Below are 144,179 nucleotides of genomic sequence, written 5' to 3' on the forward strand. Positions count from 1 at the left end.
CTCCTTCTCCTCTCCTCTTCTCCTGCTTTCATTTTAAAATTGGTCCGGCATCACTCTTCAGAGGTTTTTACTTTGCTACGGTCTCTGTCTTCATGTATTTTCTATTTTTGGTCTCTCAACATTCTTAAACTGAATCACGTTACTTTTGCCTTGATGCTGCAAATCCCACTGAACATTGTTTTCATTCAGAGTAGGCTACAAACCGGGAACTCGGTTTTGCTTGTTACTGCATCATGAAAGAGTCGAATTTCGTTGGCTAAAAATTTATCAATGACATTACAATAGAAACTAAGGGTGCAAGTGGATTAGATACTATCCAATTTTCTTATCCGAAACTATTTGGATATGAATAGAAATTTTTAAGCATCCAACTAATATTCATATCTGTATTCATATCTATATGCGTCAAAGAAAAAATAAATATATATATGGATAAACAACTCTCCGTATCTGAATATTCGATTTCATTTATAACCCTATTTAATTTTATATAAAACTTTTAAGAAAAACAAATGGTCCTATTTTTCTTGTGCTGCTTCCTTCTAGCATTTCTCGAATATCGTCTAAGTTAGCATTATCTAATGTGCTATTAATTTGATTTATTATCCAATTAATAATATATTTGATCCTGTGGTTATAAAGTTTAATTATTCAATTTATATTCATATTTATATCCATATTTTTGATATCCAATTTGCATATATATCCATTTAAAACAAATATAGATATGAATTTTTGCATCCAACTACCATCTGTATCCGCATCTATATTCATCTGATAAAATAAATATGGATATAGATATACTAGTATCCGTTCTTATTTTGGCTTTGACGAAACCAGTCAATGGATATATTCATCAAATTATATAGGCCAACAGAAACTGACCAATATGATCAGAGCTACATGTTGATCCTTCTCAATTATTCACTCACAAAGAGTGGTTCTGAACTAATCCTTCTCTTGCTGTTAGGGAGTTTGTAACTTTAGATGGTTACAAAGTCATTTCCTGGACTAATACAAAAAATCCGTAAGAAAACATCTGATACACGAAAACAAAGTGATGAAGTATCTAATGGTGGCATTAACCTATCAATCGTTTGCATAATCTAACTCATGAGGTGAACTAATTACAATATAAACGATGACTAGTTCCCAATTTTTTGTATTTTTTTACCAGAAAGTTCCATTAGATTTTGTAAATTTCTTCTAAAGAAAGACTTCCAGAAGTCTCGTTTTAATGACGCATCAGCAGTTAAAACCCTAGCAATCATTTTGGGTGGACAAATTTAGAAAAAAAAGATGATTTTTTAGACGCTAGAGGATTAGATAAAATCGCGCTATGCATCCAAAAACGATCCAAGCTCGAAGAATTGGAGACGTACCTTGCTTAGAAGAAGATCGAAATCCAATGCTCGAGCCGATGGCCTCCGCCTTCCAATGTAACCCCAGCAAAGAATTTTACCGGGGGGGACCCTAAGCGGGTGGCATAGGGGACGACGAGGAGGAGCGCGCTGACTTTGAGAAACCCTAAGCAGGCGTCCAAGGAGATGCCGCCGCCGCCGCCGCTGCCTAGAACAATAGAAAGTTCAAGAGAGGAGGAGCGGGACAATGCTGCAAGAGAGAGGAGCTGGTCGGTGGGGGCACGAGGCTGGGAGGAGACTTTGAGGAGCTACAAGAGAGGAGAAAGAGTGAGAGAGAGACAAATGATCAAGCAGCATTTTTGCAACCGGACGATTCTTAGAAGCACCGTCTCGTGACAATAGTTCCCAAATCTTCCACAAAAGCATCGATGATTTTGCAATAAGGGATGCGATCTTCTCCTCGGCAGTCTTAGAAGTGGCACCTTCTGGTCAGAGCAGTTCTGCTAGAAGTTCTTTGAGTGAAGGAATCAATGCCTTTGCGCAATTTATAACTTATGATTCAAGACTGTTCTTTAGTCTCAATTTTGCTCTCTCAAATTTAATTAGAAATTGATGAGATTATCTTAATAATGCCCATCCACTGACATGGTTAGATATAAAAATTTTGTTTAGAACTTTGAATCACATGACCACTTGACAGTGATCCAATCATGGAGAAGAATGATTTCCTCCAACCTGCTCAACTCGAATCTCCAAAAAAAACTAGAATAAGTGGTGGAATCTCGAAAGTAGGACTTAAGTCCTATTTTCTTTCATTAATGATTAAAAAAATGAGCTTCATAGTCTCTGTTTATAATAAAAGGTCCGCTCTAATACAATTTGGGTCAAATTCCTCTTTCTAACACTAGTAGGACTCTATTTTCTAAAATAAATATCTCTAGTAGAAATCTTCTAGAAAAGCCAAAAATTTCAAGGAGGTAGATATCTACTTCCACATCAACTTTGTCCTATATCGATCTACTTGATTCTTCTCGGATAGAGAGCTATGCACGATCAGAATTTTACAAAAATTGAAAACTTTCGATTTGACTGGATCGTTTCGGGCCCCAAACAATGGAATTTGGACTTGATCGCTCGGGGCGCCGCCCCCAAAAGGGGCTAAATACTTTAGCCTCGGGAAGCAATCAGAGTGGATTCAACCTATATATGCATCACCCATCCTATTGAGTGCGTACCATCTACAAGAGGGTACTACTCCATACCCAGGATAGATGATTCATGAAAGGCTTTGATATATATCCGAACCGGCCACAACCAACGTGGAAGATCAGCCAATCAAATCCTTCCATGAAGCCTCTATCCTATCAATCGAAGCCTGCCATGTGGCCAGTCTAGAAACATATGGAGTGTGCTTTAAATTTCAAAATCTTTCCTTAGCTAACAACACCTTGGTCACAATTGCAAATAGTTTCCTTAATTATGCCTACGAGATGCGTGGAGCGTGATGCGTGTGCGAAACGACCGTGCATAATCTTTAGAATATTTGATAGTTGCTAAAGATGGTCGATTCGCATACCGAGTCTTTCGGCAATGGGCGTTGGCTCTTGCCTATACAATCCTATTTTAGGGGGCCTTCCTGGTAAATGCTCCCAAGCTCATACATTTTTGTGCTGTCACTCTACCACTCTCACACTATCTTTCTTATTCTTTGAGAGTTCGTTTGACTTAAGTATTGGAGGGATACTCTTCGATAAGATATCTTCTTCATCTTTACTCTTTTAGGTTGAGCCTGATGTTGGAGCGAAGGTCAGAGCACGGTCTCCTCTATACAACATTATCTCCAGCACGTCTCGGCTTTCTGCCTATCTTCACAACTCGAACAGTCGATCGCCGAGCGCTCCAGTGACACTACCAGTTTGGCACCTCGGTCATATTGATTCTCAGCCACAATAGGCTTTGATGGGGGGTAAAATGGATCATCCTGCTCCCAACAATAGAACCACCCAATTTCAGCCAAATAGACCCTAGCACTGATTGAGCCAGACCTCGGTCCCGCTAAGAGCCAATCCGACTTTGGACTTTGTCAAGGGCTTAGCCGACCTCAGATGGGTCTCTCCGTTGCTACGACCTGTGTCAACCTCTTCTGTTGCTCATAGTAACGATCCGAGCCCGAGCTCGGGGCGCCCAACTATTTAGACTACGAGCCAAAGAACTCCAACTACAAAACTATTCGCCAACACGCTCCGACCAAGCTCTGGGTGCCCTTATATTTGCCAACACGCCCCGGCCAAGTTTCGGGCACCCTTATTACTCGATATCTCCACCTTCATATTCGCCAACGTGCCTCGACCAAGTTCGGGGCACCCTATGCAACAATATGCCCCGATCCTTAAGCTCGGGGTACCCTGCCGAGCTGACCTTACCGAGTATATGCTACGGCCTCCAAGCGAGCCCGACCTCGCCCAACACACCGTACCATGCTTCACTTAATAGCCACATCAAAATACGCCGAAGGACTACGTCTCGCCGCCCCAGCCAAATCTGCTGACAAGGGCCATACCCTGCAGCACACGCCACTGCCATACTGCACACAAGGACAACCCAAGCCATGTCCCTCAAGCAAGCTGAGGCTACGTGCCACCTGAACGCCTCCGTAGGGACTATAAATAGCCCCATCAGGTAACATCTGGGGAGGGCCTCTGGGGGGGACTGGGCCAGCAACATACTCCATGCTAACTTAAGCATCGGAGGGCTCTCACCGGAACCACCGGTGAGGCTTTGTATAGGTACGCCATCGTGTGTAGGTATGCTCTTCCTTTCTCTGCCCCGGCTGGCGGCTCTCCCTTTCTCCGCCCCAACCGATGGCTCTCCCTTTCTCCACCCCGGCCGGCGGCTCTCTTGACTTCCCCAGCGTGGTCACCCTCGGGCCCAAATTTAAACCACAACAGGCTTCAATATCCATTTTATTTCTGATGGTTCGCAAAAAACTAGATCATTCTAAGCGGTATGCTACCGGACGGTAAACAGAGCATTTTCCTGCATGAATTTTGCATCTACGATTGAAACGTGGCGACATCGATGCCATCACCGGTATTCGGAAAGCGAGATGGCACTTGGGAAGACAAGCAAGAGCGGGCCGTATTCTCTTCGGATCAATTCGAATGGCATCTTTTGCATCGCGAGGAACCATGCATTGATTTGACCCTTCCATCTAAATAAAAATCTTTTTAAGTATTTCTAAAGCATGATGATACCCAGGTAGGTGTAGGGTGCGTTTTCTTTGTTCCTTGTTTTTGAAGAAAGCATTGAACCAAATACATATTTATTTCAGGTGGAGATTGTTGCAGCACTGCATCATGACTCTGTAATCCTCTGTTCTGTTCTTGTTTTCCGGTGCTGGTGCACTGTGTCTTACATTCAGCGCCCTTTCCCTCTTATTCCTGCACATAAATCCATTTTTTAATTCATTGGGGAAGTTCCTTACTACTCCCCTTTTACCCTCAAAAAAGAAAAAAAAAGGAAAAAAAAGAAATTGTTGCAGCACTATGGACATGGTTGCAAGTTGTGTGGCACTCGTTCGGACTCTCTCTTGATAAATTACAAGTCCAGCAGATTACCCTCCCTAAAGATTTATATTTCCACCGCACGGTGGACCTAATCGGGGCCCTCAAGTGTGCGCATCAAGAATTTCCCGAAACAAAAAATTGGGAGCATCTACACGAAAAGAACCAGCTGCCGAATTGATGGAGAAATGCTTCAGTAGAGGCCAAATCATGCACATTGAATTAGTTTTGTATTTATTCATGTTTATGAAGGACCGTGCCGGCCGGGCTGGCTTCGTGATCAGAGAGCTAGACTCTAAGGTGATTGTTGCTGGTGGATGCCAGATCTTTGATATTTTTTTTTCTTGGATGGAGCTGAGGGAAGCTTGGGTTGGTCAGTATGAAGCCCGACATGTTCTCCAGGCCGACGCAGTTCTACTCGAGGGTGACTTGGCTATGGTGATCGACTAGAGCCAGAGGTGCATCGGTGGGTTGGGTGGCTGCCACCTATTGCTCCGAGATATTCAGGCCATGGTAGGTGGAGATGTTGCCTTTCAGACCTAGCATATCTATACGGGAGAGCTCTCTGAGTTGGTGAGAGGAAGCTGCCTAGAGTGCACCGAGACTTGTTATTTTTTGGCTTTTTTACATGTACTCACACTACAAGCGTATGAGTCATCTATTGCAGAAAAAAAATGATGCACAGCTTCAAAATTTAACCACATAGTTATATATGCCAAGATTTCATCCTATTCTTAGACAATAAGAGTTGCTTGATCGGAGTCTGGATGGTGCATTCTGGAAGTATTTAGACATGGATTCATTGACACCACGTAGGCTAGGCCGCATGCATGGAACATAAAAAGGTTACATTTTACCGCCATTGCAGAACCAACCTCACAGAGTTCAATCATCGAAACCTTGAAAAATACGCAAAAGTAGCATCATGGTGCAAAATATATAGTATCAACTTGAAAACACTGCTGGAGACAAACCCCATAGCATTAATCCACCTCCATGCCACGAGAGGAGAAATATTTTTCACATTGTTCCTGGACTTGGTCAATCTCCCTGACAAGAACTAATACTCATCAAGCTTTAATATTCCCACCTCACAATACGTTATTACTTTCGCCCGGGTTATTCGGGACCGGTGGGTGCTTCATAGAGAAGCCACTGACTTTGCGCTAAGCGGAACCGCTAGTCCAATTATGTCCCCAGTCTTAGGCGGATAAATGCACTGTATTTGAGTGCGTATAAAGCATCATCGAGACTATGAAATAACACAGGCTCACTGGGTATCTTGCAACTCCACATTGCAGTGAATAAGCTAAAGTTTCAGTCTCCATGGGTAATTTGCGTGCCCAAGTCCAACGTCTGTGTTCGCGATGGAGCATGGAGTGAAGGGGAGGACCGGCTTCTAAGGAAGTGTATTGAGAAATATGGCGAAGTGGGGCTATGTTCCCAATAGGCAGGTAAGCGATTCCTTCCTTATAGAAAGTGAAGTCTTTTTTGGCTCAGAGCTCATTATGCTTTTGTGAGTTTGACGACCTTAGAATGTGCCGCAAGAGCTGCACATGCGAGTCATGCGCAAGTGCGGTCCGAGCCAATCCACCCTAGCCGGTTAATTTGAAATTGATTCCTCACATTCTTCTCCTTTTAAAATAATTTCATCCTCGAAATTAACATACCCGAAGTTTTTAAAAATTGAGGATGCTTAGTCCTCATCTCTTCCTCGAGCTCCCATTAGCCTCTCTTTCTATATGATTACTCCATTGTACCACCATATAAGGAATAGTTCGATGCTGCAAGACTTGATCCTTCCTATCCATAATCCATGTCGGATACTACTCGTTGGTCAAATCTTCATGAAGATGTAATGGCTCATGGTCCACCAGATGACTAGGGTCCGGAATATGTTTTCTCAACATTGATACATAGAACACACTGTGCATACTTGAAAAGGCAGGTGGTAATGCCAGTCAATATACCACCTCTCCAATCCTATCCAAATTCTCAAACGGACCGATATATTTAGAGCTCAATTTGTCACGAATCTCGAACCTCATCACACCTTTATTAGGAGATATCTTCAAGAAAACATAATCCCCAACTTGAAATTCCAACTCTCTTTTTCTATTATTAGCGTAACTTTTTTGTTTGATTTGTGATGTGCGAAGAAAATATGTCTCTATGTAGTGATCAAAGCCACCAATTGATACGAAAATTTTCTGCTCAAAACATTAGTTACAATATTTGCTTTCCCTAGGTGATAATCGATAGTCAAATCATAATCTTTTAATAGCTTCAACCACTTTCTTTTCCTCAAATTCAGCTTCTTTTGAGTAAAGATGTATTTTAAACTTTTATAGCCCATAAAAACCTTGCAATGCTCACCATACAAATAAAAGTAGCATTCCATCTCTCTCTCTCTCTCTCTCTCTCTCTCTCTCTCTCTATATATATATATATATATATATATAGATATATTTTTTTTATAAATTTCTGATGGTTCTACTACCCCTTCATCAAATAATATTCTTTTTGAAAAAATAGATGGAGTGCTACTTTTTAAGCCTATCTTGGGACCTCTCCCAATGTAATCAAGGACTAGATAGGGAACTTGACCGAAACCTTACTGGCTATTATTATGTTCCTTCCTTTTAATGATACTTGCATAAGTTTTGTTGGGGGAAAACCCAAGTCATGCCATTTCGGAGGCGCTCGACGAAAGGGCGCCGACCAGAGAGGCGCTCGACCAAAGAGCGCCGACCAGAGAGGCGCTCGACCAAAGAGCGCCGACCAGAGAAGCGCTCGACCAAAGAGCGCCGGCCAGAGAAGCGCTCGACTAGAAAGTACCGACCAGAAGCAGTCCCGCCACAGGACACTCCGCTAGGCGACCAGCTCGGCTCGGCACCCGTGCCAGGCCCATGCCTTAGCCGAATACCCAATTTCCGTCTAACCCTTTAAAGGATCTGACAACTAAATACATGACTCCAATACAACCTGCCACCATCCCTAAGCCATCAAGGCACGAGATCTCCGCAGGTATTCGGCACGGCCTATCATTAATGCATGAGACCCCCTCAGGTCTCCGATGCACTCAGTCATTAAATGAACACGGCTCAAGATGATCTCCGGATCACTGAACCATCAAAGCGTATGGCTCTCCCTGACCGCCGGTTCACTCAGCAATTAATGCACTTACCATCTACGAACCCCAGGCCCACCACGACTGGCGGTTCAACCACCCCAATGGGTCCGATCGACCGCGACAACTCCCTGACTCCGGTCTGATCCGGCCTTATTCTCCACTACGCCATTAATGAGCAAAATCGTGCCCAATTATCACAAAAGAGGACAAATCCCCCTGTCACCTCATAGGTAACATAATATCTTCCTATAAAAGGGAACCTGGGAGGAAGGGGGAAGAGGGACAACACAGAACGGACACAAACATACACAAAAAAGAACAAACATTCCTCCTCCTTTACTCCCCCCAGATATTAGCCCCCTCTGACTTAAGCTTCGGAGGGCCGGCGCCGGAAAGCCCGGCCACCGGCTTTTTTGCAGGACTCTCCGGGAGGACGCCACCAGTCGACGCACCGCCATCCACCGTCCCGGCAGCGGAGCTCCTCCCCTCTCGGTTCGCGGCAGCCCCCGGGTCCAATTTCCAGCAACAGTTGGCGCTAGAGGAAGGGCCCGAGTTGCTGCCATGAAACTAAGAAGTAAAGGAGCTTCCAATGCCTCTCGACGTCTTCCACCTAGTCCTGAACACTCTGTCCAGAACTCACCACCTCCGACCGAGTCAACTCAAGTTCGGCCGGAACAGTTTGATGCCTTGGTGCAACAGGTGCAAGCCTTGGCTACCGCTGTCCAAGGCTTGCAACCTAGGGGCGTCCCGACGGTGCCGCTTCCTCCGGCTCCAGCTCAACCGGAGCCCCCTACAAGCGGGCTTCCCCTTCGAGGTCGGGACTCTCAAGTCCAGGCCTCCCTCTGGAGAGAATACCCAGTCAGAGGCCCTGGAGGCTGGCCACAACCTTCGGAGGCCGAGTCAGTTCCAGGGCAATTTGCACCCGAACGAACCGCTGCAGCGATCCTCCAGAATGATGAACTCGACAAGAAGGTCGAGAAGCTGGAGCGCCAGATCCAGGCACTCCATGGAAGGAAACCGGGACGTGATGGTGACTTCGAGTTCACCACGAAGTCCCCCTTTTTTCCGGAGATTGAAGACGAACCGGTTCCACTACGGTTCAAGATGCCCCAGGTGGAGCCTTACAACGGCAGGGCCGACCCCCTTGACCACCTGGAAAGTTATCGGATCTTAATGGCCCTACAAGGAGCCTCGGAGGCCATGATGTGCAAAGCTTTCCCAGCGACACTCCGAGGACCGGCCCGGCTTTGGTTTACCGGGCTGAAGCCGAGTACTGTCTCCTCTTTTGAGTAGCTCGGCAGACAATTTGCCAGCAATTTTGCCGCCAGCCAGCCCCAACGGCGGACATCAGACTCCCTCCTTGATATCAAACAAAAGGAGGGAGAATCCCTCAGGGAGTATTTGGACCGGTTTACCACCGCAACATGGGAAGTCCGGGAACTTGACCAGTCAATCGCCATGTCGGCACTGAAGACTGGAGCCTGGTCTTACAGGTTCCTCTTCTCTATCGAGAAGAACTTTCCTGCAGACCTCACTGAAATGCTCGTTCGGGCGCGAAAGTACGCCAAGGCTGAGGAAGCCGTGGCTGTTAGGCGGAGCGGGGCCGAGCAGAACCCCAAGAAGCAGAAGAGACGCCGCGAGGAGCGTGGCCAGCCCAGAAGCCCGTCCCCGCGCCGAGCTAAAAATCCGCCCCGCCTGAAGAGCCCACCCCGACTACGGGGACCGCCTCAGCAGAGGTCACCACTCCGCCCGAGGTTCCCACCACGGGCCCGTGCACCCGAAGGGAGGTATGAAAACTACACTCCCCTCACTGCTCCTCGGGCCGAAATCCTCATGGAGATTGAGGGGCAGGATTGTATCCGGCTCCCACCTCCGAAATGAGACTCCGGCATCCGGCGCGATCCCCGGAAGTATTGCCGTTTCCATCGGGATCACGGCCATGATACCGAGGACTGCTATCAGCTCCGGAATGAGATCGAAGCACTCATCCGCCGAGGGGTGCTCGATCGATTCGTGCGAGGCCGGCGCGAAGAAAAGAAGCCAGCCGAAGGAGCCGCACAGCCTGAAGGCTCAAATGCCAACAGGCCCATCGCCGGCACCATCAACACCATCCGAGGCGGGCCCCCAGTTGGAGAAGCGTCAGGGGAAGGAACCTCCTCGAAGCGCCTACGCGTCTCCGAAGCCATCTCTTTCTCAGACGATGACTTGGAGGGAGTCGAAACTCCCCACGATGATGCCGTGGTCATCTCCATGATCATAAATAAATTTGATGTAAAACGCATCTTGATCGATAATGGAAGCTCGGCGAATGTTTTGTATTTTGATGCCTACTGTAAAATGGGGATGACAGGAGAGCAACTACGGAGGATGATGCTCCGTTGGTTGGATTTACTGGGGATTCAGTCCCAGTAGAGGGCGAGGTCGACCTCCTGGTCACAGTCGGGCTCGCCCCCCGTGAAAGCACCGTGGGGATGAGCTTTCTCGTGATACGCTTGCCCTCGGTCTACAGTGCCATTCTGGGAAGACCAGGACTCAACGCCCTCCGAGCGATAGTCTCGACTCGCCACCTGCTCATGCGATTCCCCACTAGCCAAGGAGTTGGCGAAGCTCGTGGGGATCAAATGGTAGCGAGGCGATGCTACATGGCAACCCACGAAGCAAAACGACCAGCTGAGGTGCCCGTCCCAGCAACCGACCAGCCTTCAACTAAAACTCTAGAGGCACGGGTCAACACTCAGAAAAAGCGGGTAGAGCCCGGTGAGTCACTAATCCAAGTTCCTTTGCGCAAAAACTTTCCCGAGCTAACCGTGCAGGTCGGCTCTGGCCTCAATGAGCGCGAAAGGGATTGCCTCGTCAACTTCTTGCGAGACAACATGGACGTCTTCGTATGGTCGCCCGCGGATATGCCGGGGATAGATCCAGAAATCATGGTCCACCGGCTCCAAGTGAAGCCAACCTGCAAGCCCGTGCGACAAAAGAAGCGAGGCGCCGCCCCTGAACGACAACGAGCAGCAGCTGAGGAGGTTGACAAGCTCCTTGAAGCTGGCTTCATCCGGGAGATATCCTACCCGGAGTGGCTCGCCAATGTGGTCCTCGTCAAAAAAGCCAGCGGGAAATGGCGCATGTGCGTGGACTACACCGACCTAAATAAAGCCTGCCCAAAGGACAGCTTTCCACTCCCCAGCATCGACCAGCTCGTGGACTCCACCTCGGGTCACGAGCTGTTAGCCTTCATGGACGCCTTTTCCGGATACAACCAGATCCGCATGGCGCCAGAAGATGAAGAAAAAACGGCTTTCATCACCGATGGGGGAACCTATTGCTACAAAGTAATGCCATTCGGCTTAAAGAATGCCGGGGCAACTTATCAGAGGTTGGTCAGCCGGATCTTCAAAGATTAGATAGGCCGAAACATGGAGGTCTACGTTGATGACATGCTGGTAAAAAGCAAGGTGGCGCAAGACCATGTGGCCGACCTTGATGAAGCATTCTCCACACTCCGAAGGTACCAGATGAAGCTCAACCCAGCCAAATGCGCATTCGGAGTCACTTCCGGCAAATTCCTCGGCTTCATCGTTACACAGCGGAGAATCGAGGCCAATCCTGAAAAGATCCGAGCCCTCCAAGAAATGACGCCTCCAAGGACAGTTAAAGAGGTACAACGGCTCACAGGCCGAGTTGCAGCTCTCGGGAGATTTATCTCCCGCTCGACCGAGCGCTGCCTTCCATTCTTTGCGGTTCTCAAGAAGCCGAAGAACCTCTTATGGTCGGGCGAGTGCCAGCAGTCTTTTGAAGAGCTCAAGCATCTTCTGGCTTTCCCTCCCCTGCTCACAAAGCCTCAACAGGGTGAACTCCTGTACCTGTATTTAGCCGTTTCTCCTGTGGCGGTAAGCTCGGTCCTGGTCCGAGAGGAGGGCAAACTCCAAAAACTAGTATATTACACCAGCCGGGTCTTGAGGGATGCTGAAACCCGATACTCCAAGCTGGAGAAGACTGCTTATGCATTGGTCATCTCAGCTCGGAGGCTCCGACCTTACTTCCAAGCCCACACAATGGCCGTGCTGACCGACCAGCCAATAAAGCAGATTCTGCAAAGATCAGACCGCGCAGGCCGGATCACTAAATGGGCCATCGAGCTCGGGGAATTTGACCTCGAGTATCGACCCAGATCGGCGATCAAAGCGCAAGCACTCGCCGACTTCATAGTCGAGTGCACCGTGCCAGACGAGGTCAAGCCTGAACCTGAGCCACCAATGGAGCAGACCCCGAGTTTGACATGGACTTTGCATGTCGATGGCTCTTCAAACTCGGGGGGTAGCGGGGCAGGTCTCATCCTCACCAGCCCGGAGGGGGTGGTCGCTGAGCAAGCCCTACGCCTCGAGTTTCCTGCTTCCAACAACATGGCAGAGTATGAAGCTCTCGTCGCCGGGCTCAAGCTGGCCAGAGAGCTGGGAGTGAAGGACTTAAAGGCCTTCAGCGATTCTCAGCTCGTCGTCAACCAAATCATGGGTGACTTCGAGGCCAGAGACCCAACAATGCAGAAATATCTCCAGAAGGTACGGGATCTCACCTCGACCTTGGATTCTTTTCACATCCAACATATTGCCAGGTCGGAGAACCTTAGGGCCGACCAGCTATCAAAGCTGGCGTCCTCTCGCATGAGCGAGCTCCCCAAAGCGGCAGCGCTGGAGTATCTCCAAAAACCCAGTACGGAGGAGCCCGAGCAGGCCCTTTGTATTGAGTCCGAGCCAAGCTGGATGGACGAGCTCATCAGCTATCTGCAAGACGAAGTCCTCCCCAGTGATGAACGAGAGGCTCGCCGAATAAAGCGCTCCGCCACCTGGTACATATTGCACGAGGGAAAGCTTTATCGGAAATCTTTCACCTCTCCCCTCCTCAGATGCCTTCGCCCAACAGAGGCTGATTATGCAATGCGCGAAGTCCATAAAGGGATTCGCGGAAACCATCTGGGAGGACGAGCGTTGGCCCATAAAATTTTGCGCCAAGGATATTATTGGCCGACACTCCAGAAGGATGCTGTGGACTTTGTCCGCAGATGCGACCGATGCCAGAGAAACGCCAATGTCCAACGCCGACCCTCGGCTCCCCTAACTTCTATCAGCTCCCCCTGGCCTTTTGCCCAGTGGGGAATTGACATTCTAGGGCCATTTCTTCTGGCTACCGGGCAAAGAAAATTTCTGGTCGTCTCCATCGACTATTTTACAAAGTGGGTGGAAGCCGAGCCTCTTGCCCGGATCACCGAGCAGAAGATGCGGAATTTTGTCTGGAAATCAATAATTTGCAGATTCGGGCTCCCCCGCATCCTCATATCCGACAACGGCCGCCAGTTCGACAACCTCCATTTTAGAGAATTCTGCTCCGAGCTTGGCATTGACCACCGCTTCACCTCGGTCGCGCACCCTCAGACGAACGGAGAAACCGAGGTAACAAACCATACTATTTTACAGGGGCTCAAAGCCAGGCTCGACAAATCCAAAGGACAATGGGTCGAAGACCTATACAATGTCATGTGGGCTTACCGGACCACGTTCCGTGTCCCCACTGGCGAGACTCCTTTCAACCTGACATATGGGACGGAAGCTGTCATCCCGCTGGAGATTGGGCTTCCTTCTCCAAGAGTCGAACATCACGATGCCAGCTCCAACTCCTCGCAGCTCAGAAGCAACCTTGACCTGATCGAGGAAACAAGGGAGGCCGCCCGAGTTCGCATGGCGAGGTACCAGCAAAAGATAGCTCAGTACTACAATGCCAGGGTCAAAGTCAAATCCTTCAAACCAGGGGACCTTGTCCTCAGAAGAGCTGAGGCCTCCCGACCAACTGAGCAAGGGAAACTGGCTCCAAATTGGGAAGGACCTTACCGAGTCACGTGCATTCGCCGACCCGAAACGTATAAGCTAGAGTCTCTAGATGGGACTCCCATTCCACGAAGCTGGAGCTCTGAAAATCTCCGCGTGTACTACCAGTAGAACCCCAAGGGGCCCCCCATCATTCAACCATAAATTTCATTTTATGATAACTTGTGATGGTTTGTGCACTTGTTCGAGCTCACCAATTCCCTTAACTCTCTCATGGTGCCAGGCTCGTTCTCCTACCCCGGCCACGGCCGGGATGCCCCGATACGTCGGGATGCCCCGATATGTCGGGATGCCCCGATACGTTGGGATGCGGTCTTCACCGACCAACGAGCTCGGCTCGTTCTCCATCGGCCAACGAGCTCGGCTCGTTCTCCATCGGCCAGCGAGCTCGGCTCGATTCTCCTGTTCGTGATCAGCGAAAAGTCCGTGATTGGCAACAAGCTGGATTTTTCTTCTCTGCCGGCGTCCCCAAAGAATGGACTCCGAGCAGAAAAGCGTTTTCAGTTGCCAGGCGAAGTTCACGACCTCGGCATAAGAACGCTCGCGGTACCAGGTACCCGTTCAATTAATGTTTTTACATTATCTCATTTATTTTTACTTGGATTCTTCTCTGCCGGCGTCCCCAAAGAATGGACTCCGAGCAGAAAAGCGTTTTCAGTTGCCAGGCAAAGTTCACGACCTCGGCATAAGAACGCTCGCGGTACCAGGTACCCGTTCAATTAATGTTTTTACATTATCTCATTTATTTTCTTGGATTCTTCTCTGCCGGCGTCCCCAAAGAACGGACTCCGAGCAGAAAAGCGTATTTGGTCGCCAGGCGAAGTTCACGACCTCGGCATAAGAACGCTCGCGGTACCAGGTACCCGTTCAATTAATGTTTTTACATTATCTCATTTATTTTTACTTGGATTCTTCTCTGCCGGCGTCCCCAAAGAATGGACTCCGAGCAGAAAAGCGTTTTCAGTTGCCAGGCGAAGTTCACGACCTCGGCATAAGAATGCTCGCGGTACCAGGTACCCGTTCAATTAATGTTTTTATATTATCTCATTTATTTTCTTGGATTCTTCTCTGCCGGCGTCCCCAAGGAACGGACTCCGAGCAGAAAAGCGTATTTGGTCGCCAGGCGAAGTTCACGGCCTCGGCGCAAGAACGCTCACGGTACCAGGTACCCACTCAATGTCTACATTTTATTTACTTTCATCCTTGGTTAACTACTTGAATGAACCCCCGACTGACGTCGAGGCACTTGGTCGGGCCAGTCATCGCTCGGCCTCGCCCCTCCTACATGCACCATTTAATAGTAAACTTGGTCTGTACCGTCGGCTCGATGAATCCTCATCACGAGCTCACGAGCGATCCAACCCGTTTTATCGGAAAAAGTCCGATCATCCGCCTCGGCGACTCGAGGTCCGGACTTCACTAAACTTCAAGTCTTAGTGACGGTCCTAGGGCTCGGTCGAATTCTGAGCTAAGCTCGAAAAAATTCCCGAGCCCAAACGCATCCTAGACAAGCGTCACTGTATTACTTAGGACCGAGCAATGGAAACTCGAACCTAAGCCCGGTGTGCCGAGCCTAAACGAAAGTCCAATTGTGGCGGACGGAGTTGGGACCGTAGAGCCCATGTCCTTGGAGCCTAAAGTGGATCCAAGCAGAGAAACCTAAGTCTACCACAGACACTTGCGAGTTGCGGAAAATATATGTATATTCATTTCAAAAAAGCCCGTAGGCCAAGTACAAAAACTCGGGCTCGGCCTTAACAAGAGTGGAGGCCATCCCGACTTACAAAAAAAAAAAAAAAAAAAACTACACTAAGGCTCGGCCTCGGCAGCTTCGGGAACGGCCGGCTCTGCGGTCAAGGCCTCCTCATCGGCAGCCTCGGCAGCAACTGGAACAGCCTCGGAGGCCATCTCGATGGCCTCGGGGACGACCTCGACCGCCTCGGCCAGACCTTCCTGGTCGGCCTCCGGAGCTTCTGCCTCCGCCTCCGCCTCCGACCTCTCGACCCCTGCTCCTGGTCTGAGCAGGTTCAGGTCGAAGTCGGGAAGGAGCTGCCGCAATTGGTTGTGGAAGTCCTTGAAGCCTTGAATCAGCCCATTCACGCCCTCCTCTTCTAGGAGGTCACGGAACTCCTCCGACTCGCGGAAGAGCTTCACTGCATCTTGGGCCTGTTCTCGAGCCTCTCGCTCCCGAGCCTCGTGATATGCGGCTTTCCGCTCGAGGTTCTTGACTTCCCGCTCGAGCTCTAGGGTTTTGAGGCGGGCATTCCCCACCTCCTGCTCGCGGGTGGCCAGTGCCAGCTCGGCCTCGGCCAGACGAGCCTCCACGGCGCGCACTTTGGACCTCGCCAACGTGTGCGCGCCCTTCTCCTCTTCGAGCTCAGCGGTTAGAGCTCGAATTTCCTCCTCGGCTGCTCCCACCCTTGCTTGGAGCACCTGACGCTCGGCCTCGGACGCCTGGCATCTCGCCTCGGCCTCCTCGTGCCCTCGCTGATGCCTCCGGGCCCGCTTCCAGTAGTCTTGTACAATGTGCATCAGCGTCTCCGTCTCGTGCAAGTGCTGTAAAAGAGACGTGAAAAACGTGAGGAACTAAAGTAAAACTTTCATAACTGTACAGACGGGAAAACCAACTTACCCGGACGGCAGAACAAAGAGTAGCGTCCATGAAGGCGCCGTAGCTCATGGACCGTATTTTGGCCTGGTCGGCCGGAAGCAGCGCGACCCGAAATACTTCGCGCGCCACTTGAGGATTTTCGAGGGCTGAATCGCCCTCGAATACCGACCAGACGGGTGCGTAAGGCACCCGCTCCCGTGATCCCGATGGGCCCGGAAGGCCAACTTCGGCTGGCCTGGGCAGAGCCGATCCCGAAGCCCCCTGGCTGCTCCCCGGCTCGGAGCTGGAGGGCTGGGGTCGGACAGGCGGCCGATCTGACTGCCGCAAGACTGGAGCGGGGCGCGCAAGCGCCAGACCCGCGGAACTTCCCCCCCGGTCGGCGACTGAGGCTTCCTGCCGACCAAGAATCTGCGATAAAGGCACCGGGCACGAGAGCGCCACTGTAGCTCCCCTAGAGCCCGCGCCCCTGGGATCCGCGCCCTCCCTCCGACCAGCGTCGGAGTGCGCGGGGCGAGGAGCGCCCACCTCGGCCGCTGCGGTCGCCGAGGTCGCCGAGGTCTTCGCCTTCTTCCTCGGCTCGGTTGGTTCTCCGGAGAGCTCGGCCGCCCTCTTCTGAAACCGGGCGTATAGGACCTCGCTCTTGGTCACGATCTTTGCAATATCTGCAAGGGCGAGCAGGATTAGAACACAGAACAGTAACAAAACGAAAAAGACACCCTACTGTTACTCTTACCATGGGGACGCGCCGAGCTCAGGCCAACGTTCACTAGAGCGTCCTCACTTATGAGGCCGCTCAGTAAAATACCGTCCCCGAGGCTGCGGATGGTGTCGATGATCCCCTGCTCACGTGGAGAAAGCTTGGGGGCTTTGTTGATGGACCTGAGCTGGGTTGGCCCCCACCTAGGGTCAAACCCCCACGTCCGTTCAGAACCTAGAAAGAAGAACTTCTTCTTCCAGTCGTGAATGGACGAAGGAGCACCCTGAAAGAGTGGCCGACCCGCCCGAAGGGCGATGTAGAGCCACTCTCCGTCTCCCGGATTCGACTTCAAAACAAAAAGTCGCCGGAAAACATTGACAGAGGTCGGAATCCCGTGCAGTAAGCACAATGACAGAAAACCGATCACTGTCCTCCAGGCATTCGGAGCGAGTTGCGCCGGAACCAATTGGTACACCGTCAACAACTCGTTCACGAAGCCGTGAAGAGGGAATCATAGGCCGGCCTAGAGTGATTCTAGATACACTCCAATCCGGCCTACCGGAGGATCGGTTACCCGGCCCCCCGCCTGGCGGGTTCCAAACGGAACCCTTGAAGAGGGAAAAACCACTCTTCGGTCATTTCGACCTCCAGGACGCTCATGGTGGACTCAACTTCACTAGGAACAGAACCCATTAGGAGGAAGAGGGAAAGATTTGAGAGGGAAAAGGGGACCTGTAGAAGACGCCGGAGAAAGAAAACTTCGGACTGAGAAGAGCTGGAGGAAGAAGACAATAAGAAGGGAACGGGAGGCCGGGGGAGAGTTTATATAGACCCCCCCAACGGCCCGGATCAGCGAGAAAAACGCTGCACCTCGTTTAGATTACGACGCGTATCGGCCCAAAAGACGGAGCGCCACATTTAATTCAGGTTGATGCTTCGAACACCGAAGCGCCCCATCGGATCGTGCGGCCCCATCATAAGCCCACGACGCGAGGACGCTTCGGAGAAGGCGTCCCAATAATGAGACATTTCGGGAAAGAAGAGACGCCGCCTATTAAAGGCACCTCGAAGCGCCCGATAATTCGAAACGCGCAATAATTTAAAATTTTCGGAATCCATAATGACCCAACTAAAACTACTTCCCGCGCTCAAGCTGGAAGCCAGCTGGAACTCGGAAGTCGGGGGGTAGTGTTGGGGGAAAACCCAAGTCATGCCATTTCGAAGGCGCTCAACGAAAGGGCGCCAACCAGAGAGGCGCTCGACCAAAGAGCGCCGACCAGAGAGGCGCTCGACCAAAGAGCGCCGACCAGAGAGGCGCTCGACCAAAGAGCGCCGGCCAGAAAGGCGCTCGACTAGAAAGTACCGACCAGAAGCAGTCCCGCCACAGGACACTCCGCTAGGCGACCAGCTCGGCTCGGCACCCGTGCCAAGCCCATGCCTTAACCGAATACCCAATTTCCGTCTAACCCTTTAAAGGATCTGACAACTAAATACATGACTCCACTACAACCTGCCACCATCCCTAAGCCATCAAGGCACGAGATCTCCGCAGGTATTCGGCACGGCCTATCATTAATGCATGAGACCCCCTCAGGTCTCCGATGCACTCAGTCATTAAATGAACACGGCTCAAGATGATCTCCGGATCACTGAACCATCAAAGCGTATGGCTCTCCCTGACCGCCGGTTCACTCAGCAATTAATGTACTTACCATCTACGAACCCCAGGCCCACCACGGCCGGCGGTTCAACCACCCCAATGGGTCTGATCGACCGCGACAACTCCCTGACTCCGGTCTGATCCAGCCTTATTCTCCACTACGCCATTAATGAGCAAAATCGTGCCCAATTATCACAAAAGAGGACAAATTCCCCTGTTACCTCCCAGGTAACATAATATCTTCCTGTAAAAGGGAACCTGGGAGGAAGGGGGAAGAGGGACAACACAGAACGGACACAAACATACACAAAAAAGAACAAACATTCCTCCTCCTTTACTCCCCCCAGATATTAGCCCCCTCTGACTTAAGCTTCGGAGGGCCGGCGCCGGAAAGCCCGGCCACCGGCTTTTTTGCAGGACTCTCCGGGAGGACGCCACCAGTCGACGCACCGCCATCTACCGTCCCGGCAGCGGAGCTCCTCCCCTCTCGGTTCGCGGCAGCCCCCGGGTCCAATTTCCAGCAACAAGTTTCACTACAAAAGAAGGAATAACTCCCGGCGTTTTTTTTTGTCTTTACCGATGCTTATAAGCGTCGGCGAATTCCCAGCCCACGCTTCGCAAAGCGTGGCTCAGACGTCGGGCAGGTGGGCGTGGGCCGGGTTTAGCCCGACGCGTTAAAAAAGCGTCGTTGGTCTATGCCGACGCTTTTAAGCGTCGTTCCTTTTATCATACGCCGACGCTTATAAGCGTCGGCGAGAAGGGTTGCTTTTCCCGACGCTTTTAAGCGTCGTTTCTTCTATCAGACTCCGGTGAGAAGGGTTGGTTACTACGGGCTTAGGCCGACGCTTAAAAGCGTCGTTAAAGGCTGGATTTTCCCGACGCTTTTAAGCGTCGTTTCTTCTATCAGACTCCGACGCTTATAAGTGTCGGGGAGAAGGGTTGGTTACTTCGGGTTTAAGCCGACGCTTAAAAGCGTCGTTAAAGGCGTGCCATTAGGTGTAATTCCTGTTGCTTTTCCCGACGCTTATAAGCGTCGGCATTAAATTTTTTTTTAAAAAAAAAAAATTGAAAAAGTAATTTTTAAATACTCTGTGTACATTAAATTCTTACAAAATAATAGAAACAAATACACTGAATCACATATATAACAAAATATGAGTCACAAACAAGAACCTTGATTGCATTCATATTATCATATTTGATTACATTGTACTTCAAAAACATTCTAAAAACATACAAGTCAAATTCCTAAGTACACAATCTACAATATGTATCGAGGGTCGGCATCATCATCTCTACAATATTGTCATTAAGCTTGGGGCGAGCCCAGTCAACCAAGCTCTGCTGCTTGCTCGGGCGAGTCTTGTCCACAGACCGGCGTCCTATTAAGAGCTCAAGAAGGACAACCCCGAAGCTGTAGACATCACTCCTAGCTGTCAAGTGACCGGCTTCACATTCAACAACAGGATTTGCCTGAGAAAGGGGCCTTGCTGTTGTCAATACTCCAGTAGATGTTGGAATTGGTGAGTAGGTCGGTTCCTGGATAGCATAGCAAAGTTCAAGAAAAAGGCATCTGACAAATGTGATAATATACTGCAAAGAATCCTCGTATTTCATTGAAATAGCATAGAAAGTATTCATGTAAAAACCAATCAAGTTTAGAAGTGCTTCTAATTGCTCATGATATTTAAAAAATGAATGCCAGAGACTACCAGTTGATATTAATCTGATTTGTCAATTCAAAATTGAATTGAATTGACCCATAATATGGCCCAAGCCCTATTAGGAACCAAAAAACAGAATTGAATGTGTAATCCATCAAGTTGATACCGCTTTCTTATATGGCCTTCGGTATTCAGAACCTTCTATAGGATTGAAAGGTATCAGGTTCACATGATAACCCCGACCGCACGAATGAAGCATTTCTGCAAGTTCTACTGCATGCTCTATTCTATCATTGAGACCAGCTGCCCATATCCATGATTTGAAAAGAAATGGTTAGCACATCAAAATTCATACTACTAAACAAAATATCAAACAAGGTACAAGTTAAATTCTGGTCAACTACCTAAAAGTGTATACTCAAAGGTTACTCTGCGTCCAGTTTGGAGGAAATAGTCCTTGCAGTCATCCATTAACGCATCTAAGGGGTAAGACTTTGCACTGGGAACAAACATTTTTCGAAGTTCCTGGTTTGGAGCATGTATGCTTGAGCCCCATAAAAGCCAAAAAAAACTACACATCAGCAGGAGGAACACAAAAACTTAAATTCGTGAAGATAGAGCTGAAATCCAGATAAAGCTCACTGGGCAAGATAATGCTAGACTGAGGTAACTTAGATTGGTGCAGGCCCTGCCTGACAGACAGAGTTACCTAATGGCACTTGATAATAGCCTCATGTGATAGCTAAGAGTTGTTCGCACCAGTATAAAAGCAAACAAGAGAAGAGAATCGAATGCAACTGTCCTGGATACTGTAAGCACCAGTATAATATGAATATTCCACTATATGCACTGGGAAAGTCATGCCGCTATGACATGAAAATTTAAATAAGGCAGGATTCAAGTTTAGTCATTAAAAAAAGGACGTCAAGGGATGCATTACAGTGTATATGCTATACAAAACTAATAGAAAATATAAAAATGCATAAGAATAATATATATTGCAAATGCAACACTATAGGTCATTATTTTCTCTAGCAAAGTTATCAGGGAAAAAAAAATTATTAGCATCTTTTTTTGTTGGCAATTGGGATACTGTTTGTAAAACCAAGCAATAATCACACATATATCAGATTATTTTTTTTTGTCGCAATGTCAAACAGATAAAGAATCTAAATCATACTTTTAATTCAAGATCCAGGTTCTAATTACATCGTATTTTCGCCAGAGATATTTAATGGAAAATAATTTAGAACCTTATTCAAGCACCTATGTGCTTCCAAAACTGACTTCAGATTCAACATTGGTTCACCCATGCCCATGAAGACAACATTTGTCACCCTATGTCTGAAGAGCTCCTCTATAGCCCATACCTACATTCACAAAGCACCGCACATGATATGTATGCAAGCAGAAGCAGTATTTTCCATGGGAAATAACAACAGCAGCAGCAGCAATAGAGAAACTCATGTCAACAATAGTGATCCAAGTCTTACAATTATACCTGTGATGATACGCATGCAGTAAGGCGAAATGAACCTTTATCTTCCTCAACAGGTATCCCTACAGTTTCGATTAATCTGTTATCTTCCAACTTTATAAGTATCTGCAAGATTGGATTCAATGAGGCAATTGAGCAGAATATATACTACAACATAAAATAAATAGAAAAACCCTATATTAGAGTAATGTGATTAAACTTACAGCACTACATCAGACATGAGAAATATGAAAGAAAGAAGAATTCCACATACATGCTCCACATTCAAACCTTATACGACCAATTATCCAGCCGTGGATAAATAGAAAAACCCTATATTAGAGTAATGTGATTAAACCTTATATGAAAGAAAAAGTATCTTATCAAGCCGTGGATAAATAGAATAAACAGTTTACTTGCATGAAGAAGATGTATTCCAGTTACCTCATCTAGTTCGTGGGAGTCAAGTTGTCCAGCCGGACTGCCTGTCCTGAAACCATGTTCCTGTCAAGTCAACATAGGGCCATTCCCCAAGTAAGATAAGGTGAAGTAGATAAAGTAGTTCATATTTGAAGAACATACTAATTTCACAAACAAGAACTTTTCATTCAAAATATTCATATTATCATATTTGATTACATTGTACTTCAAAAACATTCTTAAAGCATACAAGTCAAATTCCTAAGTACACAATCTACAATATGTATCAAGGGTCGGCATCATCATCCCTACAAGTAGATGAAGTATCATCAACCTACAAGAAAAAAAAATATTTTAGAAACTAAAAATACGAAAGTCATCACGCTCATACAAGAATACATTATAATTACATAAAATATTCAAATAGATTTAGTTATGTACCGGAGGAGCAAATCTCTGCAAAAAGGATGAAATATGGTCAAGCTGGTCCTGCAAAGATTGTATCTTCAACTCTTGGCTTTGCTTCAACTCCGCCATATCAGTCATATGACTCTGCCTCATCTCCTCTATCCTTGTCTCATATGACTGCTTTATCTGTGCCATCTCTGTCTTCAAACTACTTACCTCTGCAGTGCTAGTACCTTGTCTGGCATCTTGGGTATATCGGCCACTGCAGACAGCTGAGTGGGGGTAACTCCGACACCGTAACCCCTCACGCGACCAAAGCGTTCTGGGCCCATCAATTCAGCATAGACCTGAGCCTCGACACGACTGGCCGCGTCGGATGATGATGACTCCCCGACGCGCTCTGAAATAAGAGTTGTAGCTCTTTCCTATATCTCTCTCAAGAAAAAAAACAGTCACATTAATATTTTAAAAGAAGTAAAATTAATAAGAAAATTCTGAACAAATAAAAAATGAATACATACAACTATATCTCTCGACTCGTCCCGGACAAAGCTGCCATCTCGGTGAGTGTGGGTCATCTTATAAAACTCTACCTCACCAGGCTCCCTTCCATGCTCTACCATCTACACATACGGAAAGTATATTGGCAAACTATGTATCATGATACGTGCTATATGTTAGTAAAATATCAAATAGTTTCAAAAGAACTTACAAATTCATTTCTACGTCTCGCATAACTCTTCGAGCCTGAAGTATGAGGAACTGCTTGAGATGCTCGTGCAGCTCTGCCAATATTAGAATATGTCTGCCAAAATAAAAGCACATAGTATAATATGATTCAATGTATATATTCGCAATCTATATTAATAATAAATATAATATAAAATATTGAAACAATATACGTGACCTGTCCTCTTTCAGAAAACCAGTAGTGAACAAGCTCCCTCCACTGCTGAGGGTATACATCAGGAGGAGTCACACGAGCAACCTCCTCCTCTGTCATACCCTCGTGCTTGAAGTCCGTCTTCAATTTTGCTTTATATTCTTTCCATTTGCGATTGAGGGACTTTAGCACCCAATCATGGCTCTCTGGAGGGAGTACAAACTTATCCTACAACAAGATTCAGAATGTTATAATAATATTAAACATCTAAAATAAAATTATGATACTAAGCAAATTAATATACAGGAGGTGTCGAATTAAAAAGAATAAATTCAATTCATTACCTGTATAAGTCTAAGAAGCTCAACCTTATACGAAGGAAGCATGTCATTCCACTTCGTATAGTTGAGTGGACACAGCTGACCCTTGCGTGCAACCGATCCTAAAAAGCTTGATAGTAGACTTCCAGCTCTATTGATGGGCTGCCCCAATTCGTTGCATCGGATGATGATCTTCTCACCCGGAGGAAGCTTCCACACATCCTTTGCTTGAGTGGGTCCCCGTCTCGTCCTCACCGTCCCTTGTCCATCTATTAAAATTAAAAAGTCTTAAAAAGTTGAAGACAAATATGAACATAAAATATGAACTTTAAATCGAATTACCCTGGATCCGGAGCTCATCCTCCGGACAATCAGCAGGAGGCTCGTGCTGAGATCCTGACTCGTGCTGCTGGTGCTCACATGGCTGCTGGGACTGCAGGGACTGCTCAGAAGTAGATCCCACCTGAGAATGCTGGAACTCCACATCTCTAAATCGTCTTCCTCGGGGCATATTGTTACCTGGAATGCACAAAAAAGAATCAATATTTGGTTAAATAATAAATCTTCCCGTTCATATTAGATTTCTCAAAAGCAAACTTAATGAAATTCTGAACTCCATCCAAATATTCAGTACTAGATCTTAACTTATTTATCCAACTTTTGTCCATTCTATTAGAATACCAATTGAACTGCAGTTTTTAAAAAAAAGATAAACAAAATTAAGTAAAATGCAACAGAAGAAGTATATTATGCAGCTGAATGGAATGAGAATGAGAAAGAGAAAGGTTACCACTCAGCAAGCTTAAAGTTTGCAGATAACAGTGTCGGTGAAAGGGGTGAAAGAGAGGGCTCTTCACCTACAATCCCTGTGGATGTACCAACACAAGCATGAACACATGAAATTTATTTAAGAATGTCAACAACAACCAGTTCGAGAAACATCAACTCACCTACTGTTTGATTTCTTATCCTTGCAAGTTGTTGATATGTTTAAATGTCCGAATATGTTGTCTGGAATGAAGATAATGCTTCTCAGAAGAGCATGTATTTTCATATTTCATGATGCTCTATTTGAGATGCCAATGTCGTAGCTCTTAAAAAAAACTCATAGCTGGTATCCTAAACTACTGGGATACCAGCTATGATAGTTAAAGCATAGATAGTAGCTAGACAGGCAGGAAAAGTTCTGCCAGAATATTTAATTCAAAATCATGTTCTCAAGAAGAAAGCTACATTAAATATAATATAAAGTATATTCGATGATATTGATACAACAAGAATGTCTCCCTGCATCTACTGAACAACTAGAATATAAGATTCCTTTTTTGGTCTAAACTTTGCACTTATCCTACTCTAATTAGGACATATAGCTTGCTTGAACTATCAGTTGTTTAACATGTATAAGCTTCTATTGTGTCAATCTTTTTGATCATCAGTTGTTTAACATGTGCTCCAATTGAATGACATGGATACTCTAATACCAAACCAATTTGATCTCTATACTCTAGAGCTCTTGGGCACAGTTCAGCTAATGAGGACAATTCACGTTTGGAAAGATTTCTGGTGATCAAAGATTAGAAAAACAACAAAAATAAAGAAACTTTGATTATTGAACTATCTATTATATTTCTTCACAAGAAAAATAGAATTGGTGAGAACTAACCATAAATAGTAGCAAAAACAAGACCACCAGTAACAACATATAGCATCATTAATTTGTAAGGCATCAAAGTTTTTGAATCAGTCATGGGCAACTCATGAGTAAATCATAAAATCTATGATAATGGCAAATAATTAAATATTCTTGTTACTTTATTACCAAGGATAATCTGGAGGATCAAATTCCACTAACCAAATAATAATGAACAGCTACACTAACGCACTGCACCACAGTTTGAAATTTGAGTATGCAAAAATTTAAAAAAAAAACACCGTGTTTTTCATTATATTTGGTTGTGAAAATTAATAAAGGTCTAACTGCTAAAACTCTCAAATAAGGCATAACATAGAAGTACAGGGTTTGCATGTTACACACCTTTTAACCTGATATGATATCCTCTAGATGCAAAGCGAAGTATGGCCTTATATGGCTGTTGTTCGGTTCATGTCGGATATTTCTGGTTTTCTAACGGGTCGATTCGGGTCAGATCAAGTCAGATTTATGTCAGATCCTTAGGACCAGCTGATTACTATCCCTATTTTGGCTCCTTGCAGAATGTTTCTTGGTGTATAAATAAATAAAAAAAAAATCAAGAAGGGAAAGTTAGAAGCTGCCCTTAGAACTTCCATGCTGTCCATCAACAGGAAGGAGGACCTACACGCGCAGTGGGTCTGACACCTATCCTATCTAAACATTCCATGCAAATTTTTAGAATATCTCCTATCAAGTTTTCATTAATCATTCAAATCGGTCATCAACTCAGGTATTGTTAACTGATGTCAATATCATTTCAAACATCTGTAAACAGAACTTGATTATTTCTGAAACCTTGATAAATTAACCATGCTGTAAATTCAATTAACAAGATCACAAAGAACTCCATGCACCAAAGAGGCCATGCATCTCTATGCATTTAACAAAATTGACAAAAGAAAGAGAAACAACTAGTTTCATAACATTAGGAACTCCCAACACTAAAAACATCAGATAAATTATTGCTTTAAAGAAATTTTAACCCAGCTCCACCAAAAAAAGGACTTACGGAACAGATGCTTTATGCTCACAAGCAAACCTATGAAAAAGGAAAGGAAGTCTTTTTTAACAGAAAATAAAAAAAAACAATTAGAAAATCAAATAAGGAAACTGGACGCACCTCCTTTTCCTAGTGATTTTGAAGTTGAGTTTTATTAAAATGCTTCGTTATTTTCATAAAACCTGTTCTGGAAAACTGATTGCTCTAAAACCCTACCAAATAGTAATACACAACCAAATTTTCCCCTGTTTTCATTAAACCACTTCCCCAAAGCGGAACTTCATGAGTACTCCTAATAAGACCACGAGACAATCAGACAACCCTAAAGCAAAACCAAAACCTGCAACCAGTACAGGCTTTGGTCAGGCACAAACATTACCAGATCTGATACAATCAGTCCTCGCCCAACTTGATAAGACAAGGATTCACGATCAAAGGGTCAGTTTTACTGTCTCACGAGGGAAGCTTCGATCCGAACAACCTCCTGTCCATAAATAAAACAGTCATACCAAACTCTCAAGAAAGAATGTATTTGGTATGGAGGACAGGCATTGACACCAACAGGTTCACAAATATGCCTTGGTCTTAAACTAAACTCAGACCAGATCATTTGATGTAATGACTCGAATGAGACAAAATACGTTATGCACAAAATGAAAGCAACCATGACGGCCAGAACCATCTAACATGTTGCACGTTGCTATCAGCACCTGAATTTGGGTCAATAATACATCATCCACAAAATTGACAGAACCATTAAAAGTTCCAGAACTCCCATTTAACAGAGAAAAATAATAAGACCAACATAGCTTAGTTTAAATTGAAAGTAAATAACGGTACCCAAGGTTCACATCTTGACAACAAATGAATTGAAGTTGTAACCCTACTAGTAGCCATAATACTACTAGTAGCGCGACCAACTAATCAGAGGTAGTACAGCAACACTTGTGCACAACTATATGGACGTTACTCAACCCGTCCACTACAGACTTATAATTCCACCAAGGATTTTCTACCTGGATTCTAAATGTACCATATAACCATTATTTGTGCGAGAACCAAATCGAGACACCTGAGAGAATGCATGGAGAATGCATGGTCGCACGAATACACATCAGATGATGAACTAAAATTAGAGAGACATCACTACTTGATGATACAAGCTCAAATTGCACCTGGCACACCTCATGCATGGATAATTCCACCTGTTAAATCTTGCAAAATGCTAGTACATTTTAACATATGAATGGTATGCCAAGAAAAGCATTAGCCAACACCTCATACACTGCAGAGCAAGTTTCCTCCATTATACAAAGGAAAAAATGACAAGATTTGATGTTAGCAATGATGATCAGCATTTCAAGATCATTCCAACTGAATAGACTGGTGCCATTGATATTGAAAAAGTTTAGCCAATTTACTTGCATAGAAAAAAACCAGTTCAGTAAAGTTAACCTAAGCAAATTGCAGCCATTGGTGTTCATTCATATGCTCAAATATAATGGAGCAGCCAAAGTTAACCTGAGACTACAGCAGTCGATGATGCAGAATCATGATAATAAAATCTATTAGTAACCCAGAAGTGCTGAAAAGAGTCTAGACAGTAGGCACGATCTTGTCGATCCTAATCCATCTTCTCCGCAGAGAAAAAATTTAGTAGGTGGCTTATCGTTTACAGCACATATTGATGTCTCTAATATCAAATGTTGCTCATCTCCATTACAAAGGATGGCACTAACCTAGTTTGAGCTGCTCCGATCTTGTTAAAACATATTTTTGCCATAGTTGGTGTGATTCTCGAGGACGAAGCTCGATCAAGGCTTATACCAAAGAAGAGGAGAAGGAGCGTGTTGAGGAAGGAGGAGAAGGAGGAGAACAAGCGAGACGGAGGGAGAGAATGGAGTAGGAGAAACTACCTCGGGCGGAGCGCGCGTTGGGGTCGGTCGGTCGACGCCGGAGAGGAGGTAGGCCTTCTGGAACGTGGCCGTTGGCGTCAAGGAAGTCCGATTCGTGGCTTTCAGCCGCCGGAGAGGAGGGAGATGGGGGCAGCGCCGGAGACGAAGGCAAGGGCAGCGCCGGAGAGAAAAATAAGGGGTATCGGGAGTAGCTAGGGCAAGAATGCGGGCTTGGGGTCGGGCGCTGTGTTTTAAGGGGGCCTTGGCGACGCTTATAAGCGTCGTTGTAGCCTCAAGTCTACAACGACGCGTTTAAGCGTCGTCCAATGCTTCAAATTTCCCACGCTCAGCCAGAGCGTCGGGAAAGGTTGGCGCGGGAGCAGGAAATGCCGACGCTTTCCCTTAGCGTCGGCATTTAAGCGTCGGCTTTTCACACTTTTACTGTAGTGTTTACTTTCTTTTACATTGTAAAATATTAATCTTTTCTTTTTCCATTTGGTGGTGGGAGTGATGGGGATGGGGTTAGGGTGGAAAGTTCATTATGGTAATCCCGCCCATCTTTTCTTTTATTGGTGGCTAATTGTCCATTTTGTTCATTAAGATGAAACCTAGAATGTGTCATTAGTGGGACAAAAAGAATTTTCAAGCCAACATGGCGCCACATTAACCTACCTCATGAATCACCCAATCCTCTCCTGTCACACTCTTTGACGTGTTCTATTCACATTTTTTTCATTCTTATTGATCTAACTGTAGTTAACTTTATTGTTTCATAATTGATCGCAATCAATGTTAGACAATAATTTTATATGTGATTTTGTATTTAAAGAAATGCAATAGTAATGCACCAATACAAGGATCTGCAGTTGCGTAACGTGGCTGTGCCTTACCGCAGGCTCAAATGGCTCCCTTTCTTTTCCAGAAATACATGTAAATAGTATCCTGCCCATAAGTAGACCTATGCTTTACTCAAATCTTCTTCTTAATCTTTTCTGTAAAAATCCATCTATTTTTGGTTGGAGTTTGAAAACCCCTGCCAGAATATTCAAATAAGTAAACTGGTACAAGACGTGCTAAGCCTATCTGAGGAAATATATTATCATGATTTACATATAGAGTGCTTTTAAAAGCTTCACGACCATTTACATAGACTTAAGGTGAGACCTCCTCCGTTCTGATGAGAAGGCACGCTTCCTTCAAGTTGCAAGTACAAAAGCAATCAATCATTGCAAGCCTTCTAGTGCCGAGTGTTTTTTCAAAGTCTCGTTTCCGTCGATATCCAAGACATGAAACGCTAAATCCTTGCATGGGAATTGTGATAACCGAGCCTGGGCTGCCAGATAGGCCTTCCCACCGATGTCGGCAGCCCAGCTGGACGGCCACCACCTCCGGCTTCGGAGAAGAAGGTGGGCGATCCAGCTGCCAGACAGACGGGACGATAGGTGCCCGACCGCGGACGCGGTGCCGCCACCTCCAGCTTGGGAGGAAGAACGGTGATCTAGCTGCCGGGCGGAAGGAAAGACAGGTGCCCGGCCGCTTGCCGCTAAAGCTGTGACCACCGCTCAAGGATCTTATTTCTAGCCCTTACTGTTCTCCTTCTCCTTCCTCAGGGAATTCTTGAACGAGAGAAGTCGGAGTAGAGGTGCCGGAGCAGGGCCGTTGCAGTGCATCTCCGGAGCAAGGTAGACCCTAACCCCTGTTCCTTTACCTTTTGATAACGGAATGAAAGAAAGGGAGAAGGAAGAGAGAAGAGCCTATCGGTGTTCTCGGCCACGGATCCGACGCGGTGAGCTTGTTCGCAGTCGTGGTCGCAGCCATCGACGGTCGGAGGCCCTTCCTCCCCTCCCTTGGGCACGGTGAGCTCGGCCACCACCTTCCATGGTCGCGGCGAGTTCGGCCGCAGCCATGGCCGCGATGGTGGGTTCCTTTCCCCCGCCGCAGTGGGAATGAGGGAGCCGTCGGCTCCGACTGCGGGCTCGGTCGGGGATGCAATGGGCTCGGCCGCGGGCGTCGATTGCAGGTGCCGCCGGCCGTGGCTCGGTCCCTCCCGAGTTCACCTTTTCCCCCGTCGCGGGATAAGATAAGGGGAAGGAAAAGAGGGATCGGGAGAAGAGAAGAAAGAGAGGAGAAGAGAAGAAAGAGAGGAAAAGAGAGAAGGAAAGGAAGGTTCGGGAAGAAAAGAAAAGAAAATGAAAGGAAAGAAAAGGGAAGAAAAAAGAAAGAAAAGAGAAAAAAAAAGAGAAAAAGGAGGAATGGGTTAACGGGTTTGGTTTGGATTAACGAGTTGAGTCCGAACCCAAACCAATCCAATCCGATTTAAAGAAATTAAAATGGATTTAGGTTAGCTCGGATTGGGTTTAATCTAAATCCAACTAGGTTCAATCAGATTAGAATTTAAATTGATTAAGCCAAACAAAGTTTAAATTGGGTTGAGTCCAAGTTCAATTGGATCTGAATCCAATTAAATTGGACTGTGCAATAATTGGACTCGGGCTAGCCTTGGGCCGAGCCCAAAGTATTTAAAATGGTGGATTAAATTGGATTCAGTAAGCTCGGGCCGACCCTAATCCAAACCCAAATCAATTGTTTAAAGACCAAATTGGTCTATGTGGGCTTGATTTGATTTTAATTCAAGCTCAAGCATTCCAATGGTGGGTTAAATTGAGGCGGAACTAGCCTAAAATTGAGATCGGAAGCCTTGTGACTCAAATTACATGAAATTAGGCTAAGGGCTTGCAAAATAAATAGATAAGTATACTTACTGAATAAATGTTCTCTTTGACATGATTAGGTAATCAAAGAACTGATTAACAAAGGAAAGGATAAAGCTTTAAGCCAATTGAAAAGGTAAGTAATCGGTCTTAATCTTATTGTAGATCATGTATCACAAACAAGTATTATTCATGTAATTTGAATTGTGTATATGATTTGTGAAAAAAATAAGTAATCTTGCACCAATCTTATTGTTTTATAAATCATGAAAATACTTTGTTTATAAAATTTATAAAGTGTTATTTATACTTTCAATAGGATCAAGCATATGCTAGTAAGTGTGCATGATTTACCAAAGATAACATGGTTCAGTTACATTATGTATTCCATGAAATATGGTGTTATACATGCATTTAAATGATATTTGTAGCATGATCATAAAATTAATGATTTGAGGTGCCATTAATCAATTTTCAAATGACTTATAAAGTATAATTTGTGAAAGTTATGATTTATGAACTCTCAGATGTTATGCATGGGCCCCCGCCAGTGGGTATAATAACTTGGTATGCGCATATGGTTCCCACCGGTGAGTAAGAATAACTGAGCAACATGGGCCCCCGCCAGTGAGTAACAATAGCCTGGCATACTGATCCTTGCCGTGGGAGTTAAGAGCGGCCATAGCTACACTACTATCTAAGAGTATGAATTTCAAATCATAGAATAATGGCACAATTTTTATGATATATAATCATATTTATGAAATTGCATGATTGTACATGCATTGATTTACAGCTCAGTTTGAGTATATTGTATATATGAAAAATTATATTTGATGTACATATCAGCTTCTCAAGCCCTGCACAAACATGTTTAGTATTATGTTTGATCCGGTAAAATTATGCATGATTACTTACTGAGTCGTGTAGCTCATACCCGTTTATTTACATCAGGTTCATTTTGGAGGTAAAACAAACATTTGGTGTACATAAACTATTTTAGTAGCCCTGTACTTTGGGTTATCCTGAAAGTTGTATTCGGACTGTTATAATGAAACTTGACTATTTTGACTACCTTATTATCCTGATATGTGGCTTCGTGCTATTGTGGGCAGTAGTCGGCAGTAGTACGGGGGTGTCATGGATCCGGGTCCGGGTCGTGACAGGAATTCTAGTAGCATTCAAGTTCTAGCACAACTTACAATAGCAACTATTGCACTGCCATCTACGAGAACTGTATGGATATGAATCAGCTCGAAGAAATGGTGGCCTAAAGCAAGTCGTCCCATCCTAGAACTCCTTCCAGAAACAGTGCGCCATCTCTATTTTCCTCAAGCTCCCCTATTCCAAATCCACTCTGCAAGTTCGTTGTGTTCAGATTTCGAACGTCCGGCATTGCATCGCTCTCTCCATCTCCGTTAATTATACTATTCAGCCAAGCTTCATCATTCTCCCAGATTGTCGGTAGTTCTGGTATGCCAAACTCTTCTTGCTGGTGCTGACTTCCACATGATTGCTGATCGCCTGACCAAATCCACTGCAACGGTACTCTCCATGGCCGTGGCTTAATTACTTTGGCATCAGCACTGGGCTCCGCCTCCTTGTTTTCAACTTCTACTTTCTTGCTCAGCTGAGAATTCCAGTAGTTCTTGATGTCATTTGCTGTCCTGCCTGGAAGCCTACCTGCAATTGTTGACCACCTGATTGACCGAATTCAGAGCTCATTAGTTGAATTGTTTGTGTTCAACTGTGACGAGAGGGTCCCTTGCAGGACGAGAGATTCAAGAAAAGTACGGTACACGAACATCTCTACACAGCAAATATTGCTAGAGCCCAGTGGTTGCATACCCCATTGCATTTGGAGTAAGTGGAAAGATCTCAAGAATGAAATCAAAGATACAATTGTATGAAAAAAATGGGGTGGAGATTCCAAAAAAATTGTACGGGAAAAATAGACTGAAGATGTGTTGATATTATCACTTATTTTCTTTAGGCCCAAAAGACAACTTCCTCTGGACAGGTTTAAATGCATTGGTTCCTTTTATTAGAAGGTGATGTGTTGCAGTTTTCCTAAAGGAATTTTATGAGCAGCCCCTTTGTCTGAATCTTGGAGCAAGGTCTCGTTTGCTCAAATTAGCAGTGAGAAAGAGTACCAGTGAATTAATCCTCAGAAGACAGAGTACCAGTAAAAACGAAAATAATCAGATTGTTTTTTTGAATTAATCTTAGAGAAATATATTTATAGACTCTATTTGGAAAACTGAAGAGACGCGAGAATTTTAAAAATACATAATGTTTTAAACATACCATATCTTTTTGTATTTTTTTGAAAACTAACTTTATTTACGATTTGAACTTTATATGCCATAAAGACAACTCCTTAGGAGAGAGGTGCCAACCACGAGAGCTGACAGCTGCACTAAAAGAAACATGTATATAATGAATGATCTCGTAGTTATTTTCTTATACTATCTCAGGTAAGGAATATGAAGGTAAGGGAAGCGAAACTTTTGGAATCGCTTGATAGAAAACAAATACATGGTCACTGTAACCAAGGCAATCTTTAAAGTCTGTTGTTACCTGTTGCCCAAGATCTTATGAAGCCTAATGATAAGATCTGTTTCTTCCTCAGAAAATTTCTCCCTGTTGATCCTGGGGCAGAGATAGTTCAACCAACGCAATCGGCAGCTCTTTCGGCACCTTCTGAGGCCTTCAAACCCACAAAAGCAGAGTAAGCTTAAGAATGATAAAAGACCCCACTCTCTATAAGGAGTCGCTTACCTGCCCTTTCGGGAACATGGCGCCAGTTCCCTTCGCCATATATCTCAATGCACTTCCTTAGAAGCCTGTCCTCCTCTTCAGTCCATGCACCTTTGCGAACACCGGGACGTTGGACTTCAGCACGCAAATTACCCATTGAGGCCAAAACTTTAGCTTATACGCTGCAATTTCAAGTTGTAAGTTACTCGGTGTTATTTCATGGTCGCGATGATGCTTTATAAGAACCCAAATACAGCACAGACAATCCCGAAATATTGGACCAGCCACACCATGCTTCTGCTCATAACTGATGAATCATATTACGTACGTATCTGGCTACTCATAGAATATATTTCGGTTCGTGGTTGTCCATCCACACGTCATATACTTGCATGTGGCTGGCTGTTCACATATTATATTTCTGTCCGTAGTTGGCTATTCACACATCATGTTTCTAGTCATGATCGACTGTCCATAGCCAATATGGCTAGTCCAATGCCTCCTTATAATTACACTCTGTAGATTTAAATCCATTTGATCAAATTATACCATCAAAATGTAATCATATCATAATGTGGGCAACTCAAGATGCACTTAAATAATTTATGCAAAATATTCTTATAATTTTAGCTAACAAGAGAAGATGCAGAGGAATACCTACCGCAGCCGTCAATATATCAATTCTAACCGTACAACTTTACAATTCTTACCCGAGATGGCAAATTAAAGCCAGCCCAGCCAGGACAATCCTTCATAAAGACGGGACCATTTGATGCCACAAAGCTTATTCACTGTGCATGATTTGACCTCTTTCTGTAGCACTTCTTTCTCAATTCAGCAAGTGCCGTAGATGCTTGTGTAATCCCTATATAAGTGCAGTGATTTCCATTTGAAGGGTATTTCCAAGTTTTCCGTCTTGAGAAATTTTGGAAGCAATTGCATTAAATATTGATGGATGCAAATATTGGTCGAATCCAATCCGATCGCTTGACAGGCCCACAATTTTTGGCCTCCTGTTCGACCGTACGAGGATGATGGGTGACTTGCACTGGATGGATCTCCTGGACACGTGCCACTATGAATTTACAAAGCCCTGGTTAGTTAGTAGATGGATAATACGTGACCTGTCAAACCGTCATTGGCCGTGCAATGGCGAGAGGATCTAGAGAGGACACGTAATTGGAAGAACTAAACAAGATTTTTATATCCAGGCACTGATTCCTTCACGCAAAGAACTTCAAGTTGAACTATCATGGCCAGGAGTCACTCCTAAGACTGCCGAAGAGAAGATTGCGGCGACATATTCTAGAAGATTTCACGGATGAACTAAAAGGCTCGTTTGGCTCGTAAATAGTTTTTTTTTTCAATAAATATGATTTATAAAAAGTAAATTTTTAGAAAAAAAATGTATGAAAAAGTACTTTTGGCATATTTGGTTGATCATGAAAAAGTGACAGACTTTCAAAGTGATTATGTTTGGTTGGCCTTCCACTTTTCTAGAAAAGTTATATATAATTTTTATTATATCCTTAATAAAAATTAGGTATTTAATGTCTCTTTAATGCTGAAGAGTTTTTTTGTTAAAAAAATAAAAATGGAGTGACTTTCGACTCATGAAAAAATAACTTTCTCATGTTTCTCATGGGAAAGACTTTTCCATGAAATGTGGAAATTATATTTCTATGGGAAACTACTTTTCCTTCTCTCTCCTTTGAAAACTACAACCAAACAAGAGATATCTCATTACTTTTCCGTTGACCACATTTTTCCCCCTTCTTTTTCCACGAACCAAACGAGCCCAAAGAGATATCATATAGAAGAGTTAATTGTGCTGCAGCTTGCCAGGTGCACAGCCCAGTTTAATTGGATTTTATTCTCATCAATTTTTGTTTCTTTACAATCATGGTCATGCATTTTGTATATTTTAGATTTTTCATTTTTTTTTGTTTCCAGCCAGATTTTATTCAACTAGCAGACTGTAACCATCCATTAATTATATAATCATCCTTTTGATTCCATCACGTAAATAAAGGAGCCAAAGTTATGTAAATCTGTAACATATGGCTAACCAATTAATGGTGGGAGAACCCCATAATGGCGAAAATTGACTGCTCATTTCTTATTTCTATGGAATGGCATCATCTGTGCTCCTTCTCTTCTCAGATGGCCCTTCCAATTCTTGTTCTGACCATGCACCTATCAGCCTCACTTTCTCCCTGCCTGCCTCAATTCAAAAAAAGCTTCTTCAAACTTGACAGATTGGCTAGCCAATGAGACAAACAACAAAGAAGTGCTATCTACCCGGAAGTCAGTTGGCTCCTCATTGGATGCAGCTCTCAATCTCGTTTTAAAGCTAAGAGAAAAAAGAGGCATTGGAAAAAATGGTTCTTGGAAATTCGAGCTTCTGATAGAAACATCAAATCCAATTTGCTCACTCAAATTCATGAATGGGACAAGACAGAGGAGAAATGCCCACTTTCACCTTTGGAGAGAGAAACCCATGAGGATCCTAGGAAAAAGCCACGGAAAACTTTCAAGGTTGAAGAGGTTTACTGGAGGCAAAGATCCAAAATCAAATGGCTCAAAGAAGGTGACAACAACAAGGCATTCTTTCACAAAATGGCAAAGTTTTACAAGAAATGCAACTAGATCGCAGATGTAGATTGGATTGGGCAAGTCACCTCCAACTAAGAAGAAATTAAATCGACTTTCTCCAACGATTTTAGGAAGATTTTTGCCCTTCCTTCGACGGCAAATGCCGCAAATCTGGACCTGGAAATCAAGAAAGCAACCTTCTAATTGGATGAAGACAAAAGTTCCGGCCCGGATGGCTTTTCCATGACCTTTTCTCTTTGTTTAAGCAAATTAATGGTTGCAACGTGAATCATTCCAGACTTGGTTTTGCTTACCTTGCTCTCATCCCCAAAAAAGAGTTTGCAAAATATCCTGCCGACTCAAGACCAATTAGCTTAATTCACAGCTCTATCAAGCTCTTCTCCAAGGTGTCGGCAAATCATCTTCAGCCATTTATGAAAACTCTTGTTGAACATGTACAATCGTCCTACAACAAGAATAGATCAATTCTTGACAATTTTCTTCATGCCAGTGAGATCATCTACCACTCGAAATGGAGAGAGTTTGATGGAGTCATATGTAAGCTTGATTTCTCTAAGGCCTTCGATATAATCAAAACTAAATTTCTTCTCAAACTCCTTCAGAGTAGAGGCTTCCCAGCAATTTGGATATCATAGGTTGAGAAACTGATATCCAATGGTAAGATTGTAGTGATTGTTAAAGGGGAAACTGGAAATTAGATTCCTTGTAAGCGTGGCTTGAGGCCAGGAGACCCCTTCTCACCCTTATTGTTCATCCTAGCCATCAACCCACTTTGTCAGATGCGCAACAAGGCAGCTCTCTCCTTTATCTAAGGTCTTGCCTCACCTTGGAAATGTGGAGGTACAAAGATCTTGCAAAACATTGACAACATTATCATCTTTGCCCATGCCAAGAAGGATCATGTTACCCTTCTGATGGTCATATTGTACTATTTTGAGCTAATATCCTATAGCTCCATAAATTACTAGGAAATCTCTATTTCAGGTCTCATAGAAGACTCCCCTATGGGATGGAGATTTGCAAAGTGGCTTAACTGTTGCTTCTCGCGTTTGCGTCTAAAATACATCGATCTCCCTCTTACCTCTAGAAAGCCTTCCAAAACCAACTAGATAGTTCTAATTCAAAAAATTGAATTAAAGCTATCCTATTGGAAAAGCAAACTTCTTTTATTTGGTGGCAGACTCACTTGTTAATTCTGTGCTCATGGTGATTCTGCTCTATTTCATGTCCTTATGCAAGCTGCCAAGTTGGGTGAGCAAGAGGATTGACAAGTGTCGAGGAGCATTCTTTTGGAAAAATCAATCATTCATCTAGTGGTATCTCCTTCAAGGTTAATTGGAATACTGTATGTCGAGAAAAAGGAGACCTTGGGGTTAAAGACCTATGCCTTACGAACCGGTCCCTTCTGGCCAAGTGGGGCTGGAGATACCTTAAAAACGACCTAGGCCCGTGGAGAAAGGAAGTTGCATTGGAACTACTATAAAAAAAGGCAAACTTTCCTCATATTGAAAGCCAAAAAGTCCTGCAATACAACAAATGTTTGACTAAACCCACACACATCAACATTTTGATCCACGCCCTAGCATCCTTGCAATGAAAGGGATCCGGTCATAGAGAAACCACAAATTATTGTACCTCTCCAAAAAAATAACCGATGTTTGACTAAACATATGGGGAAAGTCTTCGCACGTGTGTCGGTATCCTGAATAAAAAAAGCGTCCAAGCATAAAAGTATCAGCAGTGGTTTATAGCCAGCATCAAAGGGGACCATGTTACAGTGCCTTCTCATTTACGTGGGTTGTGAGCTAAGTAAGATACCATTTGTAATGACCTATACCTCACCAAAAAGGTTTTTATTTGAGATCCGTAGCTCTTAAGTACATAAGATTTTTGTCAATGTATGCTAGATATGGTGCTAAACACTCACCGGCATTGATATGAACACAGCAACTCCAACTAAGAGACTTCCGGGTGGACCATTTTCTCCACTTGATTCACCAGTGGATCTTGAGTTTTTTTTTAAATAACTCCAAATTTTTTTCTTTTTATAAAAAGGGATAGAATAGTCCTTTAAAATTGATATAAGGGGTAAAATGTAAGGAATCAAAAGATAATGGCATAGCTGTAGATGCGTTGAAGTGGTAAGGGTAAAATTGGAAAGGAATCAAAAGTTAATGGCATAACAGTAGATATGTTGAAGTGTTAGAGGCAAAATAGAAATTTAATAATATTAAAAAAAGGGTGAATAGTATCTTGATGTGACATAAATCATGGGTTTGAGCTGGCTCACGGGAGTGAAACAGAGAGGAGAGGGGGAGGGTTCTCAGACGACAACAGAGAGGAAAAAAAAAGAAGAAGTGGAAAGGAAAGGAAGGAAGAAAAAGAAGAAAAGGAAGAAAAGGGAAAGGAAGAAGATCCCGGTTGCATTGCCAGCTGAAGGAAAAAACGTAGATCTCCTTTTTCCCTACGCAAGAACCTCGATTTCCAAAAAGAAAAAGGTAAATATCCATCCCTATCTAGTCTTTTGATGATATTAGGTTATACAAAGGGTGGATGTAGTCTAGAGGGGTCAGATAAGGGTCGTAGAGGTGGTTAAAAGAGGAAGAATCGGATTTCGACAAATTTTTCCGGCACTACGGAAAAACTGTATCGAAGTTCCAACTTCGGTGAATTATTTTGGGGGTCAATCGGCCTCCGATGAGGATGCATGTTACCCTTTTGGAAACCCCAATGAGTGTAAAACATTGGATATAAATTTCATAAAATTTAGAGTTTGGAAAGTGGACCAAAACCGGGATGAAATAACCCGCTGTCGGTCCGAGTTACTGTTCATCCATAATAGGGTATTAAGCCTAGATTAGGCTAAGGGAGACCTTGTACTCGTGCAAGGGAGTCCCTAATATACATAAATGATGAGTTAATTAATAGAAAAAGAAAAAGAGAAAGAAAAGAAAAGATTTAGGAAACGGGGGAGTTGAATCAATTAAAGTTTTCTATATTATAATTGTCACGTAGATTATAGCCCTTGATACAAAACTAAATATATTGTAAATGCATGTATCAGTTGGGCAAGAAGCTAGGGAACAAAAGAAAGAAGTTTTCCACTGCCAGCTGTAGATTTTTGGAGGCGTATCAGGGCTGTGCCAGATTGACAGGTGAGTGGGAGTTTGTACTTTGCACCATGAGCACATTCCTTATTCATTTTCATGAATGTTGCCAAGTGTGACTTGATTCCACCTGAGCTTATTGATTGATATTGTGGTAGATTCCTCTATGTTTTGTTCTCCATGCTTGATTATTCTGTACATGCATTTGAGGGAACATTAAGAGGAATTATGAGGGGTAGATGAGTAATTAAATGGGTTCCAAATTGTGAAATGACTTCTTTTGTAAATTGATTTCATTTCCTCCATTTCAAAGACTTGTAGAGCCCTTCTCATGGTATATTGAGTTGCATTGCACACCCTTGACCCCTCACTCCCAACCCTGATGTTAGTTTATGATTGGGTCGGAGTCGAGTGAGTGGTAGTCTTGATCATACTCCTTTTTAGTAGAGTATTGGAAGAGTGCATTATGGCATTTATGCATGGCTTGGCAGTATCTGCAGGACACCTATAGTCGATGGGGGTTGAACATCGGCCTGTGTACACATAGTAGCCTTCTGGGTGGGCGGAGCCCAGTCCCTTCCTAGGGGGGACACGGTCCTAGGCGTAGGATCGGCCGGTCCTACGACTTATATTCTGCTTGCCGCCGGACATAGTAAGACCCCGCGAGGTGCAGTATGGCTTTCCGCGGATATAGAATTCCCGCGAGGTGCCGTTTAGTATATAGATGTGAGATGGATTTCTGTTCTGGATACTGGCCAGCATTTACATTATCAGTATGGTGTCTTATCGTGCATATGCATGTGATAGTGGGGAGTTGTTGCTGGTTCGCCTGGGGCGTAAAGCCCACCTCCCGACAGCTGTCTAGTGATGATTTCGCACATTGACACCCTGATTTACATATTGGTGTGGTGTCATATTCTATGTATGCATATGGCAGTAGGGAGTTGCTGTGATTCGCCTGGGGCGTAAGACCCACCTCCCGATAGCTATTTATCGATGATTCAGCATATTGACACCTGATTTGTATGTTCCAGCATTATGATCTGTTGAGCATATTCATGAGTAGCATATATGTTTACTTGATTATTCCATATATGCTTTAGATGAGTTGATATTGATTGTGGTGATATTGATGATTTACTCCATATTCTCTATGTTGAGATCATGTTCATCTTGTTATTGATCTTAAGATTTCATCTCGAGCCATGATTATATTCTGTCTCATGTGCATAGTACTCTCTACTCCACTCACTGAGTATTCATATACTCACTCCCCAGTTTGGTGTTTTTGATTGCAGGGCAGGTATTGTATAGAGAGGAGCAGGGTTAGAGGTTGCCTGCTAGCTGCGCCGCTCCATAGTATAGTATAATGTAGATAGAGGTTTATACCTTTTGGTATATTATAAACCTTCTATTGTATATAGTGCATAGTTACAGTCATAGATCCTGTTGTGGATATGGGTTGATCATGGATGGATTGGAAAGTAGGTATATATATATGTGTGCAGATCAGTTGTGTGCCTGTGATAATATATTACTATATATTGTCCAGGTTTATTATGTGACAGATTATGTGATTGCTGCTCTGACAGGTAGTGTTGTTGTATGTATTGAGATAATCCTGACAGGTCACCATAGGAAAGGTGATCATTTTGTGCATGCATCATGCCAAATTTTTTTCAGAATTTATGGATGATTGATAGGTAGTAAGGTTCTACGTGGTGGCTGGTGACCTTATGCCTACCCGCACCCTAGGACCGTCGCGGCGGCCCGCCGGGAACGGGGCGGGGGTCGTGACAAAACTTGGTATCAGAGCAAAGGTTAAACAAGAGTCCTGTCGGAGCAATAGGGTGAGTCAGGATTAAGTATAGGATTATACTATGGAGCATAGGATTTTTTTTTATGCTATTTGCTGGGTCATTTACAATTTAGTAAAGCATTTTATGACTCAGTATGTAGATATATAAAAAATACCTCCAAGGAGAGGATCTGCTCGTCTTGGAAGGAGGATGGAGCCAGATATAGCATTGGATGCGGGTTCCACACATATCGAGCCCCAAAGAGAAAAATCTCCTCCAGCAGACAGGCAGAGAGTTGATGATCAAGGGGAGGTAGGAAGTAGAGATCCATTGGTAAAACAACTTTTGGCGGAGAATCAGGCTTTAAGAGAGCAGATTGCTCGAGGAAAGCCTCCTGCCCCGTCAGTAGTATCCATCTCACCTCCTGTACCTGTGCCAAGAAGTTTGGCCAGGCGGGCTCTAGATGATGAAGGGATTACTGTACAGGAATTTCTTAGGCTCAGAACCCCGGAGTTTAAGGGGGAGAAGATGAAGATCCTTAGAGATTTTTGGAGGAGACTGAAAAGATGATACGGAGACTATACGGAGACTGCCCTGTTCTGATGCAAGAGCTATAGAACTTGTAGGGCTTACAATGAAGGAAGATGCCTGGGACTGGTACCAGAGACAAGCAGAGGACAGATTGTACAGTAGGAATCCTCCAACCTGGGAAGAGTTCAGGCAAGCAGTGATGGATGAGTTTTTGTCTCCGGCTGAGAGGCAAAATCGGGCTCTTCAGTTTGAGAGGCCGAAGCAGATGCCCGAAATGAGCGTATCTGAGTACGCTCGTGAGTTCACTAGATTGGGGAAGTATGCTCCTTACATCATCCCCACTGAAGCTGCCAGGATAGAAAGATTCAGGCGGGGTCTGATTTTTCCACTTTATAATGCAGTACTGGCAGTAGAGGTCCCCACCTTGTCTAGGCTGATAGATAAAGCAAAACAGTGGGAGACCAGAAACAAAAAGAAAAGAGCTGAAAGAGAACAGAGGAAAATGAGTGTGGGGAAGGAGCAAAGCAGTAGAGGTAGATCTGAGGGAGTAGATCTCCCGGAGGGCCCGGCGGAGCAGTCTGTACACTCAGCTCCACCTGCCCCACGTAAGAGGAAATGGAGGGAAAGAGGTCAATCACAAGATACTTTTCTACCATCAGTACCTCGTCCTCCAGTCACTATGGCCAGAACTGAATCTAGGTTCCAATCATGGCCAGTATGTGGCATATGTGGGAAGCAGCACCCTGGCAGATGCAGAATGGGTCAGGGAGTGTGCTACAGATGTGGACAGCCGGGTCATTTTGCCAGAGAATGCCCACAGGGTGCCACCCAGCAGTTGGTGCCTTTGGCATCCTACCCTTCTGTGCAGATGGACAGGCCTAGTAGTAGGGGGCCTGTAGGCAGAGGCAGAGGTCAGACACCAGCGTCATAGCAGAGTGCTGGACCATCTCAGCCATCAGCTCCAGTAGGCAGAGGGCAAGGAAGGGTGTTCACGGTAAATCCACAGGAGGCACAGGCATCGAATGCAGCTGTGACAGGTATGCTCCTCATTGATAAGATTGAAGCTAGAGTGTTATTTGATTCTGGAGCTACCCATTCATTTGTGTCCCATTATTTTGCTAAAAAGTTAGCTAAGGATAAGATATTAATGCATATTCCCTTAGCTATTAGTACACCTGTAGGGGATAGTATAGAAGCGAAGTATGTGTATCCTACCTATGTGGTAGAGATAGAAGATAAAACACTCCCAATTTATTTGATTTTCAATACCACACCGAGCAGAATATGAAGAACAGATACACTCACCCCTTTGAGTAATCAGGTAATTCACTCTTTTAAATTCGAGGACGAATTTTATATAAGGAGGGGAGGATGTAATAACCCCAAAATTTTTTCTTTTTATAAAAAGGGATAGAATAGTCCTTTAAAATTGATATAAGGGGTAAAATTGGAAGGAATCAAAAGATAATGGCATAGCTGTAGATGCGTTAAAGTGGTAAGGGTAAAATTAGAAAGGAATCAAAAGTTAATGGCATAACAGTAAATATATTGAAGTGTTAGAGGCAAAATGGGAATTTAATAATATTAAAAAAAGGGTGAATAGTATCTTGATGTGACATAAATCATGGGTTTGAGCTGGCTCACGGGAGTGAAACAGAGAGGAGAGGGGGAGGGTTCTCAGACGACAACAGAGAGGAAAAAAAAAGAAGAAGTGGAAAGGAAAGGAAGAAAGAAAGAGGAAGAAAAAGAAGAAAAGGGAAAGGAAGAAGATTCCGGTTGCGTTGCCAGCTGAAGGGAAAAACGTAGATCTCCTTTTCCTCTACGCAAGAACCTCGATTTCTAAAAAAAAAAGGTAAATATCCATCCTTATCTAGTCTTTTGATGATATTAGGCTATAAAAAGGGTGGATGTAGTCTAGAGGGGTCAGATAAGGGTTGTAGAGGTGGTTAAAAGAGGAAGAATCGGATTTCGACAAATTTTTCCGGCACTACGAAAAAACTATGTCGAAGTTCCAACTTCGGTGAATTATTTTGGAGGTCAATCGGCCTCCGATGGGGATGCATGTTACATTTTGGAAACCCCAATGAGTGTAGAACATTGGGTATAAATTTCATAAAATTTGGAGTTTGGAAAGTGGACCAAAACCGGAATGAAATAACCCGCTGTCGGTCCGGGTTACTGTTCATCCGAGTGGAAAATAAGAAATTTCATGCCATAATAGGGTATTAAGCCTAGATTAGGCTAAGGGAGACCTTGTACTCGTGCAAGGGAGTCCCTAATACACATAAATGATGAGTTAATTAATAGAAAAAGAAAAAGAGAAAGAAAAGAAAAGATTTAGGAAACGGGGGAGTTGAATCAATTAAAGTTCCCTATATTATAATTGGCACGTAGATTATAGCCCTTGATACAAAACTAAATATATTGTAAATGCATGTATCAGTTGGGCAAGAAGCTAGGGAACAAGAGGAAGAAATTCTCCACTGCCAGCTGTAGATTTTTGGAGGCGTATCAGGGCTGTGCCAGATTGCCAGGTGAGTGGGAGTTTGTACTTTGCACCATGAGTACATTCCTTATTCATTTTCATGAATGTTGCCAAGTGTGACTTGATTCCACCTGAGCTTATTGATTGATATTGTGGTAGATTCCTCTATATTTTGTTCTCCATGCTTGATTATTCTGTACATGCATTTGAGGGAACATTGAGAGGAATTATGAGGGGCAGATGAGTAATTAAATAGGTTCCAAATTGTGAAATAACTTCTTTTGTAAATTGATTTCATTTCCTCCATTTCAAAGACTTGTGGAGCCCTTCTCATGGTATATTGAGTTGCATTGCACACCCTTGACCCCTCACTCCCAACCCTGATGTTAGTTTATGATTGGGTCGGAGTCGAGTGAGTGGTAGTCTTGATCATACTCCTTTTTAGTAGAGTATTGGAAGAGTGCATTATGGCATTTATGCATGGCTTGGCAGTATCTGCAGGACACCTATAGTCGATGGGGGTTGAACATCGGCCTGTGTACACATAGTAGCCTTCTGGGTGGGCGGAGCCCAGTCCCTTCCTAGGGGGGACACGGTCCTAGGCGTAGGATCGGCCAGTCCTACGATTTATATTCTGCTTGCCGCCGGACATAGTAAGACCCCGCGAGGTGCAGTATGGCTTTCCGCGGATATAGAATTCCCGCGATGTGCCGTTTAGTATATAGATGTGAGATGGATTTCTGTTCTGAATACTGGCCAGCATTTACATTATCAATATGGTGTCTTATCCTGCATATGCATGTGATAGTGGGGAGTTGTTGCTGGTTCGCCTGGGGCGTAAAGCCCACCTCCCGACAGCTGTCTAGTGATGATTTCGCATATTGACACCCTGATTTACATATTGGTGTGGTGTCATATTCTATGTATGCATATGGCAGTAGGGAGTTACTGTGGTTCGCCTGGGGCGTAAGACCCACCTCCTGATAGCTATTTATCAATGATTCAGCATATTGACACCTGATTTGTATGTTCCAGCATTATGATCTGTTGAGCATATTCATGAGTAGCATATATGTTTACTTGATTATTCCATATATGCTTCAGATGAGTTGTTATTGATTGTGGTGATATTGATGATTTACTCCATATTCTCTATATTGAGATCATGTTCATCTTGTTATTGATCTTAAGATTTCATCTCGAGCCATGATTATATTCTGTCTCATGTGCATAGTACTCTCTACTCCACTCACTGAGTATTCATATACTCACTCCCCAGTTTGGTGTTTTTGATTGCAGGGCAGGTATTGTATAGAGGGGAGCAGGGTTAGAGGTTGCCTGCTAGCTGTGCCGCTCCATAGTATAGTATAATGTAGATAGAGGTTTATACCTTTTGGTGTATTATAAACCTTCTATTGTATATAGTGCATAGTTACAGTCATAGATCCTGTTGTGGATTTGGGTTGACCATGGATGGATTGGAAAGTAGGTATATATATATGTGTGCAGATCAGTTGTGTGCCTGTGATAATATATTACTATATATTGTCCAGGTTTATTATGTGACAGATTATGTGATTGCTGCTCTGACAGGTAGTGTTGTTGTATGTATTGAGATAATCCTGACAGGTCACCATAGGAAAGGTGATCATTTTGTGCATGCATCATGCCAATTTTTTTTCAGAATTTATGGATGATTGATAGGTAGTAGGGTTCTACATGGTGGCTGGTGGCCTTATGCCTACCCGCACCCTAGGACCGTCGCGGCGGCCCGCCGGGAACGGGGCGGGGGTCGTGACATTTTCAATAGGGTTCTCTAAGGCACCTCCTGCTGCAAATACTACTCTGTACATAAACCTTAAACCAGGTGGTATCCTGATGCAGCACAAGTGCGGGGAAAGAGGAGAAGGAGGAAGAACAAGAAAGGGAGAAGGAAGAAGAGGTTATATAGACGCAGGAAGAAGCGAAGGGGAGGAGGAGGAAGAAGAAGAACAAGAAGGAGGCTAGGATTTTTTCATTCCATCATCAGTTGCCTCATACATGAGAGAGGTGGTCTTTATATAGACCTTACATATTGACCCATTATATAAACCCAATTGACCAGTCTAATAACAAAATAACGGACCAAATTGACTTGACTAAAACAAAAACAAATAATGCAATAAACAAAAATGACTCGGACTCAAATGGACCCAATCCGGGTCTGACTCAATCCAGGGGCTCAGGATCATCTGGATGAAGGGCTCTGATGTCCCCATCAACTCCTCCTGGATGAGAAAAACTCGACCCCGTCGAGTACAGGTCTGGCCGGCTATTATACTGCTCCAGAAGATCGGGGTCAACGCGCTGCAGCTGGGCTCTGGAAATCCACGTCACGTTAGACTTTGGTCGACCTTTCCACCGAACAAGGTAACGTTGGTAACCACCGTTCCTGGTTGAAATAACCTGCTCATCCAATATATGTTATATTTGTTCTCTGCGTGCATGAAATTTGGGAAGTGGTGGCTCAACAGCAGGTAATAGGTCAGGGTGTCCAACATGGGCAGGTATATAAAGGGGTCAGAAGGCATTAATATTGTCTTTTTGTATGGGACTAAATCTTCAATATTAAATATCGTACTAATCCCATAGTCATCAGGAAGATCCACAACATATGTATTCGAACTGATTTTCTTTAAGATTTTGAACGGTTCCGCACTACAAGTTTGCAATTTCTTAAATGTTTACGAAGAAAGTCGTTCAAGCCTAATTCTCATCATGACGTAATCTTTTTCACTTAACTCTTTATAACGTCTGTGTAAATCAGCAAGGGATTTATATTTTAAGTTATTAAAGTGACTACAATTGCTGATTTCTTGATGCAATGAATGTGGATGTAATGCAATTGATTGTGCAGACTCAAAGACTCTATACTGATGAGACATGAAAAATAGGTCTACGGGTTGTCTAGGTTTGTAATCATGCACCACTTCGAATAGATTCATGCATATGGACTTATTAACTAAACTATTATATGCAAACTCAACTGTTGGTAATATTAAATCCCAGATTCTAGCATATGCATTCGGGTTGAGCCTATGTTGTGGAAGGTTGGGCAAAGATGCCCCGAGAACTAGATCAATTGCGTGTTGGATATCACGCATCGGAGGAAGGGCATCCAGAAGATCATCAGGGACTACAAAATGAAACTCCTCTAGAAGGGAAACTACTACAGAAGAATGTTCAAGGTTGGACTCCGTCTGGGTATCTTTAGCTACAAGTGCCAACTCAAGTGACTGGCTCTTAATATCTTTCACTACCCTTCGACAGTAGTGATGTGAAGTGGCTTGATTGTACTTAGATCAATAGTCTCCCTTTGGGAATCATTTTGGACAAAATCTAATTATGTAGGTTCGTCTTCAAAGTCTTCTTCATAGTCTTCTATATTTGGTTCATAGATTTCTTCGACATATTCGACCTCTTGGCTCCTAACTTCTGGTTCAGTAATCAGGTAGGTCCTAATGGAACATTGGGATGCTATGTGGTCGAATTGTTGACACCTTGAGCATTGGGTTTGGTGCCCAAGAAAATGGGAAAGGATTACAGGTGGTGCAACCAAACGATTTTAGGTTGGGCTGCAATAGGGGTTGGCGGTGTAGGGGTCCTAGAATTTTGCATGAGCTCACGGATCTCTTGTTTGAATTCCTTGTATCCAGCCCGCATGGCAGCGATCTGGTCTATGAGAGACCTCAAAATGTCGGAATTCATGGTAGCTACAGGGGTTTTAGGTTGATTAAAATAGTACTCCCTATCACTACAGGTTCGCATGCAATGATGATACTAGGTGATGATGTGAAATGCAATGTCACTAATGAAACCCTAATAAATATGATGTACGACCAAATTTGATGCAGGACAACCTACTAATGCAATCTATTATGATTTCAAAGATCAGCAAGTTTTAACAAGAATAACTTAAAGTTTAAATGTTACTGATTTTTACTTCGGTTATTCAGAATTAAGGATTAAGATTATTCAATTTAAGAAATTAGATTGCAATCAAGTAGTACAGTTGTTCTGATCCTAAAGTAATCTGATCGAAGAATACCGAGAAATGTCCAATTGCTAGGGTGTGCTAATTTAATATCTAGATTAAAAGGCGAATAGGATGGGTTTGAAAGTAGGGTTTCTATGTTCTGAATTTGGACAGCAAAAGTAAGTTTTTAAAATGTGGCTATCATGCAAGAGAACTAGAACATAATTAAATGAACAAGCCCAAGAAAAGTGAAAACCTATCACCTGTCGTGAATAGAGCTGATCAAAACCCGGGCCGGGCCGGGCTCGGGCCGGGCTCTACAGCAGAAATTAGGCTCGATGGCTATGCCCAGACCCGGCCCGGCCCGGCCCGACTGTCGGGCTTAAATTTTTGTCCAGGCCCGACCCGACCTTATAAATCTGGTCCCAGGCCCGACCCGACAGGCCCGATTTTTTTTTTTTTTTTGGAATCTAGAAATAGGCCAAAATGGCCTAACAGCTTAATGGGCTCTCAAAAACTGGATGTATTTTTCTATCTTTATTTTGTTTCTCCAATGGTTAATTGGTTAATGTTAACCATATAAGTAGCCTATTTCAAATAGATAGTGTTGGTGGTGGTTTCAAACTTTGTAATTTGGATATATCTACAAATATTAAAAAAGAAAAAAATTGCATCTTCAAGCCAATAGAAAGAAAATAAAATGTATGAAACAACACTATTGTCCAACTGAGAATTACAACCCAACAATAAAAACTACAAACTTAGACAATTACATATTTAGACAAAATTCAAATTACATTGTCCCATTAACATTATAACAAACATGCATCTTTGTGCATTCAAATTTCAAAAGTAAATGTAATCATAATTCTTGAAGCCACTTCCATAATAGAAAACTGTAGAAGAACATCCTTGCATCTTCTAACTCTCAAAACCTACAAACATAAAATTAAAATATTAGCAATTGTTAATGATTGAACATGAATAATTATTAGAGTTATTAATAGAATATCTAAATGACCGAACCATGTAATCCCTCTTCCATCTCTTCCTCGTCATCTTCATCCTCACTAGATTCTTCCATGTTACGGGGAAGACTCGTAACCACCTCGGCAGTCGGCAGTCGGCACCTCCCTCTCCCCCCCCCCCACCTCAAAACCCGGTCCGATGGGAAGCTCCGAAGTCCCCACCTCCCTCCCTCTCCGAGTTCCGACTCGGAACTTCCGAGCTCTCCCGCTCCCCCCCCACCTCTCCCTCTCCGAGTTCCGACTCGGAACTTCCGAGCTCTCCCGCTCCCCCCCCACCTCTCCCTCTCTGAGTTCCGACTCGGAAGATCCGGGCATCCAGGCTTGACTATGAAGGATTTGGGCAAAATTCATCCGGGATCAAAGAGGAGGAGGAGGAGAAAAAGCTTACCGGTGACTCGGTGACCGGAGCCGCGGAGGTTGCCGTCCGGGGGAGAAGGACGCGAAGAGCTGCCGGTCGGTCGTTGAAGAGGCGACGACACCGAGAGCAGCGGCGGCTACAGGGAAACCGGCAGCAACCGGCTACAGGGGCGGCTATCAGGAAAGGGGGGGCGGCGGCTCTCAGCGAGGGAAGGGGGGGCGGCGGCTCTCGGCGAAGGAAGGGGGGGCGCCGGCTCTCAGCGAAGGAAGGGGGGGCGCCGGCTCTCAAGTCTCACCTCTCAGCGAGGGAGGGGGGGGTGGCGGCAGCTCTCAGCGAGGGAAGGGGGGCGGCGACTCTCAGCGAGGGAAGGGGTGGCGGCGGCTCTCAGCGACGGAAAGGGGGGGTGGGGGGGTTTGCGGGGGGGGTGGGGGGTGGGGGGGGTCGCGGCGGCTCTCAGCGAGGGGAGGGGGAGGGTTTAGGTCCTTTAGGATTTAGTTTTAGTTTTAGGGTTTCTTTTTTTTAAAAAAATATTATCAGTATTTTATAGTCGGGCCGGGCCGAATCGGGCTTTTTTTAAAGTGTCCAGGCCTGGCCCGATTTTTTTGGTCGGGCCGTTTTTCCTGCCCAGGCCCGACCAACGGGCCCTTTTTCAATGCCCAAGCCCGAAAAATTTCGGGCCGGGCCGGGCGGGCTGGGCGGGCCAGAAGGCCCGTGATCACCTCTAGTCGTGAAGTAGTCGACCAGAATCGTGTGCTCATGGACTAGGGCGACGATCGGTGCACGGCGAGTCGGCTCGTCGGATGGCGCGAATCTGGCCGAATCATAGCAACTCGGTGGACCTGATATCAGCAACTTGGGGGCCTGATCAAAGAAATTCGGTGGTGGGACTGAAAATGGGCCTCAGGGGCGCATCTCGGACCTGATAGGAGTGACTGGCAGGAGGGCCCTCTTGGACCAATGGATCGGCAGGGGTTCTGGTGTGTTGTTCGGACCTGGCCCGAAGGCTAATGAGGAGAGAGGGGTGCTCTGGTGTGATATGGTAGTGAAGGAAGGGTGTCTCGGTTGAGTTACGGCCGAGAGGAGGGGGGAAATAATAGGGAGATTGGGACCGACGGCTGACGGAGAAAGAGGAGGCGGTGCGGTAGAGCAGCAGCAGCGGCGGTGATGGAGGCCGCGAGAGCGGCGGAGATGGCTCGAACTCCGGCGGGGAGGTGCCCGAAACGGGTCGGCAGTGGGCCTCGGGTGTCTGTCAGAGTGGCGAAGATCCGGGTGGCGGGGACGGTCGACGACGGCTCGGATGTGGTATCTGGGAAGAAGGTGGCAGCGGCTCGGTGCGGTAGCTTCGACGATGAGGAGGCTTAGCGGCGCGGAGGTGGAGACGAGGCACGGGCGGCGCGGCGCTGCGATTGGCCACGGGGAAGGAGGCGCACGGTTTGGCGGCGCTGCGGTGACGGTGAGGCCGTGCTACGCGGGCGGTGGCGACGGCGAAGGCAGGGCGGAGCGCGGCGGAAGGGGCAGTGGAGGGCGGCGGCAAGGAAGAGGAGGCGGCGATGATAGGTAAGGGTTTTTTTTTCCCTTTTTTTCCCTTTTTTTTTTCTCTCTCTCTTTTTTTTAAAAAAAACTCAGACCGTTAAGATTCGGGATAACGGGTTTGACCCGATCCAATACCCTTTACAGACCCGTCACGTGCGGGTCACGTGAAACTTTTTTTTTTTTGAAGTGGAACCGGGCTAACGGGTTGTGGGTTAACGGGCTCGGTACTTACCCGTTAGGGCTTTCTTCAACCTCCCTATGGCTACGGGAGGACGTGCCGATAATCGTGGCGGCGGCTGCGGGCGGACGGAGGGTGCGGCAGCGGCTACAGTCTTGCGGCAACCGACCGCGGGGCTCCACGGCGGCGGTCCCCTCTGTGGACACGAGCAGGCAGCCAGTTTCAGGCTTCCGCGGGCGGCAACAGGGTGCCCGATGGTGGCGGAGCGCTCGGGGCACGCGGCGACACTTTAGAGGAGGCGGCGCTCGGCCTGGCGGTGGCACAATGCAGCGGCGGTGGAGCGTGGGAGTGGTGGCCGCGGGCTTGGCGGCCGGCGGGACGGGGCCGATGAACAGGGGTTTTCCCCTATTTTTGTCTTTGATGAGAACCGAGAGGGAGGGAGGGACCTTCTCTCTTTTTTTTTTCTTTTTTTTTTGTGATCTTCTGGTGAGCACCGAGGGGAAGAGACAGGGATGATGTTTCGGGTGGGATTTTGGTGGGGTGAATGAGTAAGGACGGTGGACCGTGGGAGGTTGAGGGAGAGAACCTGGATCGTGGCTTGAGCAACAGGGGCAAAGCCGGGGCTCTGATATCAAGTTGATGCAGCACAAGTGCGGGGAAAGAGGAGAAGAAGGAAGAACAAGAAAGAGAGAAGGAAGAAGAGGTTATAGAGACGCAGGAAGAAGAGAAGGGGAGAAGGAGGAAGAAGAAGAACAAGAAGGATGCTAGGGTTTTTTCATTCCATCATCAGTTGCCTCATACATGAGAGGGGTGGTCTTTATATAGACCTTACATATTGACCCAATTACATAAACCCAATTGACCAGTCTAATAACAAAATAATGGACCAAATTGACTTGACTAAAACAAAACAAATAATGCAATAAAAGAAAATAACTCGGACTCAAATGGACCTAATCCGGGTCTGACTCAATCCGGGGGCTCAGGATCATCTGGATGAAGAGATCTGATGTCCCCATCACATCCTGCCTCCCTTACCATCAAAAAGAAGTGTTTCGATAGAGGATGAGAGCTGGTCGACATGCTCTTTGAACTTGAAGGTGTTGGCTTGCTGCAGCAAATCCTCATTCACAGCCATGATTGTCACTTTCTACCTTCGCACTATACAACCACACAGTGACTGAGCCCGTAGAGCCTAGCGTGCAGGTCGAAGTGAGAAGCGCTGCTAGCTTTTTGGGACATTTCATTCCATAATGAGCCCTGAAAATCCGAGCTATTCGGTTGATGACTGCACAAATCTTGTTCCCCGAGACCTCATTTCCTGGGAGCAATGCTACCCCAACTGGGTGGATATCTAATTACATGTTCGTGGAATCCATCATCGACAGCTCCAACACCGCGAGGGATGTGGCGTTGCTCCAGAGAAGGGGATAGCCACTGACAATTGGACAATGTTCGTGGATCATCGATCGTGGCCTGGGTGATGACACTGGCATTGCATCCCTCTTCAATGCACTGGGCAACCGTGTGGTGTTTGGATACGAAGGCTATTAATTACCTTGAGGTACCTTGAGGGAGTGTATCAGGGTGCGAACGCCTTCTGTGAGTCGAGATGGCTCAGGTGGCATGCAAAGCTTGTGCATGGCTATTTTAGCAATCCATGGGCGATCATGTCGTTGATGACGGCTGTTCTTCTCTTAAAACTTAACATTATCCAAAAGGCTTACTTTGTTATAAGAAACTACCAATCATAAGCAGCCAAGCTCTAGCAGACCACCTGAAGACAGAGGCACTAGTGTTCCAGGATTCCTCCATGGGCTAGCACTAGCGACTCGCGTTGCTTGCGGAGCTCGACTGCTTGGTCGCCCCCCCCCCCCCCCCCCCCCATTGACCCTCCTTCCCCTCTCCCAGCAACACTGGCTGAAGTTGATAGCCGAGTAAACTAGAAAATCAAGGAGAATACGAAAAAAAAAAAGAAGATACAATTGGAGAAAACAAAGAATTTTTTTAACCAGCTCATCTTATGTTTTTCAAAAAAAATAAAAATTTAATAAAAGTAGGATCTAATTTTTTTTTATTATTATTGATGAATAATAAACTGAGATACATAACTTTTTATAGTAGCAATGTTCGCCTTTCCAGAAAAGTTCAAACAAAACTTAATTTCTTAAAATCGGCATGACCAGTGAATATAAGCATGAAATAGCTAAAATTCTACCAAAAAAAAAAAAGAATGATACCCAAACAAAATCTTTCCCAAATTTTTTTTTTTTTTTGAAATCTAAATAATGAAATTTAGACTGACTGCATGATGCACTGTACTTTTTGATGGATAGTACAACATCATGAAGCTTAAAAAATTACTCAGATTTAAAATAACCGAACCCCGCCCAACCTTATTCATAATAGCCAAAATATTCCAGATCAAATATAATGGTCCTTCAAGATCAAAAGGACAATCCAATATATTAAAGTATTGCCCGCCAGAGTCGATACCTTTTAAAGGATCATTTGTGAAATAGAATCCAGATGATCTTTTACTTTAATCCTAGTTTGGCTCCAAAATATTATGTTTTTATTTATACTACAGCATATCAAAAAAATTTGACCAGGTTTATAGGTGAAAATTGGCCTATTTGGCATTGATGTTAGCCCAACATGATGCCTGGCAGAAAAAAGGAACGTCGTTCATGTGGCCATTTGGAACCGGCCCAACACCCTGTGATGTAAATTTGCGTCAAGATGCCAACAAACAGTTTCCAAGGGCGTTCCCTTTCCAAACCCTTCAGATTCTGATATGTCGGGTCCATGATAAACTTGTATAGGACTACGAATAGATTTCAAATTTTGGCAACCAACAGACCGCATCCAAAAACCTGAAAGATTATCATATTCCAGCTGTTGGATATTCCAACTGCAGGAAAACATAGCACTTTTGTATCATATATAGAAAATATAAAGCACGATTAAATATGAAACTATCATTAGTATAAATGAAAGTGAACTGCTTGCACTGCTTTTGTCTAGTTGAGAACTTTCTGTTTATCTCGTGTCACCTCTTGCCCACAAGATAGAGTCCAGTAGCAATGGCAACCCCGGTCACTGCCACACCTAAAGATGCTAAGATTTTCATCCGAGAAAGACCTGCACCTTTGGCAGGAACTTCCAATAGATGCTTTACCTGCAACATACAAGACAGAAGAAAATTAAGACATATGAGGCATATGAGAATAAACACCTTCTGTAATTACGGTTATAGCAGATAATCTCATCTATATTCATTAATTACTTCGCTATCAGAACTCTGTCTGGGTGCCCTAGGCATGACATTTGGTATCACAGGATCAAATGTGGCCTGGTCAGAGTAGAATAAGAGGAAGAGTTTATTGGATGATTGTTTTCCTTTTTGTTCCAACAAGCATAGTGGCTAGACATATCCACCTTGGATATGAGTAAATGTCAACTACCAGCATGAGATATTCCACAAGCAGGTTCAAGCACTCTTTCTGTATACTTTTTAAGCAACCTTGTTTAGCTGCAACGAATTTCATTATTATACTCTTTTTTTCCCAAGATAGATGGCAGCCTGAGCGGTAAATCTTATCTTCCATATACTTGTGTCAAAATTATTACCAGCATAATCCACAGAACAAGTGAGTTCACATTCTTTCTGTAATCTCTTTTTTTAAAAAAATCGCTTTTTGACGTGTTTAATTTCCATGCAGACAATGCCTAATGATGAGGTTACTGATTCATGAGAGATGTCAACCAATTGTTGGCTATTTCAGACATTTTCAGGAGAAAAAAAAGCACAGGAACTACAGAAGGTCAATTCTAGTTGCAAACACAACATCCTAGAACAGAATATCTAATAGAGTAGAAAACGTACCTTTTGCTACAGGATTACCACTACTTGGGGATAATACATTTCCAGTGACAATCTTTAAGGACTTTTAGTAATTTCGCAATGCTTTCTAAAAAATAAAATTATCAAACTAAAATACTGCTAATATGCATAATGCTCAAAATGTGATTTCATTATAGTTTTCACAAATCTTGACACAGCAATCAGAATGCTCCAGTCTCGACCTACATTTCATGAATAGCTAGAAACTTTGGTCACAATATCATTCTAGGAATATTATGAATCAAATTCACATAAAGTTCAGGACATACAATATGAAAAAGATTCTAACCTCAATAGGCTGCTTCCAGTGCTTCTTTATTCCCGACAAATGCCCTTTGCCAACAACTGCAACTACTGAAGAATGTTCTCTGGCAACCTTTAACAATGTAGATGACATATACCTGGAAAGGCAATTCTAAAAAGGCTAAATACAATATAAAACAGAAGGTATATGTATTTCTACATTAAGCAGACCCCAAAAATATATAATGGATTGTAACAAGCACAAATGTGAACTTGAGATAGAGTCAGTTGTCTACAGTACGTGTTACTGACAACTACATAAACTATTCCCAGTAATTTTATCCTCCATACTCTGGATGGTTGCTATAAATCCTCTTTCAAGATTGTATTGCAGCTGGAAATTGCACTAGAGGGCATCTTTTTGGTTGGTTTACATGGTCGTATAAATTCAACAGTAAAATAGTAAATTAAAACATGTGGTTGCAGTGCATCCTGAATCAAAATAGATGTCAGACATAGCCGGCTCCAAACTTGCTCATACCAAATTGGATTTTTAGCCTCCGCTATCCCTTCAAACTTCCCGCCATTCACTGTCAAAACTTTCCGGTTCATTGCATGGGAAAATAAATTCCAACAGATGTCTTGCAGGAGTTTGGTGCATGCCTTGCTTTGTTCTATATTCTAAGCAGATAAAAGGATCATTCCAAGATAATAATTTTAAAGGACATTTGAATTGGTAATAGCAAAACTTATACCACTATCAAGTAAATGCACCACCACTGTCCACACCATCCAATCTAATTTCCAGACCAAGCCATAGCAGCAGGAAACTTCTGTTTCTAGTGGCATACCTGCTTTGAATCTCTTCGGAAACTCATCCCAGCACCCACTTCCCAAGTGCTCTCTTATTAATTTTCACAGGACCCGCATCAAGTGACTATAGATCGAATCATTCATAATTCCCAAGGCCATTGGGGTCTGCTAAGATGACACTTGGATGCTCCTCCCTGCAGTCATCTCTCACACAACCTCCAATCAGATTTATTTATATCAAGCCATCCATGTAACATACCTTCCTCATCATTTCGAGATTCACAGAGATCTTCCATCTCTGCCATGTCTTGTCTAACTGCAACTCAACTACATTGAGGTGGATTAATCAAGTTGACTCACAATTGACTCGAATCCAGCAAAACATCAGAGTATGGAGGAAGAGGGGGCCATCTATTTGTTGATATTGAATGAGAAGGGAAGGGATGCAGTTTGGAAGAGATAGTACAGCACAATTGGATAAAGGTCCCTATGGATGGCGACTAGAAAGAAGGGTTTATGGGAAGTTTAATATAAAACACATACAAACATGTCTTTAACAAGTAGAATGCTCAACATACCATCCATTTTATGTTACACGAGTTACTCCTATAATTATTGATTTTCAATATAATGTGGTTATTCTAGATTTTTCAGTTAGTAACTTAGAAACCATGTATCAATTATCTGCAATGGAGAAAAGAAGGACGAGATGTTGCTTCAGCTATCACCATAACAATTAATAGCTATATCAGGGAAAACAATATAAAGCATTACAAAAGGTTCTAATTTAAGAAACTGCACCCACCAGTAAGGCTGAAAACAGATCAGATACGGATCGGATATTGATATATCCATATTTTTCAACAAATACGGATATGAATATTAAACAGATATCAAAATTAATATCCATATTTATTTTAAACGGATACGGATACGAATTGGATATTAAACATATCTATATTTGTTATAAACGGATACAGATACGAATCGAATATTAAACATATCCATATTTTCTTATCCAAATACAAATATAAATCAGATACTTTTTCGAATATTAATCAAATTTGAGCAAAATTCAATGATGAAAACTAGCAATAAAGACTTGATCATAAAGAAAAGATTCAATTAAAAAAATATAATTTTAACGAGCATTTATCAATAACAAAAACCAACAATTTTATAAAGGATATACTTTTAGATACTGCTCAAGATTGCTCATCACTGAAGCAGACAGGATCTATGGCTCCTCTAAGGTATCTCACGACTGTAGCTGATTGCAGTTGCTAGGTGGAAACTAGAAAATGGACGGAACCTTTGAAAGCCTAGTTGCTTGAAGACGACAGAGGAAAGAGGGACGAAACAGACAAACAAGAGGTTTGAGCCTTTCAGGCATGCGGGGTGATTCGAAAAATTTTATTCGAATAGGATATTTCGTATTTGAGTTACTATCTTAAGTGACGGTCATCCGATATCTGAATTTTCTTTTAATTTAGGTTTGGTTAATCACTTAAGAAGTTCTCTGGTTTAACTTAACTTCAACTTCTTCTTTTCACTTACTGTTTTTAAACGGATATCCGGATCTGAATCCGAATCTGGAAAAATCATGTGTATCCGTATCCATATTCGTATTCGGAAAATTTTTGAAATGAATATTCGAATCCGTATCCGGATCCGATCGGACCAAAAAAATAAGATCAAAATCTGATCCGAATCGGATACAGAAACGGATACGGTCGGATATAACCCGACCCATTTTCAGCCCTACCCACCAGTCTACATAATAGAAAAAAATGGAAGTTATGTATCAAAGCATGCATAAGAAGGAAAAGAGTAAACTAACATATCACGTTCATGTAGAAGTGTCTCCATCAAAGTGGGGAATGCCTTGCTCATCTCTTGAATCACAAGAGTTAGCATGTCAACATCATCCATTTCCTTCAACTGAAATAGGTACAGCCAAGTCATAATCATACCATGGAGCAAAAAGAAAATTCGAAGACCATTTCAAAATTTGGGCATGAATTAGTTATAGAACTACACAAGGAACCATGCAATCATTCAAAACTATTTATAACTTCGCTACATATGCATGTGGTATACAAAGATCAGTGATTGTTGTGTTTTTATCTCTATAATAACTAAAGAAAAACAAGGTAGAATAAATCAAAAAAGAATAAAGGGCACCCTAAAGTAATATACACATCATAGAAAAAAGCTCTAAAGCATGGTATATCATACAAAATTCATTTCCACGAACTAGAAAGATATGAGTATTGTGTTAAGCAGCCCAAAGAAATGATTAGTTAAACACAAATAAAAAAGAAAAAAATATCTGATTGTGATATATGATTCAAGTAAAGGTCAAGTCTCGCCTAGTGTTGAATATAAAGATTAATGGCAAGATGTAATGCGCATGCGGGAGAGGCTGACCAAGGAGCTTCTGCACATGGTTCAAGTTGGAGAAAACTTGGATTCACATTTTGATGTCACATGTTAGGGTTGGGTAAGGTTCTATGGCTGACTCCAATACAGAGCACCGAATTTTTATTTGGTCCACTAGCTCATTCCATATCATAGTTTCCCTCTGTGAATAAATGAAACAGCTAGCTTTAAATAGAAAGATCGATAAAACAAACACTAGAGTACTGTTCAGATATGTATACATGAGGCCTGCCTTGGCTAATGCTTAAAAACAAGATCTTTAACGAATATCTTAATGCTTTTCACAAGGTCATATAATTGAAGTCGTACACCTTGAACTTGAGATGCTCAAGTGACTATCTGAGGTGAAAGCAAATGCCTTGCACCTTCTTTTGTGTTTCTCATGAGATCTATGTATGCCTGGCAGCTTCTTCTCATAGTTAGGTTAGTGTTTTGTACATCTGTTGCCGCCTTGCCGGTGTTGAATATCCTTTCATGCTGGTGCATGCCTAGAATCAGCACATTGTACAATATGCAAAATCATGCTGGTCTCCATCTAGCACAAATTTAGTATGCAACATTCTATTTACTTGCAATAAATACAACAGAAAGTAACTTTTCTACTTCAAGTATTTCTTATAAAATCATATTCCATCAAAATTTGTATTGAAAAATAAAGGCAAGCTGATAAACTATAGATTGCATAGATGACTGCATGCTTATCTCATTTTCAGGTGATAGCATAGTGCAATGCAACATAACCTATGATTTTAAACACAGCTAAAATGCATGATATAAAGAAATCACAGCAGATCTTTAAAATTTAAGATAGCAAAATTATAGGACAACTTACCATTTTATTGAGATCTTCAGGGTCTGGTAAAAAGATTGCTTGAAAGAGTATATAGTACAGAAATTTTGCTCGATGCCATAATGTCATTTTGCCCCAAGTTCTCCTCAAGGTGATCTATCAAAAAGAAGAATGCACGATTAGATTAAGCATCATGAAATCTTGCATTGCTTGATGGATGCATGGTAGGAACAACTACAACTCATTTAACATTGTCTGATGTTAACTTCTTGGAGCATGGAACTAAGATGGACTTGTAGCCAAGCTCCAGTCATAAAACATTGACAATCCATGCCAACTGAATTCTTATATAGGAATGGATTATGAAATCCAAGACTACAAGAGCATTTTGTCATCTGTGACTCCCTCTAGACACCACATATAAAATCAATGGTGAGCCAATCATAGTAACTAGACCAAGCAGAATTATAGTAGCTAGAAACTTGTTCCAAACCAAAAAGTATCCAAGCAACCTACTATAGAAATATATGTACAACAGAAGTTTAGTTGATTAGAAGTGAGGAAAAAAATGACCAAAAGCACATAGGAGTAAGACTACTTTGGTACAACCAATTAGTGGCTGATGTTTTGCAGATAATTAAGCATCTAGTACAAGCATTCCAGACACCAACAGTGGGTGGAATTTTGAACTGGCTGACACTTGGGTGAAGAAAAAAAATGTCAATTCCTCAACATTTCAGCTTTGACTTTTTCAACAAGTGTAACAGGGGGAAAAAAGAACATACAGGTCAAGTAAGATATTCGAAACCAGTATGAGATACAAATCAAAACAGTCCTGGCAAAGTAGTTTCACAAATAAATTTCTTTAGGGCCTGTTTGGTTTACAAGTTTAGTAAAACAGGTTTACAAAAAAATAATAATAATAATAACTAGGTTTTACAAAAATGGTTGTTTAGTTATTTTCCATAAAATATGTTTTGTCAAAATTGACAAGCCATAAAACCTGAAAGTGAGATTTGTGAAAAACAAGTCTCCCCTTTTTCATAAAACCATTTTTTTGCAGAGATCATGTTTTGTGATTATCTGTTTTAGAAAGACAAACAGGCATCCAAACAGCCCCTTAGAAATGCAACAAATTCAACCTAGACAAGACACAGATAACTAGTCAAAACAATATAAGAAATTTGTGTCATACATGGACAGGACCTGTTTTGCAGAATCATGTATAATGATTATCTGTTTTATAGAAACAAATAGGCATCCAAACAGCTCCATAGAGATGCAACAAATTCAACTACTCAAAACAAAGATAGCTAGATAAACAATGTAAGAAAATTGAATCATACATGGACAGGACGATCACCCAATATAACCTTGGCTCCATAACTCATTGCTTCTTCAAATGCCACTCGGAACTCAGAACCAGGGAAAACCTCGAGTTTATCAGCAACCTATTAAAAACAACCAGACAATATGAACTCCCAAGGTACCACAAAAGCTAATAATTGAGACTGCAGAAGTAAGAAAATAAGAGCATGCCTTGGCAAGAAACCAGCTGTAGAGAATTCCGAAAGTATTCATCTTCTTTTTCTTCCACATGTCAATCATTTCACTCAAAGTAGGAACCTGATAGAATAACAAGTAAAAAAATAAAATATGAAACTTAGGTACTCAGAGATGTGGTATTTGAATCACAGTGGAGATTTAGAAATATAAAAACTAGAAAAATCAGTGATACTGTAAATGTCATCTACAAATATAGTAGAATTATCTTGCTTATGCTATTAAGATTCAAGAGCAGCAACGGTTTTGCTAGTTATGTGTTTCTTACATAACTGGATATGTACAACACACCTCATCAAAAAATATGCTAAAGCTAGTAATAATCATTCCTAAGATAAAGTCTTGTTTGCATTAAAAAAAAGAAAGAAAAATATATCAGGCCCCATACCAAGTCTTTATTGGATTATTATGCAATATGTTTATTTAACCAATAAATAAACCAACAAAAGCAGAGAATAAAGCTTCTACAAGTACTTTTTTTTTGGGGAGCTTTTTCAGTTTAGACATAAGTCAGAATATGCTGTCAAAATTCTTGCAAGGGGTAGAGTAAGATCAGCATAGTTTCATGTCTCTTAACATTCAAGGAAATCCTCATGCTCTATTTAATCAAAGTATGAAATTACTTTGTTTGATCATTTGCAGGAAATATCACTTCAACAATAGTAACAATTCTTGAATCAGCATAGGGGAGATTTCTTAACATCCATAATTTACCAAACAACTATTTCATAAATTAATTGATACTATATCATCCCGAACCATATAAGCATTCAATACTATAGTTCCACCGGAGATATGTTCACACCAAATCAGGTAGTTGTGTTTCAACTCTGTTCTTTATTATTCATGGAAGATCATAGCTCATAATCCTCAATATGTATTGTTAGGTCCCGTTAATTAACATCAGATTCATGTAGTTGAGTATTTGTGTAGCTAGCTTATCAATTTTGTAGCTCCTAAAGCTCATAATGTGATAACAATTTTCCATGAGTCTCTAGAACTCACTGATGAACAACATACATTCATGATTTTGTTTCATCTAGCCTAGTCAATTTTCTTATAGACAATTACTACTAATGTATCCAAATTTTAAAAAAAAAAAAAAAAAATTGCAGTACTTCTTTGTACTTTTTTTGATTTCTTGAATGGCTCCTCGTCTACAGGTCTGCTGCAGAAAATATCCACTTAATTATTGAATTTACAAAAAACTGACCCTTCTTTGTTGAAAAAACAGTCCTTTTTTTCAAATTTCACTAGACCATCACACCCCTGCCATTATTAGTATTTGTACAAACATTTTTAGGCGCACTGACCTGTAATATGAGAGCATCTATTATGTTCGCAAATGTGTGTTTACTTTATTTTATCTTTGATAAGGTCCATAAAAAGTGATGAACATGTCTGCTTTATGGATTGCCGGGTTAACAAAGTTTTTAAAACCATATTGGCAAAATGCAACAGCATTATTGATGAAGGAAACAGTATACATTCAACAGATTCTTGGTAAGTTTCACCCAAATAGATGGGGTAAGGCTTACTTCCACCCCTCATGTGAAGTAAAAATTGTTTATCTTCTTAGGCTATCGTGTATATTTTCATTATAATCTAAAATAATGAAGTCGTGAACAATTAATCAAGAGATGCTTCTAGAGTAGTGAATGCTGAAACCAAAAATGAAATAAAAAATACTATGGAAAAAATAGCAACACCCTCTACAGCATGAATATTGCATCGCAATTGAATCTTTAGATCAATGGCAGACAATTAGTTCTACCATATAAACAGAAAAATAATATTGAATCATATGCTTTTAACTTCAATAGGGTCAAGACCTCTATCGGTTCTACAATGGATATAGGAGAGCATTAACATGATCAATGAATCAAAATATTAAAAAATACGAATGAAAATAAAGATACTTGGACATAACAATAGACAACTTTAAGATTAGCTGCCAAGAAAACACCCCCCATCATGTATCAAAGGCCAGATGCTTCTGGACAACTCTGAAAGGACAGTCTAAAGAATACTGTTAGGCTTTGATTTTAAACATTCCTAACAAATTTTGACAAATAAAAAATATCATAAAATTTTGATGAAGGTGTAAAAAGATTGCTAGACATAAATATCATGTCAGTAAAGCTGATTTTTCCCATAAATGAAATATGTGTACATCTGTTATATCTGTAGAAAAGAAAATGCTTTGACCCCCTTTACAGTTTCATGTTTGAAGGTGTTCTGCATTTCATCCAGGCTGTATGCAATTTAGTTTATTCATAGTTACATCTTGTACATCAATTCCACAGAAACTAATAACTATCAGTAGTAACAATTTGATTAAAAGAAATAAGTTTCAAGTATTCACAGAAATTGAAGAAACAATGGCTCCTAGTGACAATGTTAAAGAAAGAAATCACAGAAAGGGTGTTCATACCTGAAGATTTTGGGGGGTCAAGATGGCAACACGGTTCGAACACAACTCCAAGAAAACAACCTGCACTCAAAAAAAAAGAATCAAGAAATGCATGTTTCTTGTTCGGCAAACTTGAACTTTTTGCAGGTAAAAGAGAACATTCTAACGCAGGCAGCTAACCTGCTAAATGATCCATCAATCAATCAAGTGGTTGGTGAGTTTCAATAGAGAAGCACCTGTGGTTTCAAGTAACTGATGACGGCCTGAACTTCCTTGCATGATTCCTGCATTGTCATAGATAAAAATTAAATATAACTCCCTTTGCACGTCAAACACTACATAAAAGTCTCATAACCTACAATCTTGTCAATGATGATAAAATTTATCCAGATAAATTGGTGAATTACAATCAAGTGAATTCCAAGATTAAGAATCCTAACATTATTGGTGAAATACAATAAAGTGAAATCATAAATCAAGAACCCTGGAATGTATTATTGGTGAATTACAGTGAAAGAAAATCACAAATCATAAATCCAGTGTTATTGGTGAAATACAGTTAAGTGAAATCAGAAATAAAGAACCCAGTGTTATTGATGAAATACAGAAACAAGAACCCAGCATTACTGGTGAATTACAGCTAAGTGAAATCCCAAATCACGAAGCCAGTGTTACTGGCCACCGGTGGTAAAGCAAAATTACAAATCAAGAAATCAGCATTTTTGGAGAATTATAGTCAAGCAAAATCCATAATCGAGAACCCAACATTATTGTGATTCAAGTCAGGTGCAGTTAAATGAAATCTCAAATCAAAAACTCTAATTTTATTTTCTAGCATCCATATCCACGGAACACAAGGGAAAAAGAAAATTATAACAAACCGAAATCATTGATTGAAGCTTGGATAGCAAAGTTTTGATATCAAAAATTATATCTTATCAATGAATAAGGCACATTACAGCAAAAAAAAAATGAAAATTGAAATACCACCGCTGACGGCAAAATCTACTAGAAAACTCAGCACATTGAACATAAGAATCAAGAACACTAATTGATGCCGTGACAGCCTAAATAATTCCGTCAAGAGAGAGAGAAAAAAGAAGCAAACCAGGATCAATGAATTCAGCTCAGTTCTTTTGCTTATAGGAGAGGGGAAAAAAGAAAAGAAGAAAAGAATTCAGGACGATTCCCAATGTTTCAAGACAGTCTTTTTCTTTGCAAACGGTTACCAAAGTTTAGAAAATTTACGGTATCAGATCAGATAACCTGAGAAACGTGAGCGGTTCCAACCAAGTACACGTCGCAGGTGCCTCCTTCGGCCGAGGACTCGCACTCTAAGATCGCGACGCCCTTCGACAACTCCTCCGGAAGAACCCTCTTCCGCTCCTCTTCCCCATCCACATAATCCAGGTCAGGACCTCCCAGCCCTCCAAGAACCTCATCATCGGCGGCAACCGAAGCACGAGCCTTCTCCTCGATAGAACTCCACGCCGGAGCCTCAGGGAGCTCGGAATCCGCGCGAATGTTAGGGTTAGGGTTCGGCGCCGCCTCTTCGGCCGCCACCACCGCCACAGGGGGATCGGCGCTGGAGACGTGGACGTAGTCCTCGGTAGCGGCGGCGGCGGAGGAATCGGATCCCGACGAGTAGTCTCCGGCGCGATCCATCGTCTGAGGGAGAGGGCGGTCCCGGCGGCCGGGATGGGAGGGTACGAGGGAAGAGACGAGACGCTTAGAAAAGAGAGAAGTCCTGGGGGTATATGACGGGCTTTGGATGGTTGGGCCGAGAGGAACGTCGGCGAAACACCGGATGGGTCGTCGATGCCGACGGCGTGGGAATGTTGGTGGGATAATAAGGAGACGTGACTCGGGCAAGCTGACCAGGCGAGTCGAGCGAATCATGCGTTCACGCTCTTGGTGATCGCTGGCCTGCATTTCTTGGGCCTAATAAAGCTACATCACGAGATGGTTAGAACCACCTGTGCAGCACACCATACTAGATATAGCTGACAAAAAATGTTCAAAGGTTCGTCAAGGCTCGTGGTGGAGAGAATCCAAGCTCAAGCGGCAGAAATTAGTCATATTTTCTTCTCGGAAGGACCTTTGACAGCTCAGAATATCTGGAGCTCCCATTCTGTCTTGGCAGCTTCTCGTACGGTGTTTTTCACTTATGAGCCCCCACCTCCTATCTTCCTCAAGGTCAATTTTAGGTCGGTACTGGATGGAGAAACAAAGGGTGGAGCGGGATTCGTTATTAGAGACCCGAACTCTAGGGTTGCTGCAGCAAGAGGCAGTCAGTTATTTGACTACATAGCTATCTGGGCGGATTTTCGATATGCTCAGCATGTGCTCTCAGCTAGCTCAATCATCTTGGAGGGTGACTCGGCTATGGTCATCAGCCGTATCCAGGAGGGTCTGAGAGTCGCTGCTGGTAACCATCCTTTGCTTCGTGATATCTGGATGATGATGATGGATAAAGAGGTTATCCAGGCGAAACATGCTTTTAGAGAAGCCAACAAGGCTGCAGATTGGGTGGTCACTTACGTGGCTAACCATGTCGATAGCACCCTGCGGGCGGAGGATGGGAAGCTACCTCGGAAGCTCTGCATACCGAATGAGTCACCCTTTAACAAAAAATAAAATAAAAAAAATAAAGCTACAGCTCCCCCAAATATCTACTCGGAAAGATGTAAACCGGTGTTATTTACTAAACAACCCAAGGCCGAAACTGGATTTACGCTCTTCTCATTGACGCGACGTTCTGGTCTGGGTAAGCGTGGGCGTAGCAGGTAAGTGGCATCAATGGGACAGGCCCGTCCGGGCCCAGAGACCCAAGTCCAATCGACGACCTTTGCCGCGTCTGACCCCCGACTCGACCGGAAATATTGAGATGGTGATTTTGGACCTAGACTCAACATAGGAGCTCATCGAATCGGAATAGATCTGATCCATAGCATCATTCAATCATACAATTAGACATGCATCAGATATTTTATCTAATAATTTATCCTGTACGATCTCAATGGTTAAGTTTTAATATCTCCACATAATTAGAGGCTGAGGAACGTAATAAAGTAGCAACTAAGTTTTCATTTTAGACCCTACTATCCGTCACAGATTGGCATACAACATATGTGATGGCTCTTTCAAATCTCAAATTCTAGCACGTATGGTGTTTAGGCCCTGGAAAAAGCCTGAACACCATTGTTTTGTAGGGGCTGTCACGAAAGCAGTGCTCTTTTCGAGAACTCTTGTACCCTGGCCTTCCTGACCATCTTGTACGAATCCTCCTAGCATAGTGAAGGCAGCTATAAATGAAATTGTGGTGATTAATATCGACACAAGTGCAATGCCTTTGGATTTATTAATTTCTCCCACTTTATGGGCCTTCTAGCTCTTCCCGATTCCTTCTTTTTTTAAGATAACTTTCTGATTCCTTCTTATTCCTCAATAGTTCTTGTACTCCGAAGCTGAAAGGAGCTCGGCATGCAGCCAAATATAGAAAGATACTATCGTAAGTGTCCCAGGGGACAAAAAGTTACATGAAATTAAGTAAGAATAGTAAGAAAATCTTAACAGGGAAAATTGAAGTCTCATCAGCCAAGAAGTCTACGGAAATCAAAGTCCAATACTTCTGGCCCAACAAGGGCTGTATTGGGTCGGCTTCGAGTTCCCTAAACATAAAGCTACTTCCATTAAGATTTTGGGTCTAACACCGAAGGATCAGCTTTGGACTGGCATCAGGTTAGGGTCGGGTGAAGATCGGAATCGGATCCAGTTCTCATTGAGTATCAAATATTAAATCTTAAACAATTAATCAAGCTAAAACTATTTCTCCTTTAAGAATTTGATTAATTAAATATAAAATACGAGGTCTAAACATTAAATTATGAATAACAAGTACTTGATAATTAACTCTATAACAGCAATTGACTAAAAAAAATAAAATAATATATATCTAGAATCAAGTACAAATGCTCAAACATATTCTAAGATGTGATTACTTATATTCTTTCTACCCTTCTAAGTTATAGACAAGGTTTCATATGATAATAGTTTAAAAATCTGAAGGATGTATTGATAAAACTAATATTATATAAACAACCGGGGTAATTCAAAAATATTATATAAATATAGAAGATAGGAATTCTTATACAAATACAAAAAATTATATAAAACTATGTGTTTTTATTTTTTAGAAGTTACTTTGTTGAAAATTAAAAGATCATTCCTGACTTTTTCTTGGCATCGGGAGATGGCCTTAAAGATTTGGCCGAGTTCACTGTACGTGGAAGCCATTTGAAGGCAATGATGTTGGAGATGAGGGGTGGAGGGTGTGATGGGACGGTCGAATTAGGCTACGTTGGTGACTAACGATGAGTTGCATATCAAATGTTGCTCTCTAGACAAGCAGCATTTGTAGCGTTGCAATAACTGTTACCTATTAGATTATCTTATATACATCGAAATATATTTTGAGTCGCTTTATATTCGCACATGAAAAATTTATTAATAATTTTGTTTGCATTCTCGTACAGTTAAAAATTAATCACATCGATCGACTGCCCTCAAGTTATACACCAATATCTCTATTCTAACTCCATTGCTATCAGCTGTGCATTCTTGGTCTGTACACATTCGCATGAACAACAAAGTTTATGTAATGTCATTTAATCTTGCCTCAAAAAAGGAAGTTCATTTAACAGCTCCATTCAAATGATTAGTTATGTATGAACAAATACTAAACAAAGTTCTAACAAAATTTGAATAAAAAATAAAATCCACATTAATAAAAATCCATCTTGTATGAATCATCTTAGCATAGTGAAAGCAGCTGTAAATGAGACTGTGGTGAAAGATGTCTATTCGGAGGCCGAGTGTTGCTGAGACAGGTTCTATTGTGGCTTACCTAGCCTATCATATATGGCTAGCCAGGAATGACCGTCTATTCAAGGGTGGGCGGTCGACTCCACGGGCTGTGATGGAGATAGCTCTGAGGCAGGCAGCGGAGATATCTACGATGACCACGTCGGCACCACCTGGAAGAACCAGGGATATCTGGGGTACCTGCACTGCTGCTTCAGCGTCCAGGTTCAGTTACTTCTCTTGGGTACCCCCCATCCCCTGGTTATCTTAAGGTGAACTTCGATGGTGGCATGGCGGAGGATGGCGCCTCTGGGGGCGTGGGTTTCGTGATCAGGGACCATCGGGGCACCTTTATTACTGCTGGGGGACAGAGCACTCTCGGCGGTTCGGCGGTGGGAGCAGAGCTGCAGGCTGCTTGGGAGGGTGTTTGGTTTGCGAGGCGAGTACTGGGGGCCGAGAGACTCGTTCTCGAGGGTGACTCTTCTACGGTGATTGACTGGATACGAGGTGTGGACATGTATGGTGATGGCCACCCTCTGATACGGGACACCCGGAGTTAGTGCGGGAGCTGATCTCCTGTCAGGTTGCCCATGTTTACCGAGAGGCAAACAGTGCAGCAGATTGGGTCGCCTCTTATGTTGCCCGGCATACTGGGGAGGTCTTTTGGTCTAGTTTAGATGGCGTTCCACACGCCTTATTTTGTTTACTTTTCTTCAATATGTCTGGTTGTATTCACGTTAGAGGTATATGAATGAAATACCGTTTGACCAAAAAAAAAAGAAGAAGATACCATTGTATCCGCCCCAGGGACAAAAAATTATATAAAACTAATTAAGAAATAATAAAAAATATTAATAATAATATTGAAGACAATATTTGCTATTTCGATACCGGATCTCTGGTATCATCTATTATATTGATATGCGGTACGGTACGCGATAGCGAAGTATACCGAATGTTGATCAAAGCTGCTACGTTTTTAATCTTGCTCTTTTAAAAAGGAAAATTAAATGTAGAATACCCCAAGTATAGGGTGTAGCAAAGTAATATTCTCGGTGAGTCCGAGATCGAATCCACAGGGATTTGACAGTGAACAAAAAAAAAAACTTAAGGCTAACTAATATTCAGATTTAAAAATATAACTAAGGCATTAGGATTCAGCCTAGCACTTAATCATGCTTTCCTAAAATCATCTATTAATCATAATAAAATAGATTTAGTTTTTATGGGCAGCATTACAGTAATTCTATTTTAAACTACAGGGATTTCTAAGCATCTGTTATACCCGGGAAAAATAACAAATCAAAGAAAATATATAAGTTTGAAATAATTTCTATAAATTTACTGCACCATAAATCAAATCAATAACATTAAAATCCCATTGATGATTAAATGAAATACATGAAGAAAATGCTAGGCTTTTCCTTAGCCTTAGCTAAAAGATATTTAGCTATCCATATGAGATGCAAGCAATTTTATAAAAGGGATTAGCATAGAATAAATAAAATAAACATAAACCCCTTTTTTTTTCTTCTATTAGTAAACAGAGTACTCTGTTTCCTTTCTTCTTCTCCCGTGGCCTCTCCTCCTCTCTTGCTCGGCTGAAAGGATTGATCGGAAGAGGGAGCTTCGCTAGTAGATCCTCCCTTGGCCTCTTCCTCCTTCGTCGCACGGCTAGCTATCCTCTTCTCCTCTCTTCCTATCTCGCCCGAACTTGGATGGATCCGGCCTTCTCCCTTTCTGTTTTATTCTGTCCGGCTGGGAATAATGCCGATAGATCCTCCTCTTCTTCTCCCGTCGGCCCTCCTCCTCCACCGGATGACTCCCCTTTTTATAGCATGTTGAAGGCGCGGCTGGTGAGACGCGTGGAGGTTTGGGGATGATCCGGTTGCTTGAGATGCGGGATGAAGTTGAATCGCTTGGGATCTTCGGCTGCTGGGATGCTTCCACTGTTGCTTGGAATGATCCGTTGGAAGACAAGAAGCCATGTGGCTGGTTGATGCCACAACGCTTGAGATGCCATGATCGGTTGGGATGCGGCTGGGAAGTGTGGAAGAAGATGACCGTTGGGGTGTTGAGAAGACTCCTCACAGCCGCTGGATTTGTGGATGAGCTGGGAAGAAACAGGGAAGATGGAAGGACTCTGAGGAGATGCCATGATCGGTTGGGAAAACTGGGAAACTCCTCGCATGCTCGAACGGATGGAATGTGGCGACGGTTGAAGAGCTGAGTGCTGGGTTTGTTCCAAAACAGAGGAAATGGAATGTTGCCACGGTCGGTTGGAGGACTTAAACATTGGGAAGTTGATGGCAAACGGATTGAATTGTTTTGGGACTTTCGAGACGGCACAGGGACACTTGAAGATGTTGGGAAATCACTTGCTTCAACTCATTGATGTGGATACATGAAAATTTTATGTTAGGAACTGTTGAGTCGCCTCATCACGGACACAGGGGAATTTGTTAAGCTCGAACTACCAGGCATTGGGCTAAAATCCAGCATTATTGGGTCTTTTGAATTACATGCACTCAGACACAGATAAAACATTAATTAATTAATTTTATTAATAAAAATTAGCTATAATACTAATTAAGATAATATGAAAATTTTACTTTTGTACTCTCATCACATCCCCCCAACTAGCTTATTGCTGGTCTCTAGCAATTTAGTGTGAAAATGATAAAATGAGAGTGCAAAAGTATTGTTTATTAATATGAATGAATTAAAATAAATACTCACTTTCGTAGAGCATTACGATTGCACTTAGCACGTGCAACAAGCCGTTAAACCCCTAGGTTACCCTAGTGGACGAGTGTTGTCTCGTGAGGGTTTGCAGTGATGTTACCCACAAACATCGTTTTTAAGTTAGAAGATACTTTAAAACATAGCAACTCTTAAGGCAAATGTAAATGTGACGTCTCAGAATACCTATACCTCCACCACAATTGGGTACCCTTTGAGTTCTAGGTGCACTACTCAAATTCACAAGTGTTAACTACCATTTGTTAGCTCCCGATATACTAAATTTTCTGAATATCACATGTTATTTATCCAGAATGGTTCGCATATAAAAATGAAGCTATCAATCCCAACTAGATCTCCCAAGTATACAGAGTTCTAAAACAATGGAGTCAAACCAGTCATCCACACGTCACTTGGTTTAAGTTTAACTAACTTACTCATGTTTAATTTATTTTTATTTTTTTATTATATTTTTTTTTCACATAGTGACTACAACAGTCCAACTCCATTAGGCTCTAGTAAGGTCCATGTAACGAGCTTTGGGTCAATGACTCTTGATCCAGTTGGCTCAAGGCATTAGGTGAAACACCCCTCGGACTTAATTACTCGAATCAGACTACGCCACGAGGCCAGACTAGTCACTTATTTCAGTCATTTTCACCTTTTTACGCGAACACTCGCTGCTTTGTAGGCAAGAGACCCGGTTACTCAGTGAAGACAAACAGTATTATTTCTCTCTCTTTTTTTTTTCTTTTTTTTTCACTATATATATATATATATATATATATATATATACATATGTAACATGACTGAATTGTGACTATAGGTCAACCAAGGTCAGAACATAAGGCACCCAGGTGATCTAGCCGGGAATTTCAAACTCTATCTTTATGTGAAAACCAAAACATGGACTTTAAGACAAGGACACTCGTACTTCTCTTGCGAATAAGGTCAACAAACAAATAGGTAACACAAGTGAACTCTGAGTTTTTCCTATTGTCATTGAATACTTGTGTGGGGATCTAATAATAGGTCTCTAATAAGTCATAATATGCTCCTTGCCTTAATAGCTGCACATGTTTATTTCTTTGAAAAAAAATATAGTGGTAATTAGATGCAACAAAATATATGTTTGTTATTATTATTATTATTATTTTTATATATTATTATTATATTTTTTTTGTATTATTTTTTTGTATTTATATATATAAATATATATATTTTTAAATAGAATTTTTTTTTTATGAAATATATGAAATATATGACAATTGGTATGATATATAGAAAAATATAGTAATCTCTCCCCCCAACTTAAATTCAACATTGTCCCCAATGTTTCAACATGAATGCATTAAATATGATTGTATGAAGGATAATAAGGCTGAAGGTTAGAATTTACCTGATAGAATGACTGCACACTGTTGTTGCTCACCAATTGTCATATGAAAGAAAGAAAAATTATGTACAAACAGAGGATCTCTAGCAGATATAGATATCAATCCTGATAAACAGGATCTCCCAGATTGGTCGATTCAACCTCTGGGGTAAAGTTGTCCAAAAATAACTTCAAACGTTGGCCATTTACTTTAAAAATATTACCGGTGTTTGGATTCTCTATCTCAACAGTTCCATACGGATAAACAGTTTTAACTATAAATGGGCCGGTCCACCTAGATCTTAATTTTTCTGGAAATAAATGAAGTCTTGAATTATACAATAGAACTTTCTGGGAAGGCTCAAATGTTTTTCTCATAATATTTCTATCATGAAAGGCTTTCATTTTGTTCTTATAAATTCGAGCATTCTCATATGCTTCATTCCTGATTTTCTCTAGTTCATTAAGTTGAAGTTTGCGTAGTGAACTAGCCTTATCCATATCAAAATTAAATCTCTTAATAGCCCAGTAGGCTCTATGCTCCAATTCCACAGGCAAGTGACAAGGTTTGCCAAAAATAAGACGGTACGGAGACATACCAATCGGACTTTTAAAAGCAGTACGATAAGCCCAAAGTGCATCAGTTAAACGCAAAGACCAGTCTTTGCGATTTGGGTTAACCGTTTTTTTCAGAATATTCTTAATTGATCGATTGGATACTTCAACTGGTCCACTTGTTTGTGGATGATAAGGGGTGGCGACTTTATGGGTGATCCCATATTTTCGCATTAAAGCCTCAAAAGGCTTATTACAGAAGTGTGAACCCCCATCACTGATGATGGCTCGAGGCGTTCCAAATCTGGAAAGAATGTTTTCCTTTAAAAATTTTAGAACAGTTTTGTGGTCATTATGTTTGCAAGGAATTGCCTCAATCCATTTGGAGATATAATCCACAGCTACTAAGATGTACAAATTTCCGAATGAAGGAGGAAATGGGCCCATAAAATCTATTCCCCAACAATCAAATATTTCGATAATTAAAATTGGGTTGAGGGGCATCATATTCCTATGAGTTATTCCACCTAACTTTTGACAATGCTCGCAAGCTTTGCAAAAGTTATGGAAATCTTTAAACAAGGTGGGCCAATAGAAACCGCACTGTAAAATTTTTGCAGCCGTTTTCTTAACAGAGAAATGACCACCGCAAGCTTCAGAATGACAAAAGGAAATGACACTAATAAATTCGTCATTAGGTACACATCTCCTAATAATTTGATCTGGGCAGTATTTGAAAAGATAAGGATCATCCCAGAAATTTTTTTTTATTTCAGTCAAAAATTTTCTTTTGTCTTGTTTATTCCAATGACTTGGTAGTTCACCTGTGACTAGAAAATTTGCAATGTCTGCAAACCAGGGTGAAGATGTGATCTCAAACAGTTGCTCATCAGGGAAAGTGTCTTTTATGGGTGAATTGTCTAAGGAATCTGGAAGAGTCAGACGGGACAAGTGATCAGCTACTACATTTTCTACCCCCTTTTTATCTCTTATTTCTAGAAAAAATTCTTGGAGCAGAAGGATCCACCTAAGCAAACGCGCCTTAGCATCCTTTTTTGAAAGAAGGTACTTAAGGGCAGCGTGGTCAGTGTAGATAATGATTTTGGATCCAATCAAGTAAGACCTAAATTTGTCTAGTGCAAATACTACGGCAAGTAGTTCCTTTTCTGTAGTGGTGTAATTCTTTTGTGCATTATTTAAAGTCTTACTTGCATAGTAGATAACATAAGGCTTTCTTTCTTTTCTTTGCCCTAGAACTACCCCAACTGCATATTCACTAGCATCACACATAATTTCAAAAGGAAGTGACCAGTCAGGTGGTTGCATGATGGGAGCAGAGGTTAACAAGCTTTTAAGTTTATCAAAAGCTTTTTGACATTCTTCAGACTACACAAATTGGGTTTCCTTTTGAAGGAGATTACATAAGGATTTGAATATTGAGCTAAAATCTTTAATGAATCTCCTATAAAATCCTGCACGACCCAAAAATGAGCGTATATCTTTGATAGTTTTTGGATTGGGTAAGTTAGTAATTAAGTCAATTTTAGCCTTGTCTACTTCAATTCCTTCAGATGAAATAACATGCCCGAGAACAATTCCCCTAGTTACCATGAAATGGCACTTTTCCCAGTTTAAGATTAGATTCTTCTCCTCACACCGAATTAAGACTAGTCTTAAATGGTCCACACAGTTTTCAAAAGAGGAGCCAAAAACCGAAAAATCATCCATGAAAACTTCCAAAAAACGCTCAACCATGTCGGAGAAAATACTGAGCATGCATCTTTGGAAGGTTGCAGGAGCATTACATAATCCAAAAGGCATTCTCTTGTAAGCAAATGTGCCAAAAGGACATGTAAAAGTGGTCTTTTCCGGATCTTCAGGATCAATTGCAATTTGGTTGTAACCTGAATAGCCATCTAGGAAGCAATAATATTTATGACCTGCTAACCTTTCTAAAATTTGATCAATAAAAGGTAGAGGAAAATGATCATTCCTAGTGACAGAATTAAGTTTCCTATAGTCAATGCATACACGCCAACTAGTGGGGACCCTAGTTGGAACTAATTCATTGTTGGCATTTTTGACTACAGTAACACCAGATTTTTTTGGAACCACTTGGGTTGGACTTATCCATTTACTATCTGAAATTGGGTAGATCATACCCGCATCCAGAAGTTTCAGAACTTCTGCTCTAACCACATCCTTCATGTTTGGGTTTAATCGACGTTGAGGTTGACGAGAAGGTTTGGCATCAGCTTCTAAGTGGATTCTATGAGTGCAAATTGAGGGACTAATTCCCTTGATATCAGCAATTGTCCACCCTATTGCTCCCTTATGCTCTTTGAGAATTTCCAATAATTTTAGTTCTTGACTTTGTTTGAGTTGGGATGATATGATCACAGGAAAAGTCTCTTCTTGACCAAGGTATGCATACTTGAGCTCAGATGGCAAAGGCTTTAGCTCAAATTTAGGTGCTTGAACACTAGATGGTAGAGGACTATTGTTGCGTGTGGGCAATTCTTCAAAACGAGATTTCCATCTATCTGTATCCAACAAAGGAGCTGAGTCTAATATAGCACTGATTTCTCTAAAGTTTTGGTTGATATCTGTATTTCCGAAATGAGTTAGGCATGTTTCTAAAGGATCAGAAGAAAGAGATGGGATAAGAGCATCTTCTACAATGGAGTCGATCAGATTAACTCCATGAATTTCATCATTTTCGTTATCATTATCGGGTTGTTTGCAAATGTTAAATATATTAAAATCTATAGTCATATTTCCGAATGACATTTTCATTATTCCATTTCGACAGTTGATCAAAGCATTAGAAGTAGCTAGAAATGGGCGGCCTAAAATGACAGGTATTGGAGTGGTACAGTTCATGACAGGCTGGGTATCTAATACTATGAAGTCGACTGGAAAATAGAATTTATCAATTTGGACAAGTACATCCTCGACTATTCCTCTTAGTATCTTTATAGATCGATCGGCAAGTTGGAGAGTAACCTTGGTGGGTTTTAATTCACCAAGTCCTAACTGTTCATAAACTGAATACGGCAGTAAGTTAACACTTGCACCTAAATCAAGAAGGGCTCGTTGTATCCTAAAGTTTCCAATGATGCAAGATATGGTAGGACAACCAGGATCTTTATACTTAGGTGGGGTGTTGTGTTTGAGAATAGCACTCACCTGTTCAGTTAGAAAAGCTTTCTTTTGTACGTAAAGCTTTCGCTTTATGGTACAAAGATCTTTTAAAAATTTTGCATAAGATGGAATCTGCTTAATGGCATCTAATAGAGGAATGTTAATCTTTACTTGTTTAAAGATATCCAAAATTTCTTGGTCAGGTATTCCCTTTTTAGCTGCAAGCAAGCGCTGAGGAAATGGAGCAACTATCTTATGATGCAGTATTGGATTATTTTGTTCATTATCATCTTCATCATTCTTTTCAATAGATTTTTCAGATTTGTCATCTTTTGTCGGAATTTCTTTATTAATTATTTTTCCACTCCGAAGGGTTGTGACAGACTTAACTTGCTCAAATTTAGGTTGGGATGAACTTGCTTCATGGACCTCATGTTGACCCTTTGGGTTAGATTGAGGTTGGGCTGGAAATGTCCCTCTTTCCCTAACATTAAGTTGAGCCTCAATTCTACCTACAGAATTTTTAAGTTCTTGGAGTGATTGCATTGTATTCTGATTTATTTGAGTCTGCCCTTGCATGAAGGTTTGCAAAGTATCTTCAAGGGATTTCCTATGTGGTGGCACATAAGGAGTAGGAACAGAATTTCCTTGAGATTCATTGGCAGTGGGTCCATGTCTCCAGCTAAAGTTAGGATGGTTTCGCCAACTAGGATTATATGTTTCTGGAAATGGTCTTTTATAAGTATTGGTGAAATTTGCTTGATCATGCAACACTTCTTGAAAAGCAGGAATTGTAGGACAATCCTTGGTTACATGTGCATTACTCTCGCAAATTCCACATATACTTTCAACAATAGTTTGTGCTTTTCCTATATTGGCTTTGCTTAATTCCATGGCTTCAACCTTCCTAGTCAGATTAGCAATTTTTACATTGACATCATTATCATCTTTAACAAGATATACTCCTCCTTTTGCATTAGGTGTTATTTTTGATTTTTCATTTTTATCTGTTGTATCCCAAGTTTGTGCATTTTCTGCTAAAAGATCAAAATAATCCCAGGCTTCATTTGGTTCCTTACTCATGAATTCACCATTACACATCATTTCTACAAATTGTCTCATATTGGAGGACAAACCATCATAAAAGAAACTAATGACCCTCCAAATTTCATATCCATGATGTGGGCAAGCAAGTAGAAGGTCCTTAAATCTTTTCCAACAATGAAAAAATGTTTCTCCATCTTTTTGTGCAAAGTTCATGATATTTCTTCTAAGTGTGTTCGTTTAATGTGTTGGGAAGAATTTCTTTAAAAATTCTCTTGTCATTTCTTGCGAGGTAGCTATGGTCCTAGGCCTTAACGAGTGTAACCATGACTTAGCTTTTTCCTTTAAAGAAAAAGGAAATAACTTAAGCTTAACTACCTCTTCAGTGACATCATTGAAATGAAGTGTTGAACATACTTCATCAAATTCTTTTAGATGCAAATAGGGACTTTCAGAATCAAGTCCGTGAAACTTTGGAAGTAATTGGATTATTCCTGGTTTCATGTCAAAAGCTCCCGCAGCAGTAGGAATAACCATACAGGATGGGGTACTGGTCCTAGTAGGTTGTAGATAATCACGAAGCGTTCTAATAGGTAAGTCATCTTGAAATTCATTATCTTCCTGATTACTACCATTATCATCCATTTGATTATTTGAATTTTGAACAATTAAATTTTTATCTTTTAATTCAACTCGAAATAATCTATTCGTTTTATCTCTCTCCCACAACAGCATATACTAAGTTATTTTATTATTTTTTATTTTATTTTTTTTTATTTTTATTATTATTATTTTTTTACACAAACACCCTAATACAGCAAAACAAAAGTTTAATTAAAACATGCATCACCCAACAATTTCTAAGGTTTTCCTAAAAATTCTAGACAGCTCCTAACTGGGTTGAAGAGGACACCTAAGCCTCCAATCCGGTCTATTAACCTTAGTCGACCAGGTAAGCTCCCAGGTAAGTGGAGGGGTCACGATGCATGTAGCAAAGGTCCCACTTAAAACCCACTTTCCTCGAACAGAAACTGTCTCCCTTTAATCACTTAAAGGGACAAAGCTTGCCTAGACATCAACCAGATAACAGAGCGAAATTGGTGCAACTTTCGGTGGTCTTCGTCCTATTGAGCTCGAATATCCTTAGGGGCCAACGTCTAGTTGATTTTAATTAGGCTTAGGATATTTATGCACTTGGATGATTTTTGGGCTAAGGACGAGTGATGAAATCCCGACCTTATCTTGTTAATGGGTTCAGCCCTTAGATTATTTTATGCAAATGCTTTATACTATATGCAACAATCAAGAAGATTTTTAACATTTTATGTCATGACATTAAATTGCATTTGAATAGTTGATCAAGCAAACTAGCTAAATTTTTTTCTTTTTATTTATTTATTATTTTTATTATTTTATTATTTTAATTAATAATAATTTTTTTATTTTTTTTAAAACAAGAGTAAAATTCTAATCTAGGAAAAATAGGACTAGTATGAGCAAAACAGGAAAATTAATTTAAATACTCACGGTCGGAGTTCGTTCACTCCAGGAATCCAAAAAAAAAAAATTTGATCTTGATCTTCCTCGTTACTGGTCCCGCTTTTTGTCGTCCTTGAATCTGTAAAGATTTGAAATTTCAGTCGTGTTAAAGATAAAGAAAAATTGAAGAACTAGAAATTAAAGATTTGAAATTTTCAGCCTTGTTCTCGTTCGCACGTTGCAAATCCCCGGCAACGGCGCCAAAAACTTGCTACGTTTTTAATCTTGCTCTTTTAAAAAGGAAAATTAAATGTAGAATACCCCAAGTATAGGGTGTAGCAAAGTAATATTCTCGGTGAGTCCGAGATCGAATCCACAGGGATTTGAGAGTGAACAAAAAAAAAAAAACTTAAGGCTAACTAATATTCAGATTTAAAAATATAACTAAGGCATTAGGATTCAGCCTAGCACTTAATCATGCTTTCCTAAAATCATCTATTAATCATAATAAAATAGATTTAGTTTTTATGGGCAGCATTACAGTAATTCTATTTTAAACTACAGGGATTTCTAAGCATCTGTTATACCCGGGAAAAATAACAAATCAAAGAAAATATATAAGTTTGAAATAATTTCTATAAATTTACTGCACCATAAATCAAATCAATAACATTAAAATCCCATTAATGATTAAATGAAATACATGAAGAAAATGCTAGGCTTTTCCTTAGCCTTAGTTAAAAGATATTTAGCTATCCATATGAGATGCAAGCAATTTTATAAAAGGGATTAGCATAGAATAAATAAAATAAACATAAACCCCCTTTTTTTTTTTCTTCTATTAGGAAACAGAGTACTCTGTTTCCTTTCTTCTTCTCCCGTGGCCTCTCCTCCTCTCTTGCTCGGCTGAAAGGATTGATCGGAAGAGGGAGCTTCGCTGGTAGATCCTCCCTTGGCCTCTTCCTCCTTCGTCGCACGGCTAGCTATCCTCTTCTCCTCTCTTCCTATCTCGCCCGAACTTGGATGGATCCGGCCTTCTCCCTTTCTGTTTTATTCTGTCCGGCTGGGAATAATGCCGATAGATCCTCCTCTTCTTCTCCCGTCGGCCCTCCTCCTCCACCGGATGACTCCCCTTTTTATAGCATGTTGAAGGCGCGGCTGGTGAGACGCGTGGAGGTTTGGGGATGATCCGGTTGCTTGAGATGCGGGATGAAGTTGAATCGCTTGGGATCTTCGGCTGCTGGGATGCTTCCACTGTTGCTTGGAATGATCCGTTGGAAGACAAGAAGCCATGTGGCTGGTTGATGCCACAACGCTTGAGATGCCATGATCGGTTGGGATGCGGCTGGGAAGTGTGGAAGAAGATGACCGTTGGGGTGTTGAGAAGACTCCTCACAGCCGCTGGATTTGTGGATGAGCTGGGAAGAAACAGGGAAGATGGAAGGACTCTGAGGAGATGCCATGATCGGTTTGGAAAACTGGGAAACTCCTCGCATGCTCGAACGGATGGAATGTGGCGACGGTTGAAGAGCTGAGTGCTGGGTTTGTTCCAAAACAGAGGAAATGGAATGTTGCCACGGTCGGTTGGAGGACTTAAACATTGGGAAGTTGATGGCAAACGGATTGAATTGTTTTGGGACTTTCGAGACGGCACAGGGACACTTGAAGATGTTGGGAAATCACTTGCTTCAACTCATTGATGTGGATACATGGAAATTTTATGTTAGGAACTGTTGAGTCGCCTCATCACGGACACAGGGGAATTTGTTAAGCTCGAACTACCAGGCATGGGCTAAAATCCAGCATTATTGGGTCTTTTGAATTACATGCACTCAGACACAGATAAAACATTAATTAATTAATTTTATTAATAAAGATTAGCTATAATACTAATTAAGATAATATAAAAATTTTACTTTTGTACTCTCATCAAAAGCCAACATCAAAGCTTATCTAAATGATACAGTGAATACTTATCGAATCTCAAAACAACTCGGAAGGATCAGGCTCGAAAAACTAGCAATAACATCTTCACTGCACCTATTCCTCAAGCAAGACTGCCACACCTCTGAGCAATTGTTACGTAACAAACTGAGGTCTCAGTATAGGCAAATATAGTTTGAAACCCCGCCAGCCGCTACTTAACATTCTTTTGTTCTTCCCAACAAATATATTAGCAATAAATTCCACTACAAAACAATAAAATCTCCAGGAAATATTTCCACAACAAAAACGCAAAAATTAAGCTTAAAATGCTGCATTTCACCTATAGGACTGTCTGACATTTGAAATAAACAAATTGAGGCTTTAAACCTCGCCTCATTTTTGACTAACTTATGAATCATTTCCTAAACTTTACATGATTCACAAAGATAGCACCTGCTATTGTTTTGCAATACAAAATCACATCCATGAATTATTACATTCAGAATCAAGAAAAAAAAGCACCTTTAAAAATAAGAAAAGGAGAGAATTCAAGAAAAGCATGTAATATACATACATTTAGGCGATTAAGTATCCATCCCGAGCGTAAACCATAGAGGCTTTCTTAGAATGAAATGTACAATAATAAGGTGGCTGAAGCTCACTTAAATCAATAAAAATACAAGCAAAGGCAACATAAGAGATGCTGCAAAATAAGGGAACCAAAGAACGAAGGAGATTACCACGGGAGAATTGCAGAGACCGACAGATGAATATGCAGCCAAAAGCCCAGGCATAGAGAATGATGATTACGAGCTCTGATCGCTTCCACGAGCTATTGCTTATCTTCTCTCTTCTACAACTGTTGTGACAAAGGATTGAAATGCTTCAAGCTCACGTTAGTTTATCAACAAATATTTTCCTGGTAGTCCAAGAAAATAATATTATAATTATCCTATTTTCAAATGTAATTAAAATAAGTTTACGCGAAAATTTAATCATTTGGCAGAACATGTTAGCCACTTAGCCAGTCAAGGTTCAGAAAAATGGTTTAGTTTTCAATTTTGGCCTGGCCAAGCTAGTTTGCTTGTAAATAATCAAAAATAAGATATCAAAAGAAAAGAATATTATAAGAACAAAAAAAATTGATTAGGTATACTTGTATGGTAAATTGTATTATTTGTTTGTATGTTTGGGGCCTTTGGGTCAAGCATTTTAGTAATATCATGCAGGGAAAATAAGATATATATATTTTTATGACAAATAAGCAAATATGGTTGACATCATTTTAGAATACAAAATACAATTTTATTATTTGATGACAATCTAGGTAGGCCTATGTCAAAAATTTACTTTTCCTCTGAAACTCTTTAGAATCCAACATCTTAATGCTTCCAAATCTCCCTATAAGTAACAGGATTTCATTTTTAATATCAACGAATGTTGTTTGATTCAGGGAGATGAAGATTTTGAGAAATTTTAGCTCAAGTTGCTCGTGCATATGCTATCTGACCCAATTGTAAGTGTTGGCCAAGAATTTTAAAAAAAGAAAACACGAATCAAATTATTTCTGACCAAAACAAGTTTCACTTGCAGCTAGTGATGCTAAGAAGTGTTGCCAAGGTGGACATTTTTATTGACTTGAATTTAACACTCAGTCCCAAGATTACCTTAGGCCAAAAAAAAGAGACCAGCTAGGCAATAATTTATACTTGAGGCTATCAGAAAATATATTGTTAAATTACAATTCAAACATTGATTTAAACAAATAATATATATAAATATTACCACAGAAAAAAAAAGAGTATAAGTGAACCATGACAATCGCTTTCACTCAGGCTTGACCCAAAGGCCAAGAGTCAACTTCAAATGAAGCATCTTAACCTGAATTTTAACCAAGAAGGTTTAAAGTTAAATTTTAAACCCAGATGGGTTAATTCTTGGGGAAAGAGTCTTGGAAACAAGGATTCAACATCCTCCATCCACGACAGTCCCAAAGTTCCATCACACCATGCGTGTGCAGCATGTGAACTCCCATTAGACCATCCGTCTGATTCGATTTCCTGCATTAGAAACGAACACCATCTACTAATTCAGGAAAAATAAATAAAAACCACATCTTAGACCATGTACTAAATCCAAATTAATCATGCATACACAAGGGGAATGTTTCTCTGGCGTTATATATGAAAATACCTTAATAATCAAACGCAGATGCTAAAACATAGAAGGCAGGAAGGGGATCAAGATTCATCAAGTTTCAAGATTCATCAACGTTCCAGATTCATCAAGATCCAAGATTCAAGATTTATCAAGATTCTCAAGAACGAGGGTGGGAACGTACCCGGAGGCTGTATCGGTGGCACAAGGCGTCCGGCGGTGGGCCGCGATCCGGGGAGAAGGGGCGGACGTGGAAGGGCGGTGGAAGCCGGGGCGGATGAGCGGTGGCGGGGAAGAAGAAGGGAGAAGGAGAGAACGGGTGGTGGTAGCCGGGATCGGTGAGCGGAGGCGACGAAGGGAAAGATCGGAGAAGTGGGCCGTGCGGTGAGAGAGTCGGACGGGGGTTTTAGTTTTACGGGGGAGTCCGCGATAAAGATAACGGGAAGCATCGTAACGGTTATTTTTTGAACGGTACAAGAAGCATCCAGGTAGCGTGGGCCCTCACATATGGCGCGCGCGAGCTGCCTGTCAACCTGGCCTCCCTTCTTCTCTCTCCTTTTTTTTTTTTTTTTTTTTTTTTTTTTTTTTTTTTTTTTTTTTTTTTTTTTTTTTTTTTTTTTTTTTTTTTTGCTGAAACGGGTGCTTCATACAAACCGTGTGTGAATACACCCAATAAAGTCAAAATACAATATCTCGCGGAGTGCCAGTGGCAACTCCCCCTCCCCCGACCAAAGGGCGTAACCTGAATGGTGGGCCGCATAGGCGGCCACCCAATCAGCCGCCCCATTGGCCTCCCGGAATACATGCTTGGCCTGGAAGGCCCCCCCATCTCTCATCATCCTGACTATATCACGGATCAAGGGGTGGTCCGAGCTCTCACCCCTCAACCCCTTCTGAATCCATCCAATAACAGTAGCTGAGTCGCCCTCCAAAATAATCGAGCTGGTCCGCGTCATCGTCCGTGCATGTCGCAGCCCCGCCCAAGCAGCACGCAGCTCTGCTCCCGGGACTGATGTAGCAAACAACTGGCAACCACCTGCGGCCACAACCCTGGAATGCAGGTCCCGTATGACAAAACCTGCACCCCTCTTCTTTTTTTTTTTTTGTGTGTGTTTTTTTTAGGATGGGCAATGCACATCATTTTGGTACGTATACATCTAAAAAAATTTTAAAGTAAGATGTTCCTAAATACTCTAGATGTTGGCTCCAAATCAACACAATAGGCGTACTTCAAATGAAATAAAGTGGCCTCTCTTGCTAGTCTCCAGATATCTTCCAGAAAAGAGTGAGTATTTATTCCTCTGTTCTACCTTCGAATCCAACCAATCACAGTTGCAGAATCGTCCTTCAAGAGGATGAGGTCAATTCTCAATATGAAGCGAGCATAAATATTAACCACCTAGACTATCCTCAACTCAACTTCTGAGACTGATGTATCAAAGACGGAGCTACCACTTGCAGCAATGAACTTGGACCTTCTTGGAGAACAAATTCTTTCAGAAGAAGATTTACGGTTATTCTACCCATGACCAAGAGATTGGAGCCTGTATATAGTTTAAATTCTCGAGGAGTGATGTGCGGTTCGCACAACCATCAATAGTACATCAACCAAATCGAATGCGAGCTATTTCTCTCACAAAAGAAAATAAATTAGCGAACAAAAAGGCACTAAAGTAACACCGTCATATTCTTCGTTTGTTTCCTTTTGCATTTTTTCTTTTTTTGGGTGGGATGGGGGTTGCTAGAGGACTCCTGCTTTCATTTTTTAATAACCCAGCTCTATGAAAGGAAAATGAATATTTGACATTTATAAATTAAGAGTAGTAAGCAAGTTAGAAGTAAAATCATCCATTATTTTTTACATACAAATCTTGTTTTAGTTCTCAAGATATGTGACTTAACCCATATGGTCAAATAACCATTTGGCTATGTAAAAAATAAAATAAATAGCTATATAAACTGGAATAAATTGATCAAGGAGCTTTATTTTGACTTAATCTTGAAAGGCAGTGCGGTGTTGATTAAATTTACTTAGCCCTTTTTCCCTTTCTGTAAATCTTGATAAGCATATACAAAGAAGGTCCACAGTAATTTTTAGTTAAATCTTTATTTTTAGTTCTAGTAGACTTAAAATTCCTAGGACAAAAGAAATTTAGTCCTGTAGAGCTACACGGAGTAAATCGACCACGCCAACCCAAGATCTAGAGCAAACACTAAACAAATAACATGGATGCTAGAAAAAAATAATTAGTAAAGAAAATAGTTTATTAAAAAGAATGAGCCAAAAAAATAATAACAACTCTCAGTCTCTCATTTTCTCTCTTTTCTCACACCACTCTTCTTTTCTCAAACCATACCAAAAGAGACATCAAAAGTCCTTTTAAATAGAGTGGCATTTTAATTCCTACTCAATTCAACATCAACTAAAAGATAAGACTTATCATTATTAAAGGATAAAGATAAAACTTATCGCTACTAAAGAATAAGAATAGGACTTATCACTACTAAAGAACAAGATAAGGATAAGAATTCTTGTAGATTAAAATTAGCAATGATTCTCAACACTTGTATGCTCAAGAGAAAGCTAAATTCTCTTTGTTATTTTGTTCTTGAAGAGAAAGTTTAAACTGCTGATAATTTGCAAAAGAGGAATTAGACTCATCTGGAGACCGTGTTTAATGTGTTCAACCAAGAATTTGATTTCCATTTTTTTTTTGTTGGGAAGGGGGGGGGGGGGGGGGGGGGATGTGGTTTTGTTAGGATTATTTGGAGTTTTTTCATGCTCATATTGGAAGTTAGTAGACATCCAGATTCTCTATTTTCTTTCTAGATCCTTTGGAAGCAAAAGAGACTAAAGAAAAGCCTAAGAGAGGGATGGCCTTCTCTTTGTATGGCAAATTGCAAGCTTATTTGACTAAAAAGTTCCAAAAGATTTTTTCAAGCTTCTTTTAAAAGTTTGGAGGATATTATGTTTTAAGTCAAGCAAAATTGAGATCGATGGCCTTAACTAGCAGGGCGGATAATTCATTGAATTTAACAATTCCTGTATCATGTAATTTTCAAGTCTTGTAATCATTTTCGCATCTTAATGGCATGATCTACTAGGCAAGCCGGTATTAAAAAGAATAATGAAAGCCCATAAGGTTGTCTTCAACAAGGTTACCAAGAATGAAATAACCCAGGGTTCTCTGATAACCAAAGATCATGATTAGGACTTCTTTTGCGTTCACATATTAAATAAACTTAACCATAGGTCAAAATAAAGTATGTTAAAGTACCATAGTTTATATGCCGCGAAGGCTTTCTATGGGAAAGTTCTGGAACTACCTCAGGTTTTGCTCTGTCTTGTTATCTGGCAAGTCAGGTGCAAGGCTAAAAAAGAAAACCTAAGTGTGATCAATCTCTAGGATTTTTGTAGGCTTGTTTGATTTGATCTGATCTAAGTGTCTTTTCTGGTACAGATCTGATACATGTTTACTCTCCATTTTGTATAATGTTTCACTAACTTGGCAGAGCAAGTGGGTACACCTTGCCTTTTTCTAAAAAAAGAAAAGCATCCATAAATCCGAGGGCTTGGATTCAAGTAGTAGACAGTTTTACGATCCTAACTATTTTCTCCATAAGCAAAAAAGAAAAATGTACACAAATATCTCAGATTTCTTAACTAGCAATCTTTTTTGGGGAAGAAAAAGTAATCCATGATAGGTCAATATCACAAGCCAAATTATATTTTGAGAAAGGAGAAGCACAAGAATGAGTGAAAGAATTAGAAAAACATAAAAACTAACCTTCCTCATAATAATAATTTGCAATTACAACGCTCCCTCTTTTATTGAGTCTCAATTAAAATTCATTAGTTAAGCTTTACTAGGAAAAGAAATCCATTGATCGATTATTCAGTCTCAATCCTCTTTACTAAATCAATTCATTTTCGGAGTATAATTTAGAGTATTACTAAATTAAGAGAAAAACTGGGAATAATTCAAGATTTCTAATAATTTAAAAAATATTGTAATAACGCTTCCAAGCATGAGCAGGCTTTTAGAAGGGCGGTTGCATTGTTGTCTAATCTCATCTCTTCCTCTTCTTAGTTCTCTCTTGCTTGTACTTCTTTCTTTTGTCTTCCTTTCTCATTTTTGTTTTGTTTTCACTTCGCTTCCAATTTTTCCTTGCAAACTCTTTGATCCGGCAGGACTGATCACTCCTATATTTCAAAAGAAAAGAAAGAAAATCTGTAGTTGTCACAATCTCTGAGCCTAGGTTTTTTGTAGTGTGGAGATGTATATTCAAAACTTCATCTAAACCTTTTCATCAATATATATATATATATATATAAAACTAAGGCATGCTCAAGTTTCAAGTTTCATCAAAATTTTTATAAAGCTAAGGCTAAGCCCGAAAGGCCGAAGGAAAAAGAGCAAGGAAGAAGAAGAATCTCTCTTTCATCGGCGAGAGAAAGGAGAGAGCGTACCTCTTCGTTTATACTCCTAGGACTTCACCTCCGGATTTTAAAGTCCATCTACTGCAGGTTGGGAAGGATAAATCAAAGCAACAGTTTCCTACATTTCCATTTTTTGAACAATCCATGATGAAATGTCATAAAAAACTTAAGAGGTAAACTGGAACAATGCTTCCTGAGCCACGGCCTTGAGCCCCTAGCTAATGTGTCAAGTTGCACCCAGAAAAACATGCCTCCAGAGAGAACATGGTTCATCACTTCCGCTTTAGCTTTAAATTTAAAAAGGAAGAAGCCAAATTAAAGGATCCTGAAGAATGCCCGAGGCACTCCGTATTCCATTCTTCACAAAGTGATAAAGTAGCATTCGAGGCAAGGGATCCAAGCAAGGTACAAAGTTACAAAACCATGGCAATCTGCAGCAATAAATGGCGCTCTTTTTGGTAAACTTAACGTAATCGTTTCGGGCACAAGAGATCAACTCACCAGCCATCCTTGCTTCAGTTCTAATCGTGGGCTAACATTTCAGATCCCCGTGTTCAGATCAACGCACTGATTGAGACGCTCCTACACTGCTTTTTGGGCAAGGTAAGTAGTTGATCTCCACATAGATACGGTACCCGTCCGTTCCCTAGAATATTTATTCTCTTTATTTTTATTATAGACAATTGCAATTGTTTTGAGAGAATTACAGACGGCTACCATCAAACAAATTGACTATAGATAAATTGTGAAGCAATATTGTTGATTTAAAAGTAGGATTATTGAGTACGTCTTGAGTTTACAAGCTCCAGAAAGGTAAAAATGAATTCACTTCATGAGCTCTATTACAAAAAAAAAAAAAAAATGTTCTCTCTAGCCTCCATATATATTTTGTTTGGGCTGCACAAATATTTAGTCAGGGATAAAGGTGCAGGACAGAACAAAGTTGATTATTGTAGGATATGAATTCGAGTCCAAATTAACTTACTATATATATTTATATACATACACATTTTTTGTAACCCTAAAAGAAGAAAGTAATCGTGTGTTTTAGCGATTCGATGTATTGGAAGCTAGGATTTATGAGAAACTGTTGTACTCTGTAATTTTCAGTTTTTATAGTAAAACTTTTGTATTGTCTTTACTTGTGGATGTAAGTCAGTGGACCGAGCCATAATATTAGTATTGTGTACTTTTACTTTTCTTATTTTATTATTCTATCTGTCTGCTGCTGCAATAAGAATAAATCCCCCTCCCCAAGCGAAAACTTAATCAGCATTGAAACAAGGAGTTCGTAATGCTGAAATTTTTTTTGTCACCAAGCAGTAGGAACTTTCTTTTCTTTTCTTTTCTTTGTTTTAGTGGATAAGCGACTTCATCCGATTTGTCATAGCGGAGAAATTAGAATGTTACACTAATGTTTTTTCTTCTTGTTCCTATTTATAAGAAAATTTATATTGGCTCCTCACTATCTTCCTTGCCTTTAAATATCTGGAGCAATGATAATCACCGAGTTGATCACTTCATCGCAGAACAAGCTCTGTGAAGCTGCTTTCTGTGTGTAAATTCCGAGAAGTCACTTGAAGGAAAGGCAGGCATAGGCCTTGCATCATTTAAGTCCTCCCTGTGATAGGCATCAGTTCCTCCATCCTCCACTTTCCTCATTGTTGAGAGAGAGGGAGAAGCACCACAACTTGTCGGCACCAAGCATGGATCTTAGACTATACACAGCAGTGACTCAGGGAAATGTTCAGAGTTTGAGAGATATGGTTGGAAAGGACGACAAGATTCTTCAGTCTTCAACTCCCCAAGGCAACACAGCACTCCATCTGGTAGCAAGATTAGGCCACAGAGATATCGCCGTGGAGATCCTAGAAAGATGCAGTGGCCTCATCGTCGTCGAAAACGCCCAGGGCGAGACCCCCTTGCATATTGCTGCAAGGGCTGGGCACCTGGAAATCGTGTCGTCGCTGATCGACCATGTCTCTAAGTGGCCCACCGATGTCGAGCAGGCATTGGAGCCATTCAGGATGACCAACATAAAAGGTAACACTGCATTGCATGAGGCAGTGAAACACCGGAAGACTGACATTGCGTTGAGGTTGCTGGATGCTGATCCCCCGGTTGGGCATTTGGCCAACTCTATGAAGGAGTCGCCGCTCCACATTGCAGCGAGGGAGGGGTTGGAGGGGATTGTAAGCAAGATTTTGCAGCATCCATGGGTAGAAACAGAGGCGGAGATGGAGGCGTTGGAGACTGGGACAGGATCACCTCTGCACCAAGCCGTGCTCGGCGGTCATGATAGTAAGTTCTTGCTTTTTGCTCCAAACATATATCCTTCATTGATGCCATCCCCATCCACGTAACTTTACGCATTCTGGGGTCTTTGGCCACCAGCCATTTCATCCATTTTCACTGTATATTTTCTCTCTCTCTCTCTCCTTCGAATTCAAACTACGAAGGGCCACATGTTTGATTTGCTGAGTGACCTTTTTACAACCTACCTACCTACCTGACAGGCATTGTGGAGATGTTGTTGAAGAAACGGAGTGATTTCCTCAAAGTTACGGATGGCTCCGGGGACAATGCTCTTCATTATGCTGCGCAAAAGAACAATGCCAAGATCGTAGAGATGCTATTAAATGAAAAACCTTCACTCATCTATTCCGTAAACTCTAAGAAGCGGTCTCCCCTCCACATAGCCGCTGACTGTGGTTCTAATCATGCAATCAAAGAGCTCTTGAAACGTTGTCCGGTCGCAATCGAGCAGGTTGATTCTGAGGGCATGAATGCTCTTCATATTGCCGTCATGAGCGGAAGAGTCGGCGCACTGAAGTGCCTATTGAAGACCATGGCGTTTGGTGAGATAATCAACCAAGGTGATAAAGACGGGAACACTCCTCTTCATCTGGCTGCAAAGCATTCTAGGATACAGTCGTCTATCTCGCTTATGAAAGATAGGAGAGTGGATTCAAGCATCAAGAATAATGAAGGACTCACTGCAAGAAATTTGGTTGAATCTCTGGACAAACTGGACACGTATGAGGTAGTGATCCGAGGCCCAGACTTTTTTTGTGTGCGTGTGTAAAGTTTAAAAAAAAAGGTCCATTTTCAATTTGTCAATTTCTGTAATCAGATTATTCTATTAAAAATTTTAAATATTCCTATAATAATCATAACTAGATATCTCTTTTAAAAGGCTAAACATTCTATACTGCTATAAAAGTAGTGATTCCAAGAACTTAACCAAGAGACAAGGTATTGACATAATGTTAGAAGATAAACTAATTATTCTAAATACAAAAGCTTTAGCAACTACATGTGATGCATGCGTATGCTGAATTAACGTAGCATGCTTGGCATCTGTAACTATATGCTCACTAAAAGCAACATTTCTTCAATAACATAAGCTAGGTTAGGTGCAATATCAAACTACCGTAAGTTAAAGATCACATGCATTTTGACTTGCGTTAAGATACTGTATATGTTCACATCATGCGAACACAAGCGTATATCTATATCATTGCTGATCAAAATTTGATCTTTTCTTTTCTGTAGTCAAATTGGATTCACTACATCATAATGGGAAGTCCTTGAGAATTCTAATCACAGAACAACTTTTACAATCGGCTACATAGCAAATATTTTTATTTCTCACGCAACTTTAATCCACACCCAATTTATTGAGGAGGATGAAAAACCCATTTTTTCAGAAGTTCTTCCTTGGCCTGTCAAATTTATCACTTTCTTCAACTTGGACTGTGAAGAATCCATTGCATATTAAGGAATAGTGATCTATACTTTCATCGTTCGGTAGCAAGGATTGCTGCGAACACACTACCTTTTGATCTTGTACCCACTCTAGTTATCATTGCCGACAGAACATTAGATTCGATATATTTTCATTTCATGTTTACATAGTACTAAATTGTTGACATCATGGCATCCTTGTCGTAAAAAAATGAACTCAAAAACATAATAACCTAATTTTAACTAATACTAAACCGTTGCTCTTCAACCAGTTGTACATTTGGAAGAAATTGAAGAAGCACGAAGCAAACGTACTCAAGAAACAACAGCATGCAACCGTAAGCATATCTCACTCCCTTAGGAAGAAGATGTCAAAGGCCGATGAGCACTACAGATTAAGTATAGAGACCTACACTTGGGTGGCCGCACTCATTGCAACAGTCACCTTCGCTGCCACCTTCACCATGCCGGGAGGTTTCGATCAAAAATATGGTTTCGCCATACTTGGAAAGCAGGCAGCCTTCAAGGTCTTCGTGATCTCCAACACCATCGCAATGTGCAGCTCCCTTGTGGTTGTGTTCTGCTTCATATGGGCATGGAAGGACCCAGTTCGGTTCAAGCTCGATCAGCTGGCTTGGGGCCATAGGCTCATCGTGGTTGCATGCTTGGCGATGATCGTGACGTTGATGTCAGCAGTGTACCTGGTGGTCCATGAGGAGAGCCTTTGGTTAGCTATTGTGGTGATCTTGATTGGTTGCAGCGCTCCATTACTTGTTCTCGCCATACTGGGCAAAAATGTTCTGTTCATCCCATTGTGAGGAGATTTGATTGCCTTTGAACCAGGAGAGGGTGTAGAGATCCTTATATATATTGGAGTATTTAGATGGGAATCTTATGAACTTGGGGGTTGTTCCCTTTACGGTTATCTGCTGGCTTTGTTCTGAGGCCCACTTTAGGTCATCTTGTTCATCGAGATATGGTGATGATGATGGTTACAATTTTCTGTGAAAGCATTGAAAGTGTCTTTTGTGAAGGTTTGTAAGCCATGCGAACTATTATATGGTTATTGACTCTATATACATGTTTGCAACTTGATTTGTTCTTTGAAGACTGTTTTGGAATCATATATACCTAGCCGACAATTGGTATTTAAGCATCTAAACTGGTAGCAGTAGTTGTAGAAAATTTGGATCCTCTGTTTTATTTGATTGGGACCTTTATGATTTGATGTCAGGTATCCATTGCCCATTGGTTTGTTTTAAATTTTGAATATCAGAGTTTCGTATTTTTGTTATGTAACTTTACTATTGGTGAGCATGAACGATGCATGAGAAAGAAGAGATGGAACTCTTTGATGTTATGATTATGATATTTTTGGGTTGTCAAGTCTTTTTGACTCCCCAAGACAATACTGCTCTCCCCGCATGGCTAGGCCATAAAGATTTTGCCTGGGAAATCCTCAAATGATGTGAAAACCTCCTCATAAAGATGGTGAAGTTGCTGGCCAGTTATGCCATGAATTGGCCAGCTGACTTCGAGATAGTGGTGTATGCGACGAGCCTCAAGAGGGAGACGCCACTGCACGCTGCAGCGAGGGAGGGATTGGAGAGTGTAGTTCGAAAGATTCTGGAAAAGCCGCGGGTAGAAGCTGTCAAAACAAAGAACGAAACAGAGAACAAACAAATTTACGTGGTTCGGCTTGAAAGCCTACGTCCACGGGAGCAGAGAGATGGGATCTTTTTATTCACTATGTTAACAAAGAATACACCAGCATAGACCTATATAAAGGCCAAAGGCAACAATAGAAGGCGGGTCCAAATAAGCAAGCAATCATAGGAGAAAAACTCTCCATAACAACCACATCTAATTCAAACACATCTCCTAATCACTCCCAAATCTCTCTCTTCTCGCCAACACTCCCCCTCAAGTTGGTGCGAAGATATCAATAGCACCCAGCTTGGACAAGATCTCTTGGAATCGGGCTGCTGGTAAACCTTTTGTGAAAATATCAGCTAGTTGTTGATTAATACGAATATAGGGAGTACAAATAATTTTGGCTTGAACATTTTCTCGAACAAAATGGCAATCAAACTCAATATGTTTTGTTCGCTCATGAAACACAGGATTTGAAGCAATATGAATTGCAGCTTGATTATCGCAAAAAATTTTCGTTGATTGCGATGAGTCAAATCCCAAATCTTGCAACAAAGCATGAAGCCAAATAATTTCACTCGTAGTGGATGCCATGGCTCTATATTCTGCTTCAGCACTTGAACGTGCTACAACATTCTATTTTTTACTTTTCCATATCACCAAGTTACCACCCACAAATGTACAATATCCTGTTGTGGATCTTCTATCTGTCTAACATCCTGCCCAATCAGCATCGGTATAGGCACTATGTGGAGTGATTGATTATAACCCTATTTGATTTTGATGAGCTCAAAGCATTTGAGTATATCTTATGTTTACTAATGAATTCAATCTAGTATTTCAGTGAAATTCTTGTAAATTTATGGTTAAGTGTCTCTAGATTTGGTTCAAGACATTTTGGATAATTTAAGAAGTCAATTTGAACCAAAGTCTGAGACTCGAGTCGACTCCGGGATATTATGAGTCGACTCCAAGCGTATCAGAAGCACTGGCACAGGCTCGAGTCGACTCCTGAACATTACGAGTCGACTCCGACTGAGAACAGACAGACGAACCGAAAGATCCAACTCAAAACTTGTCAGCGAGTCGACTCCTGAAGAGCGCGAGTCGACTCCGATGCTTGCCGAGTCGACTTCAGAGTAGTATGAGTCGACTCCAGGGAGTTACAGACAGAAAGACAGAGAAGTTATTTTGGATCCTGAGAGCCGAGTCGACTCCTGAGGAACGCGAGTCGACTCCGATGGTTGGCAGGTCGACTCCAAAGGAAGCGAGAGTCGACTCCCAGTGTAATACAAGGCAAAAGTCAGAGAGCAACTTTCGGACACTGAGAGCCGAGTCGACTCCCGCAAAGGCCGAGTCGACTCCAAGACAGCGCGACCCCAAACAGACAGAAGACAGTATTTTCGTCTCTGAGAGGCGAGTCGACTCCAAGACAGTTCGAGTCGACTCCAAGGCAGCGCTACCCCAAAAAGACAGAAGACTGTTTTTCGGATACTGAGAGCCGAGTCGACTCCGAAACAGTCCGAGTCGACTCCAAGATGGCACGAGCCAAAAGACAGAAGATCGGGAGTTCGGACTCTGAGCGCCGAGTCGACTCCCAGAATTTCCGAGTCGACTCGAGTGAGCAAAGTTGAAGAATACATCTATGGATTCTTTGGAATGAGTCGACTCCAAAAGTGCCAGGTCAGCTCCAGACTTTGGGGAGTCGACTCCGGATTAAGTCGAGTCGACTCCCAGTCGAGAAGAGCACTTTAATTCAAATCCGGAACAGTTGCCGAGCCGACTCCAGAAAAGCATGAGTCGACTCCTGCTGCAGCCGAGTCGACTCCAGATCGCGCGAGTCGACTCCGATCCCAACGGAAACATTGTCAGGATGTGCAGAATGTGCAGAACGGCTAGAAGATTGTGTCTAACGGCTAGTTTCCGAGGGGAATGGCTTAAATAGCCACAGAGAACTGTAGCAAGGTAGAGAAGTGATATTCCTTTCAAAGAAAACAAGAAATCTCGAGCTACCATTTGATTTCAAAGAGCATACACGAAAAAGAAGGAAGAGGGGCATTAAACTCCATCCTACCAACTCTTCCCAGCATTAAAGAAGTCTCCTTCAGCCTTCAAGTCTTCAATACATTCAAGAGGAGACCCAGAGTTCGAGAAGCCCTCCTCTACATCTTCATAAACTTGTTTGAGGGCTCTTAACTTCTCTCCTATTTATATTGCTGAATATCTGCTTGTTTAGAAGCTCTATTTTTCTGTTTGTTTTTCTATCCATTTGGTCCTTACTTGATTCAATCAGGGGATTGAATCAAGGGTGTAAAGGTTTGTTGGTGAGCCTAGGTTGAAACCAACGTGTAAGGGTTTGATTGTGATCCCGGAAAAACAATCGGGTGGTTCTAGTCGGTGAGCCTGGAAAAACCGACCGAGTTCGTTGTGATCTCGTAAAACAACAAGTTAGGTTGTGAGCTTGTAAAACAACCGGCTGTAATCCGAGGGGTTATAGTGAATTCCTAAGTGAGGCTTGGGGAGTGGACGTAGGAGCAAGGGTTAGCTCCGAACCACTATAAAATCATTGTGTTTGTGATTGCCTTGTCGTCTTTTACTTTCATTTCATTCATTGCACATAGCATCTAATTAATCAACTTGCAAAAAGTACTAATTAGTATTTCACAAACCATTTAATTGCAATAATTATTTTAAAACCCAATTCACCCCTCCTCTTGGGTTGTCTATCTGGGCAACAAGTGGTATCAGAGCAGGAACTCTATTACCCAAAGAGTAAAAGATCAAAATGACAACCCCATTTGGATCTTCTCACATTGAGGGCCAGTCCACACATAGACCTCCATTCTTTAATGGATCCGACTACTCATATTGGAAGGCTAGGATGAGAATATTTATCCAAGCCCAAGACTATGAGATGTGGACCACCATTCTAAATGGACCATACATCCCATCCATTTATGTAGAGGGTGTCACCATACCCAAGCTTGAAAAGGATTGGGATGACAATGACATTAGGAAGGCACAACTAAATGCCAAAGCAATGAATGTGCTTTATTGTGCATTAGATAGAAATGAATTCAATAGAGTCTCTACTTGCATTTCTGCAAAAGAGATTTGGGATAGACTTGAAGTGACCCACGAGAGCACAAATCAAGTAAAAGAATCCAAAATAAATATATTAGTTCATAAATATGAATTATTTAAGATGGATTCTAATGAAACAATCACTTGCATGTTCACTAGATTTACTGACATTGTCAATGGCCTAAAAAGCCTTGGCAAAAATTATACTAACAGTGAGCTTGTCAGGAAGATTCTTCGTTGTCTACCAAGGTCATGGAAAGCCAAGGTGACGGCAATCCAAGAGGCTAAGGATTTAAACAAGCTGCCACTCGAGGAGCTACTTGGATCCCTCATGACGCATGAGCTAACGATGAAACAACACAATGAAGAAGAGTCCTCTCACAAGAAAAAGATAATAGCACTAAAATCTGTTTCCACTAACAAAGATGTGTCTTGCAGCAGTAGCAGTGAAGAGGAAGACAATGAGGGAGATGATGATGAGGCACTCCTCGTAAGAAAATTCCGAAGATTCATCAACCGGAAGAAGTCCTCTCATCAAAGGAGAGGCCCCTCAAATTCCTATCACAAGGATAAAGGTAAAGAAAGAGAAAATGAGGAGATTGGATGTTATGAGTGTAAGAAGCCGGGGCACTTCAGAGCTGAGTGTCCTTTGCTGAAGAAGGGGAGCAAGTACAAGAAAAAGAAAGTCCTTGTCTCCACCCTATCGGACTCCGACACATCATCATCATCATCGGATGAGGAACAAGAAGAAAAGGCCAACCTTTGTTTTATGGCTAACGACAATGAGGTAACATCCGGAACACATTTAGACTTTACTTTCGATGAGTTATATGATGCCTTCAATCAATTAATGGACGAGTATAAGACAATAAACCTTAAAAACAAAGAACTGAAACTAACTAATCAAACTCACCTCCGTAAGTATGATACATTAGTTAAGGATAAAGATGTTATTATTAAAGAAAATTCAGAACTTAAGACAAGCAACCAAATCTTAATTCAAAAGACTAATACCTTAACTAAAGATAACGAAAGGCTGACCAAAGAAATATTCGAACTTAAAAACAATAAACAAATCTTAAAAGAGAGTCTTACAAAAGATCTAAATGGACTAAGAACAGAAAAACAAAAATTGGCACTAGAACTTGAAAAGTACAAGCCTTTTGTAGAAAAATTTACTTATAGCTCAGAAAAATTAGAAATGATACTTAATAGTCAACGAGCTGTGTTCAATAGAGCTGGTTTAGGGTATAAACCTAAAAATAAGCAAAAACTCCTTAGTAATTTCTTTGTTAAAGCAGGGGAAAGCAAAACTAAGAAAATAACATATTTTTGCTGTGGAACATTAGGACATAAAGCAAATGTATATGATTATAGAAAAGGAAAAACTAAAAGAAAAATTAAAAGAATTTGGGTTCCAAAAGGAACCAACATTACTAACCATGAAGGACCCAAGAAAACTTGGGTACCTAAAATTGTATGATTTGCTTGTGTAGAAGTGTCTTGCAGCCAAGGTCGACAAAAATTGTTGGTACTTGGATAGTGGCTGCTCAAGACACATGACGGGTGACAAGGACCAATTCTTCACCCTTGAGCCTAAGAAGGGAGGTGCTGTGACATTTGGAGACAATAACCAAGATCACATCATTGGTATAGGTAAAGTACAAATTACCCCTTCAACCTTTATTGATAATGCTCGATATGTTGATGGTCTTAAACATAATCTACTTAGCATTAGTCAATTGTGTGATAGAGGTTTTGATGTTTTGTTCAAACCATCCTTATGCATCATAACCAACTTAAATGACAATAGTTTAGTTTTTAAAGGAATAAGACGTGGGAATGTGTATGTAGTAGACCTTGAGGATCTTGCCAAACATAACCCATGTTTAGTTGTTAATGAAACTAAGGATAATGATGCTAGTTGGTTATGGCACCGTAAGTTAGGTCATGCAAGTATGGACACAATATCAAAACTAGTTAAAATAGATTCCGTGATAGGTTTGCCAAAACTAAAGTTTGAAAAGAATAAAATATGTGAAGCTTGTCAATATGGCAAACAATCAAGGAACTCCTTTAAATCCATAAATTGTGTCTCTACCTCTAGACCTCTAGAACTACTACACATGGATCTATTCGGACCAACTAGAACCACAAGTCTAGGAGGAAATAAATATGGTCTAGTTATTGTAGATGACTTTTCTAGATATACTTGGGTCATGTTCTTAGCTCATAAAGATCAAGCATTTTCAGTTTTTAAGAAATTTCATAAGGAAGTAACAAATGCTAGAGATACTTCAGTCATAGCTATTAGAAGTGACCATGGAACCGAATTTGAAAATTATTTATTTGATGAGTTTTGTAGTAAAAAGGGAATAACTCATAATTTTTCTGCACCTAGGACACCACAACAAAATGGAGTTGTAGAAAGGAAAAATAGAACCCTAGAGGAAATGGCTAGAACCATGTTATGTGAAAGTAACCTCCCTAAGTACTTTTGGGGGGAAGCCATTAATACCTCATGTCATATATTAAATAGAGTTTTATTGAGACCCATTATAAAGAAAACACCTTATGAACTTTGGAAAAACAGAAAACCAAAAGTAAACTATTTTCATGTCTTTGGATGTAGGTGTTTTGTTCATAATAATGGGAAAGATAATCTAGGTAAATTTGACTCTAAATCTGATGAGGGTATATTTTTGGGGTATTCTACAACTAGTAAAGCCTATAGAGTTTTTAATAAAAGAACCCTTGTTATTGAAGAATCTATACATGTAGTTTTTGATGATTCTAGTGATATCTCTTCTAGCAAGAGGGTTGATCTTGATGATGATGCTGAAATACTTGAAGAAAAGATTGATGAGATGACATTACAAGAAGATGAACAAAAATTAATTGGAAACGCATCATCAAGCCAAGAGGCTATTGTGGATCATGGGCTGACTAAGGCTTGGAGGTATGCTCATGGGCATCCTAAGGAATTAATTTTAGATGATCCATCTCAACCTGTTAGGACTAGAGCATCTCTTAGGAACTTAAATAACCATCTAGCTTTTGTCTCACATTTTGAACCCAAACACATAGAAGAAGCTGAAAAAGATGTAAATTGGATAAATGCAATGCAAGAAGAATTAAACCAATTTACTAGAAACAAGGTATGGAACCTAGTTGAACGACCCTCTGAATATTCAATTATAGGTACCAAATGGATATATAAAAATAAACTTGATGAAAATGGAATTGTAATTAGGAATAAGGCTAGACTAGTAGCAAAGGGCTATAATCAAGAAGAAGGTATAGATTTTGATGAAACCTTTGCTCCTGTAGCTAGACTTGAGGCAATTAGATTATTACTAGCATTTGCATGCTCTAAGGATTTCAAATTATTTCAAATGGATGTAAAAAGTGCATTTTTAAATGGGTATATTAATGAGGAGGTGTATGTAGAACAACCTCCTGGTTTTGAAAATCATCAATACCCTAATCATGTGTATAAATTGAACAAAGCACTTTATGGTTTGAAACAAGCACCTAGAGCATGGTATGAAAGACTTAGCAAATTTCTACTAGAACATGAGTTCACTAGGGGAAATGTAGATACAACACTGTTTTTAAAGAAGAAAAACAAAGATATGTTAGTAGTGCATATTTATGTTGATGATATTATTTTCGGTGCTGCTAACAATCGCCTCTGCGAAGAATTTGCTGACTTGATGCAGAGTGAGTTTGAAATGAGCATGATGGGAGAGCTGAACTATTTTCTCGGGCTTCAAATCAAACAATCTGAAGAAGGGATCTTCATCAATCAAGCTAAATACATCAAGGAGATGCTTAAGAAGTTTGATATGGAGGGAAACAAGTCAATCAGCACACCCATGAGCTCATCATGCAAACTAGACCAAGATGAATCAGGTAAATCTGTAGATCAAAAGATGTATAGAGGTATGATAGGATCTTTATTATATCTCACTGCAAGTAGACCTGATATCATGTTTAGTGTATGCATGTGTGCTAGATATCAGTCTAATCCTAAGGAATCTCATCTAATTGCAGTCAAGAGAATCTTTAAATACCTAATAGGAACGAAAAATATAGGCTTATGGTATTCTAAAGAATCTAGCCTGAACTTAATAGGATACACAGATTCAGATTTTGCTGGTTGTAAACTTGATAGAAAAAGCACCAGCGGGTCATGTCAATTCTTAGGAGAAAATTTAATCTCATGGTTTAGCAAGAAACAAAACTCGGTTGCATTATCTACTGCTGAAGCAGAATATGTTGCTGCCGGAAGTTGTTGTGCTCAAATCATGTGGATCAAACAACAACTGGAAGATTATGGAATTAAACAAGATAAAATTTCCATTAATTGTGACAATACATGTGCTATTAACTTAACTAAGAATCCAATTCAGCACTCAAGAACCAAACACATTGAAATAAGACATCACTTCATAAGAGATCATGTACTGAATGGTGATGTTACACTTCAATTTATTTGCACAGATGATCAACTAGCTGACATCTTCACAAAATCCTTGAGTGAAGAGCGATTTAGTATGCTTAGGAGAGGATTAGGAGTGATTGATCCATCCTAGTGATATTCTCTTCTAGTTCATTGATTTTGATGATTAGCTTGTGCTAAATATGGAGTTTCTCATCTATGATCATCAAATCAGATCATAACATAGTGATTGTCCCTTGTTTGGTACGAAAATAGCATGATTTTTAGGTGCGTGCCAGAGTTCGAGTCGACTCGGATACGTTTCAGAGTCGGCTCATGACGGGGAGTCGACTCGCACAAAGACGGAAGTCGACTCGAGGTCGATGTCAGCATAAGGGGAGTCGACTCGCGCATATTTTGGAGTCGACTCGAGTCGAGTCGACTCGCAACTTACTGGAGTCGACTCGCGGTCGGGATCCGGGGTTTTAACCCTAATCCAAGCGTTTAATCAACACTTCTATTCACAGCCTCCACTGTTCACAAACCCTAGAGCCGTCTCCGACATCGTCTCCGACCTCCGTTAGGGTTTTTCGGTCGAGCTTCTTCCGTCCATTAGGTTTATTCCCCATCCCTAGGTCAAGCATGCCTCGTAAGATGGTTGTCCCAAGCCGGAAGAGGCCCCAACCCGCGAGCGGCGCCGAGCGACGGTCCAAGGCTCGGAATGATCCCGTGAGGCCACAACCTCCGGTTCGTTCCCCGCCGAGGCCGGTTCCCTCGCGTCCGTGCGCCGGGAAGGCGGTCTCCACCGGGAGATATCTCAACTTCGACTATCTCTCCCGGGAAGGCTTCACTATAGGGGATAGGTTGAGGGCCCAAGGACTAGAGTTCTTTTGCTCCCTAGATCTCCCCACTTACCCAGGGCTAGTTAGGGAGTTTTATGGGACAGTGTCTAGGGGCAATGGTGGAATACAGGGAACCGTAGCAGGTGTCCCTTTATTCATTTCTGAGGATTTTATAGCACAAATCCTACATCTTCCCCAAGTAGGGGTATTTCCTACTCACCCGGCCGATAGGACTGAGGCCCTTACGGCCATATTAGGGAGTCCACCCCAGTCCCCACTAGATGAGGTGTCCGCTAGTTCACTATCAGTTGAAATGCGGCTCCTCTTGAGTATTATTTCTAGGACCCTATTTCCTAAGACCGGCCGCTTCGACTTTGTATCCGAGAGGGACCTAGCCCTCATGTATTACATTCTCCAAGACACCCCAATTAACTTTCCTAAACTGATCTACAAATATCTATGTGAGCCACTAGACAAACCTAGGCTCACCCTTCCATATGGGATGATGTATACCCTGATTTTTAGGGAGTCCGAGATCCCTATTCCTGAGGGGAAACCCTCTCGCGCACTGCGATACACAGATCGCATGGGTGAGGGAACCCTTCACAGGATGCGATTTCATAAGGTAGAGGGAACCTGGGTCAGGAAACAATCCTCCTCCACACCTACTACTAGACACTCCTCCAGTCCTGATCCTGATTCTGACTTTCCCACCTATCCCTCCACCTCAGCACCATCCACCTCAGCCGGACCCTCCTCTTCAGCACCACCCACTCAGCCGATAGCGGTCCGGATCTCTCCTGAGCAGCTCCGGGAGTTGCGGCAGGAGATTGTACGGGATCTTCGGGACGACCTACTGAGGGAGCTCCGAGGTCCAGTCACTGCCCCCTCTTCTGCATTGGTTCCCTCATTATCAGCCGTGACCGAGATGACGGCTCATCTGAGGGAGGAGATCTACAATGTCAGAAGCCTGATACAAGCCCAATTCTCAAACATGAGCGATGTCACAAGCAACACACGAAAGATGCGAGATGACATCCGACACGACATGGGCAGCCAGAGTCAGGGGGCCGAGCGTCTGGCGAATGTGTTGATCTCCAAGTTGGATACCCTTCAGGCGAGTCTGACTGAGCTCTCCTCGATCCACAGTAGGGCCACCTCGGCGATCATCACGCAGCTAGGGAACGTCACAGATGGGGTCAGTCTACTCATGGAACAATCAAGACTGAGCAAGGGAACCACATCCTCCTCGACGAAATCCTAGCCTGCTTTTTCATTTTTGACATGTACTTACTGCTTTACTCTTTGTATTCACAAGTGTACCTACATATACATCAATACAATGAGTAGACAATTTTCTTCAAAAATGTGCAAATTAATCTCTAATTGCTTGTGTGATGTGCTTTCTTCCTTTTTGCTATGATGACAAAAAGGGGGAGAAATATATTGAATAGACATGTAAAGGGAATCAATGAAAATCAATAAAAAGAAAACTTTTAAAACACACAATAATTTGTTCTTAGTGGATTCGATACCTCGAGGCTCATTATCTCTCTATTGGGGCTCCTAACGGAGTAATCTCCAGAATCTATTCAAGGGATATTCGGAGATTAGTTGAATCATACTCAAGAACAAATTGGCAGATTTTTCCTCTAAAAACCAAAAATTTAAGTTCAAAAGCTTCAATGCACTAAAAGAAAATTCAGAGAATCAAAACAAAGTTGAATGCATGTGTTGAGGGGGAGAATCTGAATTTTTTTTAAGAAAGCAAAATCATTAAATATATATAAGCCAAACAATTGATTGCATGACATGAAGGCTTATATAATTCCAAATGAAAGGGGGAGCTTTAACTTCAAAATTTATTGTTTCACACCTTTCAGGTTTGGATTAATTAAATAACCAGACACTTGAATTCATTTTAAAATTTTACTATAAATCTCCTTGTTTGTTGAGCAATTCACTTTACATATACTCAATGTTTTGTCATCATCAAAAAGGGGGAGATTGTGGAGTGATTGATTATAACCCTATTTAATTTTGATGAGCTCAAAGCATTTGAGTATATTTTATGTTTACTAATGAATTCAATCTAGTGTTTCAGTGAAATTCTTGTAAATTTATGGTTAAGTGTCTCTAGATTTGGTTCAAGACATTTTGGATAAGTTAAGAAGTCAATTTGAACCAAAGTCTGAGACTCGAGTCGACTCCGGGATATTACGAGTCGACTCCAAGCGTATCAGAAGCACTGGCACAGGCTCGAGTCGACTCCTGAACATTACGAGTCGACTCCGACTGAGAACAGACAGACGAACCGAAAGATCCAACTCAAAACCTGTCAGCGAGTCGACTCCTGAAGAGCGCGAGTCGACTCCGATGCTTGCCGAGTCGACTCCAGAGTAGTATGAGTCGACTCCAGGGAGTTACAGACAGAAAGACAGAGAAGTTATTTTGGACCCTGAGAGCCGAGTCGACTCCTGAGGAACGCGAGTCGACTCCGATGGTTGGCAGGTCGACTCCAAAGGAAGCGAGAGTCGACTCCCAGTGTAATACAAGGCAAAAGTCAGAGAGCAACTTTCGGACACTGAGAGCCGAGTCGACTCCCGCAAAGGCCGAGTCGACTCCAAGACAGCGCGACCCCAAACAGACAGAAGACAGTATTTTCGTCTCTGAGAGGCGAGTCGACTCCAAGACAGTTCGAGTCGACTCCAAGGCAGTGCTACCCCAAAAAGACAGAAGACTGTTTTTCGGATACTGAGAGCCGAGTCGACTCCGAAACAGTCCGAGTCGACTCCAAGACGGCACGAGCCAAAAGACAGAAGATCGGGAGTTCGGACTCTGAGCGCCGAGTCGACTCCCAGAATTTTCGAGTCGACTCGAGTGAGCAAAGTTGAAGAATACATCTATGGATTCTTTGGAATGAGTCGACTCCAAAAGTGCCAGGTCAGCTCCAGACTTTGGGGAGTCGACTCCGGATTAAGTCGAGTCGACTCCCAGTCGAGAAGAGCACTTTAATTCAAATCCGGAACAGTTGCCGAGCCGACTCCAGAAAAGCATGAGTCGACTCCTGCTGCAGCCGAGTCGACTCCAGATCGCGCGAGTCGACTCCGATCCCAACGGAAACATTGTCAGGATGTGCAGAATGTGCAGAACGGCTAGAAGATTGTGTCTAACGGCTAGTTTCCGAGGGGAATGGCTTAAATAGCCACAGAGAACTGTAGCAAGGTAGAGAAGTGATATTTCTTTCAAAGAAAACAAGAAATCTCGAGCTACCATTTGATTTCAAAGAGCATACACGGAAAAGAAGGAAGAGGGGCATTAAACTCCATCCTACCAACTCTTCCCAGCATTAAAGAAGTCTCCTTCAGCCTTCAAGTCTTCAATACATTCAAGAGGAGACCCAGAGTTCGAGAAGCCCTCCTCTACATCTTCATAAACTTGTTTGAGGGCTCTTAACTTCTCTCCTATTTATATTGCTGAATATCTGCTTGTTTAGAAGCTGTATTTTTCTATTTGTTTTTCTATCCATTTGGTCCTTACTTGATTCAATCAGGGGATTGAATCAAGGGTGTAAAGGTTTGTTGGTGAGCCTAGGTTGAAACCAACGTGTAAGGGTTTGATTGTGATCCCGGGAAAACAATCGGGTGGTTCTAGTCGGTGAGCCTGGGAAAACCGACCGAGTTCGTTGTGATCTCGTAAAACAACAAGTTAGGTTGTGAGCTTGTAAAACAACCGGCTGTAATCCGAGGGGTTATAGTGAATTCCCAAGTGAGGCTTGGGGAGTGGACGTAGGAGCAAGGGTTAGCTCCGAACCACTATAAAATCATTGTGTTTGTGATTGCCTTGTCGTCTTTTACTTTCATTTCATTCACTGCACATAGCATCTAATTAATCAACTTGCAAAAGGTACTAATTAGTATTTCACAAACCATTTAATTGCAATAATTATTTTAAAACCCAATTCACCCCCCCTCTTGGGTTGTCTATCTGGGCAACACACTAATATAACTATGTCTATTCCTTTGCATCCATATACCTCTTCCAGATGATCCTTTTAAGTATTGCAGTATTCTATTAACAGTCGTCATGTGATTAACTCGTGGAGCATGCATAAAGCGACTAACCAAGCTCACTGCATAAGAAATATCAGGGTAAGTAATTGTGAGATAGATTAGTTTACCAACTAATCGCTGAAATTGACCAACATCAGACAGCAGTTCACCATCCGCATAAAAATTGCCTCCACTCTCAATAGGAGTGTCAACAGGTTTCACTCCTATTTTTCCTGTTCATGTAATAAATCCATCACATACTTTCTTTGATTAAGAAAGATGCCTTTATTTGAATAAGCAACTTCTAATCCCAAAAAATATTTTAAAACACCCAAATCTTTAATGGAAAATTTTTTATGAAGAAGAGCCTTGAGTTTTGAAATTTCACATTGATCATCTCCAGTGATTACTATGTCATCCACATAAACAAGAACAATAGTGGTGCCAAAAAAACCTTTCTTAACAAACATGGAAGGATCTGCACTGCTTCTTTAAGCCCAATATTTATTAGCACATGACTGAGCTTAGTGTACCAAGCTCGTGGTGATTGCTTGAGACCGTAGATAGCTTTATTCAACTTGCATACCAGATCGGGCTTGTTCACTAGATGATGTCCTGGTGGAATACTCATATAAACTTTCTCTTCTAGATCGCCATGTAAGAAGGCATTCTTTGCATCCATCTGAAAGAGTTTCCAACCATAATTGATAGCAAGAGATAGGAGAACCCGAAAAATATTCGTCTTAGCAACTGGAGCAAAAGTTTCTGTGTAGTCTACTCCATATGTCTGAGTAAATCCCTTAGCAACAAGTCTTGCTTTATATTGTTCTATGGTACCGTCACTGTTATACTTGATCTTGTATACCCAACGACATCCCACAGATTTCTTTCCCAATGGCAGCTGGACAATAGTCCAAGTTTTATTCTCATCAAGAGCTTGGAGTTCTTCTTTCATAGCTTGTTTCCAAACAGGCTTGGAGTTGGCTTCTTAAAAGTTTGTTGGTTCATTCTCATTAGATATAGCACTTAAGAATGCAACATGAGAACGAGTAACTTTATCATATGTCACATAGTCTTGTATTGGATAAGATACTGCATGATAAGTAAAGAAGTCTTTCATTGCAGCTGGAGGGCGCGACTCTCTACTTGACCACCGTGGGATAATTTCGGTAGGAAAAATATTAGACTGAGCAGAGTCCTCTAGTGCCAAAGATCCAAGCTCCGCGTCAGCCATAGTTTGTACCTGTTCTGGTTCTTGTTCCTCAGTCACCATAGGATTGACGCTCGCTGTTGGAAGTGGTACCAAATCAGACAAGTACTCCCCCCTGCGGCAAATTTCCATCCTCCTTTTTGGCTTGAAAGAAAGGCTTAGACTCATCAAATCGAACATCACGAGAAATAACTAACTTTCGTGATATTGGATCATAACACTTGTACCCTTTCTTTGTAGAAGAATACCCGAGAAATACATAACAAGTGGCACGAGCATCTAGCTTATCACGATGAATCGCCTGTTGATGAACATAACATACACAGCCAAAAATCCGCAAGTGTGAGATATCAAGCTTGCAGTTTAAAAGAACTTCCAAAGGTGACTTGAAATCGAGAACACGACTAGGAAGTCGATTGATTAGATAGACTGCAGTCAAAACTCCATGTGACCAATACTTTTTTGGAACATTCATTTGAAACAAAAGAGCTCGGGTGATCTCTAGTATATGGCGGTTTTTTCTTTCAGAAACACCATTCTGCTGTGGAGTACCGACATAGGTTGTTTGATGAATGATTCCTTGGCTGCGTAAATAATCAGGTAAAATACCTTTGACAAACTCAGAACCATTATCAGATAGAAAAAATTTTACTTTAGCACCAAATTGATTCATCACCATACTATGAAATTCTTTGAAAACAGAGCACACATCAGTTTTAGATTTCAATAAGTATATCCAGGTAGCACAAGATCGATCATCAATAAACAACACAAAGTATTTATAGCCATCACAAGAATCAATAGGTGCAGGACCCCATAAATCTAAATGAATTAATTCAAAGAAGTCGGCAGTCAAAGACTTTGAATTATCAAAAGGTAAACGAGTCTGCTTAGATAACTGACAAACATCACAAGTAGAGGACTCAATGAGTAATGAAGGAAAAAGACAGGACAAAATATGGTTGGATGGATGTCCAAGCCGTTGATGCAAAACATGACTTTCTGTTAAACCACTAGTGTGACATGATCTGTCAAACGGTTTGAACAAGTAGAGACCATGAGAATAAACTCCCTCACCAATCTTCCTCCGTGATGTTCGATCCTGAAAGGTAACAGCAGTGGGGGGAAAAATAACATTGCAATTTAGTGAGCATGTAATTTTTCCAACTGAAAGAAGTTGTGAAGAAAATGAAGGAACAAATAGAGCATTTGAACTCGGAGAGCCAGAGAATAAGTTAATTTTTTCAGATCCCAAAACTGGAACTGTGGTCCCATTAGCAACAGAAATAACATGTTTGTTGGAACTATCAGAAAAATCAAGCAAATAAGTAGAATCGTTGGCCATATGATCTGTTGCTTCAGAATCAACGATCCAAGTATTGACACTGGAAAAACTAAAGAGAGCTTGAAGGTTACCTGACACATGAGTGGAGGAATCTGGTTCAGACGTGACAAACTTACTGAGTTGTTGAAGTAGATGACTTAAATGTTGTATTGAGATCGATGTATCTACGGCCGTTGCTTGCTCCTTTTTATCAATGCTACCAAGATTAGGCCTGAGATAAGGATGAAGATCCTAACAACGGTCCTTGGTGTGCCATTTTTTTCCACAATGTTCGCAAGAAAAAAAATTCCTTCCTAGTTTTATTCTTGTAATTCTTTTCTTTTGCACTGCCGGAGACCTTCTTCTTTTCATATTTCTCAGACAGAAAAGCACTGGATTCAGTTCTATCAGATATTGATTTCATATCGCTACTCATAGCCTTTTTCCGAGTCTCTTCTCTTTGAATAGTAGAGCACAGACTAGACAATGTGGAAGTGAGGGATTCATGAGTATGTTACTTCTAAGATTCTCATATTCTGGTTTCAAGCTACTCAATAGTGAAAAATTTTTGTCCTCTTCTGCTCGTTTCAGAAGAGTCTTCGCATCAATAGTAGGTGGGCGATACATGTCAAGCTCATCCCACATTTTCTTAAGACCCCTGAGATGTTCGATGAAGGTTTTGTCACCTTCGTCTGTTGCAGCAATCTCCCGCTTTAATTCAAAGATGCGAGCAGCATTATTTTGATTACCATACAGATCTGAAACCGAATCCCATAATTCTTTTGCGGAGTCGGAAAAGGTAAAGATATCAGCAATTTGTGGCTCCATAGAATTGAGAAGCCATGATCTAATGAGTTGATCATTACATATCCACTCTTCAAATTTCGAATCAGTTTTTTCAGGACAGGAAGTTTTACCATCAATGAAACCCAACTTTCTCTTGCCCCCAAGAGACAGCGTCACAGCATGAGACCAAGATATATAGTTAATATCATTCAACGGAACAGTTGATAACTTCCAACTAGGATTAATATCAGATTCTCCCATTGATAAGGAGAGGAAACACAATCAGATCAGAAGAAAAAACGATCTAAAAGAAACACTTATTCGGATAACCTTTGGTGCAAAAACTAGATCGACAAACAACTCAAACCAATGGCATCGACCTTGCCTTCTTCCTGCTCTGATACCATGTCAAAACAAAGAACGAAACAGAGAACAAACAATTTTACGTGGTTCGGCTTGAAAGCCTACGTCCACGGGAGAAGAGAGATGGGATCTTTTTATTCACTATGTTAACAAAGAATACACCAGCATAGACCTATATAAAGGCCAAAGGCAACAATAGAAGGCAGATCCAAACAGGCAAACAATCGTAGGAGAAAAACTCTCCATAACAACCGCATCTAATTCAAACACATCTCCTAATTAGGAGCCTTACCAAATCTCTGTTAGTGAATCCACCATAACATCTCCTAATTAGGTGCCTTACCAAATCTCTGTTAGTGAATCCACTATAAATCACTCCCAAATCCCTCTCTTCTCGCCAACAAAAGCAGAGGGGGAGATGGAGCCACCGCGACCGGGACAGGCTCATCCCTGCACCAGGACGTGCTCGGCGAGTCGGCAGTCGTATTGGCCATGGTTATATATATATATATATATATATATATATATATATATATGTTGATATCAGCCTGTTTCATAATGCTAATTTCATGCATTCATGATCACATATATAGTTCTCATGCAGATGAATAAAAGATGATTGTATGATCCTTCCATTTGCACCTACACTAAATCCTCTTTTTTTTTTTGATGAGATACACTAAAACCTACATCACTTGATCATATTTGATGCGATGCAATATGTTTGGAGAAAAGAAAATTATACAAATCTATATTCTCTTTTCCTTTGAAGAAAATTTTTGAGAAATACGCGCCACCACCAGGATTCAAAACATAGGCCTCTACCATGTGCAACTTAAAAATTGTATGAAATTTGATGCTAATAAATAATCGCATTTGCTGTTTATATTGGTCTTCAATTGCATTTTCTGTTTCAATGGGTGGGAAAGCTAAATGTTAAAAAAGCTTCAAGAAATTAGCTGCACGAAACATGGTGGTAGATTGTTATTGTTAAAAATGCTGCTGGTTGATGCTAGCGGCATCACTAGGTTTGCAAGCTGGCCGAGTTGGATTAGGTTTTTCAAACATGAGTCAAATTTGAATTCAAGCTTCAAGAATTTCTAAGTTGGGTTGGATTGGCTATAAGATTTGTTTTATTGATGCACCGGGTTCGAGGAGACTTTTAACATATCACCTCCTCCAGATACTTCACGTTATCCTGCTACTAATTACATCATATATTCTTAATTTCATGTCTCCACCGGATGCTATTTATATGCCTATGACCTCAATTATGATATTGCATGCAGGGACAATAAATTATAATGCACGAGGGTGTAAATGTGAGAGATGTGGAATCAAGATAATTCCATGATCACATGTGCAACTCCATTGATTAATTAGGCATTTTTATCCATGGGATGCCACTTATGTCTAAATTTATTATAAAAAAAATCTCTAGGTTGCTGGGCCGGGTTTGTCCACTCTTATCTTCTTAACTTATTCTGCTTCTAGTTAGGTCTTGCATTTCCGATTTGTTTCAAAAGATTCTTGCTAAAACTATTGTTTTAGGCAATCTTTTGCTCGTCTTCCTGGCATCACAACACGAGAGGCAAAAAGTTCTAGCTAAAGAAAACATTGGCAAGCATGACTTTTCATCAGTAACGCACTAAGAACGCTTTTGTTTTTACAAGAAGATCATCTATTAAAAAGAAACAAAGAATTATTTTTCTCAAAAGAAAAAAAAAAAAAGATAAAAAACTTATATGGCTCAAATAATACTCACTCGAATCAAGTCATCTTCTCAAGTTGGATCAGTCATAAAGTGGGAATTTGGGTTATGCAAGGCCTCTTTGAGCCTGGGGCAAACGAGGCATGGGCAAGAGTTTTGGGGGCTAGGCTGGTCCAAGGTCTGTCAGGCTGGTCGAGCTTCAGGTTGGCTTTTCGGCTCGGTCAGGAAAAGTTTAGGTTGGGTCTGGCCCTGGAATCCAAGATGCAATTAGATTTTGAGGCAGGGCTCGAGTTAAGAATTAATCCAGCTCGCCCACCTGCCCCGAAGCTGAATGTAGATTGGCAATCTACTGTGTTATTCATTCAAGTTCTTATTCAAGTCATAGTATCCAAAAACACAGCGTAAAAACACTTGCTTCTCACATCCTAGTACATATGTTATGTTTTAGCTTTCTCAAAGTATATAAAAATGTTATGAGCTCATATTTCTGTGCAGCAGATCTAAAGGGCTCGTTTGGTTCGCAGGAAAAGGAGGGGGGAAAGTGTGGTCAACGGGAAAGTAATGAAATGCCTCTTGTTTGGTTGGAGTTTTCAAAGGAGAGAGATGGGAAAGTTGTATTCCCATGGGAATATGATTCCCACATTTCATGGGAAAGTCTTTCCCATGAGAAACATGGGAAAGTTACTTTCCCATGAGGTGGGAATCACTCCTTTTTTATTTTTTCCCAAAAAGACCCTTCAGCATTAAAGAAGCATTAAAGAGGCATTAAAGACCTAATTTTTATTAAGGGCATAATAGGAATTATACTTAACTTTCCTAGGAAAGTGGATGGTCAACCAAACATAAGCACTTTGGAAATTTGTCACTTTCCCATGGTTAACCAAACATGCCAAAAGTACTTTCCTAGGTATCCTCTTCCTAGGAATCTGATTCCCAGGAATCATATTTCTAGGAGGGAAAATACTTCCCGCGAACCAAACGAGCCCAAAATATGTTTGGACCAAGCAGTTTGAGGCTCAGGCAGGTGGATGTGCTGACCTGGCCTGGACCAAATCCAGCCGCAGCTTAGGGGGGATGTAAGCAGGCCAAGCATCTAATGTCTGTACCTGGAGATCCACTAATCATCCTGTTGTGGTTCAAATCTGGCTCGAGGGTGACCACGCCGGAGGGGTCGAGGGAGCTGCCGGTGAGTGGAAAAAGAGGACGAGCGCCACCTCCTGCGCGGTGGCGAACCTGTACAAAGCCTCACCGGTGGGGTTCCAGTGAGGACCCTCCGACGATCAAGTTAGAGTGGAGTTTAGTAGGCCCAGCCAAAAGAGTGTCCCTTAAAAATTACCTGAGCGAGCTATTTATAGCCTCGGTGGAGTGGTCCAGGTGACAGAGGTACTGTCAGTCCCCATCATGAGGGGGTATGGCTCTGAACCGGATGTCGTGCAACCCAAATGGGCAGATGACATGCGGTACAACCTGTTCCTAAGAATGGTAGGGCGTTGACAGTCACAGCAGGACATGGCCAGAGTAGTCACAGTGTCGTCTGACTGCTGTTGGCCGGTTATGGAGGCATGACGTGGTAGTGTGGTGGAGTACGGCCGCGTAGGTGGGCGTGGGCCCGTATGCTGGTGCGGTCACTGACGAGGTCCAACTTGTTAAGTAGTCACGCCATGCATTTGACGAGGTCGGCCTGGCAGATACTGGGAGTAGCTCGGTTTCGTGGGCTCCGGGGTGTGCTCGGAGGTGCGCCCCGAGCTCGAAGATGAGAGCGTATCGCTGGGGATTTGGCGTCCCGAACTTGGTCGGGACGGGTCGGTGTTTGTCTGAAGGCACCCCGAACTTGGTCGGCAAGTGTTTGGAGTTGGTGAAGCTTTCGGCGAAGTTCCGAGGACTAAGACTGCAAATGGGTCGGGTCGATCCGAGACCCGACCCGGCCCGACCCGCGTAGATCCGACCCGACCCGAATTTTAGGACCCGCGGGTCCGAGTCGGGTCCTAAAATTGGATCCGAATCATTTTTTGGGTCGGGTCTGGGTTCACCGAACGGATCCGAACCGATCCGAATGGATCCGAAGAGAGAAAGAAAGAGGGGGAAAAAGCAAAAGAGAGTTTTTTTTTTCTTTTTTTTGTGTGGATCGTGGCACTATTGGTCCGTGAGGATCCTCTCTCGATCTATTACACTGTTGATACATCTGGTGTCTCGGTAGCAGGCTTTTTTTTTTTTCTTTTTTTTCTTCTGTTTTTTGGTTTCTGTTTTTTTTAGCTTTTGCAGGAAGGAAGTGAGGGAACACCGAACTGAATATGGGTCATGTGCCAGTTTTCTTGAATGGACTTGGATTTTGGAAGAAGGTCTGGGATTTTTTTTGTCCTCGTGAGTGGGGAGCCGGGAGACACCAAGTTCCGTCCAATCAGTCATATGGACAAAAAATAGTGTGATATGAAATTTGGCTTGTAGACCGCTTAGTCAGGGGTCATCTGTTATGACTGGAGGTCAATTGCAAGTCTTTCAAGTCATGGGTCACCCAGCACCTCATAGTTATGATATGACCAAATTAGATTTGCCCAAATCCTTTTCCAAAAGCACAAAAAAATTGGATCCGATTTGGACCTAAACCCGATCCGACTCGGACCCGGATCCGACCAAGACCTGAATCGGACCCGACCCGACCCGACCCGATCTTCAACCGGATCGGATCTGGGTCCAAAATTAGGATCCGAACAAAAAACCGGGTCGAGATCGGGATCATCCAGGACCCAATCTGATCCGACCCATTTGCACCCCTACCGAGGACGAGCTGGCCCTGGGCCGAGGTGAAGATTCATCCGATTGTTGTTGCTGTTTACTGGGCCGAAACTAGGCGGCCTTTTAGCTGTGGGCTGGATGACTCATTTTTCCCTCTATCACACCCTATATCATTTTATAGCCCATGGAAAATAGTAGATTGAATATGGTTTAGATATCAGTGTAGCCATATTTGTTTTTGTTTACGTTTGACGAATATAGATGCAGATATGTATTTTAATTAGATATAAAAATTTTATATTTATATTCATTGTAAATGGAAACGGATATATCGAATAATGGAAAATAGATATAAACACAAATATAAGAGTGATAGTTATAATCTTGTGGCCATAAAATCAAAGAGATCACCAAATAGAAGATAAATTAAGTCAGTAATACGTTAACAAAGTTATTTATTCTCTTAAAAATTTATAAATGCTATATAACACTAAATAGAATAACAAATAAAACCGGATATTCAAGTACAAATAAAATAACTATTTATCTATATTTATATCTTTTTTTTAAAAGAATAATATAGATATTGCTGAGATACTCTAATTTATGTCCATATTCAGATAGATCCAAATTGATATTATCTGATCCATTTTTACCCCTACCTTTGTCTAACCTTTTATAATCTTATATCCCAATTGGAACCTTCTAAAGCTAACAACTCTGCTCATGCCTATCTAGGAGCTCATGAGCTCTAAATAGAACATTGGATTTTGTAATTTTGCTGAAGACACGTCTAGATAGAGATCTACATGCATATTCACTTTATGCCCTGACTCAATCCTCGATCGAAAACAAGTTAAAACTTTCAAAAAACGAGCATTTCCTTGCAGTTTGTTTTGCATCTTTTTTGGTGAATCATGAAGCAATCCAAAACCTCACAGCCTTGATATTGTGGATTTATCGGCATCAAAGTTTGCTATTTATCTTGCAATAGAGATGAAATCAAACTTGACCTTAGTAGTTCACAATTGAGTCTGGGTATAAAGTGCATTATTTATGACTATAAATATGCTAAAAATAACATAATTAAATAAAATAAAGCAATCATATTATATAAACCCAATCATAAACCCTTTCTAAAAATTTAAATAAAGCTAATGTTAGCTATCCTATAGAAAATAGAATATATGTGCAATCCTGCCGTGCTACCCATCAATCTTAGTCCCAATATATAAATTCTCTACATAAGTAGCACAAAATTTTGACATTATGATTTGGAGTAGTAATAAGCCAGAAACTGGTGTTAACGAGCATTAATTCGAACAACATGGCCAAGATCAGAAGGAGAGGGCGACAAGGATGGCCTGGCGGCAGCGGGCCTGGGCTTGGTCGAGTCGCAGGGCGAGCGTCTCTTCCTTGATGGCCGCCTTCACCATCTCCAGGTCCATCTCCATGAGCTTTAGCACCCGGTAGAGCTCCGTCACCAGCCGCTCCTCCACCTCGCCGCCGGCCACCAGCACCTCCGCCTCCTCCCGCGCCTGCTCCGCCACGATCTCCCCGACCTTCGCCAGCAGCTCCGCCGACCCGTACTGCCGCCGCCCCATCAGTCCCTCCAATTTCTCCAAAAAATCCGCGATCATCCAGCCCTTGGGCTTCTCCGTTTTGATCTCCTTCGTCCGCTTCCATCCAATCTCGAAGTTGGGCGGCTCCGGCCGCTCGATCTTCGCCGGCCGGCGCCCGTCCCGGAGGATCGCCGACTTGACCCGCTTCTCGACCTCGTAGGAGGTGGCGCCGCCCACGGACGGCGGCTCGGGGATCGAGTCGTTCTCTTCTGGAGTCGGGTTAGGATTACCGTTGGGATTTGAATTGGACGAGCAGCGAGGGATGGCGACAGTGGCGGGAGATTTTTGGCGGGAGGGGAGGGAATGGAAAGGGCGGGGGTTTAGGAGGGGGAAGAATCGAAGCGCGGAAGCCATAGCTGGGGTCTAGGAAGAGCGCTCCTGGCGTGGAGTGGAAAACTGGAGATAAGGCGGGGTTAGGATATTTTTCCTTTTATTTTTGGAGAAAAAAATTCTGGTTGCCGGAACCCGAGGTGAAGATAAGTGTTCTCTCCTCTTGACAACAAATTGGCAATTAGTTGCACCTGGGTGTTCTCTCCTCTCCTCATAATGATTCCAATCATAATTTACCGTACCACTTTAAAACAAGCAGTACGAAAATGTACCATATTTTATATAAATACGTTTGATCGCAGGAAAAAAAAAAAAGAGAAAAAGTGTGGCCAACGGAAAAGTAAAAAGATGCCAAAGTTGTATTCCTATGAAAATATGATTTCCACATTTCGGGCTCGTTTGTTTCGCGGAAAACTTTTTCCCTCCCAGGAATATGAAGATTACTAAGAAGAGAATGCTTGGGAATGTACTTTTGGCATGTTTGGTTAGACATAGAAAAGTAACAGATTTGCAGAGTGTTTATGTTTAGTTGACCATCCACTTTTTTAGAAAAGTTATGTGTAATTCCTATTATACCCTTAATAAAAATTAGATTTTTAATGCCTCTTTAATGCTGAAGGGCTTTTTTGGGAAAAAACAAAAATGGAGTAATTCCCGCCTCATGGGAAAGTAACTTTCTCATGTTTCTCATGGGAAAGTAACTTTCTCATGTTTCTCATGAGAAAGTAACTTTCCCATGAAATGTGGAAATCATATTTCCATGGGACTACAACTTTTCCATATCTCTTCTTTGAAAACTACAACCAAACAAGAAGCATCTCATTACTTTTTCGTTGACCATATTTTTCCCCTTCTTTTCCCGCGAACTAAACAAGCCCTTCATGGAAAAGTCTTTCCCGTTCATGGGAAAGTTTTTCCCATAAGAAACATGGGAAAGTTACTTTCCCATAAGGCGGGAATCACTCTATTTTTATTTTTTTCCAAAAAGGCTCTTCAGCATTAAAGAAGCATTAAAGAGGCATTAAAAATCTAATTTTTATTAAGAGCATAATAGAAATTATATATAACTTTCTCAGGAAAGTGGATGGTCAACCAAACATAAGCATTTGGTAAATTTGTCACTTTCCCATGATCAACTAAAAATGTCAAAAGTACTTTCCTAGGCATCCTATATCAGTACGGTATTAATATTTTATATAAATAATATATTGGTACTGTATATATCGAAAAAAATTCTATATTGTATCATACTGTACTGATAAAATGTCAAATAAATATTTTTTCAACAATTTAGTTAAAATTTTTTGTCTCCAATCCATGGGAGCGGTGCCCAATTTGGATTTTTCTTTCGTCTAGCAAAGCCTAGTATAGTTTCTTGTTGTCTACACAACTCCATGTTTGATATGATGGTTAACAATTGACCCTCAATAGCACTTTTCTTGCGTGGTCTTCTATTATTGTGTACACCGACTTTTTGTTAGGGATATGCGCCATCGTTAGTTGTTCTTTTGATATCCAGCACTTCGGCCATGCACGCAAGCCCACAAAATACACATGGTGACCAAGACACGCTAAGTATTTAGCTGCTAGTGTGGCAGTTTTCTTATATAGTTTCTTGTTGCGTACACAATTCCGTGAGGTATATGCTGAAGTTATTGTACCTCGCAGATTTGGCTTGCTTAGCAATACCAAAAGAGAACTTAAGATATCCGTCCTCTGTTGTCGCTGTAATATTAATATTGGCAGTAAACTATAAAATGCTTCGCACTTGACGAGGTGCACCCGCAGATTTTTTTTTTTTTTTTTTTTGAAAGCAGCTTTGCTTTAAGATTAAAAGCTCTTAATGGACAATATTCTCCTCACGGTCTTGTTCTTCTTAAATGGGCCTTTTGGAAGGAAAGAGGTGGCCCCTCTTTATAAGGCACAATCCTTTCCGCTACTCTTCCAATACGGGACTAAAGTTCCGGATCCCTTGTCCGCCCCCAACACTACCCCCAGCGGGAAGGATTTGTGTGGGAAAGTTTCGGCGGGACCCTTTCTCTAGCACCATATGTTGCTGGAAAACAGACTCGGGGTGATCGCGAACTAAGGAGGAGGAGCTTCTACTGCAGCGCGGTGACGGACGGCTGTCTCTGGCAGACCTGCAAGAAGCCTGAGCCGGAAGATCCGGCGAAGGCTCTCCGATGCTCTTCCGGCTCAGGCTCTCCGATGCTTAAGTGAGAGAGGGATATGGAGATATTTTTAATGGAGAGATGTTTTCTTGCGAGGGAAGAAGATGCCCCTTTCCCAGAGTCTCCCCTCTTTATAGGAAGGGATATAGCGGTTACACGCAATCGGATGTGATTGCGCAAATTTGGATTAAATAAATTACCTTAGATGACATGAGATTTCAAGCTAGCTGACGATCGGCTGAGATTGCGCGGATTCAAATATTAACAACCGTTATGGCGGAGACTGCGGAATTTGATCCCGGACATAGAGGATTTGGTGATCGCTTCTTTAGGCAGACCGGCTTGACTATTGGTGAAGTCGGAGTCGGTCTCAGCTTCTGACTAGGTCTTCCTCAACTTCAAGATCAATCGGGCTTTGCTCAGCCGAGACCATGCATGCCAAGGTCATGCCTGTCGAGGTCGTGCTTGCCGAGACCACACTTATCGAGATTACGCCTACCGTCGGATTCAGGTGTTTTAATCGTATGTGTGGGGTGGTCCACTTTTCCCCCATCAGATTGATATAGGATCATGTTAATAAAAAAATATATTATTTACTGATACAAGTTGTTGTTTGGCCTTTAAAATCATTTTAATAGGATAATGCTCAAAAAAAAAAATAATACAAGCCGATACAGAATCATGCTAATAAAGAAAAATATTTTGGGTTAATATGGGTTGTTACGTGATCTCTAAAATTAAGCTAATATTCAATAAAAGTGGAAACTGACTAAAAAAATTCTGCCAATGTCATTTATTGGACCATATTAAATTAAATGCATGAAAATTGATTTGGGCCAAGAGACACGCCCCTTCGCTTTTAAGTTATTCAGGTGCAAGATATCAAGTATCCCATGATTCTAAGAAAATAAAAATGATATAAACATTTTTCTTTATTGAATAGATTTGCTAGTAAATTTGTCTTCGAAAACCTGGTTCCGTATGAAAGTATGTTTGACTTCGCATAGGAATGGGGGAATCAATATGGATGGAAACAAATCATCCAATACAAAGTTACAAACCTACCCATGCAAACTTTAGATGGGGTTGGTCAACTCGTGAATCGTGATAGATGAACAGCAGCTACCGAGCAACTTCAGAACGACTCCCCAGAGGTGCCAACTTTAAGGCCAAAGTATCTTATTGTCAAAAAGGAAATACCAAACTATCTTTGGCAGAAAAGAGGACACATTGATATAATTGTTGTGACACATACACGTTACAAATTAGAAGAAGTTTTACGTCCAGATTTAAACAATCCTTGTCGACTTTAAATTCTCATCTAGATTATAAGATGCCTTCAAGAAAATGATTCCTGTGGTGTCTAATTTGATCCTCTTCAATGCTCGTAGGTAGGACAACTCATATGGACTGGACTCTCTGAAAAAAGAGACGCATGAACTTAAGGGTTAGGCCTAATTTAAGATTGATATTTTTGGATGACATAAATGACATGGGATTCTGGCCTTTATGGCCAACATTACAGATCTAATTTGTGATATAATTAGTCTGATGACAACCAATTTGTGAGGACAAACGCCTGTTGATATATGATGTTGAAAAGTGGGACCCAAATATGCACCCGTTGATTAAAATAAGAAAGGGAAAGTATCATTTCTAGGCCTTCTTTCTATTCTTCCATGCTTTAATCATTGCATGGGACACCCCACCCTCTTATGGTTTCATTGTTTTGGTCATGGAATAGGTGCCGCCAAAACGTACCATAAAAACAAGGTGCCCTGCAGGCAAACGGCAAAAATAAAGCCAAACGTTCAAATAACCGGGTCAGATCCTTTTTAGCACATCTACTAAGGACGCGTTCCATCCGCAGAAAATTTGTTTTCTCATTAATTTTTTTAAAATAAGATATTTAAAAAAAAATGATGTTTGTTTAATTTTTGCATGTTTGACTGATAAAAAAAAATGACACATTCAGAGTGGCATCTACTTTTTCTTAAAAAAATTGTATAAATTATTTATTATATTCTTAAAAAAATTATTAATAAATTTTGATGAGTCAAGAATACTTTTTAAAAAAGAAATTAATTTTCAACTAGTAGAAAAGTAATTTTTCTATTTCTTTCATATTTTTTTAATAAATTATGAGAATATTACTGTTATGAAAATACTATTTTTTATTTTAAACAAAATTCTAACCAAATAAAAATTATTTTTTTATTTCTTTGTTGACTTTTTTTTTTTCGAAACCAGTACTAAATGTTTTTAAGTGCTGCCGTTGGAAGACAGCCTAAAACAGGGAAACTTTTAAAGTTGGCCGGTGGAAATTTACGCTTCCCCTTTCCTTTCACGGAGAGGAAAGTTTCCAAAGCACATGAGCTGATATTAATCATAGAGGTTGGTACGGGTGATGAGGTAGAAACCTCCTATTTTTCTGACACGCTACTTGACATGAGAGAGCCAAGACTACCATAAACTGGACTCCCGCATAGAGTAAAGATTCTTCCCAATAAGATGACCATAGCTATTGTCATGCAAGCAAATAACGACAAACCCAAAAATAAAGATATCTTCAATGAGGCTAGGGATGGAAATAGGATTTTTTTTTTTTTAAAAAAAAGATAGAATCGGGTTAAATGGGTTAAAACAGGTTCAAAATATGTTAGGTGGGACTTAAATAGGTTGAATACGTTGGATTAAATAGGTTTAAAGGAGTTAAGTAGGTTTTAAAAAAAGGTAAAGTGGGTCTTAAATAAGTTAGCTTATATTGGCTTAAAATAGGTTAAAAATATGAGAGATTCAAACCTTAATCAGTTTAATAAATAGGTCCAGGCGGGACAACTGATTTATGACTTAGGCTATTTACGCCAAATCTTAACCTGTTTAAAATAAGTCAGCTGCAAATTGGATCATAACTTACCATCCCTACCTGAGGCATAAGATCCTCCATCATTTAAATGGATTTCTGCTAGTTCACTCAGCTTTGGAGATGGCCCTCCTGTCGATCTGATCCGCGACTCTCTTTTAGGGTTTTCATATGGATGGGCTAAAGTGGGCCAAGATTTGTATATATGGCTTTTTCTACCTGTCTTGCTGATGTTTCATTCGTTCCAAAAAGAGGACACGATGCCACATGGAGTGCTTGCTCCCACGGAAATATCAATGACACTGGAAGATTGAAAGAAAAGAAATCCCGTGAGGAGGTTCACAAATTCTAGCCAATACGTAAGCATTATAATTAATTCAACGGCACTCTCGAGCATGGTTGCTATATTTGATGGCATTGTGCCAGAATGGCTTCATCCTGGCGACGATCCCATGGTTGACAGTTTAGTCATTGTCTTGTTTTTTTTATGTTCCACATGCCAAAGCGATCAAGTTGGCTGGGGCACTGTTTCTTTTTTTTTTTTTTAATAAAATAGATGGGTCGTACATGCCTAGCCTAGTATGAATACATTTAATAAAATTAGAAAATAAAATATCGCTTAACGCGGTGGGAAAAGCTGAAGAGTTGGTTCAAAGCAGTCCTCTAGAGTGCTCTACCACGACGGAGGCAACCCAATCCTTCCACACACTCCTTCATATATCAAATACGAGTGGATAAGCAGCATCGAATATTGTTTGGCTCTGAATTCAGTCGATTACTGTTTTTGAGTCTCCCTTGATAATCATATAACCAATTCTCAAAACTTGCCTCACGTAGATAATTCCTACCTAGGCTATCTTCAGCTCTGAGATATCGAAGTCTAGGCTTCCACTATGGTTTCAAAGTCTAAGCTTCCACAACGATCAATCTGGAGCACTAAATATCGGCCTGATGCAGGACTTAACCCAACCTTTCAAGCCCGTGAGTCATTTCGGGTTGATCATCCAAGCTCGAGTAAAGCCGATTAGTATATGGTATGATAGATGAACCAGCTTTATAATATGAAGGTATAGCAGGTAGTGTTGTTTGTTCCAACTTCAAGTCCCTCAATGAAATTTTCAGACCAATCTCAGCATTTGAACCGTATGCCTGCAGGAGTGATGTGTTAATCAACAATGCAAACAGTTGCTATAAATCCCTGACGACAGGGTCCATTTGTGTCATCATACTTAAAATATTGGTGTCCAAGAATCGCCAAATGCATCTCCATCCATCCATCCATCCATCCATCCATAAATCATAAATCCGTGGTCTCACCGATACACTACTTTTCCCAGCCTTTGACCTCGACACCGCATACAAAAATGAAATGTCCGCACAGAAACTTCCAAGCGAGACTTTGTCCACCCCTCCATACGGACATGCCCTCATCAACAGATCCCCTCTCCATACCCGCCTCACCCTTCGATCACCGTTAACAATTAATCCCACGGACTGGATCATCCACTGATCTCTCTCTTCCTTCGACCCGTCCAATCTCAGCTCCCATAAAAGGTACTATACGAATGTACAATGTACCGTTAGATCATCTATGGACGTAATCCAAGAAAGCTCGACCTCTATTTTGGTTCTCCCGCATAAAAAGTAACGTATCCAATTATTGTGAAACAGGGGATACGACCCAATCCCTTCGTTTGTTTCTAACGTTAATCCACCCCACCAACCAGACACGACGGTTCGCTAATTTGGGCCGTTCGACGGATAGCTTTTACTTAAAAGCTTCCGGAGGGATAACGTAAGCCTTTTCCTTTTACCTTCGTCTCTCTCTTAAAGCTCGAACTTACCGTTTTTGACCGTCCGGCAAAACCCTTGACTTGGGGAAGGAGAAGAAGAGGGAAAAATATTGTATAATTATATTTTAATATTTTCTATTTCGTTATTAATCTTTTCTTCTCTTAACTTAATCCTCTTTTCTCTTCTTATCTTCAATTTTATTTTCGTTTTTTTTTCGTGCCTTTTCTTTAACTCTAATCCAGCAGGGGAGGTGAAACCGTGAAAGATAAAAAAAAGGCAACAAGAAGGCGAGGAAAAGAACAGAAAACAAAGCGCGAGAGAGACGTAAACGGCGAGTCATCATTTCATTATCTGATCACAAGCGATTCCTCTCCCCCCTTCCCCCCTCTCCCTCTTCTCTTCTCGAATAAAACAAATCTCGCTTTTCCCCCATTCCGCCTGTTTTCCGACGAACGGAGGCGCAAGAATTGGTCTTTGTTCTCCCTTTCTTTGGGTTTTCGATCGAATTTGTTGGGCACCATCCCGAAGCTTCGAATTTTACATGTTGGATTCTTTTCTGGGGTCGGAATCCGTTTTGGATTGAAAGGTTTTAATTTGGTTTTGATCCGGCGTGGTTTCTGGGGTTTTGGGAAGAGATTTCGAGGGCCGGGTTTGCGATGGAGAAGTTGGTCGCCTAGAGGAAGGATTCGGGCTGTTTTTGTTTGTTAAAGTCGAAAGAAACAGCCTGGGGTTATGATCGGAGGCCACCGGATTGGAGAAGCTAGGGTTCTTTGTCTAGTTCTTGGGTTCTTTCTCTCGGCTTTTTGGAGGGGTTCGGGGGTGGGGGATGAGGAACGATGTGCAGAGGCCTCAGGGAGGTGCCGTGCCGAGGAACGGGCGGGGCAACAACGGCTTCTTCTCGCTCCGCTCCTTGTCGAACTATATCAGGATCGTGTCCTCGGGCGCCTCGACGGTTGCATCCACCGTCCGATCGGCGGGCGCGTCCGTTGCGTCCTCGATTGCGGACCGCGATGGTGATGCAGGACGTGATCAGGTGCTCGACGCGGTCCCTTCTCCTCTTTAAAGAATTTGATCTTTTCCCTCTTTGACGGACACTGCTGAAATTTAACTGAAATTTAAAGTTACCCCTTTTCTCTACCTGTAACTGTATTTCTTAATTTCTTATTGAATGAATGCCTAGAAAAGAGTCAGCTTAGTGATTATTGAAGTAGAAATTATTACTGGAATGATTACGTATGCCTTTTTAATGGGCTCAGTTGTTCTAATACGAGGAATTGATAACTGACTGCATGAGCCAGGTGTTTATTTTATAGAAGCTGGATTAAATTCTGTTGCTTGGATAAATATCTACATTTTTTTCTTGGAAAATTATAAACTTTTGGCAAGACATTGTATCTTCTGAGAGTTTTGTGGATGTCACAGGTGCTTTCTCGTGTCTATTTCGCAACTTCAAATTTAGAATTTTTTCTGATGTCCTTGTTTTACATGGTTATGTCGATGCTTGTCGTCGCATCTAGTTGTCATGATATGGGATTTTTGTACAGATAGTTGATTTCTTGCTATTACGGAAGCACATGCAGCAACAAGGCTTCTTTATGACAATTTCTCAAAGAACACATACAATGCAGTGGATAAGCAATTTAACCTTTTCAGGATCATGAGCTGCAAAAAATTAAATAATCGATGAAGTTTATTTATTTATTTATTTGCTAGAATATTCTTTCAGCTTTTGAAAATACCATTTTGTGATGATTTTCTTTTCTTTTTGATGTGATAACATATCTTATTTCTTCATACTTGTTTAGCTTTCTAGTTCAGGTTTAGCAAACCATTAGAAGCATTTTCTTGTATTTTCTTCAATGTATATCTTGAACCAACCCCTTATATTTGAGAGGTACAAAACTAGTTCATACATATCTTCATTCACAATTTTTTGACATTGGTGAAAAGGTGCACTGGGCTGGATTCGACAACTTAGAATTTGAGGGTGATGTTCAGCGGCAGGTTCTGTTGCTGGCTTATAAGTCTGGTTTTGAGGTTTGGGATGTTGAGCAGGCAGATGACGTAAGACAGCTAGTATCCAGACATGATGGTCCTGTTTCGTTTCTGCAAATGCTAAAAAAGTCAATTTCAACAAAGGGGTCTGAAGATAAATTTGTAGATGTGCGTCCATTGCTGGTTCTTGCTGGAGATGGATCATTTTCTGGAAGCGGAAATAATCCTGATGGGTTTAGCTCCTCTTTGAATGGAAGTCCTGGTGGTTGCCAGGTGCTGGGAAATGAGTACCCGTTACCAACATTTGTCCACTTTTATTCACTAAGGACACATGATTATGTGCATGTCTTGAAGTTTAGGACAGCTGTTTACTCAGTAAGGTGCAGTCCTCGAGTTGTGGCTGTTTTGCAAGCCTCCCAGGTATGCATTGCACTTTACACGAACTTCCTTTTTTTCACATAGTTACATATGCAAAAATTGTATTAAGAAAGGAAAATGTGTTACAGATACATTGTTTTGATGCTGCAACCCTGGAGAGAGAATATACAATTCTTACTTATCCTATAGTTTCCGGGATTCCTGGATCTGGAGGCACAGGCCATGGACCACTTGCTGTGGGTTCTAGGTGGCTGGCCTATAGTGGAAGTCCGGTTGCAATTTCAAATGCTGGCCGTGTCAGTCCGCAACATCTGAGTCCTAGTACAGGTATGTCAACATCTCCTTCAAATGGGAGTCTGGTGGCACACTATGCGAAAGAATCAAGTAAGCAACTTGCTGCTAGCATAGTGACACTTGGAGATATGGGATATAAGAAGCTATCCAAGTATTGCTCAGAACTTCTGCCTGATAGCAATGGGTCTATTAGACATGGGAGCTCAAGCCTAGAAATTAATGGGACCATTAACGGGCATTTGCCGGACATAAAAAATGCTGGAATGGTATGCAATTCTCTTCCGAAGTTTCTGAAACTTGATACCTGAGATTCTTTTCTATTCTTGCTTCCCCCTAGCTCAGTAATGGAATTAAAAATCAACTATGTTGCACTTGCTATATTCTTTATGTCCTTGAACGGAAGATTTCCTATCTAACATGTATGATTATGGATTCTTTTCTGATAACTTAAGAAAAACATGTGTCATGTCTTTTTATATGGTCACTGTTCTGAATTTTTATGGTTGGATTTCCTTAACCTCTGCAGGTCATTGTTAGAGATATAGTTTCTAAGTCAGTTGTGGTTCAGTTTAGAGCACATGGAAGTCCTATTTCTGCACTATGCTTTGATCCTAGTGGGACATTATTAGTGACAGCTTCTATTCATGGTCACAACATTAATGTTTTCCGCATAATGCCTTTTCTACATGGAAGTTCATCAGGATCTGATGCAAATGGGACATATATTCATCTTTACAGGTTGCAACGTGGCATCACAAATGCGGTAGATAATGCATACAATTTGTTTGGCATTTTCCTTGAAAATTGAAATACACCTGCTGACTTCTAATTGGAAATTTTTGTTGTATACATCAGGTTATACAAGATATTAGTTTTAGTGATGACAGCCAATGGATAATGATCAGTTCCTCAAGAGGAACTAGTCATTTATTTGCATTATCTCCTTTTGAAGGGATTGGAAACCTTCAGTCCAGTGAGAGCAATTTGGCAAGCATCAGTTGTGGAACTGATTTAACAACTAAGGCATCAGTTCGTTGGCATCATGGATCATCTTTAATAAAGCTTAATCAGCAGTGTATTTTTCCATCTGGTCCTCCAGTCACGTTATCAGTTGTAAGCAGAATAAGAAATGGGAGTAATGGATGGAAAGGTGCTGTCACTGGTGCTGCTGCAGCTGCCACAGGCAGGATCAGTCCCCTTTCTGGGCCTATTGCTTCAGTTTTTCATAATTGCAAGGGTTCCGGTCTTTATTCCGATAACACCTCATCAAGGACAAAATATTACTTGCTTGTTTTCTCACCTTCTGGCTCTATTGTACAGTATGTGCTGCGCCACTCCAATGGAGAGGATTCTGGCATTGATCTATCAGGGTTAAGCACTGTTTCTCATGAATCATCACCAGCAACTGATGCAAGGTTAGTTGTTGAGGCACTTCAGAAATGGGATGTTTGTCACAAGCAAAACAGAAGAGATCGCGGTGACAATGTTGATATATATGGCGATCATGGAAATGGAGAAAACACTAAACTTTTCCAGAAAGGGACAAAGAAAGGAACTAGTATCTATCCTGATGGTGCTACAGACATGAAAGTAAAACTCATTGCAGAAGAAAATCATCACTTGTATATATCTGAGGTTGAGTTGCAGATGCATGCAGAACGTGTTCCATTATGGGCGAAGTCTGAGGTACTTGCGCATATTGTTTATTGTAACATGCTTTGTTCTTTTGTTGGATTTTGATCTTTATATAAGTATCTATGTTTCGATTGTTTCATTAATTCAATTTACTTTCCAGATATGCTTTCAAGTGATGATGGATGAAAATATAAAAGCAGATGATAGTTATACATCATCTGGGGAAATTGAGATAGAGAGGATCCCAACACGCACAATCGAAGCTAGGTCAAAAGATCTTATACCAGTTTTTGACTATATCCGTACACCCAGATTCCAGCAATCAAGGTGCATTATGACCCCATATATGTACCTGTCATGAATTGCATTTGTTGCTCTATTATATTTATCTGTATTGCCATCCTATATAGGTTTATTTTTTAATTATGATTTTTTGCACCATAGGTTTGGATGAAATTGTATGTTTCGAAGACCCTTATTTGAATATAAGTATTGAGAAATGTTTATAACACATTCTATTTTGGAGACTGGTCTTGGATGCATCTCAACTGCATAGTAGGATCTATATAACCAATTGCAAAAACCAATTTTATGATATGTTTATTTCCTTTGTAATTTATACTTGATGAATTCTTGTGTCCTTTGAACCTATAAGTTGCTACGTTTTTCTAATGGAGGAAATTGGTATGTTTGTCTAGTGGATGAGACTGTTGAAGAGAGGAGTTTGTGATGATACCAGAAAATCTGTTGGCACATTGGAAACCTGCGTTAGATTGTGGTTTAAGCTTCCACAGTTAAGAAGCAATTCTCCAAAGTCTGCTGAGACTTGGGAGGAATTTAGAGGAAAATTCATGGTTTAACACAAGCTAGTGCATTATCTGCGAGCCATGAAATGTAAATGAAAAAGCCAAGTTTTACGCATAATGCTGACATTAGTGCCTCACAACACTTTCTTTCTCTTAATAAAGGGAGTAATTTGGCTTATGATAGTTTTCAAATAGATTCATAAGACCATGTGCTTGATTGCATACTAACTTGACAAATTAGGAAAAGGTCGAACTAACTCTTCTCTATGTGGAGTTATCCTCCTCCTTATGAGTCCTGACTTGTTTACAGTTAACTTGAGGAGAACATATTAGTTAAGATGCAATCATGCAATAAACAGGTAGCAGTATCCAGATATATTATATTACAATTGGTTATAGAACTCGTGTTTATGCATGTAAGTGCTTATATGCATGTATTGTTTTTAATTGTCGCACAAATACCTCATTTTGACTGTTCTTTAATTTTCTTCTCTAGTTCCCATGGTGTTTGACTGGAGCTTTTTTTCCCTTCTATTAACTAGGCAGTTAGTCAACACTTATAATTCCAAGGTCAAATATATATCGGACTGCTTCTGTCAATGGAGATTGAAGCCTAAGGAATATCATGATTTTCATTTGCTTTCATTGTAAAAATACAATTTTTTTTTGAAATTTTCTTGTTATTATGTTTAGGCAAGTTAATATAGTGCCATCACCATTTCGTTGTTTTCCTTAAATATAATTTAAATTTTAGGGATTTGAGGATTGTTTGCACAACTCTCAAGTCACTTGACCGTTGATTATATGGTTTTCATCCCTCATATTCTCAAGATGTTGAACTGTGGAATATGCGGCTTGCATCCATTGTTTTTTCATGTTTTTGTTTGCTCCTTATTGTTCTGTAGCTGGTCTTGTTTTGTGAAGTTAATGCTCGGTATGTATTGGCCATCAAAGAAGGAAAATAACATGATGAAGATACAAAGGATGCTTGTAGAGTGGTTAAAAATTGAAAGCAGTGGTTATTGCTGCTTAAGTATTCTCTGGGCGGTCATGCCTGAGAGTAACTTGGATGAAGCCTTTTTTTTTTTCCTTCTAATTTGCAGTTTTGGACTTTACCTGTAGATGAAAGTGGACCAAAGGCTTCCCAGTCCATTTCAAATGACAGGTTTTACTTTGCTATCACTTTCTGCTATATGTGGCAAATCATTGGGTCGTCTCCAGTAACAATGTGATTATAGAAACTATGTAATGTTGAGAGCTGTAGATTATGATTTCTGGGGTGGTGTGATGGGTTTTTTGGATGGAGATGATTAAGGTTTGCAACCACTTGGACATTGAGGAAGTGGAAGTATAATTTCTGTTTTGCTTCTTGAAGGAGGAAATATCCCCACACGTTATCTGGAGTAAATGAACCCAAAGGCCCAACTTCATTTGATTCCATGTGTTCCAGTTTTACTGGTAGCTAGCTTCTTCAGGGATCTTGGAGCTACTAACATCAATAGGGTGGGGAGAGATGATGTTGGATAACATTATGGACATGTTCTTACTCAGGTTTAGTAAGCATGCCTTTAGATGGTTCTCCCTTTATTTGCTGAAATAGAGATGCTAAATGGTGCTAGCATTCAAGGTTTTAAATCCTGCAAGACAGAGGTATCCGGAATAGGCCATATTGTCCTGTCCTGTTCGAGCGGCTATTTTGATTGAGCATCCTGGCAAGTACCCTCGGTCTCTCTCCCTCCCCTTTCTTTTCTTTATTTTTTTGTTGTTTTTATCTTCTTTCGTTCCTTTATTCCTTCTTTTCTTTATTTCTTTTTTTTTTCTTCTTTTTCTTCTTCTTTCTTTCCCTTCTTACTTCTTTCTTTCCTTTCTTTTTTCTCCCTCCCATTCTTTTTTTTCTTGTCCCCTTCATTCCTTCCTTTTTCTTCTTTTTTCTTTCCTTTTTTCTTATTTCTTTCCTTTCTTTTTTTTCTTTTCATCTTCTTTCCCTCCTTTTTTTGGTTTCCTTTTTCTTTTTCTTTCCCTACATGGATGGGTTTCGGAGTCCTACCCTCTTAGTCCTCCGGTCTCTTAGGAACAGGTCAAGATGGCGGGGACACCCCCATTCTGCAAGGACTTAAAACAAGATCCTCTGAATCGGTACCGAGATCCGTACCGGTCGACGCCCAGTACATTTCAATACTTTACCAAACCGATATGGGTAGGGCATGCCGGTTTTCACGGATCGGCATGCCCAATTTTTTTTGGAGTTTTTTTTTAAAAAAATTGATAGTCACTCTTTTTGAACTTTTTCAATAAATTTAAGTCTATTTTAATTTTTTTTTTGATTTTTTGATGTTTCTATGATTCTGATTTAACCTAGATGATGCATCTTATTGCTTTAAAATAATATAAATCATAAAATGAACAACATAAAATATTCTCAAATCAAGTCGTAACGTGAAAATTAAAAAATAAGATAATCAATTACATACATTTAAAGTTCAACTTACATATCGATATTTAAAATCGGATCGAGTGGCGATGCCTCTCGTAGATATCCAGATCATCAGTATAGTCAGAAGGTACATCAGCCCGCTTCTCTAACCGTGCAGTGTTGTAGTTTTGTACATTCATCCTATAAGGAACACACGTCGGGTTATAAGCACTCTCGGATCTCTCGTTAAAGCTTTAGCTCTGAGAGGAGTCAGTTGGCTGATAATATGGCTGTGGAGGAGCCCATCCGAATATGCTGACAGCAAAATCCGACCCGTAAGATGCTCTAAGCTGCGTAGGATGGTAGCTACCGAAAGATGCCTATATTCTTATTTGTATGGGTCATAGGCTGCTTGTGGCTACAGGTAATAGGATATAGTATATGACTCAGAATTTGATACGTCTATGGATCCTACTTCACATGCTAGATCATTTGTAGCTGCATCGTATTTTTTCGAATGACCTCAAGGAGCCCATCTCCTATATGCAATCGTATCCTCGCGGGCTCTAACAGATCGTGCACCGTGGTCCATATCCTATGTAGCATGCATAAACTGGTGCTCACCGGTGAATCAAAGACCATCCTGTGGCTGTCTCATAAACAGTGGTTTCATGTCCTCCACTCTCTTCTTGGTCGGCAGATTCATGACCGCCAGAACTATCATCGCTGCTGCTTCTGATTTCTGAATCTGAGTATACGGACTCTTTCTCAACTCTCTCTATTGGGACTGCAAGTGTCTTTTATTTTTTTTGGGTTTGCCGGGCAACTACCTTCTTATCTTTCGTGCCCCTCTCTGTCTGGCTATGCTGGAAGGATGCATGTCACCCTCCTAACCGAGTCGATCAGATAGCGTAGTGACCTCGTCCAAGCATCTCTCGATTATATTTCTGAGATGTCTCGAACAAGGGGTCATGTGGTGACTGGCTCTCTGTAGCTGTGGCTGATCAGCTGGAAGAATGCATGGAATATTGCGCTCAGTCCATTGCTCTGCATCGACGCTAGCTTCACTGGCTACGAAACTGGCTGGTCGTGGAGGCGATGCTCGCTCATCAAGCTTCGGATCCTGCTGCTGGCCCACAAGCCATTCGATCATAGGATCATCCTCATCATCAACGAAAGCACTATGGATTGGATCTATATGCTTGAGCTCTACTTTTTATAGTGCCAGAATGTTTGGAACCGGGTTGACTCGGCTCGGAACTGGCCGGTTCTATATGAGTTTCGGCCGGTATGGGGCTGGAACCGAATGTAATAGGTGAACCGATCCGGTTTCGCATCGGGTTGGTTTGGCACTGCCCGATCCGGACGGTTCGGCCCGGTTCGACAGTCCTTGACTTAAAACCTTGCCAACATCTTCTCTCTCTCCCTCCCTCCATCCCCTGTAATACTTTCCAGTATGAGGTGGACTGACTTGTCATAGTAAATGGCTAATTTGTTTCTAATTTTTGTTCTATTGTGCAAATTGCCCTTGCACTTCTTATGTTTCATGTATTACGTTTAATGTATTAACTAATACTTTAACCATATGGAAAGACATTTTAAGAGCCCCAGCCGTAGTTTCTGAATGCACTTTTATAGATGTTGTTCCACCCTGGATGGCAATATCTCAAATCTCTTTCTCATGATGTATTGTCTAACATAAATGGTTCTCTTTTATCCTTCATGGAGTTAACGGGAATGAATACTAAATCATCTTTTTATGGCATTTGGTGTGACTGTTAGGTTGCAACTTTGAAGTTAATATTTTCAGTTATGAGGCTCTCATTGACTTGCTAGTTCTGCTAAATGTTCACTTTTCTCTTCCGATTTGTGCATCTATTATAATGTGGATTTCCTTTTTGCTGCTGGTTGGAAAATTTGCTTTCCATTATAAGTGTTGTCTTGTTATTTGTTTCATTTTTCCAGGTAATCCTTGATGTTTTCATCTTGAAACCCTTACTCTTTTTTGCTTGTATATTTTTAGCTACGAACTTCTATTCTGCTTCTCAAGAATTTTATCCCTTGTCTTTGATTTACGGCGAATGTTTTTGAAATGAACAGAAATGACCTGCTGGTGCGTCAAAAATCTGGACTGTCAGAAGGAAGGCTCTCATGCAGAAGCAGCTGTAGTTCGCTAGACTGCATGTCTGAAAATGCTGCAGTGGCTGAGCTTCCCAATGGCATTGATGAGAATGGTTGGAATAGATCCCCAGCAGAACCTAATGAGGGCTTTGTAAATAACCATATGGATAGCCCAGTCATGAAAAGTCATCTCGAGTTTGTAAATGACAGTGAGGGCCTGAAGATGGAGGCCCAGCTCGAGTCTGTAAATAACAAAGATAACTTGAAGACAGAGACCCACTTCAGTGATTATGATAATGACATTGTCTAAGGTAAACATTTTGACTTTGTCTTAGCATTTTCTGATTTGAAGTCATTTAAATTGCCTGCGGTAGCTTGCTTCAACTAAACATTGGAAGCGAAGAGCATGCAGTTCCCATTTGATGTTCAAATTGATGTCAACTCAACGGATTTTAAAGATGTTTTTTTGTCTTTGTACTCTCTCCACTCTATATTTGTATATGTATATCGTAGATATATGTATATATGCATATAGACCATTAAGTCAAAAGCTTCATGGGCTATATTAAACTTACATGTGATGTGACAGCTATCATTCTTGTTCCAGACTTAAGATTAGCTGCTGTTCTAATGAATTCTTAGCTGGTATTTCATTGCAAAGTCCTGCCTAACTAGTGCAGCGTTGGTTCCCTTGTGCAGGGGTAGGTGAGATCATTGCTGTAGCATTGCTAATATAGCCTTCACTTTGCGCTTTTATTTTACCTCATTGAGTTGTTCTAGTAACGGCCCACACATACTTTATACCCTTAATGTTGTCGAGGAGATACCAAGAGCACTCATCATGAACAGTCACTCTCTTGTTATTTAGTGTTTTTTGGCCAAACCATCATGTCCTCTTTCTTTTATTCATACATACGTACGTATGCACATACGTATGTAAGTACGAACATGCATACATTCATACATGCATACATACGAACATGCATGTGCATGCATATATATGTATGTATGTGTGTGTGTGTGTGTGTAATCAAGATGAGTACTATTGATTTTATATATGTATACAAAAGTTCTCGTACCATTTGGTAATTTGTACGCCTTCCGACATCAAAGGAGTCCTTATGCCTGAACTTTTGTTGATCTGCCAAACTTCTCTGAGTTATCTTAATTACTGCAATCGCATTGCTCGTTTCTTCTGTGTTTCGGAGTTCATACATTATTTGGTTGTACCAGGCACCTTGATTTTGGGTTTCTCTTGGGTGGTATTGCTTTAAAAGGTAATTTTGTGACTTTTAAAATAAAGAAGCACCTTTTAAAAATCAAGCATTTGATAACATTACCTACATAATGATTCGACAAGAAGAAAAGGCCAGAAAAATTGCTTTTAGGCTAGAAACCCTAGCTTCTAACTTCTCCTTCTCAAAGGAGAAGCAACACCAAACACACCCTTATATTCTTTTTGTTGGTCCTTTTCGCTTTAGTATCTGTGCTCCATGCTTTTAGTATTTAAACCACATTCTTAACTTCTTTTTGAACATTGATGGTTTGCTACAATGGTGTAATCATTTTATTTCATCTTATCTATAATAAATGATGTGGTAACAGCTAGCTTTCCTTAAAATAATAGCTGGGTTATTGCCCTTAGCATCTGACTTGAGAGAGAATGATTTCATTTTCGTTGAACCAGAAAAGTATAAACTAAGCCAATATAAGCTTGCTTTCTGTTCCAAATGTTGAAACACGTTTAATAGTAATTAAATGATTCTCTCTGCACTCAAGAAACCTTATCAGTCCCCCCCCCCCCCCCCCTTCTCTTTCTTCCAGATATAGATGCCTATGTTCAAACTCTTTAACTTTATATCTGTTTCTGCAAGAGATTGCGCCTGTCAACTTTCTCTGGGTTGCACAATTAATATTCCTACTTCACATTGCCATCTTTATAATGATCTTTAATACAATTATACCAGCTCATGTGGATTATCAATGTGCACATTGCTGTCTTTATGATGATCTTTAATACAATTATACCAGCTCATGTGGATTATCAACGTGCATTTTGGTGATTGCATGATTCCTTTAAGGGAACATATGTTTGTCTCAAATTGTAGTGCCTTTCTGTATTGTAAATGTTCAAATTCAGATAGCATCTTAATTCTGTTTTGTGTTCAACAGGTCCCTGGTTTCAGAGGCTTATGGAATGCTTAGATCTTTCTCAGGTGTGTAGCAGCTATTCTTTTATTCTACCCCGGGATATTAACTTGTGTTTATATACATATATACCTGTGGCAATGTAAATCTAAGTGAGAGGGGTTCCTGTGAAGCGGAAGCATTTGATGTTGTCAAGTTGGAATTCCATTTCTCCCGCACATTTGTAAATAACAAAATTTCTTGATTGCATTTCCAATAAGCATCTGTAATGTGTACATAATGACAATGGATTGAACTATTGTTTAGTACCTATAAGAATATAGACTAATGCATGCCGTGTTCGAAGTGCCTTTTTCCAAGTTTTCTTGTCATCACTATGCAGTTTGTCCTTGATTTTTATCCAAGATCTTGGTCACGTTTATGTCATATTTATGACAATTTTATTGGGTACTTTGCAAATCACTATATTTTATTAATGATTGCAACAAGGTTTGTTTCTATTAAAAAGATTTCTTTGTTGCAGCACCGTCACATGTAACCAGTGACAAACAGACACTGATTTTATTATATTTTATTTTTCCTGAGATTAGGAAATAGTTGGCGCTTGAATTATAATTACTTGGGAGAAGACTAATGGAGTGAAATGATCACGATGGCAACCCTCAGATCGTAACACAGTTTAATTGAGAAATCGAAAGATTGCTTTATTGTGTTACAGCATAAGCCGTTAGAAAGGTTTGTGTATGACGGCATCAGCTTACCATTCAAGTCTGAACGATTTAGACCAGGCCTTCGACTAGCAAAACTGGCTCAAGCAACGGTTCCGAGGATTGGAACAGAATAGGAGGTGATTATCATGGTTAAAAATTGGAGAATAGCATGTCTGAGGTTCCAAGAGCACAGGTGAATTGGTGGTGGAATTATTTTTACCATCAAGGTGGGTGGTAGCTGAATTTGTGGGGAATGAATCCAGTTCCTTGTAAGGTGAATTTATCTTTTACGTCAGCAAGTTTGGTGTTGTTCTAGGAAAGTACTTTTGTAACTTCTAAAACCAAATGACAAGTATTTCTTTGAGAAGAAAAAGAGATCCGAAACAAAATGTTGATGACGAAAAATGCTGGATGCTGATGACGTTCCCTCGTCACTTGTGCCTAAATCTGTCTCCTTTATCTCATCCATGTTTCCGATTGTTAGAATCCATTGTTTGTTTGATTGATTGTGTTAAATTTAGTCGATCTTACTAAATTTTATCTTAATTGATTTAAGATTGATTGTGCCAAACTTAGTCGGCTTTGCCAAACTTCGTCAGCCTTCTAGTCTATATAAATTTTTCCGCGCCACTCAATTCTCCAGCAGATGATTTCCATGCATTACCGACCGTATTGCCTTTGTATGGTTGGCTCCGCGATACATTCAACCATATTGTTGATTTTTTTTGTAAATATTTGTTATCTCGAAAGAAGGCAAGAAGCTTATCATTATGGTGAAGCATTTACTGCACCACGTAATAGTTAGACCTGATCCTTGATTAGAAAAAGCTTTCAATTTTTTTAAAGGGTGTTTTATTATGTCCGTCCACCTTAGAAGGAAAAATTTCCAAAGCTTAGGAAGTGCATAGATTACGGTGCTTCGGGCGGTTTCATCAGGTGGAGAGGGAAAAAATATTTTTTTTTTTCTTTTAAAGTCTAATAGACCAGTGATGAAGATAGTGCAGGTATTGGTTTTGTGATCAGGAGCCATGATTTTAGATTAATAGTTATTGGGAGGTGAAGCACCGCCAGCCTGTCAGTGGCTGGGATGGGGCTCAGGGCGGTCCGGAAAGGTATCTTCTATGTAAAAGGGGTCCTGAGGGCGGAGTGCATCTTACTCAAGGGGGATTCTGCGATGATGATCTATTGAATTCAAAAGGAGGAAAGGAGAGGGGATGGCAACATCTTGCTTCGCGATCTTCGATAGATGGTAGAGGGCTGCAACGCTTTTCAGCTGTGCACGTATACCGAAAGACGAACGAGGCTCCGATTGGGTTACTGCTCTATGTTGCCTAGCATTCAGAAGAGATTCTCTGGACAGACCAGGGGCCGTTTCCTAAGTGTTCGTCCTTTTTTTTGATTCTACTGGTTGTACCTATGTCAGAGTAGGCAACGTTGTACCAAAATAATAATAATAATAATAATAATCTAATAGGCCATTGTGGAAGCCATGAACGGCTATTGATTAGCCCGTGCGATTGGAGATGGTCGTATCATTCCGCAAGATGCTGTTCGAGAGCTGACCATTCAACAGCTTTGCTCTGTTCCTCTTTTTTTTTTTTTTGCTAAAAACAGGCGCTTCATACAATACGTGTATGAATACACCCAATAAGATCAAAATACAATAACTCACGGAGTGCCAATGGCAACTCCCCTTCCCCCGACCAAAGGGCATACCCTGAGTGGTGGGCCACGTAGGCAGCCACCCAATCGGCTGCCCCGTTGGCCTCCCTGAATACATGCTTGGCCTGGATGGCCATCCCATCTCTCATCATCACCACGATATCGCGGATCAAGGGGAGGTCTGTGCCCTCACCCCTCAACCCCCTCTGAATCCACCCGATGACAGTGGCCGAGTCACCCTCCAACATAATCAAGCTGGCCCGCTACACTACCCGTGCATGACGAAGGCCTGCTCAGGCTGCACGCAGCTCTGCTCCGGAAACCGATGTATCAAACAATTGGCAGCCACCTGCAGCTACTACCCTAGAGTGCGAGTCCCGTATGACAAAATCTGCACCGCCCCGCGTGCCGCCATCCAAAACCGACCCATCGAAGTTGATCTTGAGGAAGCTCGGGGGTGAGGGCTCCCAGGTGAAAAACACTATCTGAGGAGTTGCCGGAGCAAGAGGGAACCCCAGGTGTCCCAAGCTGTCAAAGGTCTGTCTGCAGATAGGGTGGGCATGATCTCTATGGCCTGTTCTCGAGCAAGCTCTGCCACAAACCTCGGTGACACCCTGCGCTCGTCTAGAGTACGAGCGTTCCTTGCCAGCCAAATCTGATGTGCTGTGCAAGTCGCTCTGATGCCCTCCTCGCGAGTTTGTGAACTGGCTAACCATTGCCGTATCACCCTGAGAAACTGTAGTCGCGCACTCCGGGCCCCCTGCGGGATCCTAGTCCACTGCTATGTCGCCCTCACCCATGTACACTGGAAGAGCACGTGGTCCACTGTCTCCTCAGCTCCACACGTCTCGCACTCTACCGGGACCCCCCAGCCGCGCCTGCTCAGTTCTGCTCTCGTCGGAAGGCGGTCCCAGCATATCTTCCATAGGAAGAGAGCTGCCCTCGGGTGAAATCTGGACCTCCAAATCCAAGTACAGTCCGGGCCCGGCTCGTGCTCCGACTGAATAATACAGGAAAGATCTTCCAGTCTGACACTGGCCCGGCTCGAGGTACCCCACACCCTGACGTCCGGCCCCCCGCATCCGGGTAACGGAAGGGACCGAATCCTCGCAGCTAGGTGTGCCCGGAACAACAACCTGAGTCTGGCCTCATCCCACTCTGCCCCTCCTGGTACTAGGAGGTCACACACCCGTAGCCCCTCCACTGCCTCGGTGTCAACCATAGTCGGCCAGCAGCTCAGGGGAAGGGAGTCCACCCATGAATCGCTGGTCACATCAATACTCCGGCCGTCTCCAATCAAACACCTAGTGTGTGCCAATACAGATGGCAGGTACCTTCCAAACTCGCGCCACATGAAGGAGACTCGACGACCCCTCCACGCCGCCACTGAAACCCCTCGACCATATCTAGCTGCCATCACCTGACTCCAGAGGCCATGTCGCTCTAACATGAACCGAGCCGCGTGCCGAGCAAAGAACGCCTCGCGCCTCTCTATGAGGGACTGCACCCCCAAGCCACCCTCACTAGTAGGAAGGCAAACCTGCTCCCATTCCACCAGGTGCACTCCGTGACCTCCACCGTATGACCCCCACAAGAAGCTCCGAAGAAAGCGCTCGATCCTTAACAGGACCGTCTTCGGAACCACTGTGTTGGCCATAAGATATACCAGTATGGATCCCAACGCTGCTCTAACCAATGTCACTCTCCCCATCATGAATAGGGAGGACGCCCTCCATCCCTCCAACCTGCTCTGGACTCGCTGCACCAAACCCGAGCACTTTGCCACCCGTAGCCTCCGGCCAGTAATAGGGACGCCTAGGTAGGTAAGCGTCTCCTCCTGCTCCGGTATCTGCAGTATCCTTCTAACCTCCTGTCTGACTCTGCTCTCCATGCTGGGGCTAAAAGAAATGGTAGACTTAAGCAAATTCACTCTCTGGCCGGACGCCGCGCAATAGTCTGCCACCACCCTGCGAAGAATCCGAGCGTCTGGAATCCATGCCCTGGTCAAAAGAAGATAGTCATCAGCAAAAAGTAAGTGAGAGATAGGACGAGCCCCAGAGGCTGGGACATAGGCCTCCAGCTCCCAGCTAGCGCACACCCTCTCCAAAGACCGAGACAAGATATTATCACAGATAATAAACAAGTAAGGGAATAAGGGACATCCCTGTCGTAACCCTAAGGTGGACTCAAAGAAAGATGATGGTGTGCCGTTGACCAAGATAGAGAATTTTGGCCCACGGACACACCCCATAACCCAATCAATCCACTGCCTGGGGAAACCGTATGCCTCCAACGCCCGCTGAAGAAAACTCCACCTGATCCTATCATAAGCCCGCTCCATATCCAGCTTGACTACCATTAGGCTGTGTCGCTTCGATGCTCGCCGAAGATCCCACATCATTTTCTGGGCCAACATAACATTGTGAGAAATATTTCTGCCAGCCACAAAAGCCCCCTGCTCCTGGCTAATGATACCAGGCAGGAGGGGCTTCATCCTACCCACCATAATTCTTGCCACAACCTTGTATAAGGTTGTGCACAAGCTGATAGGACGAAAGTGACAGGGCTCAGTCGCATTCTGACGCTTAGGTATGAGCGTGATGAAGGTAGCCTTCCAACCCACAGGCATAGCTGCCTGGGTGAAAAAACACTGAATAGCCTCCACCGCTGGTCGGATAATACCTCAATACTGCCGAAAGAAGAAGGGGGGAAGCCATCAGGTTTAGGGGCCTTGTCAGGAGTCAAGGCTCAGACTGCCTCCTGTACCTCCAGCGCCGACACCGGCCGGATCAGGGATACACTCTCAGCGTCACGAATACCCACATCCACCCTCAGAGGGCGGTCCCCATCACTGGCCTCCTCATCCTCCGTCCATCTAGTGCAGCAAAAGTCGAGTAAGACATGACGGATGATAGGCTCATCCTCCACTCGATGTCCGGACCCGTCTCGCAGAGAGTGGATCATGCTCCTCTGTCTCCGTATAACCGTAGTTCGATGGAAGAACCTAGTGTTACGATCACCTCGCTTACCCACTGCACCCGAGATTTCTGTCGCCAGAAAGTCTCATGTTGCCGTAGCAACGAGTGGTGAGTCGCGAGCAGTCTCCGGAGATCGGCCATATCGTCCTCTGGGAGCACAACCCCTAGGTCTTTCTTCCTTTGCAACTCAGTGATCGAGGTCTCTACGCCCTCCAATCGCCAGAAAATATTGCCCACAACCTCACGGTTTCATCGGCAAAGGCGCCTTCTAGTCAACTCAAGTTTGCGTGAAATCCGTTGCATGGCATCGCCATGCACCGAGACCCGCCACCGCATCGCGAACAATATCCCAAGACTGGGGGTACGACAACCAAACCTTCTCAAAACGGAAGGGGCTGTGATGCGTAGGACCCGATGAGGTAGAGAGTAGCAATAGGCAGTGGTCCGAGGCAATCCGAGGCAGGTGGCTGACGCGGCCAGTAGGGAATCGGATGATCCAATCAGGGGACGCAAAAGCCCTATCTAATCGCTCCCAAACCCTAGCACTGCCCAGCTGATTATTGCACCAAGTAAACCATGGTCCGGAAAAACCTAAGTCTACCAGACCGTTCCGCGATACAAAGTCACGAAACTCTCTCCTGTCCACTCGATCCGTAAAGGCAGCACCCCTCCGCTTCTCATCCTCACTCAGAATACAGTTGAAATCACCAATCACTACCGTCGGGATACCCTGGGCGGTCAGGTTGGTGATCTCCTGCCAAAGGACTCTCCTAACCCGGTGGTCCGTACACGCGTATACACCGCACAGCATCCATGGAGTAGCGTCGGGTCTTGATATGACCATGATTACTTGTTGAGAGCAGTTGTGGAAGACATCAAGCATCGCCACACCCCGCCTCCACAGAACCAAAATGCCTCCCGACAACCCTTGGGAGTTGACTGCATAGGTCTCCCAATCCCTCTCCATGCGCCGCCTCAAGCGGCTAAGCCCCTCGCTAGATAATCGGGTCTTGCAAAGAAAACAGATCTCCGGACAATGGACCTGCACTAATCGTTTGAACGAAGACATGAAGGACGGCTTGGCCGCCCCCTACAATTCCAAGCAAGAATCATCATGGGTCACAGTCCACATAGTCGGCCTCAGACTCATCCTCTCCTAAAGTCGCGGGACCGTCCTCAGGATCGGCGCCCAGGCAGCCTCGCTCCTCCTCTCCACCAGGTGCGGCTACGAGCCCCATAACAATTGTCCTGACATGCTGAACGACAGTAGAATGGTCCATACCCACTCCTGGTGGCAGTGCAATGACCATGCTCCCCTCCATGTGTAGGGTGGGGTGGCCCCCCACCATGCACCAACCTAGGGTAGCATCCTCCAGCACACCTGCGGTTAGGGGAGGAGGGCCAAAGCGAAAAACCCCCTCTGGCCCACTCTCGAGACCCACATGAGCATCCCACAGCCGAGGCTCACTCGACGTACCCACCATGGGGGGTCCTGGCCACCGGCCTGAGGGAACCCCAGACCTGCCGCCAACTCCTAACAGGGTGGGCTTTACCGGAAGGGGCTTGCTGGCGTCATAGGGCCTCCATCCCTGGTCAGCTCATCCTGGGTCAGAGGAATCGACTCAGTCATGTCCCAAGGCCCGAGGCTAGCTGGGCGCATGGACTGCTCGTCACCTAGTCCTGTGGCCCCCCACCAGCCTGGGCCTAGGGCGCCAGGGCCCGCGGGCTGCCCCCTAGCCCGGAGGCATTAGGGCCTGCGACCCCAACGCGAGATGGGCCTGCGGGCCCTGCACACCTGGGGGCTTCGCGCCCCGTTCGCGGGGCGCGACCCCATCATCGGGCCCGCCCTCGACAGGGGGCGCGGGCCCCATGCGGGGCGCGCCATCAACGCGAGGTGCGTCGCGTGCAAGGCGCGGTGCGCCATTGACGCGGGGCGCGCCATCCGCTCGGCCCACGGCCGCGGCGCCCGACCCTGTGGGCCCGTGCGTGTTGGGCCGGCACCGGTACGGCCTGGATCACCAGGCCTGGGCCCCCTTGTGGGCTAAGGCCCGCTGGGGGCTTATGCCTTTTCTGGTTTTGGGCTCGGGCTGCAACCGCCCCGCTGGGCCCAAGGTCGGCCCGCGGGGGGGGGTCGACCGAGACGACCGGGTTGACCCGCCGGCTTGGCCCCGGGTCCCCCGATTCGACCAAGTCGAGTCCTGGGTCGCCGATCAGGGCAACCCGGACCTGGCCGACTGGGGGATCCGAAACCAACAAGTCCCCACCACCGTCCAACGGCGACCAGCGGCGCGCAACCTTCGTTGGCTTCTGCCAACCGTCGGTGTCCGCCGGGGACGCTGGCGAGGTTTGACCAGCCACTGGAGATGGCGGCCGGGTCGAGGACGACCCGAGCCCCTTATCAGGGTCGATCGTCTCCCCCGGCCCTGGCAGGCGATCCTCTCGGTGTCCGCCGGGGACGACCGGGTCGACCCGCCGGCTTGGCCTCGGGTCCCTCGATTCGACCAAGTCGAGTCCTGGGTCGCCGACCAGGGCAACCCGGACCTGGCCGACTGGGGGATCCGAAACCAACAAGTCCCCACCACCGGCCAACGGCGACCAGCGGCGCGCAACCTTCGTTGGCTTCTGCCAACCGTCGGTGTCCGCCGGGGACGCTGGCGAGGTCTGACCAGCCACCGGAGATGGCGGCCGGGTTGAGGACGACCCGAGCCCCTTATCGGGGTCGATCGTCTCCCCCGGCCCCGGCAGGCGATCCTCTCGTGGGATTCGCCTCTGTGTCACCACCATCCAAGGGCCATAGACTGGTCCTTGGTTCTCCTCCTTAGTAGCCGGAGGAGGCTGGTCTTTTCCGCCCCCGGGTCCGCCGCCCCCGAAGGGGAGCCCTCCGTAGCTCGGCCAGTCGCCGGTAGACGGCAGGCAGCGACCCCGTGACCCATTCGCCCACAACGGGGGCAGACCGCCGGCACGTTTTCGAAGACGAAAGGCTGCCAATGCATTTTCGTCATTCCTTGGATCAAGACCCCTGGTAACAGGGGCGCCGTGGTGTCGACCGCCACCTTTACCCCGGCAAAACCCATCGCCCCTTGTTGCTCGGTGACGCCGTCCACCGCGATCGGCCATCCCGCCCGAGTCGCAATATGGAGGATGGTCGAGGTCGATCAATACTCCGGTGGTAGGCGGGGCAGGCGGAGCCACACCAACGCTGTCTTCACCGCCGCATCCTCGGGCTCAAAATTCAGAACCCATAGGCTCATGGCAAGGAGCTGCCCCGCCACCACCCATGGGCTCTCACTCAGGGCACGGTCCCGGTCCTCCGTCGACCGGAACCGGAGGGCGAGATAGTCATCCGCGAGCAGGACGGCCACCACGTCCTTCAGTTTTGCCCGGGCGGCCACATCTTTGGCCACCCACTCCGCCGGGATGCGGCGGCCAAAACTGCAAGCCACCAGCGCTCGCCCTTCCCATTTCAGCCGGGCCGCCACGATCGGCTCTTCCGGTAGACAGAGGACGTCCGGAAAGCGACGGCTCAGCCGCTCCACCTCCGCCATTTCGCCAAACAGACCTGAATGTACAACTTCTAATGTTTTCACCTCGAAAAGCTTGGAGCAGTTCTTTGGTGTTTCATCTTGAGGATAATGTGTAAGCTTTGATTAATTTTATGTCATCCACTCATAGATCTCTGTTTTCTTCTTTTGCCCTTTTAAAGTGTCACTGCCCTCAAAATATATCCTTCCATCCTGACCATCCAACCAGATGAAGCATGCAGGTGCACTCCAGTTTATCAAATTTGTATGCCAAGTGCACAAAATCTTTTAACTTACGACACCATCGTCTAAATACTTTGATGGTTGTTACACCACAAACAACTAATATGACACCTTGCTTTAGAGGTTCTGATTCCCTGACTTTGCTTGTCAGGATTATTTTACGTGGCTCAAGCGTATTGCATCAGGCTGATGGTCTCCTTGGTGTTTTACAGATTTAAGGCCCGTTGATCTCCAGTCCTCTTAAGGAATGTTTGCAGAGAGCTACAATTTGTAACTTAAAACTTGTTCAAAGAGCTCATATTTCTATTTTAAAACATGCGCAACAAAATTACTAGAAGGGTACAAGGCCTATGATATGCGGCTTTCCTTGAGGACATTAATTTACATGTGATACCGCAGTCTGTTTGGTACTTGTTGTAAGATCCAGCGCAATCTGTTCAGGTTTTTGCTTCATCTTTGATAAACCATTTGGCATGTTTGATTTTGTGAGATTTGATGGTTGTAGATGGTGATTACTCATTTCTTACGATGGCAGGAATTTTTTGAAACAGATTTTTTGTCCAAAGGAATTCAAATGACACTTTGGAATTATTACCCTTTTTTGTTTACTTTATCTAGTTTGTATTTCATAGAACATGGGTTTATGGATGGTTGTGTTTTGTGCAATATGGTGAAAACAATTTTTTGTTTCAATTAGTTTGGGACTACTTCAACATTCTAAATATATGATATGGCTATTCTTTGTGTAGAAATGCATGGCAGATCATTATGCTTTGTGCAGAAATGCATGGCAGTTCATCCAAGTTAATCTATTTGTTCATTGCATTTTACATGTCTTTTTAGACCATCTAAAATTTTGTTTTCAGA

At 42.1% G+C, this 144,179-nt stretch overlaps 6 protein-coding genes, 2 long non-coding RNA genes and 1 other non-coding gene across 12 annotated transcripts; 4 read left to right on the forward strand and 5 right to left on the reverse strand.

Moving 5' to 3' along the window:
• Positions 1 to 23,174: 23,174 nt before the first annotated feature.
• LOC148715227 (uncharacterized) lies at positions 23,175 to 25,132 on the reverse strand. The gene is made up of 8 exons (XM_089931056.1): positions 24,859 to 25,132; positions 24,416 to 24,587; positions 24,098 to 24,342; positions 23,778 to 23,981; positions 23,583 to 23,675; positions 23,392 to 23,493; positions 23,230 to 23,295; positions 23,175 to 23,192 (listed from the first exon to the last, which is right to left on the reverse strand). The coding sequence occupies exons 2-8, from the start codon at positions 24,582 to 24,584 to the stop codon at positions 23,175 to 23,177; spliced, it is 897 nt and encodes a 298-aa protein (XP_089787182.1). The 5' UTR covers positions 24,585 to 24,587; positions 24,859 to 25,132.
• A 7,510-nt stretch (positions 25,133 to 32,642) lies between these two features.
• On the reverse strand, positions 32,643 to 34,486 carry LOC103717680 (transcription factor MYB75). The gene is made up of 3 exons (XM_026808671.4): positions 34,154 to 34,486; positions 33,953 to 34,082; positions 32,643 to 33,072 (listed from the first exon to the last, which is right to left on the reverse strand). The coding sequence occupies exons 1-3, from the start codon at positions 34,287 to 34,289 to the stop codon at positions 32,643 to 32,645; spliced, it is 696 nt and encodes a 231-aa protein (XP_026664472.4). The 5' UTR covers positions 34,290 to 34,486.
• A 20,141-nt stretch (positions 34,487 to 54,627) lies between these two features.
• On the reverse strand, positions 54,628 to 65,916 carry LOC103717701 (uncharacterized). 3 transcript variants are annotated; one of them, XM_039125917.3, is made up of 9 exons: positions 65,220 to 65,916; positions 64,190 to 64,237; positions 63,975 to 64,034; positions 61,517 to 61,603; positions 61,324 to 61,428; positions 60,020 to 60,133; positions 58,586 to 58,686; positions 55,979 to 56,090; positions 54,628 to 54,963 (listed from the first exon to the last, which is right to left on the reverse strand). In XM_039125917.3, the coding sequence occupies exons 1-9, from the start codon at positions 65,883 to 65,885 to the stop codon at positions 54,835 to 54,837; spliced, it is 1,422 nt and encodes a 473-aa protein (XP_038981845.3). In that variant the 5' UTR covers positions 65,886 to 65,916; the 3' UTR covers positions 54,628 to 54,834. The 3 variants fall into 3 exon arrangements, with proteins under 3 accessions (XP_038981845.3, XP_038981847.3, XP_038981846.3); XM_039125919.3 differs by lacking the exon at positions 58,586 to 58,686 and having other exon boundaries at positions 65,220 to 65,909; XM_039125918.3 differs by lacking the exon at positions 61,517 to 61,603 and having other exon boundaries at positions 65,220 to 65,907.
• Positions 65,917 to 77,803: 11,887 nt separating this feature from the next.
• LOC120110725 (small nucleolar RNA R71) lies at positions 77,804 to 77,910 on the forward strand. The gene has a single exon (XR_005511860.3). It is a non-coding gene; the product is annotated as a small nucleolar RNA R71 (small nucleolar RNA).
• Positions 77,911 to 81,631: 3,721 nt separating this feature from the next.
• On the reverse strand, positions 81,632 to 84,761 carry LOC148715228 (uncharacterized). 2 transcript variants are annotated; one of them, XR_015988386.2, is made up of 2 exons: positions 83,423 to 84,761; positions 81,632 to 81,940 (listed from the first exon to the last, which is right to left on the reverse strand). It is a non-coding gene; the product is annotated as an uncharacterized LOC148715228 (long non-coding RNA). The 2 variants fall into 2 exon arrangements; XR_015988384.2 differs by having other exon boundaries at positions 81,632 to 83,141.
• A 3,387-nt stretch (positions 84,762 to 88,148) lies between these two features.
• LOC103721340 (protein ACCELERATED CELL DEATH 6-like) lies at positions 88,149 to 92,585 on the forward strand. The gene is made up of 4 exons (XM_008811508.6): positions 88,149 to 88,282; positions 89,209 to 89,980; positions 90,196 to 90,722; positions 91,699 to 92,585. Exons 2-4 carry the CDS (start codon positions 89,386 to 89,388, stop codon positions 92,242 to 92,244), a joined length of 1,668 nt encoding a protein of 555 aa, XP_008809730.3. The 5' UTR covers positions 88,149 to 88,282; positions 89,209 to 89,385; the 3' UTR covers positions 92,245 to 92,585.
• Positions 92,586 to 96,701: 4,116 nt separating this feature from the next.
• On the forward strand, positions 96,702 to 100,120 carry LOC149768619 (uncharacterized). Its single transcript, XR_016413286.1, has 2 exons — positions 96,702 to 96,950; positions 99,866 to 100,120. It is a non-coding gene; the product is annotated as an uncharacterized LOC149768619 (long non-coding RNA).
• Positions 100,121 to 114,831: 14,711 nt separating this feature from the next.
• Positions 114,832 to 115,688, reverse strand: CRR41 (potassium/sodium hyperpolarization-activated cyclic nucleotide-gated channel protein). The gene has a single exon (XM_008777698.6). The coding sequence runs from the start codon at positions 115,602 to 115,604 to the stop codon at positions 114,966 to 114,968; it is 639 nt and encodes a 212-aa protein (XP_008775920.2). The 5' UTR covers positions 115,605 to 115,688; the 3' UTR covers positions 114,832 to 114,965.
• Positions 115,689 to 122,469: 6,781 nt separating this feature from the next.
• On the forward strand, positions 122,470 to 134,557 carry LOC103696161 (autophagy-related protein 18f-like). Its single transcript, XM_008777699.6, has 8 exons — positions 122,470 to 123,441; positions 124,359 to 124,823; positions 124,910 to 125,341; positions 125,602 to 125,838; positions 125,931 to 126,761; positions 126,871 to 127,037; positions 132,030 to 132,361; positions 134,223 to 134,557. The coding sequence occupies exons 1-7, from the start codon at positions 123,235 to 123,237 to the stop codon at positions 132,358 to 132,360; spliced, it is 2,670 nt and encodes an 889-aa protein (XP_008775921.2). The 5' UTR covers positions 122,470 to 123,234; the 3' UTR covers position 132,361; positions 134,223 to 134,557.
• Positions 134,558 to 144,179: the final 9,622 nt, after the last annotated feature.

This window comes from Phoenix dactylifera, chromosome 1 (genome assembly GCF_051530095.1).
Source record: "Phoenix dactylifera cultivar Ajwa chromosome 1, Ajwa_hap1_PhDact_Kaust_v1.1, whole genome shotgun sequence".
In the NCBI taxonomy this organism is placed as follows: Eukaryota; Viridiplantae; Streptophyta; class Magnoliopsida; order Arecales; family Arecaceae; genus Phoenix; species Phoenix dactylifera.

What these genes read in the sequence shown, in the direction of transcription:
- LOC103721340 (XM_008811508.6), top strand. Translation starts at nt 89,386, where the DNA reads ATGGATCTTAGACTATACACAGCAGTGACTCAGGGAAATGTTCAGAGT. An exon ending in CGTGCTCGGCGGTCATGATA is followed by an intron (nt 89,981 to 90,195) that starts GTAAGTTCTTGC and finishes CCTACCTGACAG; the next exon opens with GCATTGTGGAGATGTTGTTG. An exon ending in ACAAACTGGACACGTATGAG is followed by an intron (nt 90,723 to 91,698) that starts GTAGTGATCCGA and finishes CTCTTCAACCAG; the next exon opens with TTGTACATTTGGAAGAAATT.
- CRR41 (XM_008777698.6), bottom strand. Translation starts at nt 115,604, where the DNA reads ATGGCTTCCGCGCTTCGATTCTTCCCCCTCCTAAACCCCCGCCCTTTC.
- LOC103717701 (XM_039125917.3), bottom strand. Translation starts at nt 65,885, where the DNA reads ATGCAGGCCAGCGATCACCAAGAGCGTGAACGCATGATTCGCTCGACT. An exon ending in ACAGCTGGTTTCTTGCCAAG is followed by an intron (nt 61,429 to 61,516) that starts GCATGCTCTTAT and finishes TGTTTTTAATAG; the next exon opens with GTTGCTGATAAACTCGAGGT. An exon ending in ACTGGAAGCAGCCTATTGAG is followed by an intron (nt 54,964 to 55,978) that starts GTTAGAATCTTT and finishes TGTATGTTGCAG; the next exon opens with GTAAAGCATCTATTGGAAGT.
- LOC103696161 (XM_008777699.6), top strand. Translation starts at nt 123,235, where the DNA reads ATGAGGAACGATGTGCAGAGGCCTCAGGGAGGTGCCGTGCCGAGGAAC. An exon ending in CTGTTTTGCAAGCCTCCCAG is followed by an intron (nt 124,824 to 124,909) that starts GTATGCATTGCA and finishes AATGTGTTACAG; the next exon opens with ATACATTGTTTTGATGCTGC. An exon ending in CATTATGGGCGAAGTCTGAG is followed by an intron (nt 126,762 to 126,870) that starts GTACTTGCGCAT and finishes TTTACTTTCCAG; the next exon opens with ATATGCTTTCAAGTGATGAT.
- LOC103717680 (XM_026808671.4), bottom strand. Translation starts at nt 34,289, where the DNA reads ATGGGTAATTTGCGTGCTGAAGTCCAACGTCCCGGTGTTCGCAAAGGT. An exon ending in CCATGTTCCCGAAAGGGCAG is followed by an intron (nt 34,083 to 34,153) that starts GTAAGCGACTCC and finishes GTGGGTTTGAAG; the next exon opens with GCCTCAGAAGGTGCCGAAAG. An exon ending in CATAAGATCTTGGGCAACAG is followed by an intron (nt 33,073 to 33,952) that starts GTAACAACAGAC and finishes TCGGTCAATCAG; the next exon opens with GTGGTCAACAATTGCAGGTA.
- LOC148715227 (XM_089931056.1), bottom strand. Translation starts at nt 24,584, where the DNA reads ATGCCCCGAGGAAGACGATTTAGAGATGTGGAGTTCCAGCATTCTCAG. An exon ending in AGCTTCTTAGACTTATACAG is followed by an intron (nt 23,982 to 24,097) that starts GTAATGAATTGA and finishes ATCTTGTTGTAG; the next exon opens with GATAAGTTTGTACTCCCTCC. An exon ending in CGAGACGTAGAAATGAATTT is followed by an intron (nt 23,494 to 23,582) that starts GTAAGTTCTTTT and finishes CCGTATGTGTAG; the next exon opens with ATGGTAGAGCATGGAAGGGA.